The sequence below is a fragment of the Oncorhynchus mykiss genome, chromosome 27 (assembly GCF_057628025.1).
Source record: "Oncorhynchus mykiss isolate SJ-2025 chromosome 27, ASM5762802v1, whole genome shotgun sequence".
In the NCBI taxonomy this organism is placed as follows: domain Eukaryota; kingdom Metazoa; phylum Chordata; class Actinopteri; order Salmoniformes; family Salmonidae; genus Oncorhynchus; species Oncorhynchus mykiss.
The window spans coordinates 6,856,486-6,999,194 of record NC_143048.1 but is presented as its reverse complement, the minus strand read 5'-3'; the positions used below and the strand labels follow the sequence as shown (position 1 = coordinate 6,999,194).

At 44.1% G+C, this 142,709-nt stretch overlaps 7 protein-coding genes and 2 long non-coding RNA genes across 22 annotated transcripts in view; 1 reads left to right on the top strand and 8 right to left on the bottom strand.

Moving 5' to 3' along the window:
• LOC110507405 (tetratricopeptide repeat protein 9B) overlaps positions 1–5,175 on the bottom strand; it is a 32,506-nt gene extending 27,331 nt beyond the window's left edge. Inside the window, exon 1 of the mRNA XM_036965264.2 lies at positions 4,385–5,175. Within this exon, the coding sequence (XP_036821159.1) occupies positions 4,385–4,760 (376 nt within the window). The 5' untranslated portion in view covers positions 4,761–5,175. The remainder of the gene's footprint in view (positions 1–4,384) is intronic.
• A 6,887-nt stretch (positions 5,176–12,062) lies between these two features.
• On the bottom strand, positions 12,063–22,429 carry LOC110507404 (uncharacterized protein C19orf47). Of its 4 annotated transcripts, XR_016492611.1 has the most exons (9): positions 20,755–22,429; positions 19,440–19,527; positions 16,045–16,159; positions 15,144–15,225; positions 14,799–14,924; positions 14,461–14,607; positions 14,130–14,203; positions 13,324–14,027; positions 12,063–12,765 (listed from the first exon to the last, which is right to left on the bottom strand). XR_016492611.1 is itself a non-coding variant. In XM_021587386.3 (8 exons), the coding sequence occupies exons 1-8, from the start codon at positions 20,771–20,773 to the stop codon at positions 13,503–13,505; spliced, it is 1,176 nt and encodes a 391-aa protein (XP_021443061.2). In that variant the 5' UTR covers positions 20,774–22,429; the 3' UTR covers positions 12,063–13,502. The 4 variants fall into 4 exon arrangements, 3 of the variants coding, with proteins under 3 accessions (XP_021443061.2, XP_090080427.1, XP_021443060.2); XM_021587386.3 differs by having other exon boundaries at positions 12,063–14,027; XM_090224301.1 differs by having other exon boundaries at positions 12,063–14,027; positions 16,891–19,527; positions 20,755–20,787.
• A 1,214-nt stretch (positions 22,430–23,643) lies between these two features.
• On the bottom strand, positions 23,644–32,450 carry LOC110507403 (protein FosB). 2 transcript variants are annotated; one of them, XM_090224300.1, is made up of 5 exons: positions 29,780–32,450; positions 29,381–29,559; positions 27,597–27,935; positions 27,259–27,366; positions 23,644–26,878 (listed from the first exon to the last, which is right to left on the bottom strand). In XM_090224300.1, the coding sequence occupies exons 1-5, from the start codon at positions 29,841–29,843 to the stop codon at positions 26,252–26,254; spliced, it is 1,317 nt and encodes a 438-aa protein (XP_090080426.1). In that variant the 5' UTR covers positions 29,844–32,450; the 3' UTR covers positions 23,644–26,251. The 2 variants fall into 2 exon arrangements, with proteins under 2 accessions (XP_090080426.1, XP_021443053.1); XM_021587378.3 differs by having other exon boundaries at positions 27,567–27,935; positions 29,780–32,439.
• Positions 32,451–39,423: 6,973 nt separating this feature from the next.
• Positions 39,424–72,610, bottom strand: LOC110507400 (calpain-12-like). The gene is made up of 20 exons (XM_090224299.1): positions 72,223–72,610; positions 66,271–66,340; positions 63,944–64,062; positions 58,597–58,680; positions 52,323–52,408; positions 51,955–52,032; positions 51,653–51,837; positions 50,969–51,198; positions 50,866–50,877; positions 50,616–50,695; positions 50,174–50,296; positions 50,061–50,097; positions 49,896–49,970; positions 49,757–49,802; positions 48,947–49,008; positions 44,617–44,685; positions 43,250–43,328; positions 40,789–40,905; positions 40,648–40,700; positions 39,424–40,146 (listed from the first exon to the last, which is right to left on the bottom strand). The coding sequence occupies exons 1-20, from the start codon at positions 72,418–72,420 to the stop codon at positions 40,120–40,122; spliced, it is 1,830 nt and encodes a 609-aa protein (XP_090080425.1). The 5' UTR covers positions 72,421–72,610; the 3' UTR covers positions 39,424–40,119.
• LOC149971207 (uncharacterized) lies at positions 69,783–71,566 on the top strand. The gene is made up of 3 exons (XR_016492610.1): positions 69,783–71,113; positions 71,254–71,343; positions 71,481–71,566. It is a non-coding gene; the product is annotated as an uncharacterized LOC149971207 (long non-coding RNA).
• A 1,580-nt stretch (positions 72,611–74,190) lies between the features above and the next one.
• On the bottom strand, positions 74,191–78,303 carry LOC149971206 (uncharacterized). Its single transcript, XR_016492609.1, has 3 exons — positions 77,831–78,303; positions 77,204–77,393; positions 74,191–76,869 (listed from the first exon to the last, which is right to left on the bottom strand). It is a non-coding gene; the product is annotated as an uncharacterized LOC149971206 (long non-coding RNA).
• A 289-nt stretch (positions 78,304–78,592) lies between these two features.
• On the bottom strand, positions 78,593–101,154 carry LOC110507399 (calpain-9). 4 transcript variants are annotated; one of them, XR_016492608.1, is made up of 21 exons: positions 93,663–94,160; positions 91,662–91,731; positions 90,628–90,746; positions 88,236–88,369; positions 87,726–87,897; positions 87,170–87,253; positions 86,960–87,045; positions 86,812–86,889; positions 84,856–85,049; positions 84,404–84,714; positions 84,106–84,185; positions 83,882–84,004; positions 83,770–83,806; positions 83,605–83,679; positions 83,466–83,511; positions 82,822–82,883; positions 82,487–82,570; positions 81,809–81,887; positions 81,502–81,618; positions 79,349–79,401; positions 78,593–78,966 (listed from the first exon to the last, which is right to left on the bottom strand). XR_016492608.1 is itself a non-coding variant. In XM_090224297.1 (21 exons), exons 1-21 carry the CDS (start codon positions 101,007–101,009, stop codon positions 78,940–78,942), a joined length of 2,055 nt encoding a protein of 684 aa, XP_090080423.1. In that variant the 5' UTR covers positions 101,010–101,154; the 3' UTR covers positions 78,593–78,939. The 4 variants fall into 4 exon arrangements, 3 of the variants coding, with proteins under 3 accessions (XP_090080423.1, XP_090080422.1, XP_090080424.1); XM_090224297.1 differs by lacking the exon at positions 93,663–94,160 and adding an exon at positions 100,971–101,154 and having other exon boundaries at positions 82,502–82,570; XM_090224296.1 differs by having other exon boundaries at positions 82,502–82,570.
• Positions 101,155–121,739: 20,585 nt separating this feature from the next.
• LOC110507398 (uncharacterized) lies at positions 121,740–134,538 on the bottom strand. Of its 2 annotated transcripts, none has more exons than XM_090224295.1 (3): positions 134,054–134,538; positions 131,941–132,282; positions 121,740–125,175 (listed from the first exon to the last, which is right to left on the bottom strand). In XM_090224295.1, exons 1-3 carry the CDS (start codon positions 134,103–134,105, stop codon positions 123,419–123,421), a joined length of 2,151 nt encoding a protein of 716 aa, XP_090080421.1. In that variant the 5' UTR covers positions 134,106–134,538; the 3' UTR covers positions 121,740–123,418. The 2 variants fall into 2 exon arrangements, with proteins under 2 accessions (XP_090080421.1, XP_036820763.2); XM_036964868.2 differs by having other exon boundaries at positions 121,740–125,172; positions 134,054–134,313.
• A 1,099-nt stretch (positions 134,539–135,637) lies between these two features.
• Positions 135,638–142,709, bottom strand: part of LOC110507397 (CLK4-associating serine/arginine rich protein) — a 21,425-nt gene continuing 14,353 nt past the window's right edge. For 3 of the 6 annotated variants that reach the window (XR_005039971.2, XR_016492605.1, XR_016492607.1), the window contains exons 13-21: positions 142,610–142,709; positions 142,284–142,472; positions 139,798–139,841; positions 137,985–138,045; positions 137,824–137,882; positions 137,610–137,656; positions 137,440–137,525; positions 137,014–137,038; positions 135,638–136,345 (exon numbers count right to left, since the gene is read on the bottom strand). The exon at positions 142,610–142,709 is cut by the window's right edge. Coding sequence is in view for 2 of the 6 variants with exons in the window: in XM_036964870.2 (XP_036820765.1) it covers positions 136,303–136,345; positions 137,014–137,038; positions 137,440–137,525; positions 137,610–137,656; positions 137,824–137,882; positions 137,985–138,045; positions 139,802–139,841; positions 142,284–142,472; positions 142,610–142,709 (650 nt within the window). In the remaining 4 variants the exon portion in view is untranslated. The remainder of the gene's footprint in view (positions 136,346–137,013; positions 137,039–137,439; positions 137,526–137,609; positions 137,657–137,823; positions 137,883–137,984; positions 138,046–139,797; positions 139,842–142,283; positions 142,473–142,609) is intronic. The other 3 variants (XR_016492606.1, XM_036964870.2, XM_036964871.2) reach the window with 1 other exon arrangement.

The window sequence follows — 142,709 nt, the reverse complement described above, 5'->3', positions numbered from 1 at the left end:
GTTATTGTGAGAGGTGAGAGAAGAATGCGGTGATGGACACGAGAATAACAACAAGAAAAGGCCCAGTGATAGTTGCCATGGTAAATATGACCCTCATCACCCACTGAACTTGCTTTCCCTCTTCCTTCTCCTTCTTCCTCTATTTCTCTCTCTCCTGCTCTCGTTTACTCTCCCTGTCTCTTAACCTCTCTTTCCATCCTCCTACCTTCCTCTCTATTTCTCCTTTCCGCCAGGGTAGCTCCCCCACAGGGCCCAGGCTAGAGGGTCATAAGACAGGGCCGAGAGAGCCGACCTTCAGCCTGTCACGCCAGTTGAGCCAGGACCCATCGGAGACAGACCTCAGGGAGACACAGCCAGCACCAGAGCAACCCAGCCTGCCTTTAACCCATTTTATGTTTTCATGTTAACTGTTTGTTAGAATATCTTATAGATTCTTCTAAATAATAGGGTGCTGAATCCTCGTAGATAGTCAACAAATTGAACAATACAGCACCATAAATGATATCATATTATAAACTGGGTGGTTCGAGCCCTGAATGCTGATTGGCTGACAGCCATAGTATATCAGACCGTTTACCACGGGTATGACAAAACATGTATTTTTACAGCTCTAATTACGTTGGTAACCAGTTTAGAATAGCAATAAGGCACCTCGGGGGTTTTTGATATATGGCCACGGCTAAAGGCTGTGCCCAGGCACTCCCCGATGCATCGTGCCTAAGAACAGCCCTTAGCTGTGGTATATTGGCCATATACCACACCACCTCGGGCCTTATTGCTTAAGTATATCACTCACCAAATAGATTTCATAATAATAAAAAAAAGTATGTATATTTATATAGGTATGTGTATGTATATACATTTGAAGTCGGAAGTTTATATACACCTTAGCCAAATTGTTTACAGACAGATTATTTCACTTCAAATTCACCGTATCACAATTCCAGTGGGTCAGAATTCCAGTGGGTCAGAACATACACTAAGTTGACTGTACCTTTAAACAGCTTGGAAAATTCCAGAAAATTATGTCATGGCTTTAGAAGATTCTGATAAGCTAATTGACATCATGTGAGTCAATTGGAGGTCTACCTGTGGATGTATTTCAAGGCCTACCTTCAAACTCAGTGCCTCTTCGCTTGACATCATGGGAAAATCAAAAGAACTCAGCCAAGACCTCGGAAAAAGAATTGTAGACCTCCACAAGTCTGGTTCATCCCTTGGAGCAATTTCCAAACGCCTGAAGGTACCACGTTCATCTGTACAAACAATAGTGCGCAAGTATAAACACCATGGGACCACGCAGCCATCATAACGCTCAGAAAGGAGACGCATTCTGTCTCCTAGAGATTAACTAACTTTGGTCCGAAATGTGCAAATCAATCCCAAAACAGCAGCAAAGGATATTGTGAAGATGCTGGAGGAAGAGGTACAAAAGTATCTATATCCACAGTAAAACGAATCCTATGTCGACATAAACTGAAAGGCCACTCAGCAAGGAAGAAGCCACTGCTTCAAAACTGCCATAAAAAAGCCAGACTACAGTTTGAATTGCACATGGGGACAAAGATTGTACTTTTTGGAGAAATGTTCTCTGGTCTGATGAAACAAAAATAGAACTGTTTGACCATAATGACCATTGTTTTGTTTGGAGGAAAAAGGGGAGGCTTGCAAGCCGAAGAACACCATCCCAACCGTGAAGCACGGGGGTGGCAGCATCATATTGTGGGGGTGCTTTGCTGCTGGAGGGACTGGTGCACTTTATATGGATTTATTGAAGCAACATCTCAAGACATCAGTCAGGAAGTTACAGCTTGGTCACAAATGGGTCTTCCAAATGGACAATAACTCCAAGCATACTTCCAAAGTTGTGGCAAAAAGGCCTAAGGACAACAAAGTCAAGGTATTGGAGAGGCCATCACAAAGCCCTGACCTCAATCCTATAGAAAATGTGTGGGCAGAACTGAAAAAGCATGTGCGAGCAAGGAGGCCTACAAACCTGACTCAGTTACACCAGCTCTGTCAGGAAGGAATGGGCCAAAATTCACCCAACGTTTGACCCAAGTTAAACAATTTAAAGGCAATGCTACCAAATACTAATTGAGTATATGTAAACTTCTGACCCACTGGGAATGTGATGAAAGAAATAAAATATGAAATAAATCATTCTCTCTACTATTATTCTGACATTTCACATTCTTAAAATAAAGTGGTGATCCTAACTGACCTAAGACAGGGAATTTTTACTGGGATTAAATGTCAGGAATGGTGAAAAACTGAGTTTAAATGTATTTGGTTAAGGTGTATGTAAACTTCCAACTGTATATGTATGCATACGTGTATGTGTATGGATATATATATTTACCAAAAAAAGATATGGGGGATTGGAAATGTTGCAGAAAATTACATTGATGGAAGCAACAATCTTTCCACAATATTAAGCTGATCCACCCCTAAAATAAATTCTTTTTTTTTTTTATGTAAATAAATAAATAAATAGATTTCACAATGCATTACGTAACATTTTAGCCATACTCTCATGTAGACAGACTACTGTCACTGTGGTAAACAATATTTATACTGTCATCATTAGACCCACAGACACATCTAATCTTCTATAGGCCAACTCACATGTGCCAGACAGACTACTGTATCTGTTAAAATCAAATCTCATACATCTGTTTCATAGATTATCTGGCAGTAGGCAATCTCTTAATCTCACATCTATTGAATAGATGATCCTGTTTCTTACTCAAAGCACTACCAATAACAAATATCTGTAAACTCAGCTTTACTCAAATCTCATTGTTAGAGATTTTAAGATTCTGAGTAAAATATCAGTTTATCTTTTCAAATTACATTACACATACATAGCCTATTTAACTGACACTTGTGGTTGGTTTGATAGAGGGATTAACCTTGATGACCAGACATGACAATGCTGACATGAAAATACTAATATTGTCAATTATTCTAACCATAAAAAGTGTTGTGAGTTTCAATTCACTAGCCGTGTTTACACAGGCAGCTCAATTCTGATATTTTTTTTTTTACTAATTGGTCTTGTGACCAATCAGATCAGCTCTTTTGTCAATAATTGAGTATAATATCAGAATTGGGCTGCCTGTGGAAATGCAGCCATAGTGGCATATTACTTGTATTTGTGAGGTCATTTTAGGTTCCATTTAGACAGATTTCACCTGTAAACTGGGATGGTCCACGCCATGTTTTTCCACCTCAGAGCATGTGAACTGTTTTTGCAACAACACAGCTGCACTGTGGGAGGAATCATGTGTTGGATGATATGGCAGCATATAACCCCCAGGCTCCCACTGTGTATTTGTGTCCCTTTTCCACAGGATGTACACCTCTTCACTCCTGCTAAAATAGCCTTTCCACTGACTACAGCTGATTACCATCAAATCACTAGTTTTCCCCGTGGCTATCAAACAAATTAACTTGGGGGAGAAAAGGTTTGGAATCAAGAGAAGCAAAAAAATGTACTTGAATGGAGCACAACAAAGAGAGATAGACAGTGAAAAAAAAACTTGATGAAAATCACAATCACAATCTATAATGTATTATAATTAACCTTTGTGCCGGTTACTAATAAAATAATGATTAGGGCCCAGTGCAGTCAAAGATGTAATTTTCCTGTGTTTTATATACATTTCCACACTATGAGGTTGGAATAATACCTGTCACATTTTGAAAATGACTGACTGAAATGAAAAAGACTGACTGAAATTGCAGCCTGTTTTGGTGGGATGGAGTTTTGGCCTGCCTGGTGACATCGTCAGACGGTAAATTAGTTAATAGAACAATAAGAAACAGAGTTCCAAACCTCTGTCAATAACAGCTAGTTTTAGTTTTTTCCACTCCACTCAAACCACTACCAGACAGTCCTAGCAAAATTCTTGCTTGAAGAATTCCTCTATGCCAAGAAGCTATTTTAGTTTATTTTTGACCATTTTTCATTGAAAAAAATCACAGTAAGGTGCTTAATTGTTACCCATAAATTATTTTATATTGAGATAAAAATGGGTGCATTAATCGAGAATGGCAATACATTTCACGTTGAACGGACAGGAATATCACAATGAAAAATATGGACACATTCGCCATCTACCCGTTTATATTCAGCTCCATTGCGCTGTCCACCGTGCAAAGCGCCAGCTATTAATGTATTATTAAGCCTATTCTTATTACCCAACCTTACAGGCCTCACAGCAGCGGAAATTATGCTTTGACACTTGCTAATTGTCTAAACGAGTTCCTTCCTAACCCCGTGAACCGGAACGAACAATGGCAGAATCTCAGTATACGAGCTGTCCATGCTCAAGACCCGCGACGCTGAGCAACAACACTGACTAGGCTAGCTACTCACCTGTCAGGCTGTCGTAACACTCGATCTCCGTGATCTCCACGGTTCTCCGCTGCTCTTCGGTCAGCTTGACGGCGGCTTGGCTCAGGAGGTTGACCTCGGAGTCCGTGCTTTCATCCACTAAATGCACCCCTTTCAGCTGCAGCAGAGCCCGGTGGTACTTCCCTATCGCTTCCCGGAATTTCTTCTCCTTGTAGCAGCGGTGGCCCTCCACCTTGAAGTCAATGGCTTTCTGTATGTTTGCCTCCATCTCCATCTGTGCCGAGCCTGCAAGACACCCTCCTCCAACGCCGACGTCCCCCGCGGCCGCCGCCAGGCTCCGGCCCCCCGCCTCTGGGTAGCTCTTCAGGCTCTTTATGGAGTGCTGTTTTGCTTCCATCTCTCTCAGTGGGCGCGACTGGACCGGGCCATGCTGTTCCGACGAAGGTCTATTTACTCCGAGGACTGGAGCGGCGTGCTGTGCATAAAGAACGCGCGAGACAGGCAGGCAACAACAATACAGATGAGAGCGAGAGAATAAAAACCTAGCACGCACCGCGCAAATAGGCAATAAGCTATCAAAACAGCTTACACAAATTCAGATTACCGTAAATTGTATTTTATATAAAAATCACAAATAATTGGCCAGACATGACAATGCTGAAATGAACTGATTCCTGAATTACAAGCCCTCTTCTATCTATTTTTGACCATCGCGCGAGAGGATGTCTTCGATTGTGTGTCTGCGCTCGAGCCCCCGGCATGCGCCGCTTCAGCACCACAGCCAGCGGACTCAGGCTCGCGCGTGATGCATTGTGGGGAAATCGAGGAGTCGTGCGGAGTTCAATCGGATCTTTCACCTTAAAGTTGTAAGCAATCTTCACTTTGATTCATATGACCAATCAAGAGTCATGATGGATGTATGCAAAGAAACGGGAAATAAAACTAAAAAAACAACACCAACATTTATTACCAGGAGTTGAAATTACTGTATGAATATGCCGGGGGTAGAGACTAAATCTATTCTACAAATCTGTCGTTTTAAAACCTGTAATCAACAACATGATTGTAGTAAGCCTATGTGCTCTAGCTCTGATCCAAATGGCAATTGCGCAAATGAAATCAATGAACTCAAGACTATTCCATATACACTATACATACAAAAGTATGTGGACACCCCTTCAAATGAGTGGATTCGGCTATTTCAGCCACACAACACAGTTGTTCACCTGACTAGGCATCTCCTTTGCCTTTTAGTTTTTTGCTTTCTTGAGTAAGGCAGCTCCAAAATGCAGGTGTTTCAGCCTAGCTCAGTGCTTTCCGTGGTGGTGGGGCAGCTAGCGGAAAATACAGAGCATAGGGGTTGGTGATGTTCCCTTGTTGTGCCGTGATTGGCTCAGTGTTCTGTCACTCATGGGACACTACGTCAGCGCAAAATCTACAGGTAGAGCTAGACATTCAGGCCCCTTGGGTGCTGCCATATAATTACATTAGAAGTGCCCATCCAAGAAGACTCAAGGTAATTGGCCATAGATAAAATAACGTCAAATCACATTATATCTACCGTAGCTTTGATTGTACTGGACATGTCAACATCATACTTTCAAAATGTTAGCTAGCAAGCTAGACAAGCAGTCATCATCATGAATCAAGTTGACAATCTAATGGCAAATCCTTTTCAATCCTTGTCATTTGATGAAAAATTATCAATAAAACGTATCATTGCTTATCGGCCATTGGACATAAACAAGTTGCAGCGATGTGACAAGATCATAAGTTCTGGTCCATGGCGTTGCATTTGAATGTTTATCCTTTGAAATAAAATGTAAAAAAATGACCCCCTTTTTCTCCCCAATTTCGTGATATCCAATTGGTAAAGTTTGAGTACATTGTCCATGCTGTCAATCCAGCATGACTTCTGCCACGTTCAAGACAACTGGAAACTCGTAACTGGGAAATCTCAGACTTCAGTGAGTTCAAGACGACTGGAAACTCTCGGAACTGGAAAATCTCAGACTTCAGGGAGTTCAAGACAACTGGAAACTCGGAACTGGGAAATCTCAGACTTCAGTGAGTTCAAGACGACTAGGAAAATACAGAAAATGATTTTGAACGGTCATCCAACTCGGGAATTCCAAATCGAGAACTCTTGCCTCTTTCTAGAGCATACAAGAAGAACCGCTGCGCCACCTTCCTGTTCAAGTGAGCACAGCACAACAAGGTGAGTCCAAAAATGTATTCTATGCTGCTGCATAAATCAAGTAATATGCTAGGGAGATACTTATACTGTAGCCAAGAAAGTAATACTAAGTGTATGTTGTGTAGTAAGCTGTTAGTAGCCCATGTCCCTCACCCTAATAATTTTACTGTAAGAATGGCCCATGTCCTGAATTCTGTTGATAGTACATTTCAAAAGTACTGAACAAAGGCGTATTGACTACGTCCGTCCTAGCTTGGATTACCTCTTATCTACTAGTCGTTCCCTTATGTCATAGCTTGTACATCTCAATTGTTAGTAGAAACCTAATTTGTTTAAGCAAGTCAGCCATATCAGCTATGTTTTTTAAAAAGGCAGTAGATGAGGCTGAATTAACTGTTTCGCTGCCAGACAAGGCTCTGCTGATAGCCAGGTGTAGCAGTGGTAAGGATTCCCTCCATGGTGCTGAAGGAAAGCTCTGCTGTTGGGACAGCTTTATGTAAGGCATTAACAGTTTGTGGGCACCGTTTGTCACCGTTATAGTGCAATTAATGTATTGTTTAGTGTTGTGGCTTTGCCGGCATGCATAAAACTTTTTTTGCTTAAATTGCCACTGCAGCCATGCAATCTCCATAGACAAAAATTGGCAGTAGAATGGCCTTACTGAAGAGCTCAGTGACTTTCAACGTGGCACTGTCATAGGATGCCACCTTTCCAACAAGTTAGTTCATCAAATTTCTGCCCTGTTAGAGATGCCCCAGTCAACTGTAAGTGCTGTTATTGTGAAGTGGAAACATCTAGGAGCAAAGAACTGAACCACCAAGCGCTGAAGCGCATAAAAATGTGTCTGTCCTTGATTGCAACACTCACTACCGAGGTCCAGGCTGCCTCTGGAAGCAACATCAGCACAATAACTTTTCGTAGGGAGCATCATGAAATGGGTGTCCATGGCCGAGCAGCCGCACACAAGCCTAAGATTACCATGCGCAATGCCAAGCGTCGGCTGGAGTGGTGTAAAGCTCGCCTCCATTGGACTCTGGAGCAGTGGAAACGTATTCTCTGGAGGGATGAATCATGGTTCACCATCTGGCAGTCCGAAGGATGAATCTGGGTTTGGCAGATGCCAGGAGAACACTCCCTGCCCAAATGCATAGGGGCAACTGTAAAGTTTTATAGAGGAGGAATAATGGTCTGGGGCTGTTTTTCATTGTTCAGGCCCCTTAGTTCCAGTGAAAGGACATATTTTTTAATTACATGTTTTTCTCCCCAATTTCGTCATATCCAATTGGTAGTTACAGTCTTGTCCCATCTCTGCAACTCCCATACGGACTCGAGAGAGGCGAAGGTCGAGAGAGGCGAAGGTCGAGAGCGCGTACTCAGAAACACAACCCCGCCAAGCCTCACTGCTTCTTTACACAATGCACACTTAACCCGGAAGCCAGCCGCACCAATGTGTCGGAGGAAACACCTTACACCTGGCGACCGTGTCAGCATGCATGCGCCCAGCCCGCCACAGGAATCGCTAGAGTGCAATGGGACAAGGACATCCTGGCCAAACCCTCTCCTAACCCAGACGATGTTGGGCCAATTGTGTGTCGCCCAGTTGCGGCCGGCTGCGACACAACCTGGTATTGAACTAGGATCTGTAGTAACGCAGCTAGCACTGCGATTGGGCTTGTAGTAGATTGTTTAGCAGGTGGCAGACTATGTGAGAAGACTTGTGAACTATATTGCCATTGTATCTGAGAGGAGTGAGGTATGAATGAATGTACAGGAAATGATAAGGGGAACGTTCCCGTGAATAAACATTTGACTATTGTAGCTGGGCCTCCGCCTGATTCATTTCCTACAAATTCTGGGTTTCAGGCTGAGAGTAATATAATTAAATTGGGTTATGTACCTGGATAACATATTTCTCTTAACATGACCCTTGCAAGATCAATATCCTGAGCACTCTGGAGCTGGTTTTCATCAAGGATCTCTCTGTACTTTGCTCTGTTCATCTTTCCTGACTAGTCTCCCAGTCCCTGCTACTGCTGAAAAAACATACTCACAGCATGATGCATCCACCACCATTCTTCACTGTAGGGATGGTGCCAGGTTTTCTCCAGACGTGACACTTGGCATTTAGGCCAAAGAGTTCAGACTTGGTTTCATCAGACCAGAGAATCTTGTCTCTCACTGTCTGAGAGTCTTTAGGTGCCTTTTGTCAAACACCAAGCGGAATGTCATGTGCCTTTTACGGAGGAGTGGCTTCCGTCTGGCCACTCTACCATAAAGGCCTGATTGGTGGAGTGCTGCAGAGATGATTGTCCTTCTGGAGGGTTCTCCACAGTGGAACTCTAGAGCACTGTCAGAGTGACCATCGGGTTCTTGGTCACATCCCTGACCAAGGCCCTTCTCCCCCGATTGCTTAGTTTGACTCGGCGACCAGCTCTAGGAAGAGTCTTGATGGTTCCAAACTTCTTCCATTTAAGAATGTTGGAGGCCACTGTGTTCTTGGGGGCCTTCAATGCTGGCAAATGTTTGTTGGTACCCTTCCCCAGATCTGTGCCTCAACACAATCCTGTCTCGGAGCTCTACGGACAATTCCTTCAACCTCATGGCTTGGTTTTTGCTCTGACATGCACTGTCAACTGTGTGACCTTCTATAGACAGGTGTGTTTATTTCCAAATCATGTCCAATCAATTGAATTTACCACAGGTGGACTACAATCAAGTTGTAGAAACATGTCAAGGATGATCAATGGAAACAGGATGCACCTGAGCTCAATTTCAAGTCTCATAGCTAGGGTCTGAATACTTATGTAAAAAGGTATCAGTTTTTAAAATGTTTTTATGCATTTCTAAAAACCTGTTCTCACTTTGTCATTATGGGGAAGTGCGTGTAGATTGCTGAGGAAACTTGTTAATTTAATCAATTTTAGAATAAGGCTGTAACGTAACAAAATGTGGAAAAAGTCAAGGGGTCTGAATAATTTCCAGAGGCACTGTACAAATACACAAATACATTCTAGAGGATTCTGAAGGACCTTTCCTATTTCAGCATGACAATGCCCCAGTGCGAGGTCCATAAAGAAACGGTTTGTTGGGTTCGGTGTGGAAGAACTTGACTGGCCTGCACAGAGCCCTGACCTCAACCTCATCGAACACCTTTGGGATGAATTGGAACGCAGACTGCGAGCCAGGCCGAATCACCCAACATCAGTGCCTGACCTCACTATTGCTCTTGTGGCTGAATGGAAGCAAGTCCCCACAGCAATGTACCAACATCTAGTATAAATATTTCCAGAAGCGTGTAGGCTGTTATAGCAGCAAAGGTGGGACCAACTCCATATTAATGCCCATGATTTTGTAATGAGATGTTTGCATGTGCACGTGTCCACATACGTTTGTTTGTGTAGTGTACCTACGTCGGCTAATTCGGTGGAACTTATTTTTCTAGGGGCAAATGGTGTCCATTTTAATGATCTGTGGCCAGATTCCATTGGAACCACAAAAATACCAGTGCTGTGCCCTTTTGTATAGCCTAGTCTGCATTAATTCCACAGGACACAAACCTACACTGGTATAGAATCCATGGTTGTTGTTGTTCGGCCACACTCCTCTATTATGAGTGCCCACTGTGCCCATGTTCCACTGTTCACATTAATGAACAGCATCACCTGCTGTGGGACTGTGCTGGTTACTAAGCAGCAGTGACCCAGAGGACTTTCCATCTGACAAAGCTGCTCTGGTCCTGAAAGATCACGGACACGTAATTACACTCAATCACTTCTCCACTGTAAGATCTGATGAGGACTCTGTTGCAAAAATGGTTTCTGTGCATCATCTAGGTGGGTGCTAGCCTGGGTACCAGTCGGTTTGAGTTATCATTCCACTTCTTGTCATGATCACATGACACAGAGTACAGAGAGTTTCAAGTTCCTTGGTGTCCACATCACCAACAAACTATCATTGTCCAAACACACAAAGACGACAATGCCTTTTCCCCCTCAGGAGACCGAACAAATGTATAGTGAGACTGTTCTCTCTGTCCCCCCACTCGCTGTTTATTATCTATGCATAGTCACTTTACCCCTACCTACATGTACAAATGACCTCAGCCAACCTGTACCCCCACACATTGACTCAGTACTGGTATCCCCTGTATATAATCTCGTTATTTTTATTTTGTGTCACATTTTAGAATGTGTAGTTTAGTTTATTTAGTAAATATTTTCTTAACCAACGATGTAGTTCAAGAAATAGAGTTAAGGGCTTGTCAGTTAAGCACCTGTTGTATTCGGGGCATGTTAAAAATGTAATTTGATGTGATTGGATTTGAAGGAGTGGACATTTAGCTAAACAGGTTCTGGATTTCAGGCTAGGTGGGTGCTACACAGTGGTGTAAAGTACTTAAGTAAAAATACTTTAAAGTACTAAAGTCGTTTTTTGGAGGTATATGTAATTTACTTTACTATTTATATTTTTCAATACTTTTACTTCACTATATTCTTAAATAAAATAATGTACTTTTTACTCCATACATTTTCTCTGACACCCAAAAGTACTCCTTATATTTTGGATGCTTAAGCAGGACAGGAAAATGGTTCTATTCACACATACCAAATACTTTTAGACTTTTACTCAAGTACCATTTTACTGGGTGACTCACTTTTACTTGAGTCATTTTCTACTAAGGTATCTTGACTTTTACTCAAGCGTGACAACTGGGTACCTTTCCCACCACTGATACTACAAATCAGAGGTGAAAGCAGTGAAGTGAAGGTCGATGAGAGTTCTCTCTCTTCCATGTATTATGTCTGTCTGAAACAGTGAGTGGGAGAAGACTGGACAGGCTGTCACATTGCACCATCCCTCCCATCTGTCTGTCACTGTCAAAGCCTGGTTAGTGGTACCAGCTGTGCTCCTGCCTGTGTTTGACGATGCAGCGCATTTGTGTGTGAGGGGGAGGCTAAGACACCCATCTCCGGGGAGGTAACACTGACAAGATGGAGAGCTCCCTGACTCAACCCCCAACACACAACACTCCCAGACAAACACACACCACTCCTTCAGACAAACACACAACACTCCCAGACAAACACACACCACTCCTTCAGACAAACACACACCACTCCTTCAGACAAACACACAACACTCCCAGACAAACACACACCACTCCTTCAGACAAACACACACCACTCCTTCAGACAAACACACAACACTCATTCAGACAAACACACACCACTCCTTCAGACAAACACACACCACTCCTTCAGACAAACACACAACACTCCCAGACATATTATTGAACTCCTCGATAAATGATCAGCTCAATGTCTATTCCACCGAGAAGCCAAATATTGACTCTGGTCTCACACCTGCAATTTTAATGATAGGGTATCTCATTAAAAGAGAAAGGTCCAAAGTTCAAGAGCACCCTGTAGGACTGAAATCCTGGGGGGCGGGACGGCTGGAGTAGCTGGCTCAAAGACGGAAGGAAAATAAATCAGGCAAGACTTTTTCTGCCATTTTCTTGTTTATCTTCAAGATCACTTTCTGAAGGCAGGGTGCCTTGTTCCATTACATCTTAAAAACAATAAAACCTTGGATGTTTGTTTTTTTTGTCATGATTTTCAAAATATATATATATATATACAGTGTAGCAAAGTTCCGGTGTGAAGTTTAATAAAAAATAAATAAAAGACCGTCTCAAAATGACATTGAGTTGGGTGAACACCTGCTAAGTATTGCATCAATATCAAGGGGACATTACATATCAGTTCCTATACCATGCTGAAATATGACAAACCAGGGGCTTATAGAGGAAAGCACATTACACATTTAGATAGAAAGGGTATGGTGCAGAACTAACATGCTTCTCTTGTTAGTCAACTAAAGCATCATGTGAGCTCTATACGTTACATTTCTACGTACTGAATAAGCCCCGGACTCACAATAAAATCTACTTCCAGGTCAAGGGTGGGTAACTTCCTTTTCCGTGAACAGACAACTCAGAATCTCTTGGCTTTCAAGCAGATGGCTGTACACAACCAGAGGATCAATGTGGCGGTGGAGCCTTCAAAAAAGGTAGGCATCATCAAGCAATATGCATTTACACATTTCTACAGATACAGTTCATATAAAATGAGGTGATGAGATGCTCTTGCTTGTGGGTTGAGAGGTTCATTGATGTGCTGTTTGCCAGTTGCTGCTGTCCAGTCTAGGGCCAGAGTTACAGCATTAAAGTCTTCGCAGTGGACTGTACTTCTCCTGTACCAGGTCATCACGGCCCAAGTGAGGTGAGTGCTTACGTGATATGGGGAATAACGTTACATCGTGCATTCCAACAATCCATTGTGTCACTTAGCCAGCTTCACTAGAAGCCTACAATACAGACCTGTTTTGTGCTAACATTCCACCCCTCACATAACAAACATAGCATGACAAGGAGTGGAATGTTAGCACAAACAGGTCTCTGTTGGTACCCTGGTTAGCTCTTTATGTGATGTTATAAACATGTCACAATAACTAGCCTTCCGGGGGGGGGGGGGGTGTAACGGATGGCATCCCCAACTGGAGGCATATGAGGTCAAGAGGCCAGTGTTGGTTCCATGCCATAACAATAGTATAAAACAATACAACTAAAAGCTGGAGATGGGTACAGAAGGTTTAATCTCCTTGTTTGGCAGAGGAACAGCAGCGTGGAGAAAATGTGTCTAACCTAAAAATGTAGTTAGCTCGGATGGGTCAAATTTATGCCTATAGAAACTAAACTTACCTTTCAAAACCTGATGAAACATCCAAAATGTTCATTCACCCAGGCCGATTGCAGTGGTCGTCTCAAACCTCTAAGGTTGGATATAATAACACAATGATTTTCATGACTCCAACACGTAAGGGGAATAATACCAAATAATAAAAAGGTACGGTTTAAGTCTAGACATGACCTGATATGTGTTAGGTCCTCCTGCTGCCTAGTCTCTTAAAGACATTGACTGACCCTACGTCCATCTGAGCCCCAAAACTCTCTCCTCCTCCAGCCCTGGTGCTGCTGCTGACCTTGGGGCTAGCCAGGGCCAGGCCTGGCCGGGCCTTATTTCTGGTGCTGGTCACCCGGCTGTCCTGGGTGTCGGCAGGCGGTGGGGAGGCAGGGGGCTTGCCCAGTCTCTGAAGCACGCTGAGCTTGGCAGGGGGGAGGCCATCGGGGGAGGAAGAGGAGGAGGGAGAATCAGTGGGTGGGAGTTTGAATTTCCCTCCCAGGCGGCGGAGGGTGGTGGGGGCCAGCTTGGGGGCCACAGGCTCTTTCTTCTGGGAGGGTGGGAGTCGCTTGAGGACGCCAGCGTACTGTAGGACCGAACCCTCTCCGTCACTATCATCCTCCTCCTCCTCCTCTTCCACTCCGTCTACATCAACCCTTCCTGCAGTTCCCTGCTCCTCCTCCGCGCCATCTGCTCGGCCCAGACGACTGAACACACCCGTGGCCTGGAGAGAGACGGGCCATGAGAGCAGAGAGGCCATGCCCTGACAAACACTAAACATCAGTCACACAGACACACATGTAATGTGTCAAAAGTGAGGGCTCACCTTGCTGCTGCCCGTGGTGGTATCTGCCTTGGACTCGGCTCCCAGTCGCTCAAACACAGACATCCGCTTGCTCCCTTTTTATAGGTAAGAGAAACAGAGTTAAAAAGATAAATATACTGTCAAACACAGAAATTTAAAGAGTGGGATGGTGTGTGTGTGTGTGTGTGTGTGTGGTTCTAGTGAGGGATAGGGGTCATCTTTATCATGATAAAGACATTCCAAGACCCATTTCCTTTAGATGCGTCAGACCATAATGTTAGTGGGATGAGCATTAAAGGGCGTTGAATGATTAGTATCCTTGGTTCACCGTGGCCAGAAGGTGAGGCCCTACCTTTCTTGGCCTGCTGGGCCAGGATTCGGGCGGTGCGTGCCGTGGTGCCTTTGGGCATGTTGATGATGTACTTGCCTTCCATCTCTGCAGTCACGCGCCGACGCTTCACCGGCAGACCGTTCCCCTCGTCAGCAGGCCGGCTCAGCACTGGGAAAAACAGAGAGAGGATGGCGAGAGAGAGGAGGTGGAAATAGGTAGAGAAGAAAAAGAATTAGATAGTGGGAAGGAGACGGAGAGAGTCAAGTGTGACATCTATGCTAGGGAGATTTTGCCTCCAGCTACGGCAGATAGAGTGAGAAGGCCAGTCCACACAGAGGGTGGAAAAGGGGGGTAGCTACCTGCTTTGCCACCTTTGGCCTGTTTGTTGGACACTGTCACAGAGATTGCCCGGTTGTCAGGGTGATGGGCTGGTGTGTTTGGCGGTGAGTCGCGGCTCAAGGCGTTGGCAATCATACGTGTGGCGGCTGCAGAGAAACAGGAGGATTAGAAACATATGGTGAGGATTCTGGCACAGAATGGCTCCCGTGCATTACCCAAGAGGTGGTAGTGACGCTACTCATTGGCGGCGGAAGGGGCGACTTATCGTCCTACACTGTTAAGCACGTTGAGAAAGGCGATACATAAAAGGCAAATCACTGGTATGAAATTCATAACGGTTCATTGTGTTGAACCGAAATACTCACGGGTGTTGGCAGTTCTTCGGAGTTCGGTCTGAATGCTGGACTGTCCTGAGGTTATGGCCTGTGTGGCCATTTTGCACATGTCCTGGAGACGGGAAGGGGAGGTGGGAGAGAGGCAGTATTGGAGTAACTGCTGTCAGAACAGCATTAAAAACAGCAAGTCTTCTGGCAAAGCACCCTATCTCTATCGCATGACTTGTAGTGCTGCATTGGAGGAAGTGCTCCCAACATGTGCCCGAAAAGCTCTTTTAAATTTGATTTATTTATTTATTTCACCTTTATTTAACCAGGTAGGGAAGTTGAGAACAAGTTCTCATTTACAATTGCGACCTGGCCAAGATAATGCATGGAGTAAAACAAACATACAGTCAATAATAGTAGAAAAATAAGTCTATATACGATGTGAGCAAATGAGGTGAGATAAGGGAGGTAAAGGCAAAAAAAAGGCATTGGTGGCGAAGTAAATACGAAATATAGCAAGTAAAACACTAATGGTAGATTTGCAGGAGAAAAATGTGCGAAGTAGAAATATAAATAATGGGGTGCAAAGGAGCAAAATAAAAAAATAAAGAGTAGGGGAAGAGGTAGTTGTTTAGGCTTAATTATAGATGGGCTATGTACAGGTACAGTAATCTGTGAGCTGCTCTGACAGCTGGTGCTTAAAGCTAGTGAGGGAGATAAGTGTTTCCAGTTTCAGAGTTTTTTGTAGTTCTTTGTAGTCATTGGCAGTAGAGAACTGGAAGGAGAGGCAGCCAAAGGAAGAATTGGTTTTGAGGGTGAAATTAATGATGCAACAGGTCAGTGATTGTATCTTTCCGGCCATCATTTCTCTAGACCGGTGGTCTACCATCCTGTCGATCACGATAGACTGGTCGATCATGCTCTACACAAGCCGTCTCCTTACCTGTCGGTAGACCTGTTTGGCGTGTTTGAGGATGGCAATAATGTCACCGATGACAGTGATGCCCAGGTCCATCATGATCTCCTTACTGAGGTCCATCAGCATGTTCTTCTGGACCCTGCAGAGAGGGTGAGAGAGAAGGGGGTGGGATTGCGAGAGAAAATAGATATTTAATTCCTACTAATAGAAGAATGGCCAAGAATTTATTCGGAATTAATGGAAATTATTCACGACTTCGAAAACAAATTGTTTACATTTTAGTCATTTAGGAGACGCTCTTATCCAGTGCATACTTTTTCCAGGGATGCAAACTGGTGAGTGCACTGGAGGTGACAATTTATTTTTGCACTGAAACATGCAACAAAAAAAACTCTCCTGGGGGGGGAAGTACAGGTTTTAACAAAAGCAAACAACAAAGAATATGATCTACATCAGCGGTTCTCAACCACCGGCCCCACGGCACATTCGCTACCGTACCGCACGGAAAGGATAATTCATTATAATATATATATTTTTAAATCTGTAAAATAAAATAATTATATACAATTAGAGGCTATTTGAGCAGTAATTACATTGAACTTGGCGCAGTCTGTTGGTCCTTTTCTCACCACTCTAATATCTGTCACGCCCACAACAGTTTACTGATTCTGAACTTGAGTAACGCGAGCGCCCATCGCCGTCTGCGTGAGCTGTGTTGCTCACCAACTCCGTTAGTTGACAGTGAATAAAAAACAAGCAAACGTCGAGATCTTCGGAAGGGCTAAGGAAGATAAAAGGCCCAACGACGATGTCGATAAAGCAGAGACAGAAAAAAAAAAGCCTCATTCAATAGAAAATATGATGTCCTACCTCATCAAGGACATCAACCACCCGAGCCACTGCCTGTTCACCCCGCTATCATCCAGAAGGCGAGGTCAGTACAGGTGCATCAAAGCTGGGACCGAGAGACTGAAAAACAGCTTCTATCTCAAGGCCATCAGACTGTTAAACAGCCACCACTAACATTGAGTGGCTGCTGCCAACACACTGACACTGACTCAACTCCAGCCACTTTAATAATGGGAATTGATGGGAAATGATGTAAATATATCACTAGCCACTTTAAACAATGCTACCTTATATAATGTTACTTACCCTACATTATTCATCTCATATGCATACGTATATACTGTACTCTATATCATCGACTGTATCCTTATGTAATACATGTATCACTAGCCACTTTAACTATGCCACTTTGTTTACATACTCATCTCATATGTATATACTGTACTCGATACCATCTACTGTATCTTGCCTATGCTGCTCTGTACCATTACTCATTCATATATCCTTATGTACATATTCTTTATCCCCTTACACTGTGTACAAGACAGTAGTTTTGGAATTGTTAGTTAGATTACTTGTTGGTTATTACTGCATTGTCGGAACTAGAAGCACAAGCATTTCGCTTCACTCGCATTAACATCTGCTAACCATGTGTATGTGACAAATAAAATTTGATTTGATTTAAAATATGGCTTTATTGCGACAGGTGACTCGCAGTCCCCTGTGCGTAGTATGTGGAGATAGGCTATCCAGGGGGAGATCGCCTGCCAGTGTTTGAGTTACGAGAGCCGCTGCAAAGATTTCTTTCAGAAAAAAAAGTCACAACTGGCAGCACATTTCAATGACGAGGAATGGGCCGCAAAACTCACTTACCCGTGCGACATATTTAACCTGCTCAACGAACTCAATCTGTCACTTCCGGGGGAGAATGACAACTGTCTTTAAGTTGGCAGATAACGTGGCTGCATTCAAAGCCAAACTGGAACTGTGGGGAAGGCGAGTGGACAGGGGCATATTTGACATGTTCCAAAAATGAGCGGGGATTTTGGGAGAGACAGACTGGGCCGTCTTTCTCCCAACTGGTGCGCGATCCCCCAGCGTCGCTGTCAATGGAGTTCGAGCGTTACTTCCCAACCACCAAAAGACCAACGAAGTGCGAAGGAATGGATCCGCGACCCATTTGTGAATGTACCAGGTGAATCGTCCATGTCTGTGCAGGAAGAAGATCAACTCCTTGAGGTTGCAAATGACGGTGGCCTTAAAAGTATGTTTGAGAGAACTTCATCTCTGCCGACCTTCTGGATTACAATCAAAGCTGAATGTCCTGACATCGACAAAAGCATTGAAAACGTTAATTCCATTTCCAACATCCTATCTCTGTGAAGCGGGGTTTTCCGCAATGACGGCAACAAAAAACAAATACGGAGTAGACTGGACATAAGGAACAAGGGTGTCCGTCTCCCATCACCCCTAGATGGGACCGTATTGTTGCCGGGAAACAAGCTCAGGGCTCCCACTGATTCAGCGACATGGTGAGTTGGCATAATTTCAGCCAGAGTACACCTGGCATACACCTTTTTATCCACTGTATTGAAAGAGGGAAAGTGTGTGGTGTTTTTCACAGCTATTGGCATAAGCCAGGCCCAGCTCCAGCTACACTTGATCCCTGAATCTACTTGTTTAAAACATTGCCTCATTTTCACCTAATTCTCTCATTCTGAAAATTAACCACATATTGTAGAGGGAAAACATTAGTTCAGATAGTTATTTAGCTAGTTAACATTTCACACAGATTGCCAGGGTCCATTAAGCAACTAACGAGTTATAACTTGAGGAACGGCAAGGAGTCATATACCAGTTAATACTATCGCGAATTGGTTAGGGTACTAACGTTAGCTCATCTGATATTGTAACGTTAGCTAGCTAGCTGTCTAACTTTCAATCAATAAACACAATTATTTGATCAGCTAAATTGGCTATTGTTGCTAAACATTTCTCTGGCTAGCTAACGGAGCATTCGATCCATCTACGATAGCAAGATACTTCAACAATACTTGTTCCACCACACTTTCTCCCTCACCTGAAACTTTCCAAATGCCAGTAGTTTTTCGGTTACAGCTCATGAAGTACGCTTCATCACCCCCGTCTCCGTGGTCAGGCTTCTCACCTACCTCTTCGTTATCGTTCAGGGACGCGCTGCTGTAACTGGCTAACTGCCTTTGCACCCTACTGCTGTCTTTCCAGAGACAGTCGGGTGCTGCATTCTGTTATGTGAACGATTGGCTGAGCCTTGGATACAGCCAGTATTGCTCCAAACGCACATCACTCGTTTGCTTACAGCCAGTAGTGATCCAAAGCCCCCCCTCCCTCATTGGATCTACACGATTCATGTAGGTCACATTTTGCATCCCAGATTTTCATATTTCTTCGTGCTGGTCCCCCATAACCCTGGCGTTGCAAGTCCCATGCTCTACCAAATGAGCCACACGGGACCAATAATCAAATGTCTGACAATCTTTCATTTTGTGGTGAACTGTTCCAGGCCAAGGAGTGAAGACAGCCTTAATTACCTGTTGTCCACAAAAGACACGGCATAGTTGACAGCCAGACCAGCAGGTATCCCAGCATCTTTGAAGAACTGGATCCACTCCGAGGTGGCTGAAAAGACAAGAGGGAGGAGCGTTAAAAACCGCTCAAGTAGCTGATAAAAACAAACACCTTGACTTGAATTGCTTTAGTGTTTAATATAGCTCTTAAAAGATACTTGTACAAAAGTGATGATCTTAAAACGTATTTTGACAAACCTATTTTTCACTGGCAATACTAAAAGCCATAACTTACTGACCTTCAAAGTTAAAATTCAAAGCCATCTGATTAGGCTATATCCATATAGCAGTGAGCTCCAATGGAACATGCCAAGTGGAAACCCTGGTGACAGGACAGCATGCTGAAGTCAGACAGCACATGCTCGACCAGCCAGCTAGGTGTTATTTATAAAACCATGATGGATCGCCTTGTGGTGACAGCGAAATTCCACTGGGGTTCATAGACACATTTGATATTGCCAGTGTTTCCACCAGAACGATAATGCTGCCGTCAAAGCGGATCCGTGAGGTGTAAAGGACTTAATTTTACAGTATCAGGCAAAACAACAGTTTAATTAAACTGAGTGGTCTCTGGTTAGCTAACTAGAGGGAGATAACAGGCAGCTAAAGTCAGTCCCAACATGAGCTAAATGGCCTTGGTTGCAGTGAGTGGGCTACTCGTCGCGAACATATAACATAACTTGCTGACTAAACTAATTAACCAACCGTTCTGTCTAGGATTCATTTCACAATGGCCTGCACGAAACGTATGATAATGAAACCAGGCGACCTTTCGGTAACGTTAGTTGTTAGACTAGTGATCTACCTCCCCTCCACCACGCTAATGTTAGAACGCTACATGTGTAGTTGTGGACTAGCTAACTAGCTGCTAGCTAGCCAATTTAACAGTAGCTAACGTTCATGTGAATGAAAATGTTAGGTACGAAGTTGAAGTCAATCTAGCTATCAGTCAACTCGGTGGTGCCAATGATAAACTAGTCATCAGTCCCACTTTTGTTTGTGGTAAAAACAAAATGTAACCACAAACAAGAATGATGCACGAGCAATTTTGAATAGCTAACGTTATCTAGCTAGCTAAACGGCTAACGTTAGCTACTACATTCTAGTCGGCACTTGAGACCTACACACTATGCTAGCTAGACACAGACACCAGTTTCTCTACATTCCGAAAAATAAATATCCTTCATCACTATTCTAAGAATAATTGATAACAATTCAATATTTGTGGAGTCTTTTTAAGCGATCTTCTACATTATCTGGGCCCTTTAATATCACTCACCTGTTGTTACGGACGCCATGTTTACAGAAGAACAGCTGCATCCAGGAGACAGCTCCGTTCGTGACGTAATTTCCGTTGCGTTTCTGAAGTGGCATATTTTCACCACCAGAGTGCAGTGTAAGCCTTCAATCTACTGCCATAAATTGTCGTTAATTTTTTGGAGACATTTCAGTGACGTTACATTTTCTGATAGAGGTAAGGAATGGGGCCACACCGGTGGAGTCTGGTGGGAGGAACTTTAGGACGGGCTCATTTTAAGGGCTGGAATGGAATAAATAGAACCGTATCAAACAGATCAAACCTGTGGAAACCATGTTTGACTCCGTTCCATCTATACCATTCCAGCCTCTACAATTAGCCCATCCTCCTATAGCTCCTCCCACCAGCCTCCACTGGGACACACACACACACATACACACACACACACACACACAACAAATAACCTTAACAATATGTTGCTGTTTATTGAATGCCATTTTCGACAATAAAGATTTGGACCGTAATATAAACAGTTACGGAGGGGATCGCTCACTCAGCTTTCACAGTCTATCAACAACAACAATGAGTAAAGCCCCCCCCCCCCCAAGTAAAATAAGAGAGAATGGAGGAAAGGAGTTAGAATGGGGTGGACAAAGAGAGAGAGAGAAAGGGAGAGAGAGAGAAAGAAATATGACCGGTGGACTGTCATAACATCTGGTCCATTTGAAAAAGAGCGACAGTACTGTATAATATAATCAGAGGTTAAATTGATTCATTCAGAAACAGATGCAAGAGAAGGCTATTGAGTATTACATTTCATCAATTATTATACTTATTTTATGCATTGGACAAGGAGGACAAGTGTGTAGTTATCAAAGCACCATCATTAGATCGATCAGTTGAGTAAAAGTATTTGTACCACTGATGCAGCACCCTCTCAATATCCTCCAATAAAACCCATTTAGTTTAGGGCCTCAGCTGTTACAAATAGTCTCAATGTCTCGAGTATACATTTCTGAGTCCATTTTCATTGGTCACTGCTGATCACAACAATGCAACCGTTGCTTCACAGAAAAAGACAAACATATGTTTACATATACAGTCTGATTTTTTTTCTTCTTTTTCTAGAGAAGGCATTCGAGGAAAAGACGAAGGTTCTATTGAAGGAAATAACAGAAATAAGGCATCAAAGGAAAATGCTAAGAAATGGAGTGTTTTGAAATATTTCTTTAAGATTCATATATTTATAATCAAGGTCCACCCCTCAACCTCCACTCAATTAGGTCAAGACCTCTTGGCCCAAACATAGATACCGGGCTATGTGAATGAAAGCTCGCGGTACAGTTTATAACAGGGGTTGAAAATCACAGCAATACATGGTCACACTGGACACATAGCGTAGCAGAAAGAGAGTGCCAGAAGTCTTCTGGCACTGCGTAAATGAAGTTCTTCAGATGATTTGCTACACGTCTACCTCCGACGATATGACTGCATCTCAGAGTCTCCATTTCAGTTCATGACATCGTAAGTTTGCAACTCGTGGGGAAAACATATCGTTTGTCATTCACAAAAATGGTCAAAGACCTCTTGTCTGTTCCAGTCAGTCTTATATCAGGTATTCGTATGAAGGCAGGTTCACTGATGCGACAAAGTTACTGAGTTTATGTCATCATTTCTACATGTGTCCATGGCCCATCTCTACTTGGATTGTTAGGAAAGGAACGTCCAAAATGACTTGATCCTCTCAGTTCTCTCCCTGTCCCTCAATCCTCCTCTCTCTATGTCTCTTGTCTTTACCTTTTGGTCTCTCTCTGCCTCTGTCTGTAGGCCTCCAGTGACGGTGTGAATAAACAAATCACACGAGGGAGGTGGTGTGAAGGCAGTATTGGCCACCAGCCTGGACACTGCAGAAAATGCCATTTCCGGAGAAGGGTAGAAGAGAAGGGGGGGTTTGACAGTGAACAAGCATCTGCAGTGCGGACAGACACTCTGTGTGTGTGTGTGTGTGTGAGTGTGGGGGGGGGGGGTCTATATAACGGACACTTTAGATGGTACAGATTAGAAAACAAGTCTTATGTGAACTGGACCTCATTTCCTGATCTGTCCAGTGCTGACATAAGTGCGTATTCTTCTTCCTAACCGGGTTTCCAGGCTCAGACAAAAAATGACATAACGTTCTCTGAGAGAATGCACGGTTGGGAGTCAAGAAATCAATGCGACACCTGTTTAGGGTGTGAAATAAGAAGAATATCGTCGGCATGAATATTCAAAACATGCTCTCCTTCAGTGAAAGAACCACGGCATTGTTGTTTTTGTCCAACTCTGGAGACTCTGTGAGCGCTGTTGATGGAATAGGACCCATGGACCTCATCACTGATAAGACTTGTTGTAAGTGAACCTGCCAGAACAGGATGTACAGGGCTATGTGAATGAAAGCTGGCGGTACAGTTTATAAGTTCATCTGATGTACTACAGGTAGCGGCACAAAACCGTTCCGTACACGTGCCATCTATCAGCATAAACCCCTTTCACACATCATCAACAATGCCATGGTAGGTTCACGGAAGGAAATGAAAAGGCAATGACGTTCGTCATTCAAAAAAGGCATACGAGGCCTGTCCCTTGTCTTACCAGTTGAAGCCTGGCACGTTTAGTTATTTTGGAGGGGCCCTCTTTTGAATTCAACAACTAAGACTTTAGCCCGTCTAATGATAAGCCCAAAAAATGTTTTTCTTCTCTATCACAACTCCATTGATATTTCAACAATAACTACTATGGAGGTGAATATTTTAAAGAGAGCAACTCTCAAAAAGCTCTCCCAAAAATGTCTGTTGATTTGAATCGCATGATAACTACTTTATTGAACAAGAATACACACTAGACTCGAACAGACTTCTCAACAAAAAAACATTCAATTAAAAAAATGATTTGCATCATTAATACTTTAATATGTATTTTGACATTCAATTCATACTAGTTTCCTCATTTTGGGTCCGAAGGGGACTAAGTGGTGACAATAAGCTTTGGCGGTGTAGGCATCGGGACTGACCTCGCAGAGAAAAACAAACAGGCAAAGGCAATAGTACCACCTCAATAATCTCATCATACTGACAAGCCGCAGTACATGCAGTATCACGTGTTAGCTATAGTTATCCTGAATAATGTGCTTTCTATATAAAACATATGAGCACAGGCAGTGATAATGTGCGTCATATTGAGGGAATGGTTAAGTACGGTCATTTATTCTAATTGTTTGTTCTTTTAGAAAAATATCCATTTTAAAACCAGCCTCAACAACCACCTCTGTTTCTTCATTGACAAAAATATCCCATTTTTATATTTTCAAACATTCATACTTTACAATCATTGTACATACACTTCAATATACATATCTTCTGTATGTATATGCGTATGCTTTTAAGTATACTTTTGACACATATACAATTTTATGATAGTGCACATGCCTCTGAAGTTGCCAAACATAATATAAAAAAAATCTAATAACACAACGCAATAATAATAGTAACATTAAGGGGCAAACCTCCCCTGAAAGAACGAAAACGTCCGGCATCGGCAACACAGGTAAGAGCGGAGGACAAAGCCAAACATTCTTTTTTTTTTATACATAAAACATAACAAATGTCACTTGAAGATTAAAAGGAACAAATTCACAGGCAAATGAAGAACACGTACTCATAAACACCCCCTCCTCTCGTCTCCTCTGTGTGTCGGGCCTCTGTATTGTGCTCTAACATCGTGTCAACCTCAATCAAAAGAAAGCAATAAGCGGGCCAAGTGGCTCAGAGTGGGATACACTCACAATAAATGCACCTCCCACTAGGAGAGGAAGAGAGGCCGCTCATCCCAATGTTCAGAGGTTGGTTGAATATTCCTTTTAAAAGTATCTTTAAATTAAAAAAAAAACAAAACATAATGGTTCACATCTGATACCAATAAACTCATGTCTGACAAAAAGCTCTTTACCAAAAGGACATGCCTTTCTCAATGTTTTTCTTCTTCTTTTCATCATGACATTTTCTCTGTCAAAGGGTAAGACTTAAAAACGACAACAGAAAATACTTGGTGACAAAGGAGGGGGGAAGAACATTGTACACAATAGTATCAGTAACGAATGGAGGACAATTCAGATGCTTGAAAGCGACGGTATGAGTATTTGTGTGGGCCCAGGGTGAAGAGACTTTGCAGTATGGCGGTGGTACTATGCCAGTAAGAGGTAACCCATCCACACAGTTGGCAAGAGCTGGATTATTTTTTTGGGGCGTTTTAAAATTCAATTTAGGCTTAAGAGTACAGGGGGCTCATCCTTTGTCTCTGCCAAAGTTTCAGCTCTCCCTCTAGACCTCTACCTCGGCTAAAGCCTCTTCTCTCACTCTCCTGCCGTCCTCATCTCACCAGCGCAACACAAGTCTCATTTCATCTCCATCGTTTCAACATCCAACAATGGCTCAGGAGAAGAATGAAAAGAGTGACAACCCTTTTTGCATTTGTGTCCATCCTATTTTGTGTCTTTTCAATGTTTTTTTTTGTTGCTTTGTTTTTTTTTTAAAGCTCTACTTTGAGCGAAACACTCCAGGGCTCCTCAGTGGGTGGGGGGGGGGGGGGGGGGGGTGCGCGTCCGTGTCCATGTGGGGGGACGAGGGGGACGTGTGAGGTGGGCCGGCGCTCAGTCAAGGTCCCAGGGTCTGGAAGGGCTCGGCGTGCTCTCAGGGTTCGAAGACTTCAGAGAGAGAGAGAGAGACAGAGAGGAGAGAAACAAAGATGGAGAGATGGACGAAGAGTAGACGGCAGGATAAAAAGAGAGAGAGAGCCAAATAGCTGGAGGCTGTGACGCCCTCCCCTTTCCAAGTCACAACTAACAACGAAGAAGCAAGAGGAACCGAGAGGATGAGGAAGGCAGGAGGGGAGAGCAAAGAGCTCAGCAGTCTGGCCTCCCAAAAGAAGACCCAAACCTAAGTCCTTCTTCCCTATTTCCGCTTGCACAAATACATTCAGCATGAAGAGGAGGGGTGAAGAAGATGAGAGCAGGAGCAGTGAGAGAGGAATGACTGACAGAGGGAACGACGGGGAGGACAAGTGTGCCTGTTGGATCACAGGTGAGCATGTTTTCTATTTACTGTGTGCACTGGACGTGCACGTCACAAGACGTTGAAAGATTCATTGTGAATTAACCTGGGTATGATGTCGGAGAATGTTTTCACAGATCGACTGACAACTCAGAGCCCAGAGTTTTGGACTCAATTTGAATTCACTTTAAATACTTGATGAGTTATATTTAGTTTCCTCATAAGGACAACGGTGTGCACTAAATGCTATGCGGTCAAACTTTGCTTGATGTCATGTTTACTCGGTCTGAATGTGTGCGATTTTTGTATGGCTCATTATATAATGTATGTTCATCCATGTTGTTGACCTCGTCTACCATGAGCAACTGTTTTTTGCCGTATATAAGTGATTGGCGTAGGGGCGCGCGCGTGTGGTGTGTGTCTCTGTCGGTCAGTCAGAGCGCGAGCAGCGAGGGCGAGTTCAGGGAACCAGAGGACTGCTCGCTGCTGCTGTTTCTCTGGTTAGCGCTGACCCCGCAGGCTCCCTCTGGGTAGCTGAACACAAATGAAGATGTGTATGAAGGGTTGTAGCTGCCAGCGGCCGCGCCATCATGGTGACCACCACCCCCACCGTCGGCCACCAGGCACGGCCCACCCGGCGCAGGCTCGCTTGAGCCATAGAAAGAACTAGAAAACGCTACCTCCTGCATCATCCCCGGGTGCGGATTAACCTGTTGCTGCGGATGAACCTGCTGCTGCGGTTGAACCTGCTGCTGCGGTTGAACCTGCTGCTGTTGTCGCTGCTGCTGCTGATGCTGCGAAGTAGAAGGCTGCGAGGTGTAGGCGGGAGGCAGGTAGAAAGTGTCCTCCACAGTCAAGCCCACGATGGAGACGGGGGCCTGTTGGGGCAGTAGGGGCTGATGCTGGAGCTGTGTGGAGCCTGAGGCCTGCTGCTCCTGGTAGGGGATCTTGCAGCTGGGCTCGTGAGCCACCAGGACAAACTCCAGGCGCTCCTTCTCCTTCTGCAGCTCAGAGATCTCAGCCTCCAGCTCAGACTTCTCCTCCTCCAGGATGTCGGTCTCCTGTGGAGGGAGGGAGGACAGGCGAGAGATAGGATTCAAAGAGCTGTATAGTCTAACCCTCTATGTCTATGGAGATGGATGCATGGCTATCTTTCTAGATATAGATAGGCCTACATGTTTCCTCCTTGAAATAGGTAGCATAGCCTATGCTAGGACTGGTAAATTAGACTATAACAACTGTAGGCACAATAGACTTTCACAAGCACTATAATCATCTTTGCTCACTTCAACTTCTGTTAATAACCAGCCACTTAAATAACATTGTGTTCCTATTACTCACATACACAGTCATTACCATAAGCCTAGTAATGTAGCGTAACACACTGTATATAATTATTACCATAAGTCATTTTGACAGTAAGAACCCCAGCCAAGCTCACCCCTTGCAGTCGGTCAGTGAGTTCGCGCCGGCGGTTTCGGCATTTGGCGGCTGCCAGCTTGTTCCTCTCGCGCCGAACACGCCTCTTCTCCTGCTCCTCTGGAGTCAACTGGAGGGAAAGAATAAGGAGAGATTAAAACAAACCCAAACTTGGTCTTTGCCTCTATCTCGCTGGCTTAGAATAACAGATATATAGATGTCTCATCAGATACAGTATCGTTTTTAAAAAATGTGGTGAATGTGTTAACTCTTGCTGTCTACCCATTCTACATATAAAGATTGACACACAGGGCATACACACACACTTACAAACACACCAACATCTCCATCGTCACTCACAGACTCGTCTCGTACACGGCGACTACGGGTCCTAGACTGGCGGATGGGGCCCGGGGCTGGGCCTTGCCCCGGGGTCTCAGAGCCTGCGGGAGTAAAACCTGAGCCAGAGGAATAACTGGGCCCTGGCAGATCATAAGGGTCTACCAGGGACACAGACTGGGTCCCACTTTGGCCAGAGGCCTGGGACGAGATGAGAGTTGGCTGCACCATCCACTGCAGGTCCTGGCTGCTAGTGATGGCTGTGACTGTGGGCACAAAGGAGCCTGGCATATCCACTCCTCCACTGCTTCCCCCGGAACCACTGCCTACCCCGTCCCCGCCACCAGCAGACACACAATCCTGGAACACACAGAGATGGAGGGGGTTAGGCATGAACACAGACAGAGAAATGGGATGCTGCTATACAATGCAATGACAACAAAGTGTCTTGCTCTTTTAAACATTGCTTTGTGAACAACTTAGATGTTGATTTCCTTGAACATAAGAGGGTAGATATCACAGCAGAAGATTGCATAGCCTTGATGTCCATAAGACGCACACTTTAGGGCACAGTTTGACGCACCCATTCTAATTGCAAGTCATCTATAAACAAACGTTGAATAAAATGCCACCATTGCAAACATTTACCATGTGGATAAGAAGCTGACTGGTATAATGCATTATGATACTGTTATAAATGCATTGTATGTCCCATTTATAATGTCTTATTATGATCTCATTACGATCCTAACTTAATAACAACAATTAATTTAAATGTGTGAAAATTTAACATATCAGGAAATGTCACTCTTATGGAATGATTGAATGCCAGTGAGAGTTGGAGTCTCCCAAAATCCCTGCAGAACAACGTTATAAATAGATCACTGCAAGAATAGATTTAGGTGCCCAAATCTATCCTTGGCTCTCTCTGCTTTAATTAGAACTGAGACGAGCAGTGATGCCATAGTATACTCGGAATACATTAATATTCATATCAAAGCGTGTAAAACAAGGGGGCATGCAGCTTTGAGGAGACCGCCTAAACCAATCAACTCGCTCAAAAAAAGTATGCCCTCCTCCTTCCTCCTCCCCCGGCGTTCCCTTAGCAACGCAACGTAACACTCCAAAATAGAACGCATTTACGTCACAGCAAGCCCTGAACTGGGAGCGTGGAGAGAAGCGAGCAAAGGCGGAGTATTTTTGTGCATACGTAGGAGAGTGCCAAAACGATGTCATCCGTTGCGCGGGGCGCTGTAAACCAACCACCAAAGACAGTACACGTTGCTAGTAGCATTGGCAAAGCCTGAGTCAGAGATCATGCCGGCCGGCAGCCTTTATTTCAATCAAGTTCAAGTCCCTGTAATTTTCCAGGACATTAGCAGCATATCTGTAGCATTGTTGATGCGACGTGAAAGGGAAATGTTCTTGCCTTTCCCTATCATAGAACCTATGTAATAACAAGCTTATAATAATGATGATACCCAGGTTGATAAATCCAAACTCTGCATGGTAGAACTCTAATGCGACAAGGTATAACTGCACCAGCATTTGCAAATGCTACTGAACTGTAAAGCATCATATGAAATCATTCGAAACTCAACCCATATTCCTGGAATACAGCCCACGGCACCATCATCATAAACAACATAAATCAGACTTCATGCATTATTATATAAACATCTGTCAAATGAAATGTTGCCTCAATATTATAATGATAAACTTTCGGAAAGTGGGCGGAAAGGATACATAAGCTCCCTTTCTCGAATCATTGCGCAAAGTAAAGACATTTGACTTCTTGGACCTACCTGTGAGGCACTGGCCGGCGGGCTCCCGAAGGAGTCCACGGAGGAAAGGTACTGAGACTCAATAGACGGGGACGAACTTCCACGGGAGATGGTATCAAAGTCACCGGGGAACCCTTGGAACATTACCCCGGAGGAGCCGAGTGAAAAACCTATAGTTCCCGGAATGAGTGTGACGTCACCTGCAGTTCGAGCGCACACATGGGCAAGGGGAGAGAGGGGAGACAGCTGTCAGTTTGCTGTCATTGAAATGCAATCTCATGTGTCTGGGATAGGGTCGACAGTAAACATGCATAACTGGAAACCTTGCTTTACGTGTAGCCTACATGTATATCGGAAATAACGTAATAAGAACCGTGTTGCTGCATTATCTAACATTCATGTTAAGAAAGTATGTTTTACCGTTAATGTGTTCCTTATTGTGCTCCGGTAAGATGCTCTTGGTCTCTTTCCAAAAAAGTTGCATGAAGAAGAAAATCCAGTTCGCTGCAATGGAAACAGTCCTTACGTTCCGGGATTTTAAAAACTCATTGATCCAATTCAGAGTCCGTTAAAATATGTCCTTTGTCCGTTTTTCCAATGTGCAATTATAGATCCATGTAAAAGTCCACTATGGATAAACTGATCAGCGATATAGTCTCGGCCCACAGAAGCGAGTCTTGTCTTATGAATGAATCCATGGAGTACGAGCGAAGCATTGTAAAGGACACGAAGTCCCGCCTCGGAGTTCCGCTGACGTACGTGCCCATTTATGGGGTTATGTTTTTGTTTGGTATCCTTGGTAATGACGTTTAGCTAGGGATTCCCTCTCCCACAGAAACGGTACAGCAGACGAGAATAGAAAATGTTACTAACACAGCCACGAAATATTTCTAACCAGTAAACATTTTCGGATAGTAAATTTAATGAAACAACATGTTTTAGTGTGCACGTAGCCAAATGATGTATTGTAAAAGCAGATGAAATGATCATCCAAATGCACTTGTTCTTAGTATTTTGGAGGTGTATGCTCATGTAGACTAATAATTATTTTCTAGACTCAGTAAAAAAAAGCCTAAATATTGTAGAGTTAAGCTCCAGATCAGGTAAAACTTTGAGGGCTAGTTTGGCCCATTGCCTAATGAATATGTTCATGAATAAGACAGGCAAGATTATTAATGTACAGACTGTCTGCCTCGTATATATATATATATTATTCATCTTTGCATAGGCCTAAAGAGATAAATAAATATATAAATGAATATAGATCTTGCATGTAGGTTAGCAGATATATAGCCTAGTATATACTGTAGGCTATTGCCTAGTGACAATGAAATGGGATATTACTGAAATTACTTCTAAAGGTACATCAATGCTGGCACTATTCAAGTAGGCGTATTTAGACCGGTTGGCCATTATAAACATATACACATTCCATTGTCGATTTCTTACGCAATTGTGTTGGTTTGACATCGCTCACAAGAGGAAGGAAACACACCAGGCAAAGAGAGAAAATCCTCTCGGATAAACTTTCTCACGGACACGCCCTCGGGAGTTCCCTTTCTTGAAGAGGCCGTGGAATCCCTCGTTCTAGAACGGGATCATCTGCTGCTGGGATTTCGACAGGTTTTTCGCGATGGCAAGTTTGAACGCATACATTTATTGTTCTTTATCGTTGCATCAAATATCATCAATATTAGTTTATGAGCTGGTCTTTTAGACTTAAATGGGGAAGGTCGAGCCAAAGCATGTGAAGCAATAAGCAAGTGTTTTTGGACTTCCATCCGACATGTGTTTGTATGAGTGGAGCATCTTCAGGCAACTCATCTATGGACGGTGAGTCTATGGACTCATCTAGAAGATGGCAAGATAGACTATGTGTTATTCATGAGCGTGGTGTGTGAAATGTGCAGAGGGCGTCGCTGATCAATGATTCTGTTGTCAATTTTTTTCCCCCACACAAGTTCCCAGAATAACAACGAGGGTTAATTCTTTATTCAAGAGTCTCCAAACGTTTTACCAGAAAATAGGTAAACAGATTGAAGCAGAGCGTTCCGACACGGATCGTGGGCAGTAGTGACGGAAATACACTGCTGTCACTGCAAACATCATCCTCTGTCGAACTGTACATAAACATGATTGATTTTCTTTTCTGTAGCCTGCTCCTCTCTACGTAAAGACGCCAATGGGAATATGGCAGGTGGGATGAGGTGTGTGAGCGAGTGTGTGTGTGGGGGGTAAAATGTCGTAAAATGTCACCGAGGCAGGCATGTTGTAGAATACATCGGTGTGTAAAATGACTGGGAATAGTGGGGATAACAACAATTAGTCAACACTACAACGTCACCGATGAGGAACGTTCTGTACTCTGTCGGTGCTCAATCGCAATGATTAATCCGTACAGATGGTCCATGGTAAACTCTGAGGTCATAACAATACCGCATACATGTACCTACCTACACAGGAGAGCAGCAGGTTTTGTATTATATTAGAGGAAGAAGGTTCATAATCAGGGAAGTTATCAAGAAGATAGGACTGGCGGGCTATTATTGAGATCAATAGCATACCTTACATTTCACATTCTTATTGCACTGACTAACAACAACAACCACAACTACCATTAAGCTGTTTAAGAAAGGAAAAGGTCGTTGAATTGAGGGATACAGTTAGCATGGACCGTGGCGGCAGGTAGCCTAGTGGTTAGATCGAATCCCCGAGCTGACAAGGTCAACATCTATCGTTCTGCCCCTGAACAAGGCAGTGTCATAGGCCGCACTGTTCCTAGTCCGTAATTGTAAATACGACTTTGTTCTTTACTGACTTGCCTAGTTAAATAAATAAAAAGCATCTGCAAACAGCAATTCCCTTGTCATAAACACATCTGCACTGCAAGCTGAGGCTAGCTAGACATAAACAAGAAAAGCCAAGCTGTGTATAGCATGCATACATATATAATCAACGAGACTTGTCTATGTTATATAACGGCTAAAACAAGACTACATCGGTTTTACAGACCAACCATGTGCTTACAATCCCTTTCTCACCACAATCCCTTTCTCACCACGTCTGCTGCATGTTTGTACAGCGTTGCGTTGCCTTGGAGATACAGTTCCAACACGCCTGACGTAGAGACGTAGAACTTTTGTCTTTTTTTTGTTGTTGTTGCCTGGCAACCGGTTTCCGCAGTAACCAGTTCTTGAGTGACAGGGCAGTGGCAGAGCGGTAGTTGAGGCAGGAATAACATGGCGGACTGAAATGTAGCTTTTCCTCGAATCCACTCGTTTAACAGCTCATTTTGCGTGTTTTAAAGTTTGTGTTATAGCCCTGCCATCTCCGTTTACAAATACGTGAATGGTTTTGCATGCATACATCTAACTTGTAGTCGTGTGAAGCGTCGGGGGATACTAGCTACAACAGCGCAGCATAGCAAGCATTCTAGCTAGCCTAGCTACAGCAAGCTAAATTGTCCCCCAACTTGCTTTTCACGAGATTCCTCTTGGTTGCTACTCGTGGCTAATTGGTTTGGTCGGGAATGAATTCTTGCAAAATAGTGTACATTGAAATAGTATACATTGTTCTGCCTAGGAAGTTAGACATTCAGTTGTCATCTGCATCCAAGACTTGTTAATACTCATTTTCATGCAATAAAATATGTTAGGGACATTTCTCCTGAGAGATGTGGTGGTTTTGAAGTTCATGCAGAAGTGTTGAATAAAATCTGCTAGAAGTCTTACGTGGTGCAAAATTACTGAGGTCTTACGACATTGACTGCCACTTATTGCACAATATTGTTATCCAACATATGAATACTGCTATACCACAAGGTCATAGTTGGCTATATTATTTGACTATCATTCACCATTTTCTTAAGCAAATGACTGAGGCTAAATTGGTATTGTAAGCTACTCAGGGAAACCGGTTCTTAATAAAATACAAATCTCAAAATATATTTGATAAGAAAATTACCCACATTTTTGTTAGTTGTTTCTCATATGTGCCCTGTATGTGCCCTGTTTAGCCTGGTCCCACGATCTAGTATGGTTCTTTTATGGACCCATAACAACAGTCTAAAAGAGTTTTCTAAAACACACACACACACACCTTGGATCAGCCTATGACCTGTTTGTGTGCACTAGAGACTTGCAACGTGGAAAACAAATCAGTATGAACCACCATGCAGTTTAATTTGTATTATTCTCCTAATGTTATAGTTTTACAGTATACTCCTTTTGGTATCTAGTGTACCAAAAGCATTTGAGACCGTCTCATTGATATCAGGTAGCCTAAATGCCAAATGTATAGCAATATACACCACAGTGGTGTTACGAGTGCTATATAAACCTGCATAACTGTTGAGATTTTACATTTTCTATCAGTGTCTGAGTTCATGCATTTTGCATTCCAGAGGTACTTATTTGTAATGAACCAGTAGATCTGTCTTGTGCCTCAGTGGGGTTTGTTTCGCTTGTCCCTGCGTATTTTCGGGAAGTTGCTAATTTGCTAACATGAGGCCTGTGCCTGTTTCCTTGAGGGGCGGGGCATTTTTCCCCAATCTTCCTGACCCAAATATTTGTTACCAGGCAACAGCCAGGCCCGTCCCACTCCAGAATGGTGTTGTTTACACCCCTTCTGTCTGCTCACCCCGACAACATTGCATAACCCTTCTCACAGACTTTCCCCACTGAAATAAGTTTGACCTGGATTTTTTTTCTCTCCAACACACCACAACCTCCACCCCTCCTGTTAACCACAGACATATAGCTAACTTTATCTCCAAAGCTCTCTCAACCTTTTCCTTCTCTGTCTGTTGCAGCTACTCACTTAGTTTGCGGGACAAAAGTTCTGCAGAATAGTTCAGGACTTTGAGGCAGGCAGGTTAGCTCTTGGCTACACAGTTGTATGGCAGTACGTATTTTTCTGATATAAGGGAGAAACTCTGCCCCTACAACCTCTCCTTCTCTCCGTTCCTAGTCCGTCAAATCCAGTAATTATTTATTGGCAGCATAGATGGGCCATTGCCTCAGCCTAAGCAAACATGACTTGTATTTGTTATATTAACTGGGATATAGCAGAAATGAATACCATTGGCCGCTTGAGCGAAACTTCTATGAGCTCACAATGACCCTCAAACTTTTGAACCTGTGGACTTCTCCTTTTTCTGTTTGTTAAAACCTGTTAACTTCCCCCTTTTTCTGGCTACAGTTGCTTTAATACATATGTCAAACTATGATATATTACCACTATGTTGAACACTCCCCCTGTTTAGTGTTGACCTATTATGAAAACGTTGCAACTATCGGAGGTATGTACTGGAAAGAGGATGCTCAGGAAAGAGTCACGTCTCTACCTCACACTTCCATAACTACAGTTAAGTAGGTATCATGTCTCCACACTCTGTTTATCTGGGGAGGGAGACGGGGAACCCCTGTCCACCTCTGTGTGGCGGTATCTCGTGAAACACTCAGTCGTGCCTGGAAACATCTGGAACGTCTGGGAGCAGAATGAGGTCATACCGCTACCTCCTTCCTGCACTCTCTCTCTCACTGTACAGCTGTCTGGGTTGTGTTATACTTGGACCACAGACCAGGGAGTGTAAAACAAAGGATTTGCAAGGGCTAGGACTGAAATAACTTGATTAACTAGCCCTATCCTTCCTCTGCTCCTCCTGCGTCGCTCTGTGGTCAGTGTGTTCAGACAGACAAATAAACAGACAGCCAGGGTCCTTAACTTTTACTTTCTCTTGTGGTAGATAATGAACTCAGAATGCTGGAGTGAGACAAGTGTTAAAGCAAATTTTCACCTATTTTGAATGTTATATCGTTTTTGTACATCTCTTAGTGATGCTCTATCGGTTACCGGGGTAATTTCCTGTTTTCATGTGTATCCGAGCTATTCACCCTTCAAGCAGGCACAAATACAGCCAGGATGACGAGTTTTGTATAGTGCGACCCCGGGAATCCATAGAACATGGCTCAGAGATGCACAAAAACAATATGACTTTCAAAATGGGGAAATGGATCAGCTTTAATATTGCGGATCGCTTGTAGGTTCTTGAAAAAGAAAAGGAGAGCCTTACACTCTAGGAGCTCAGATGCAACAATTTTATATCCAACGTTTTCGACAGACAAGCTGTCTTCATCAGGATATAATGACAAACACTGCGGGTCACTAATTTATGTACTTTGAAAGGACACACACAGGTGTCTGTAATCATGGCAGGGTGTGGCTTGATTTCATTGGTTGATTTACAGATATAACTATAACATATAAAGACCATGAATGGATAACATACGATCATAGATACAATGTGGCTACATGGGCCTACAAACATTTACAATGGATAGCAAAAACATAATAAACACAAGAATGGCTACAGATCAAAGTCTACGTTGGGACCGAAGGGAGCAAGATCCAGGCAGCCTCTCGTTTTAACAATAAATTGTCAAGGTCACCCTCTTTCCTAGGGAGGGTGACGTGTTTAATGCTGATAGACCAAAGTGACAAAATATGTGTGGTTCGCTTCCAGAAAGTGGGCCGCAACTGGGTACGTCAAGTATTTGCAACTAATTGTAGGTTCTATCTATTTAATTGCTAACATACGTTTTTGTAAGAGCATATACAATAAATATAGACGGGATGCCTGTCAATACATTCCTGTGTCTATAATGGTCGACTGCGTAATTGATCTTTTTTCAATTGACTTCCTTTTTTTTTGTCTGAGTGAATCCTTAGCCGTCAGCAGAAATGAGCATGGCTTGATCTATTGTATCATGCACTGCAAATGAGTTGGGTACCCAAAGTTAAATGCAATCAGTGGGTTTTAGTATTCCGCAGTTCTTCGTGACTCAGACAGCACGTCAAACCTAGCCTATTTTCAACAGGCCAACTGCCAGACAGGGAGGAAAAGATGGAGGAGAGGGTCGAATGCCAAAATGATTATTCCCCCCACTCACTTTTCTCTCGCTCACCGTGTCTCTTTGTCCATTTCATTTTCTCCTGATGTCTTTGTTTCAACCTATTTCTTGATCTCCATATTCCCCTACCTCCTCCCCTTCTTACTTATATAAGGGATGCCCTATTTCTCAAGGCACTTTACAAGGAGGGAAATAGGGAGTGAGTGGGAGAGAGAGAGAGAGAAAATAATAATTTAGAGACATTGGAGGAAAGATAGTTCAAATGAGATTGGATGGGAGAGAAAGAGATGTCAAGACAAAGATTTCTGCATGTTCTTCCTTCTTCCCCTCACCCCATCTCCACCGTCATTACCCATCTCACCCACACACTCCCCACTTCCCCTCACCCCTCACACACACTCCCATCTGCTCCTTACCCCTCTCACCCACACACCCCCTTCTGCTTCTCATCCCTCACACATACACTCCCTTCTGCTCCTCACCCCTCTTATCCACACATTCCTCTCTGCTCCTTACCCCTCTCACCCATACACTCCCCTCTCCTGCTCAACCCTCACACATACTCTCCCCTCTGCTCCTCACCCCTCACACATACTCTCCCCTCTGCTCCTCACCCCTCACATATACACTCCCTTCTGCTCCTCACCCCTCACATATACACTCCCTTCTGCTCCTCACCCCTCACATATACACTCCCTTCTGCTCCTCACCCCTCACATATACACTCCCTTCTGCTCCTTACCCCTCACACATACACTCCCCTCTGGGCCTCACCCCTCACACATGCACTCCTCTGCTCCTCACCCCTCACCCACACACTCCCTTCTGCTCCTTACCCCTCACACTCCTCTCTGGGCTTCACCCCTCACCCACAATCCCCTCTGCTCCTCACCCCTCTTACCCCCACATTCCTCTGCTCCTAAACCCTCACCCACACACTCCCTTCTGCTCCTTACCCCTCACCCACACACTCCCCTCTGGGCTTCATCCTTCACAATCCCCTCTGCTCCTCACCCCTCATCCACACACTCCCCTCTGCTCCTCACCCACACACTGCTTTTGCATTATACTCCTCACCCAACCTCTTTTACGAATCACCCCTCTTACAACTCTGCACCTACAAACTTAAAAATAAGAACCTAAAAGGGTTCTTCAGCTGTCCTCAGGAGAACCCATCGAATAACCCCTTTTGGTTCCACGTAGAACCCTTTACACTTTTGGAACCCTTTTTGTTAATAGTGTACCCCCCCCCCCCCCCCCCCCATCTCTGATCCTCACCCCCTTTCCTCCTCTGCTACAGTCTCACTGCATCAACCTACTCACTGGGCCAACATAGCCATGCAAACCAGGGCTTGGAAATCATACCGCAGCACAAGGATTACCTTAAACCGTTAACCTAACGTGACAGTGCATTTATTTCTGAGCAGGGAAACACGACTCCAACCCTGGAGGGCTGCAGTGTCTGCATCCTTCCATCTTTACCTTTTAGACACCGACTGATTTAGACACGGGAAAAACAGATGTTCATATTTAGGACATTGGATTGCATTGGTTTTGGCCCACAAAGGCTTAAGGGAGCAATTCTGTGGCCTAAATGCTCCCTGGTCAGCTAAACAAAAACCAAAGCATGGATTACAGTTTTACCTTGTCCATAAACTGCTTACAGGGCAAGGAAAACAATATGTAATTTGGCTGAATTATCCCTTTGTAACAGGGTTGTATATACCAGTGAAGTGAATGATATGACTTTAGTACGGTTTAAATACTGATTTGGCTTGTGATGCTAAATAAAAATAAAAAAAGGGGGCTAATCCTGACTATGAAGAAGAATAAATTCATCTGTAGCTACTCAGTCAAATGTAGTTGTCATAATATTTACATGATCTTGACAACGTTTTACTCAAGTGAAAGCATCTACGACCACATGCTTTTCTTACAGACTGTTAAATCACGTTATATCTGCTTGACATTTCACAATTAGTTGTTGTTTCAATTAGCAGTCAGTGACTGTTGCACACCGGTCACTTTTACAGCACAATTTCTAATAAATTGCCAAGGATATAGGTGACCGTCTGACGAATAAATAGCAACAGAGTGATGAGAAACAGAAGACAGAAAGGAGGCGTACATGTAGATTACGTCTCTCTGCGTCTCAAATCACCTCTTCTGGTAAATCATGCACTCTCTGTCCCATGCCAACACACATCCTTAAATACCTCACTATGACGACTGAGATAGCCGTAACCTCATCACATTATGCCTGACCGAGTGAACCTGGGCTAAATTAGCAGCTTGGCAGCCTCCGTATGCACCCCCCCCTCCCCAGCCACCATGGCTGTACAGCCGAAAACACCCCCACACTGCACCACAACTCCAGCACTATTCCTGTAGCCTCTCCTGCCACTACGGCACAGAAATAACAGCACCTCCAAGAACAGATGCCAAGCCTGTCATAGCATCACAGTCAGCACCTCACGGGAGGTGGGGGGGGGGGGGAGGGTGCTGGATACCTGTATTATTTTGCTGGCTTGAACTGATTCAGCCTCTACGTTGCGTGTGTTTTTTTTGTATTTGCTTTTTTACTGGAAAGAAAAACAGAGAGGAGTACCCCATCCTGATACATGTGTATTAAGTCTGCTGGGCCCAGCCTGGGCTAGACCACTGCTGTCAGACTAACTAATCTATCTATCTATGTATGTATGTATGTATGTATGATCTGTCGACTATACCCCCTTTCTGTCCTAAGGTTGCCATGGGCAACCTGTGTGTAGTCACCTAAAGATGAACAGGAAGCTGTGTCTGAGCAAAGCTTCTATTTTTGGAGCATCAGGAGAAAAGACAAGAGCATACATGCTTGTGTGTGTTTTTGTGACTTTGAGAGCACACAGGGTAACAGAGGGAGGAGGCAGATTGTGAGACGGAGTTACTAGAGAGAGCGCGAGGGAGGGCGCAAAGGAGGAAGGGAGCAAAGGAGGGAGGGAACATAGCGGAGGAGGCGGCGAGTGCGTGTTGATGCTGTACGTGGCGTCAGTATGATAAGTATAGAGACGGTGCGTGCAGCGCGGCTGAGACATCACCTTCACTCCCTCACCAGGGCAGGCCGTACTCACCGTGTATGTGAGGCTGGGCTGTATTTATAAAACACAGAAATCATTTTACATTATCGAAGCAGATTTTTATTTTGGGATACATTTTATTATAATTTTCAACAGTTTAAGTACATTTTCACTATTTAAAAGTCCAATTTTGAGAGAGGGAACATGAATACTTGGCTGTAATACTGAAAATATATAACAGGAATATTGGAAATATTTAGCTGAAATAGCTGATATACACTGAGTGTAGATGAGTTGGAGGAGACAGGTTAAAGAAGGATCTTTAAGCCTTGAGACTGATACATGGATTGTGTAATATGTGCCATTCAGAGGTTGAATGGGCAAGACAAAATATTGAAGTGCCTTTGAACGGGGTATGTTAGTAGGTGCCAGGTTGGAGGGGGGGTGGGTGTAACTCCATGTAAATACATGTAAAGCACTATAACACAATATGGCAGAGTGACAGCGCTGTACATTATAGTAGAATATAATGTGCTGTGTGACATCGTCATCGCATACTGCTTTGAGGCTGTTATTCCGACACTGCTAATGTGACAGTTCCTATAGCAGCGGGGTATCGTATGCTGACAAAGGCCAGGGGATGTTTGTGTGTGTGTGTGTGTGTGTGTGTGTGCGTGCGCGCCTGTGTGTGTGTGGACGAGGGCGCCGGCGGAGGCATGATGTTATCATATGGTCCTGGTCAGACAGAATGACCCTGCAGTGCCCACGCAGAAACCTCCTTTACAGAGCACGCTCACACGGTCAGGAGTCGGAGCAGCCACTGTAAAAGAACAGCAACTATTCAGGGTTAGAGGGCATTAGTAAGGGTATAGTCTGTATTAAAGGTGGGGTCAGGGTCAAGGTACTGTATAAGTTAGGCTTGAGGGTATGGTCTGGCACAGGACAGGTTAGGGTCAGGTTATGGTTCATGGTTACCGTCGAGATATAGGGTTATGGCTAGGGTTAGGGTTGAACCAGGATGTGGACATGAAGCTAGGTTTAGGGTTAGGGTTGTGGTTTAGGCTAGGGTTATGGTTGAACCAGGATGTGGACATGAAGCTAGGTTTAGGGTTGTGGTTTGGGTTAGGGTTGAACCAGGATGTGGACATGAAGCTAGGTTTAGGGTTAGGGTTGTGGTTTAGGTTAGGGTTGAACCAGGATGTGGACACGAAGCTAGGTTTAGGGTTAGGGTTGTGGTTTAGGCTAGGGTTAGGGTTGAACCAGGATGTGGACAGGGCTCGGGCCAGGGTTTTGGTTGATTTTACGGTCAAGGAGGACTCACGGCATTGATTTCTACGCCTTTGATCTCTGGGTTGCTCTCTGATTTAAACAAGGCTGGGGAGAAGGGACACAAACAACACAATATCATAACCTGCAACAAAATATAACACACCTAAGTGTTTGTGTGTGTGTGTTCAAATACCGAATAGCTTGCGCAGCCTGGAGACACAGGTCACAAAGCCGTGGAAAGGCAGGTGCAGCTCCCCAGAGCCAAACCTCTCCCACAGCAGCTGTATGACCTGGCCATTACACTGCACACCTAGCAGGAAGGAGGAAGAGGAGAGGGGAGGAGAGAATGATGAGGCAGGGATGAGAGGGAAGGAGAGAGAAATGTGTTATTATCCATTCAAGAGTGGAGTCCCTGCTGAAAAATAAACAGCATAAACCAGCATGCATTTCAAGCTGGTCCGTGCTGTTCTGATGCTGGTCATTCTGGTCTGACCAGCATGGTCTGACTTAGGGATGGGCAACTCCAGTCCTCTGGGCCTGATTGGTGTCACACTTTTGCTCCAGCGAACACACCTGACTCCTATAATCAACTAATCACTAATCAGTTTAGAATGCAATTTCTTTATTCAGCTGTTTTTGCTAGGAATGGGGGAACAAGTGTTACACCACTCCAGCCTCCTCAGACTGGAGTTGCCCATCTCTGGTTCTAGCTGGTCATGCTGATCCCACCATGCTGGTCTATGCCTGTCCAGCATGGTCTAGCTCCCTCAAACTCAATCCTGGACCTTGAAGCCAGTTCCACTGTGTCTTTTCATTGTTCCCCTCTAATCAGAGACGGATTTAGACCCGGGACACCAGATAGGTGCAATTATCAGGAAGAACAAAAAACAGCAGGCTCCAGACCTCATAGGGTAAGAGTTGAACACCCCTGATCTAGCTGGTCTGACCAGCATCCCACTAAGCACGGACCGACATTGACTGGTTTTAGACGTAGATTTTTGGTCCGGTCCAGACCAAATCTGAACCAATCATAGATGCCTATGTTTGGTTCAGATTTGGTCCGGTACGGACCAGCCTTTATTTGGCTCAAACATGAAGCTGTGTTTTTTTTTTTTTTTTACTTAACTTTTGACCAATCAGATCAGCTCTGAAAAAAATCTGATGTGAAAAGATCTGATGTGATTGGTCAAACCAATCCAATCTGTTCGTTGTTCCAGTTTAGATGGTTTGGTCGTCTCATTTATTCATCTTTCTAACCCTGGCAGTCATTCTGAATGCAGATTGTGGGTGAAGCCACTGTTATTTTTTATTTTTTATTTTATTTATTTTTTCACCTTTATTTAACCAGGTAGGCTAGTTGAGAACAAGTTCTCATTTACAACTGCGACCTGGCCAAGATAAAGCATAGCAGTGTGAACAGACAACACAAAGTTACATGGAGTAAGTAAACAATTAACAAGTCAATAACACAGTAGAAAAAAAAGGGGAGTCTATATACATTGTGTGCAAAAGGCATGAGGAGGTAGGCGAATAATACAAATTTTGCAGGTTAATAACACTGGAGTGATAAATGATCAGATGGTCATGTACAGGTAGAGATATTGGTGTGCAAAAGAGCAGAAAAGTAAATAAATAAAAACAGTATGGGGATGAGGTAGGTAAAAATGGGTGGGCTATTTACCGATAGACTATGTACAGCTGCAGCGATCGGTTAACTGCTCAGATAGCAGATGTTTGAAGTTGGTGAGGGAGATAAGTCTCCAACTTCAGCGATTTTTGCAATTCGTTATGGGAAAAACTACGCCCTCAATGCATGATATCTGTAATGTATTGTCTTAAATGATTAAGCACTGTGATGCTGGTACGCCTGCTCCCTCCAACGCTCAACGTCACCGGTCCCTTCAGATAGCCCTCAGTAATAAGGCAGCATTCTGTAATGTACACGCAGGGAGTCAGGAAGCAGGTGCAGAAGGTGAGTTTAATAATGAAAGAATACAAAACAGCGAGAAGCGTGCCGAACGTGTGAGAACTGCTGCTTGGTGACCGAGGCTTACTGAGGGCTGTATGAAGGGAGAGTAATATGGGTGGTAATGAAGGTCAGGTGTTCTTAATGACAGGGAGCAGGTGTGCGCAGTGATGGTTGCCAGGACCGGTGGTTAGTAGACCGACGTCGCCGGAGGGAGGGAGCCGGTGTGACAATACCAGTATCATCAGCATAAACTGGTCACTAGCATACCAGCATCAAAATGTCCAAAACACAACGAAGGCTGGTCACTAGCAAACCCAGCAGCATATGCTGGTCTATGCTGTTTTTTGTTCAGCAGGGGTGGAGTGTGAAATGTAAACGAGGATATGAAAGTGAGGTAGTGAGGGAATGGCAGGGTTCTCTCCCCAGAGAATATGAGTGGCGCTGCGGACTTGCTACGCCACTATATACAACTTTATTTGTTATCGTTTAAGGACAGGCATCGCACCCATAGGGTATTGTTCCGCTTTAGATTGCAGGAAATGGCCGTTACAGATGTTCAAAAACACAAACATCTCTCACCACCCCCCCCACCAAAATCCCGGAGTAAACTCTGAGTTAGAGATTGAGTGATAAGTGTGAGGATAAGAGGCAGAGACAGAGAAAGAGATTGTGTGTGTGTACGCACCAGCAGCCTGGAGGGCCAGACTAAGCTCAAAGGGGCTCATAGTCCCTGAAGAGTTCTGATCAAACTTGAAGAAGATGGACTGAAAGAGAGAGGTCAATGAAGGATGGTTGAGTAGCTGTTGAGTAGCTAACCTGCAAATACAGAAAATGCGCTGTACAGTTCCCTTTTCTTATGAATTCCTTTCCTCTTTATTAAACTCGCCCACCCTTCCTTCATCCACGCAATATTTCATGACAATAAACCCGCCAGTGGGATATGAGTTGATCTGCGCATCACTAGTGTGCATATCAGACAGAAAAATTGTTTCCTGGTCTATTTAAGTTGGTAACCCGTTTATAATAGCAATAAGGCGCCTCAGGGGTTTGTGGTATATTGCCAATATACGACAGCTGTATCCAGGCATTCTGCTTCACGTTGTGCCTAAGAACGCCAATATACCACAACCCCTCTGGCCTTATAGGGCTCCAACAGGCCACGCCCCTCTGTTGTTATTGTTCTGGATCCGACACACCCATGACACACCCGATCTCGCCACCTCCCACCCGCCTTCCATCTTTGAGGACATGTATTTCCAGCGTTAAGAGTTGTCACTAATATCTTGTCTGAGAAGGTTTGACCGACGCAATCAATATGGTATTGGCACCACCTTGCCCTTCGATAGGCTATGAGGAAGACTCACCTTATTGCTCATATCAATCAAATCCTCTCAGATCTCCACAAGTGCGTCGGGTCGATTTGGGATTGGCCGAGGTGTTGCGTTTCTAATTTCTGTTAGCTAGTTAAGTGGTCCAGTGTTTTGTCCCAGACTGTACTCCTCACGCCGGAGTCTAACTGATGCATTTTACTAGGCGAAGACGTTTTCCCACGTCTCGTGTAGCCAATATCAGGGTGACAGTCACAGTAAGCACACACATACAAGCAACAATACACGCAACATCAGTTATATTAATTTAAAAAATAAACATTGTCCGTTTTACTAACAAAAAATGTACAAAATGTGTAAAACAGTGAAATATACAACTCAAGACTCATCCTCTGGCTTCAAAACATAACTCCAAACTCTCGCGGTAGTTCCGTGGTTGTTAGATCGCGTTAGAACTGACCCAGGGTCTGTTTTTGTGGTGGCAGAAATGCTAAGGCTCATGTTTAGTGTAGTTTTTGGTGCTCTTTGAAACTCGGAATTGCTAATATTTAATACCACCATGGTAACGAGGATTGACTTGTTGCTTCACACCTTGGGGCTTGTCCCTTAAGCAGTCAATCAATCACATTTATTCATAAAGCCCTTTTAACATCAGCAGATATCACAAAGTGCTTAACAGAAAACCCAGCACTAAAACCCTAAACGGCAAGCAATGCAGTCGTACCTGCAGACTGCGAAGAGAGGTCAGCACAGGCTCTGTCTGCTCTCGGGTCAGACTGCTACGCCCCCCAGTCTGACAGGTGGGTTAGGGATCGCTCTCAGACACAGACAGAGGCGCTCAAAAGTACCAGGGCCCGTATCCACAAAGCATATCAGAGTATGAGTGCCGGTTGTTCCGTGCCCCAGAAAAAAAGAAAACTGTCGCTCAAACAGAAGAGGGAACTAACAAAAGTCACTGACGATCCAAACGAGACAGGTGGGGTTTTAGGAGGGGTTCTGAAAGACACTCATGGAGGTGTCCACTGAAAGTTGACGAGCAACAACTGGGACGTAAAAGACACTCATGGAGGTGTCCACTGAAAGTTGACGAGCAACAACTGGGACGTAAAAGACACTCACCATGAGCGGGCCCGCTAAATTTGCCCATGAAGAGGCAAACAAAATAAAACCCCACACCAAACTTAGGCCGGAAGCAAACCAAAAAGTGGAGCAAAACGAAAACAGGGAAGATCCGAATAAGGATATGTTTATTTGGAGAGAAAAAAAATAGGGAGTGCCAACTAAAAGGTGTTAACCCTCCACATCTCTCAAGCCAAGTGCAGTACTGGGCCAGCAGCTCTTAAATATCACTTGTGCCAGTACAGGTGAAACACCTGGTTAACAAGATGACAAGCCAGCACAGGTGTAAAACATACTGATTAATGAGGTGACACCATTAGGTGCGGCCATTGTGCTAACGTCCAACCTCGAAACATACATGGGAAAACCAAAGCCTGTAACAACTTCCCCCTTAAGACAACAAATATATCCTATATTTTTGTTGGACAAGTTTGCTCACAATGCGTCTCTACTTAAACAAGTCACCTTCTCCAATATAAACATGTTTCCTACTGGCTATCAATACAAGACCAATAAATATATATATATATATATATATATATATATATATATTATTTTGAGAAACAGAGGTAAAATCACATGCATTTCTATTACTCTCATCCCCTTGGAATGAGCTCTACCAAAATAAATCTCCAAAACAGCAAAATGTGGAGTCAAATAAAATGTTGGCAAGGGCTACACACTGGCTAAATATAAAACGTATGGACTGCCTACCCTTGAAAGGCAATCAGCAACCAAGTTGTCTGATTTCAACAGGAAACTCCTGCAATATGAGACTCCGGCGAAGGAGTCGATGATTCACGGAGCTCGTCTTTTGCAACAAAACGACAGGGTTACAATCGGTATAGACCACCAGAGGTGTAGAGACCGATACATAAACCTTGAAGTGCTGAAGACCAGCTTCCCCAAGCGAGCGTCTTTTTTCAATTAGTCAAGTACTGTTTTTGATGTGAGGCCAATTGCTTTGAAAAAGGGTGCTCATTCTCCAGACCACGTAGCACAATGTGCATGAGCCTTTGAAACGTGGCTCCAGCATTTTGTAACCCAAACGGGAATACAAACCATCAGCTGTGATAAAAGCAGACAGCTCTTTTGGTGTGCTCAGTTTAGGGGGACCTGCCAATATCCCTCCAGCAGATTGAACTTGCTAACGTACTTAGCAGCGCCAACACGGTCCACACAATCGTCGACTCGGGGCAAAGGGGAGGAGTCCGACTTAGTTGTCGGAAACAAAACCGCAGAGACCCATCTGCAATGCCGTGTTCAAACATAAAATCCGACTCACTGTGGAGTTTCTTCCTCTTTTCAGGATTTACTCGATAGGCATGTTGTTTGATTGGGGCAGAGTCCCCAATGTCAGTGTCATGCTCTGGCACACCTGAGAATAAACCCTGATATTCTAAAAGCAGTGCAACAATGTTGACTCTTTCCTCCAGAGACAAGTGTGCCAAAAAGACATCAAGGTTATCTAGAATCTGAGTTACTCAGCCATCCCACGGGCACAGGGTATATTGGGCTTTCCTCATGCTCTTGAGGAGGACTATAGTCAACAGTGACAGCCAGCAGTGGCAACAGGTAGAAGAACATCACTACCGGTTTCCACCGACTTCTCACGCCGGATGGTAACGGGTGTAGTATGTTTTTAATATGTTGACATGACCCAGCCAGGGTTTCTTCCTGCGCTCCAGTGTGGCAATGTAGTAATCCAGATTGCCATTTTCTTTTTTACTATGGAGTTATGGCCTGAAAAGCAAGCTTGCACGTTGACCCCAGAATAGGAAACAAAACCAGAACTTAGTCACCCACACTGAAAGTGCAGTTTAGGGCCTTTCTATCACACCAAACTTTCATTTTCATTTGCGCCTTCTCCCAATTCTCACTGGCAAACTCACAGGCGAGGTGCAATCTGTATCAATAACTGCTAACGTGCTCCAGCAAATTTGTTTTTGTGTTTAAGGTGTTGACTTGCAACAACCTCACTCGGAGTAAGCTCAAAGATTCCCAAACAACCTTCCGTGCTGCAAACAGCAAGAGGAACCCCTTCATCACAGTCTTTCTCAAACTCAAAGCACATGTCATTAAACGTCAGAGTGATGTACAATGTGAAACTGTACAGATGTGCGTTCTTCTACAGCTACAGTGGCTTGCGAAAGTATTCACCCCCCTTGGCATTTTTCCTATTTTGTTGCCTTACAACCTGGAATTAAAATGGATTTTTGGAGAGTTTGTATCATTTGATTTACACAATATGCCTACCACTTTGAAGATGCAAAATAGTTTTTATTGTGGAACAAACAAGAAACAAGAAAAAAAAACTGAACTTGAGCGTGCAGAACTATTCACCCCCCCAAAAGTCAATACTTTGTAGAGCCACCTTTTGCAGCTGCAAGTCTCTTGGGGTACGCTTGGCACAGCTGGCCACTGGGATTTTTGCCCATTCTGCAAGGCAAAACTGCTCCATCTCCTTCAAGTTGGATGGGTTCTGCTGGTGTACAGCAATCTTTAAGTCATACCACAGATTCTCAATTGAATTGAGGCCTGGGCTTTGACTAGACCATTCTAAGATATTTAAATGTTTCCCCTTAAACTACTCAAGTGTTGCTTTAGCAGTATGCTTAGGGTCATTGTCCTGCTGGAAGGTGAACCTCCATCCCAGTCTCAAATCTCTGGAAGACAAACAGGTTTCCCTCAAGAATTTCCCTGTACTTAGCACCATCCATCATTCCTTTAATTCTGACCAGTTTCCTCATCCCTGCCGATGAAAAACATCCCCACAGCATGATGCTGCCACCACCATGGTGGGATCGGGGTGATGAGAGGTGTTGAGTTTGCGCCAGACATAGCGTTTTCCTTGATGGCCAAAAAGCTACATTTCTGTCTCATCTGACCAGAGTGAGTACCTTCTTCCATATGTTTGGGGAGTCTCCCACATGCCTTTTGGCAAACACAATTTTTTCTTTAAGCAATGGCTTTTTTTCTGGACGCTCTTCTGTAAAACCCAGCTCTGTGGAGTGTACGGCTTAAAGTGGTCCTATGGACAGATACTCCGATCTCCGCTGTGGAGCTTTGCAGCTCCTTCAGGGTTATCTTTGGTCTCTTTTGTTGCCTCTCTGATTAATGCCCTCCTTGCCTGCTCCCTGAGTTTTGGTGGACGGCCCTATCTTGGCAGGTTTATTGTGGTGCCATATTCTTTCCATTTTTTAATAATGGATTTAATGGTGTTCTGTGGGATGTTCAACGTTTATAACCCAACCCTGATCTGTACTTCTCCACAACTTTGTCCTTAACCTGTTTGGAGAGGTGCCGCTTCATGGTGCCGCTTGCTTGGTGGTGTTGCAGACTCTGGGGCCTTTCAGATCAGGCGTATATATACTGAGATCATCTGACAGACCATGTGACACTTAGATTGCACACAGGTGGACTTTATTTAACTAATTATGTGACTTCTGAAGGTAATTGGTTACACCAGATCTTATTTAGGGGCTTCATAGCAAAGGGGGTGAATACATACGCACGGACCACTTTTCCGTATTTCATTTTAAGTTATTTTTTAAATTTTACTTCACCAATTTGGACTATTTTGTGTATGTCCATTACATGAAATCCAAATAAAAATATATTTAAATTACAGGTTGTAATGCAACAAAATAGGAAAAACTCCAAGGGGATGAATACTTTTGCAAGGCACTGTAAGCTATACATAACAGAGGTGACACCCATTCGATGTGGCCAATATTCTAATGAGCTAACATCCAACCTCGCTGATCTAGGATCAGATTAGCCTTTTAGATCATAATCAATAAGATTATATGGACGGATCCTAGATCAGCAGATCTACTCTGAATATGCTTTGTGGATACGGGTCCTAGCAAGAAAAACAAAGCCAGTGAGATGTAAGGGGAAACGCTGTGACAACTGGCCAAATAAAAGGATACTTCCTCTCCAAAGATGAGCTGTCTGCATGTCTCCAGTGGCAGCTGGTAGTCTTTCTCCAGAACTGAGAGAGAGGGAGAGAGGGGAGGGGTGAACAAGGCAGAGGATTGTAATGGTATACTAGCTATGAGGTTTTGCCTAGAAAAGTAATCTGTTTCCCCAAAAAAATGTGTCTCTTACTACTCTGCTCCCACCTACTGGCTTTTACTGGTACTGCTGTGTACGAATATTCCCCAGCAACATGCAATAGTGGTAGCCTTCATTGCAGCAGTTTAAAGAGTTCTGCAACATGGTTTGACTAAATTAACATATCACCTTGTAATGACAACCCGAGTTCATTAAACCCCCTAAGGTTGATGTCAACGGAAATCTAATTAGCATAATAATAACAAATCCCCATAGAAATCTGTCAGTTTAAGCTAGAGATAAATGTTTTTGCATTGGATGCGTCTTAATCCACCACATTCGCCTACGTCGCCCTTCCTCATCATCTGAGCCAATCTGACAACGTCTGTCTATAGCGTCCAAACAGTTTGGGCTGCCCAATAATATGACTCTCACGAACACATACATACATGGCGGTTGTTGTGCTCTAGGACGCCCACAGGCCACACAAGATTCATCGTTTAGCTGTTGTTTCATGTCGTGAATCTGTTATTCAACGTGTTTGTATTGAACAATAGCAGTAGGCCAAAAAAATATCTATATTTTTTCATTTTGAATATATTTTTGGGATACTTCAAGGGGTCTTAAACCCCCCCCCCCCGGATTAGACAGGGCTTAGACTCTTATGGGTTCATTAATGATCTAACCTGAGTTAACCAGCTTCATGAACTCCTTAGCATTCAGCTTGTCATCCTGCCAGGGAGAGAGAACAGGAGGTAAAGACTGTCTAAGGGAGACATTTATCTTCTATGATTGAGTTATATTTAGAGATGAGAGAATTCCTACCGGCCCCGCCACCTCATCAAAGGTCTTCTGTACTCTCTTGCGATCCTCTGGCAAGACTGGTGGCATTGACATGACCTGTGAAGGACACACACGCACAGACAGTTGGCTTGGTGAACTGGAGAGCAGGACTGCAGTAGAAGTAGACTTCAGTAAGGTTTAACTCACCATGAGGAAGCCAGTGGAGCAGGTGAAGTCTTGGGTCCTGGAATACAAGGAGGAGCACCATCAGTCTGTTACTAATTATCTTCATCATCATCACCCCCCCCCCCTCTCCGTACCCCAGATTGTTGCCAGTCTTGGAGTAGACGCGGAGGAAGAATTCCGCAGGCACGTTGGGCCTGTAGGTGGAGGCCAGGATCACGTAGTTTCCCGGGTCCAGCCTCACCTTCCTCCACACAGCTCTAGGGTGACAAAAGAAGAAGACAACCTCTATGGGAGTAAAAAAATGAATGAAAGTATATATGGAGGTCCTTTAATGTTTGTGTTTTTTTTATTTTTCTTTGTGTGTTTCCTATACTCCTGCCTTGATTGTAGTATCTGTGTAATTGCTTGGTCTTGTTATGCAGGGCTCTCTTGAAAGGGAGACATTGGTCTCAATGGGACTCCTCTGCCAAAATAAAGGCTCCAAAGAAAATCTAATAATTGTGTATTGTGTAAAGTGTATTGACTGTTTTCATAAAAATGTGACATATTTGCAGTAAAGACTGGCTACTGAAGTACCTGAGGGGCTGGTACTTCCCAGAGCGCCCCACAGGGTGCTGGTTAGGGAAGAAACTCTGGTCCAAACACAGGCCCTGGAGCTACGAGAGTGGGAGGGTAGAGGAGAGAGAAAAAGGCAGAGATAGAAAATATGGAGTAAAGGAGATGGTGGAGAGAGAGGGAGCAGCGACCATAGTTGGTCGATTTAAAAGTGGAGTCTAACTAAAGTAAATAGTTGTGTTTTTCAAATACTTTACTACAAAATACTCACCTCTGGAGGAACCTGCAGATACAGGAAAGACATCAGATTAACTGAAAATGTAGAACGTTCACATTCACAGCACATACAATTGACAACACATTCTCTCTCTCACCCTGTAGATGTGGAAGGCGATGTGGAGAAAGTTAATTTTATTCCTCTTTCTCCGGTCTTTCTGCAGTAGTTCCACCAGCACGGTGCACTGCTTTGCTTTCTTCTTCTGCTTCTCTGCCACCATCTTCTCCTCCGGGGTCATCTCTTCATCCTCATCTTCATCATCATCTTCTTCTTCCTTGTCCTGCTCGGCAAGGACAAGCTGGAACTGGGGATTCTTCCAGAAGGATCCTACGAGAGAGAGAGAGAGAGACAGAGGGATAGTTAGATAACGGGGGTAGAGAAAGGTTTGATGAAAAGGAAAGGAGTAAATGCCATTGGAACGAGCTGTTCTCCCTGTTCTCCCAGGGATCTGTTCTCCCTGGCAGACGGTATCGGAGCACGAGGTCTGATACCAACAGGCTCAGAGACCGTTTCTATCTACAAGCCATCAACACTTGAACTGGACTGACTACCTGCTCTGATTCTCCCGAACCTTAGCACACATGCACTCACCCACACACACAAAACACACATTCATGCTACACACAAATCACAACTGCTGCTACCAGACTCTTATTATACTGTTCAGTTTATCCACTCCCCCCCCCCCCATTCCTCCTTACCTGCAAGTAAGCATTTCATTGGACAATGTATACCATGTGTATCCCGTACATATCACTCGTGAAACTTGAAACACACTCACGACGGTAACTACGACTGCCCCCTGCGGTGGAGCCCGATACCCAGGAGCCTTTGTGGGAGCTGAGTGTCCATGCAGAGGTGGGGGCGGCAGGGGAGTCGGGTGTGTCCTCGTCCACTATGGGTTCAGGGTTCACGCTACACAGCTCCACTGTGTCAAACAGCCTGTTGAAGTCCTCCACATTCATCCTGACACACAGAGAGGATACAGACTGTCAGAGTGTGTGTGTGTGTATGTGTGTGTGTGTGTGTGTTATTTTTGTAGGTATGTTTGTGTCTACGTGTGTTTGTAATGCCAGAACCTACCAGAATTCTCCATCCTCACTCTTTTTCAGCTCAATCCTTTTCTTTTCAGCAGCATCCACATCGTCCCAGTCTTTACTCCTAATAAAAAAAAGAACTCGCTATTAACCATCAATTATTCTCACAGCTTGCTAGAGCACTGTGAACTGCGGTGGCGCAATGGTCTGAGCATCACGAGTTCAATCGTTTAAAAAAACATTGTTTGCGAGTGCCAAGGAAGGCATACAGTGACGTTTTATGGACCCTTTGAAACGTTCCAACATCAAAGTCTATTTCTATTGACCAGGCTGGGTGTAGCCCCAGCCTGTGTAACGACAAAATGAAACATGTGCACGCACGTACCTCGCACGCGCACACATACTCTTCCTTACTTGTCACTCCAGGGTCCAGAGTACTCCACAAAGCCCCAGGGATTCCTCAGCCTCAGCAACAAGGCCTCACCATCCGGCTTCTTCACCTGAACCACACACACACACAATGGTAACACTTCATTTGAAGGGGACCTTATTGCAGTGTAATAACACTATAAGAAGTATTGTAATTCATTGTGATTATTCATAGTTACATGTTGCTAGTACAGGATGTAACTGGTGGTAATTGCAGTCTGTAATTACAGAGAAAGTTTGTTCCTACACTACATGACTGCTCATCTTACATCTCATTCCAAAATCATGGGCATTAATATGGAGTTGGTCCTCCATTTCCCCCATTTGCTGCCCCTCCCGCAGTTCGGCGTTCCAATTCATCCCAAAGGTGTTTGATGGCGTTGAGGTCAGGACTCTGTGCAAGCCAGTCATGTTCTTCCACACCAATCTCGACAAACCATTTATGTATGGACCTCGGTTTGTGCACGGGGGCATTGTCATGCTGAAACTGGAAAGGGCCTTCCCCAAACTGTTGCCACAAAGTTGGAAGCGCAGAATAGTCTAGAATGTCATTGTATGCTGTAGCATTAAGATTTCCCTTCACTCCAATTTGCATTCCACCTCAACAGATCCACAGATGATGCAATCTCTATTGCACTCAACACTGCCCTTTCCCACCTGGACAAAAGGACACCTATGTGAGAATGCTTTTCATTGACTACAGCTCAGCGTTCAACACCATTGTGCCCTCAAAGCTCATCACTAAGCTAAGGACCCTGGGACTAAACGCCTCCCTCTGCAACTGGATCCTGGACTTCCTGACGGGCCGCCCCCAGGTGGTAAGGATAGGGAACAACATATCAGGTGTCCACGCTGATCCTCAACACGGGGGTCCCTCAGGGGAGCGTGCTCAGTCCCCGCCTGTACTCCCTGTTTACTCATGACTGCATGGCCAAACACGACTCCAACAGCATCATCAAGTTTGCCGATGACACAAGTGGTAAGCCTGCAATGTTTGACTGTCTCGCTCTCCTTGAGCAAAGATCTACTCGTCTCGCACACATGATGACGCGCAAACACAGACGCACTAAAATGCCAATCCAATCTTGGCTGAAATTAATTTCCCATAGGGCCAACCGAGATGCGCAGTGGTCTAAGGCACTGCATCGCAGTGCTAGCTGCGCCACTAGAGATTCTGGGTTCGAGTCCAGGCTCTGTCGCAGCCGGCCTAGACTGGGAGACCCATGGAGCGGCGTACAATTGGCCCAGCGTTGTCTTGGTTATGGGAGGGTTTGGCAGGCAGGAATGTCCTTGTCCCATCGCGCACTAGCGACTCCTGTGGCGGGCCGGGCGCAGTGCACGCTGACACAGTCGCCAGGTGTACGGTGTTTCCTCCGACACATTAGTGCGACTGGCTTCCGGGTTAAGTGGGCATTGTGTCAAGAAGCAGTGCAGCTTGGTTGGATTGTGTTTCTGAGGACGAACGGTTCTCGACCTTCGCCTCTCACAAGTTTGTACAGGAGTTGCAGCGATGAGACAAGACTGTAACTACTCCTACTCCAACATGAAAAAGGGGTCAAAAATATTTTATACATTAAAAAAAAATAATAATAATAATTTCCAAGACTTTCCCAAAATACACCCTTTTAAAATTCCATGACTTTCCTGGATTTTCATGACTACGAACTCTGTAGTATGAGGGCACTTTTAGGCAGGTCTGAAGCTGAAAAAGAAAGACAATTATTGCCTATTTTACACCAATTTTCTTGATTTAGGGATGACAGGTAGCCTTGAGGTTAGAGCATTGGGCCAGTAACCGAAAGGTTGCTGTTTCCAATCCCGGAGCCACCTAATGTCACGACTTCCACCCAAGGTGGCTCCTCTGCCTGTTCGGGCGGCGCTCGGCGTCTCCGGTCTACTAGCTGCCACCGATCCTTTTTCCTTTTCTTTTGGTTATGTCTGTTTTGTGTTTCACCTGGTTTCATTTAGGTTAATTTGGAGGGGGGGGGGGTATTTATCTCGACATTTAATTTGGGTTATTTGTGCGGGATTGTTTTCATTTGACTGTCAGTTTGGGTTGCGTTTTCTCTAGTTCATGTTTAACATGTGTTTTATCCCTGGACTGTGTTTGAGTGGGGTGTCATGGCTACTGCTGTAGTCCGGTGTCCTGTGATTTTTGAGCTGGTTTATTAAACGCCCTTTTCATTCGGAACTTGTTTCTCCTGCGCCTGACTCCACACCCACATCTCCTTGGGGAGTGTTGACACCTAACCCTAATTGCTTCATGGACGCTATATAATAGCAACTCTGGCTGTGACGATTCTCCCTGAGGGTGTCTCAAGGAGAGTTGGAATATGCAAAAACACACTTGTGTGTAACTGGACAAATATTGGCAACCCCAAAATAACTTATTTTTATGAACTACTGAAAACACTACCTAGATTTGAATTTAGTTAAACTACCACCAAGCTACTGTAGTTACACTACTAGTTGAACTTCTCCCCGACACTGCTAGCTAGCTAGCAAACGTTAGCTGCGTTGTTTGGTAGGCCTACCAACTACGCTATACAGAATATACTTTCCATCCTTGACAGCTAATGTTAGCTACCTAAAGCTGGTGAATAGTACGGTACCCAAGGCAAGGGTATAACGTGAGACACACCTCTCATAATAACGTTAGCTAGCAAAAAATAAATTTTAAAAAAGCTAGCTACTTGTGTCAACACACAACCCTAGCTAGCTAGATTGTTAGTTTTAGCAAGCACCATTATTAGTATAATGCTAGCTAACGGGATAACACAACAACTAGGTACCCAGCCTAGCTATAGGCATTAACACTAAATGATAGAAATCATGATAATGATGGCTATTTGTAGAGTGTCTTTGGTACATTTTCATATATTCTTCTTCTCTACCACAGATTCCCACAAGGTCTCATACTCTAGGATGGGAAATGCTTACAAAAAACAAACAGAAGAAGACAGACTGTTACGGATACAGGTATCCTGTGTGTGTGTATCCTGTGTTGTTTGCTCTCCTTCTCCCCTCACAGGTGAAAATCATTACTCCCCAATCGGTCAACAATCAATCATCAATCAGAAGACACACCTCCTCCTGTTTCCTACCCTATCACAGTTCCTTTCCCTTGGTTTAAAAACCCCATCAGTTGTTTGCTCTAGAGCTCAATCTCTCTGTAAATGCCATGTCTGTAGGTCTCTGTGTTTCACTCTCTCTTTGTGTATTAACCTCTCTTTTGTTTGAGCACCTCCATATCACTTTGTCATCACCTGTGAGTATTGTTTTTGGCTATGGCGTTTGTGTTTGATTACTGGTGGGAAAAGGGGGAAACCAAGACAAGTCGCCCATGGGCATACACTACCCGTAGGTAGACTTTGTTAAAAACACTAGTTAGAACTGGGCGGACCACCCACTGTATTTTTGGTTAGTTAGTTAGCTGTTGTTAAATTAGGCTAGCCTAGCTTAGGTTTTTTTGAATACTTATTGTTTCTTTCCTTGGGTCCAGCTCAGCCCCTTTTCCTGCTCCCCCCATTACCGTGTGTTTATTAATAAACCTTGAGTTTGACGGTAGATTTCAGTTGTCCTGGTTATTTCGTTCACACTTTTGCTTTGTCACAATTATAATTTGCATGAGTTATGTTACGGGTCTCATTACCATCCCCCTAGACTGTCGGGCCAAAAGGGATTCGTAACACAGACGTTGTCGATTTCCATTGTTACTTGTAATGTTAAAAAGATGAAAAATATCATCCTTTTTTCTCTGAAATAGCTAGCGAGCTAACTCGGCTACTCACCATACACATTTGACTCATCACTATTAAAATTGTTAATTTATGTTATTGAGTAGGTCTATACCTTTATTTTTAATTAATCAAATTATTAAAACAACAATAGAAATCCTTATTATTTTGTAAGAAATGTAAGGTATTTTTTACACGTTGCAATAAAGTTAACTAAAGTAGAAGCTCATATTTTGTTTGTTTTCACTTGGTAATGAGTGCTATGTAATTATAGGCAATTGCTCATAGGTAGCTTTTTATGTAGGTAACGTACTATGTAGGTACACAATAATTACAAGTAAGTAACCCTCAAGATACATTTAATTTGAACTATCTAAATCCTGTGTAACAGCTAGTAATTACATTGTACTTAGGCAGATATTACATGCACTCTGTGTTTATCCTCTCACTTGGATGTCGCTTCCAGAAGTTTTCAAATGACAGACGGGCTGTTAGGATAGGGAATGTACTTCACAAGTACACATTCATTACAAGTAAGTTAAGTTATCCTCAAGATACACAGGATTTAGCTAGTTAAAATGAAGTGTAACACCTAGTAATTACATTACACTCTGTGGTGTACTCCAACTTGGATGGCAAGGAGGTTAATCTTGTACACATTATAAGTAATATCTTTATTATGACCTTGGATGACACCCGTATGGTAGTCAATGAGGTTCACCTATATGTGCGGCTTTGGAAAACCTATCCACAACCGTAAGGGCCGAAGCAGGGACGACCATCCGGCTAGAACCGAGTAAATAACAGAGCACAACGAGCCTGCCTTGAGTTGAGGCATTTGGCGGTACGAAGATATTCTAGATTCTTATGGTCGGTCCATACTAACAATGGGTGATCCGCCCCTTTAAGCCAGTGCCCCCACTCCTCAAGGGCCACCTTGACTGCAAGAAGTTCCCAACTACCAATGTCATAGTTCCTCTCAGCGGAATTAAGGCGATGGGACAGGAAAGCGCAGGGATACAACTTTTTGTCCAGGGTAGAACGGCCTCTACTCCAACGTCCAAAGCGTCGACCTCCACCACGAACTGACGGGACAGGTCCTGATCGATTAGGATGGGGGCAGTGGTGAAACTATAATTAAGACTCAGAAACGGCCAGTCAGCATCTGGGAACCACGTGAACGGAACCTTGGGAGAGGTGAGTGTAGAGAGGGGGGAAGCCAGGGTGCTGTAGCCCCAAATGAAGCGGCGGTAGAAATGTGCAGATCCCAGGAAACGCTGCAGCTGCACTCTGGATGTGGGTTGGGGCCAATCCACATCCTCTCTCACCTTGCCAGGATCCATCTGAAGGTTCCCTGCAGCGATGACGTATCCCAAAAAGGATATAGTGGAGAAATGGAGTTCACATTTCTCTGCTTTGGCAAACAAATGGTTCTCCAGGAGGCGCTGGAAGACTTGTCGGATGTGGAGGACATGCTCTTGAGTCGAAAGGGAAAAGACAAGAATGTCGTTGAGGTAGACAAACACAAACCGGTTTATCATGTCACGTTGACCAGGGCTTGAAACACTGCGGGAGCGTTGGTCAGTCTGAACAGCATAACCAGGTACTTTTAGAGGCTCGAATGCCGAGGAGAGGAGTGTTAGAGGGTAATGATTTTTTTACTATGATGTCATTGAGGCCCCGGTAGTCGATACACGGACGCAGGGTTTTGTCTGTTTATTCCACAAAGAAGAACCGTGCGTCGGCAGGGGATTCAGAAGGATGAATGCTCCCTGCAGCTAGAGAGTCCTCAATGTAGTCCTCCATGGCCTTGGTCTCTGGGCCAGACAGAGAATAAAGCCACCCCTGAGGCGGTGTGGTGCCCCGGAGCAGATCAATGGCGCAATTGTCGGGACGATGCGGCGGAAGGGATGTGGCGCGAGCCTTGTTGAATACCTCTCAGAGGTTCTGGTACTCTGCGGGATTGGCGGAGAGATCCGAAGGCTTTTCCCAAGCCCACAGGAGGATGTCTCGGGGCAGGCTGTGCCGCCTTAACACAATGTGCGTGGCAGAACGGGCTCCAACACAGGATAGAACCAGTAGCCCAGTCAAAACCACAGGAACACGAGGAGATTTAAATGAGTAGAAACTGCAAACAGGCACAAGGACATCCAGTGCATCTAGCCACAAGAGATTACAACCTTGTGACAGTTGTCACTGAATTGGATGCAGCTGAGAAGAATCATTAGTGAATTTAGTGGAAACCCATTTGTAACACGCATGGTAAGAAGCATTTGTTGTTACACCTCTGTAATTACAGACTGCAATTACCACCAGTACAACTATGAGATTACAATTAACTACAATACTTGTTACAATGTAATTACACATGTAATTAAACTGTAATAATGACCCCTTAAAATGTAGTGTTACTGGAAACGCAAACAATTATGTGAGCAAAGTGCAAAGATTTTCTATCCAAAATATAAAAGTGGATTATTTTCTGATGACTTTAGCTTGGTGAAGCACAGTATGCTACATACCGTGTCAGTGTCTGTGATGGCGTAGGCATGGCCCTTCACCAGTCCCTCTGCAGTCACTGTGCCTATCTCACGATAGTTACTAGCCTGTGGAGATACACAGCACATAGAGAGCAACTCACCACAGGTGCTGCATACACAGTAAGAATCACACTTGCCATCACAGTAGCTATTGACGAAGGAGAGGTGTGAGGAAGGTACAGTGGGGCAAAAAAGTATTTAGTCAGCCACCAATTGTGCAAGTTCTCCCACTTAAAAAGATGAGGCCTGTAATTTTCATCATAGGTACACTTCAACTATGACAGACAAAATGAGAAGAAAAATCCTGAAAATCACATTGTAGTATTTTTAATGAATTTATTTGCAAATGATGGTGGAAAATAAGTATTTGGTCAATAACAAAAGTTTCTCAATACTTTGTTATATACCCTTTGTTGGCAATGACAGAGGTCAAACGTTTTCTGTAAGTCTTCACAAGGTTTTCACACACTGTTGCTGGTATTTTGGCCCATTCCTCCATGCAGAGCTCCTCTAGAGCAGTGATGTTTTGGGGCTGTTGCTGGGCAACACAAACTTTCAACTCCCTCCAAAGATTTTCTATGGGGTTGAGATCTGGAGACTGGCTAGGCCACTCCAGGACCTTGAAATGCTTCAAGGCCCCAAAGCATGATGTTTCCACCCCATGCTTCACAGTAGGTATGGTGTTCTTTGGATGCAACTCAGCATTCTTTGTCCTCCAAACACGACAAGTTGAGTTTTTACCCAAAAAATCTCCCAATCTTCTTCTGGATCATCCAAATGCTCTCTAGCAAACTTCAGACGGGCCTGGACATGTACTGGCTTAAGCAGGGGGACACGTCTGGCACTGCAGGATTTGAGTCCCTGGCGGCGTAGTGTGTTACTGATGGTAGGCTTTGTTACTTTGGTCCCAGCTCTCTGCAGGTCATTCACTAGGTACCCCCGTGTGGTTCTGCGATTTTTGCTCACCGTTCTTGTGATCATTTTGACCCCACGGGGTGAGATCTTGCCTGGAGCCCCAGATCGAGGGAGATTATCAGTGGTCTTGTATGTCTTCCATTTCCTAATAATTGCTCCCACAGTTGATTTCTTCAAACCAAGCTGCTTACCTATTGCAGATTCAGTCTTCCCAGCCTGGTGCAGGTCTACAATTTTGTTTCTGGTGTCCTTTGACAGCTCTTTGGTCTTGGCCATAGTGGAGTTTGAAGTGTGACTGTTTGAGGTTGTGGACAGGTGTCTTTTATACTGATAACAAGTTCAAACAGGTGCCATTAATACAGGTAACAAGTGGAGGACAGAGGAGCCTCTTAAAGAAGAAGTTACAGGTATGTGAGAGACAGAAATCTTGCTTGTTTGTAGGTGACCAAATACTTATTGTCCACCATAATTTGTCCCCATAAAGGGGAGAGAGGAGGGGAAAGAGAAAGAGGGGAAGGAGAGATGGGACATTAAGAAGTGTAATATACTGTGGGTCTCAGAGTCATGGCTGAACAAGGACACATCTAGCTACGTTTTTCTACGTATCGGCAGGACAGAACAGCAGAGTCCAGTAAGATCGGTGGGGTGTCTCTTTCTTTTACAGGATTTAAAAAAAGAATTGCCCCCTTTTTCTCCCCAATTTTCGTGATTACTGTCTTGTCTCATCGCTGCAACTCTCCAATGGGCTCGGGAAACATGACCCGCCACACCACACTTCTTAACACAAGCCCGCTTAACCCGAAAGCCAGCCACACCAAATGTGTCGGAGGAAACACGATGAGCCAAGTAAAGCCCAATTGTGCATCACCGGTGGCTGAGGTGGTATACTCCTCAGGAGGCTGAAAAGATTTGACATGGGCCCTCAGATTCTCAAAAAGTTCTACACCTGCACCATTGAGAGCATCTTGACTAGCTGCATCACTGCTTGGTACGGCAACTGCTCGGTATCTGACCGCAAGGCACTGTAGCCAAACTCCCTGCCATCCAGGACCTCTATACCAGGCGGTGTCAGAGGAAATCCCTAAAAAGACTACAGCCACCCAGTCATAGACTGTCCTCTCTGCTACCGCATGGAGAGCGGTGAACAGATAATAAAATGTCTACCCGGACAATTTACATGGATTTATTATTAATTGTTTTGCAATAACTCCCTTGCACTGGCTCTATGCACACTCACTATACTCTACCCACACACTCATACATACTACACTGACACACACAGAAAACACACACACACACACACACACACGCAGCTGCTACTCTGTTTATTATATATCCTAGTCACTTTTACCCTTACCCACATGAACATACTGTATTACCTCAACTACCCCCTGCATATTGGCTCGGTACTGGTACTCGTCTATAGCCTCGTTAATATTTTTATTGTATTACTATTTTCTGTGTTACTATTTCCTGATTGCCTAGTCAATTAACCCTACCCACATGTACATACTGTATTACCTCAACTAAACTACAGTACCTCATACCCCCCTGCACATTGACTTGGTACTGGTACCCCTTGTATATAGCCTTGTTTTTGGTGTTACTATTTCAATTTTTTGTTGTTTAAATATTTATCTTATATTTGGGCTAGTAAGTAAGCATTTCACTGGAAAGTCTACACCTGTTGTATTCGGTGCATGTGACCAATAAAATGTTATTTGGGGGAGGGGGAGAGAGAAAGAGAGAGAGAGAGAGAGAAAGAGAGAGAGACTGAGGTCTAGATTAAAGGCTCATGGCTATAAGGGGATCAGCTGGAGAAAAACACTGGGCTGTGTGTGTATACGTGTGTGCATACGTGTGTCCCAGGGTAGTAGCTACCTACAAGTCTGTACTACACTCCCAACATAACCCCTCCGGGTCTACTCATATGTATCCCCCCCTTCCTTCTGTCCAAGTCCTGCCACACATACTTCACCAGAGAAAACCACTAAGCCATAACTCACGATCTCGATGAGGTTTTAATGTCTTTGGTCGACCAACATTATTACTACATGATTATGAGTTTGGAATCCAGATAACATGTCTTTTTAATTAAACAAACCAAGTAACAGATTTAGTCATCAATATTTTTAACCTGGACATTTTTAATGATCATACAGCCCCAAAAGCAATCACTCTGGATTTTTAATTGCCTATAGGATGGCGTTTTATTCCTCAGAATCCATGTAACATATACTGAGTGTACAAAACATTAGGAACACCTTCCTAATATTGAGTTGCACCCCCTCTTGCCCTCGGAACAGCGACAATTCGCCGGGGCATGGACTCCACAAGGTGTAAAAAGCGTTCCACAGGGATTATGGCACGTGTTGACTCCAATGATTCCCACAGTTGTGTCAAGTTGGCTGGATTCCCGTTGGGTGGTGGACCAAAAAAAATCATGTAAAAAAAATCTGGCTACACGTTAAACCGCTGAGCGTGAAAAACACAGCAGCGTTGCAGTTCTTGACACACTCAAACCGGTGTACCTGGCACCTACTTCCATTTCCCATTCAAAGGCACTTCAATCTTTTGTCTGGCCCATTCACCCTCATAATGGCACACATGCACTATCCATGTCTCAATTGACTCAAGGCTTAAAGATCCTTGTTTAACCCGTCTCCTCCCCTTCATCTTCATTGACTGGATGTAAGCGAATTCAACAAGTGACATCAATAAGGGATCATGGCATTCACCTGGTCAGTCTACGCCATGGAAAGAGCATGTTTTCTTAATGTTTTGTACACTCAGTGTATTGTATTAGGAGTCATTCTTCATCAATCATTCACTTCAAAGTGCTGCTATGAAATAAGACATATCTGTGGGAGCTGTCGGAGTCTTGTTGACACTGATAACACACCGCCTTTGCCTGACAAACACAGTCAGTTTGGCCAGTGACCAATGTTATGGGATTATCATACCAAATTGATATTGCAAGCATTCATCAGATACACGTTTGGACGTACCATCTACTCCAACAGAGGAAAATACAATAACATATAGTCCCCTAACCAGGACCCAGTGTACATGGGTGGCCAACGTTGCAGGGCATTGGAAAAAGACACACCAAACCCTAGCTCAATTTTAGCCTCATCTGACCAGAGTACCTTCTTCCATATGTTTGGGGAGTCTCCCACATGCCTTTTGACAAGCATCATTATTTTCTTTATTCAATGGCTTTTTTTCTGGCCGCTCTTCTGTAAAGCCCAGCTCTGTGGAGTGTACGGCTTAAAGTGGTCCTATGGGCAGATACTCCAATCTCCGCTGTAGAGCTTTGCAGCTCCTTCAGGGTTATCTTTGGTCTCTTTGTTGCCTCTCTGATTAGTGCCTTCCTTGCCTGGTCCCTGAGTTTTGGTGGGCGGCCCTCTCTTGGCAGGTTTGTTGTGGTGCCATATCCTTTCCATTTTTTTAATAATGGATTTAATGGTGTTCTGTGTGATGTTCAAAGTTTCTGATATTTTATTATAATCCTACCCTGATCTGTACTTCTCTACAACTTTGTCCCTAACCTGTTTGGAGAGCTCCTTGGTCTTCATGATGCCCCTTGCTTAGTGGTGGTGCAGACTCTAGAGCTTTTCAGAACAGGTGTATGTATAAACACTGAGATCATGTGACCGATCATGTGACACTTAGATTGCACACAGGTGGACTTTATTTAACTAATTATGTGACTTCTGAAGGTAATTGGTTGCACCAGATCTTATTTAGGGGCTTCATAGCTAAGGGGGTGAATACATATGCACCACTACTTCTCCATTTAGAATTTTTTTAAACAAGTCAGTTTTTTTCCATTTCACTTCACCAATTTGGACTATTTTGTGTATGTCCATTTCATGAAATCCAAATAAAGTACATTCAAATTACAGGTTGTAATGCAACAAAATAGGAAAAACGCCAAAGGGGATGAATACTTTTGTAAGACACTGTATATCTCTATGATGCTTGGGAATACTTAGGAACAGATTTCAAAAACTTTTAAAAAGTTGGAGCTGATTTGCAGGAGTTTTTATAGTCTTATGTCCAACTATTAAAAAAACACAAATCACCCACTTGCCAAATTCGGTCCACGGGACGGACGCCAGTTGGAGCCAGTTGGGGAACCCTGATCCACCTCCTCCCATAACACACACTCTCTGTCATACACACGCTGACACAGTCCTCTGTTCTCTCATTCCCTTTGTTCCCTTGAGAACTCCTTAATTCCACCTCTCCATCTCTACTACTATTTTCAGTCCTACCTTTGCTTCTCTCGCTCTTTTACAAGACATGCTACTCTGATAAGATAGTAAGGAACATTCTCAATGCATTCACAAAAAGTGAGTATGCAGAACACATGTACACTGCAAGCTCATGAACCCTCCCCACGTCTTACCATGAAGTGGAAGATGCCAGCATAGGATTCTGTCAGGCTCTGATTAGGTGGTACCACTTTGACAAAGAGATTGGGGTGCATGGTAAGGCAGGACAGGGCAGCCAGAAGCCAACAGTCACCTATTAGAAAAAGAAAGAGGCAATATGCATGTTAACTATTGTTATGATATGGGGTTTAGGTTAGTTTTAGCAAACAGTTAGGCAACACACTACCAGGTTGTCACTTCCACACTCCATCCCCAGACAGCAGGACCAACCAGGTCAAGGGCATTGCTCTGCCAGGAAGCCTTTATAAGCACATCAACTGCAGGCAATTATGGTGATCGGCAGCTGGCAGGGCCCGAGTTACTGATAAATCAGGGAATCCGATTTTGCGTGTCCATTTAAATCCTTGGTAAATAGACTTCGTAATGGCCTGTCAGCTTGAAAGGTTTTAGGGTCATCAACAACAACACCATGATGAACCATGTTAAGTTTGGCATTGACATCTTAAAATACACTGAGTGTACCAACATTAGGAACACCTTCCTAATATTGAGATGCACCCCCTTTTGCCTTCAGAACAGCCTGAATTTGTCGGGCATGGATTCCACGTGTCAAAAGTGTTCTACAGAGATGCTGGCCCATGTTGACTCCAACACTGGGCTAAAAGGGTCAGTATCAGGGGATATCTTTATCTATATATTCCTGGATATTTTGTAGTTTGTTTTATTATTAGTTGTGTACTTGTTTGACCATTTTAATGCAATGCTAGGAGCTAGTAACACATTTCGTTGCACCCACTATAACACCTGCTGAACTGTGTACTCGACCAACAAAATGTTATTTTATTTGATGAATTAAACTTTGACCTACCAGCACCATCACCCACCGTCACAGGACACCAACATCCACTTACCCCAAGGCGGCTCAACTGACCCTGTCCCTATGCTCAACTTACCCCATACCCGGATTGAGTTGTGCCAAGAAACCACTTTTTTTGGACAAGCTATGTTTTTAAAACTGGTATGTTTACATGAATTCTGATTATTTTCAGGGTTACACAACATCCTGAAATATATGTAGATATCTTTGTTAGAAAGAATACTATATTTCCCTTGACATCGAGGCTGTATCACAACCGGCCGTCACTGGGAGTCCCATAGGGCGGCGCACAATTGGCCCAGAGTCATGTTGTGGAAGAATCAGAATTTGTTGGTAACATATGTGAGATGTTTTATATTCATCATATGTTTATAAGTTACTTCTCATCAGAATGGTATTTTTGTATAATACTGTGGCGAGGTTGCAGTTATCTGTTCTATGTCAAGACTAAGTTGCATGGGCCGCAGAGAGGGGAGAGGTCAAGGGGTCATCATGTGTAAACATATATTTTGCTCCACTGTGTGTGTGTGCCAGTTCACTCCCTACTTCCCCCCCTACTCGGCTCCATTTACCCATCTCTCCCCCACTTTTAATTTCTAATAATTTCCTGAGGATTGAGGAAACTGTAGATCCCCCCCCCCCCTCACTCCCTACTTTTCCCATCGGGGATGGCAGTGTCTGGAATCATTCTATCCTCTCCGTGAGCTTGTCCAGGATTGGTTGTATTTAGAGTTGGTTGTATCTAAATTACAATTTGATATATGCCTGTTGATATGGAGGATGGGTTTATGGTTTCGGGGTTTGAGTAAGGAGACAAAGCTGAACGATTTATTATGTCTATGCTGTCTTATCCTGTGTGTGTCTTTACTATAAAGGACCTCATTTGAAATGTGGAAGGGGCTCTCAGAGAATTCATTGATAGACACTGAATCGATCTGAGAGTCACAGGTTTGTGATAGAGCTCATATAATTAAAGATGGACTTTGATAACTAACTCTGACTTGTGTTGTGGTTTGCTCCCATGATTTGGTAAATAGAGGAAATTTCCACGACAGTCATCCGGGTTTGGCCGGTGTAGGCCGTCATTGTAAATAAGAATTTGTTCTTAACTGACTTGCCTAATTAAATAAAGGTTAAATAAAATAAATAAAAAATGGTGATGCTGAAAATGGCTCCATTTACCCATCTCTCCCCCACTTTTAATTTCTAATAATTTCCTGAGGATTGAGGAAACTGTAGATCCCTCCCCCCCCCCCCACACACACACCTCTCTAACAGTAACAGCTGCCCTGTGTGTCCATGTAGAGGAAAGAAAGAGGATCTCTCAACCCCATTCCCAGGAGAATAGGTTTGGAGAAGTGAGGGCAATCTGGTTATACAGGAAAACTGTGAGTTGGAGTTAATTGTCTACGCGTTACTGAAATGATACTCCATCCTATGATGTTTAAAACAGCACACACTTACCCAGCTGGCCCTGGCAGATATCGGTGGTACAAGTCGTGTCCTCCACAAACACAGCATTGGCCCTGATCTCCTGCAGAGAGAGAGAGAGAGACAAGGGACAGAGTTCAAGACTACAGTTTACCCCACAGCACATATTGCCGTTGAGTCTGAGGGAATCTGAAACCAATACAACACTAATTTCTGTAATAACAGTTGACTGGATGATGACAAGGCAATGTTAATGATGTAAACTGCCTCACACAAGTCTCATGGCTTCTCCAGTTGTTATCTCGTCATTCCATCTCTGTTCTGCTGTTAGAGATATCCTGTCCAGCTGTTTGGCTCAGACTCAGAGTGTGGTCTGTAAGTTCTCTTTCTTTTCTCTCAACATGCTCTGTCCGTTCTGTCAGTTCCATCTTCTCTCTGAACATGCTCCATCAGATCGATCTATCTTTCTCAAAACTAGACCTCACCTGACAGTGAGCCGTGTTGCCATGTTCGCGGTTTTCTAGCAAATTGGGCTACTTTGAAAACTATGTCGTGGGTGAAAATGTCACGGGTTGCAGGTTTTTGGGCTATTCTAAATACCTTACGAAAAAAGATTGCGGTCAGCGTGCAGTATAACTTCAGTATGCTACAAACACTGTGCTGTATAACTGCAGTATGCTGCAAATACTACGTCCAAAATAACGTTTGACTGCAGTAACTTTGCAGTTTAGAGCGCGGTATAAAGGCAGGACACTGCAGTTATTCTACAATTACTGCGTCCAAAATACCACAGTCGACTGCAGTTCCAAAAAACATTTTTTTGTAAGGGCTGCGATCGCACTTTTATTTTATTTTAAATTAGCTATTAATTTCGCTGTCAGGCAGTGAGGCTGTTGCTGAGTGAGTGAGTGGTGGCGTGGAGGGAGCTTCATATACAGTCATTGGAAGGGAGGGGCAGGCCGGAGGGGTGTATATGTAGTACTGTTGAGCAGCTGAGTCACGTCAGTGAGAGAACGCACATCGTGGCAGGTGTTGTGAAACTTAACAAAGAACAGCACTAGATAACTACATACTTCTCCCTCAAAAGTATTATTGGTCTCATTCTTTGCAACCTAACCACCCCCAGCCATACCAATCATTACAGCCAACACAGCAAGGGAGAGAAACTGATCATTAATAATCCAACTGTTTCAGAGAGAGGGAGAGAGAGTCGAACAATGTGCTTTCCCTCTGGTTATGTAGCTAGCTAGCTAACATTGGCCAGAAAGCTGAAGTCAGATGAGAGGGCGATGCACAGAGGCACAGAGGTGAGGCCAGAGGAACAGATTTCACACGCTAGTTTACTGGCTAGACACGATTCAACTGTCTGAATGCCAGGTAAATTGGGCAAAATATGGGAGAAAATATTGCAAAGACTGGGAAAGAGAGCAGGTATAACAGAATGGATTAAGTGCATCCCAGGAGATGACAGAAAAGCTTACTGTAGGCATTGCAAATCAGAAATGTGAGTCCACGACGCCGATCTTATTTCTCATGCACAAACGGAGAAACGAGAAATGCTGCTCCATTTTAAAAAAATGACACAGGAACTATAATGAACAAACATAGAAACTCAACAATTTCAAACATTTTACTGAGTTACAGTTCATATAATTAAATCATGCAAGTAAATAAATCCATTAGGCTTTAATAATCTATGGATTTCACTATTGACAGGGGCGCGCCATGGGTGGGCCTGAAGGGGATAGGCCCTCACACTTGGGAGCAAGGCCCACCTACTTATTACAGACAGAATGTCCTCCTCAGTTTAATCAGCGGTCCAAGTGGCTGGTCTCAGATGATGAAGAAGCCAGATGTGGAGGTCCTGGACTGTTGTGGTAACACGTGGTCTGCAGTTGCCAGGTCGGTTGGACGTACTGCCAAATTCTCTAAAACAACATTGGAGACAGCTAATGATAGAGAAATTAACATTCAAATCCCTGGCAACAGCTCTGGTGGATGTTCCTGCAGTCAGCATGCCAATTGCACGCTCCCTCAAAACTTGAGACATCTGTGGTATTGTGTTGTGTGACAAAACGGCACATTTTAGAGTGTCCTTTTATTGTCCCCAACACAAGGTGCACCTATGTAATGATCACACTGTTTAATCAGCTTCTTGATATGCCACACCTGTCATGTGGATGGATTATCTTGGCAAAGAAGAAATGCTCACCAACAGGGATATAAACAAATTTGTCCAGAAAATTAGAGAAATAAGCTTTTTGTGCGTATGAACAATTTCTGGGATCTATTATTTCACCTCGTGAAACATGGGACCAACACTTTACATTTATATATTTTTGTTCAGTATATATTTGTAAAAGAAAATAACACAGTTAAACGATCAGAGTTACAGATGGCTGCAGATATTGCATGCCACTCCAGCATTGCAACTGTAGATCACCTGAGATGTGTTGTTGAAGACATTGCAAAGATAGGAATCAATATCCACAGAACAAAATGCACAGTGCTCATAAATGCAGCTATAGGGCCTGCAGTGCATGGATAACTAATAAAGGACATTGGGAATGAATCTTACTTGTTAATTATTGATGAATGTACTGATGTCACAGCCAAGAGGCAACGGTGTGGGGTGATAAGATACCACAGCAAGAAACTTTCTTAAATCATAAGCACATTTGGAGGAATTATCAACATTCCAGCTGGTGATTCACTGACCACTGCCCTGTTCAAGTTTCTTGATGGCAATAAATTGCCCATTGACAACTGCGTCGGTCTAGCCACAGATGGCTGCATTACAATGTGTGGCGAAAACAATTCCACCCTGACAAAAATTCAAGCAACTATTCCGAATATTGTCTACATTAAATGTGTCAATCCCTGCAATTCTGTGCCTCCAAAGCAGTGAATGTACTCCCACGAAATGTTGAATATACAGTGCATTCGGAGAGTATTCAGACCCCTTGACCTTTTCCACATTTTTTTTTTAAAATCTTCGTGGGCTATACTCGGCCTTGTCTCAGGGTAGTAGGTTGGTGGTTGAAGATATCCCTCTAGTGGTGTGGGGGCTGTGCTTTGGCAAAGTGGGTGGTGTCGTGTCTTTGGCATCATTAAAGTGAAGACTTATTTTATCAAATCAATTCTCTGTAATTATTATTACGTGATTAAACTAATCATGTAAATGTAATTAACTAGGAAGTCAGGGCACCAAGGAAAATCTTCAGATTATAAAGTTATAATTTTACTAATATAACTCTTCAGATATTTTAATATCTGATCAATTAGACTTCTAATGAATGAATTATTCTTTACCTCACGTTAGTCTCATTCCAAACGTCGTAAATTGTTGGTTATCTGCACGAACTCAGCCTATGAATCATCCATGCATCAATTGTCTTAATCATTTATTTACTAACTAAATAATCACAGAAATGCATAAACAAACAAACAATAGATATGGTTACAAGGAAATGATAGCAGAGGTTCCCTAGTGGGCTAAGCCGATATGACGGCTTGGTAGACAAAGGGAAGTGGGTGTGGACTGAGAAGGGCGGGAAAGACAAAAAGCAGTCACTACACAGTTGATAATTATATCAACTGAAATTCTAATCCTTTGCGCGTGAACGCTCACTCATTCGGGAATAATTGCAATCAATACTTACGCTCAGTGTGTCGTCGTGATCTCTGTTGGAATCGTCCAACAGAGTCTTTTGTGGTTAGAATGGGCACTTCAGAGTACCATTCAGAAATGTTCTTATAGAATAGATGTTTCGGTGGTTGTCAGTCTTCGCATCCCAGGTTAACAATTTGTAGCTGTAGACTAGTAATTAGTATCTAAGATTTGCTCTTATTCTGTCGGGATCAATAGGCACCTGTATAAACATAGTTATGGTAATGTGGCTGTATTGTCTTTCATGAGGTCACAAACATGAAATAAAATATACCGGGTCATAGCTGGCTTCTCCACCGACCGTTTACACATTCTCCAAAACATGGATATTGTTCAGTTCTCAAGTTCTGTGATGTAGAAGAAATCCCTTTGTTCTACTGTGAAACTCTCTCTCTATACCGCATGGCCAGGAGGAGAGAGTCTCCTCCAGGAATTTACGACCTGAGATAACAGAATCTGGGTGTAGGAGGGAGAAAGAGGGGAATGCCACGCTTTATACCCAGAAAGGGCCATGTCATGACAGTGGGGTTATATCCTGCCTGTTTGGCCCTGTCTGGGGGTATCGTCGGACAGGGCCACAGTGTCTCCCGACTGCTCCTGTCTCAGCCTCCAGTATTTATGCTGCAATAGTTTGTGTGTCGGGGGGCTAGGGTCAGTCTGTTATCTTGAGTATTTCTCCTGTCTCATCCGGTGTCCTGTGTGAATTTAAGTATGCCCCCTCTAATTCTCTCTCTTATCTCTCTTCTCTCGAAGGACCTGAGCCCTAGAACCATGCCTCAGGAATACCTGGCCTGATGACTCCTTGCTGTCCCCAGTGCCTTCTCCCAGATGGCATTGATAAAAAATAAAAATACAAAAAAACAAGCTGAGAAACAGAATGCAGGAAAGGTGTCGAGCTGAGAAACAGAATGCAGGAAAGATGTCTTGAGAACATCATGAGAGTTCTGAGCCCACATGCAAAGGAACGTCAGCAAGGATGCTCTCATTGTTCACCGCTGACATCTACTCAGCACAACAGGCTGAGGTAAAATGGGGACAACCCTCTTCTCTAAAAGAAGAGAGGAAACAGACTGTAAATAGTTACATTTGATGTGAATAGTTTGGATCGGTGGAACAAAAAAGAACAGACAGAGTGGCAGTTCACAGCAGGAGGAGAGCGCTCTGGATACGGGCAGGGAGTTTGCTGAACACAAGAAAAAAAGCAGGGTGAGCAACTTTTCTAAGAGTTATTTGTGAGTCTACACAGAGCGACGCTTCCTTCAGTCATCTGTCTGTAAAGTCTCATTGCCCCTGTTTCTCAAACTCATCCCTCATTATCGCTCTGTCTGTTGTTCTACTCTCTGTAGAGCAACATATGGGGAATTCCAGCAGCAACTTGTATGGGGATCACCCCATCCTCCATGGAGGGCTACTATCAAACCAGCACTGCTGTTTTGGTGAGTACTTATCTCTAAATCCATGACAGACTATCAAATTATAGTAGTGATAGATTGATTAATAGTAGAATACACTATCTTGATGTACTTGGACTCCTGATGGATCTCCTCTCTCTTTTCTTTCCATCGTGCTCCAGAGAGAGGATGGATGACTGGGACATCAGGCTGCAACCACACATTAATTGACATTTATTATGAAATAAAATAACTGTTGGGGCTTTTAGATTTGTATACTCCCGTTTAAAGGAATGATTATTTTAGAGCAATGTGACTTATATTAACCCTATTACACAATGATTAACATTGTGTTAATACCATTTCAGAAGAATTTTTTTCTCCAGAAAACACATACCTCTTTATCATTCACTATGAATCACTTCTATAGTTCAGATTAAATCATTAAATCATTTGGTGTGATGAACCAATAACAAAGGGAGAAAGGCAAAGAACAAGGTAAACCAAATTGACCATAAGTATTTAGATTGTCATTATGAAGACACCTATTGGATAGATGTGAGAACTCCTCTCTTGCTGCTGGAAAACACATTTGGGCTATTTTTCAGCCCTTGTGGGTGGGTTTTGAGTGGTAATTGGACTAGAAATGTTTGCTTAACCTGGCAACACAGACAGTGAGTCAGTTCAGGTGTAACCTACATCTGTCCAAGAGCAACACCCAACTTTGAACTACCTAGACTTACTCATATCCTCAAACGCAATTCATAATGTCAACATAAAAAAGTATAACATAGGCTACAGATATCCATAAAATGAGCATGACTATCACGAGTAAAAAGCTGGACTATTGCAATGTAGAAGTACGTTTTTGAGCGTGACTATATGACTGGCTATCATGTAAACGCCGATAGGACGGTAGCCTACCTTGGGTCGCAGCCACTTGATCTCCTTTTTGGGGTCTGGGTCGGTAGGCATACCGATGGAGCTCTGGTCCGGGGTGAAGGTTGGGTCAGAGAACAGCGAACCGGATTTAACGCACGCATCTAGGAGAGCTACATAGTCCTGGCCCCCAAATTTTACCGGGTTGGCAATGGATCCAGGTGTGACCTGCTGAGACTCCATTTTCAATGCTAAAATTGAGATGAATTTGAAAATAATAGGCCTAGCAAATAAAGTCAGATTGAACCAACATTCCTATCTCGATTTGTTCGTCGTAGCTCCGTTTTGGGGAATTGTGCAACAAACAAATCCAGTTCTTAAATACACACATAGGCTTACCCACCCACTTACTCGAACCATCTGGGAGAGGTATGCAGAGCCTCCGGGAAGTTAGTCAGCTGGAGTTGGGGTAATGACATGGTACCAGGATCTTACTTAGAACTCTATTGTTTATCGTCCATTTGCATCATTTTCCGTGGTTAGTTAATCCCATGTCGATTAAATGTGTGATGGCCTACAACCGCTGTTTATTAAAACGTCAAGGTCTTGCTTTCTCACGCACACATTTTCCTCTTCTTCCTTTAAAAACACATTATTTCACAATTCTTCTTCCACACATTGCCTGTATTTAGTTACAACGGTCCTCTCCATCAAGCCAGTCATGTGGGGTCTCTGATGTGAGCGCCTCTTCGCAGTGCCCGACTGCAATCGATAGTAGGCTACTAAATGTTGTCACTATAGAGGGCAGTCTGTCTCTACTAGATGGGCGAAAGGGAAGTGGAGTTGAGGCCTATACAATTTTGAAGCACTACAAATGCCAAGAGACAACAAAGCAGGAAAAGTGATATAATCCGCAAATGTTACTAGCCTAAAATGGAAAAGGAGAGATATATGGGGGGGGGGGGGGGGGGGGGGGTGAATGAATGGAGCAGGTGATAGGGGGCTTAGTGGGACATTTTAGGAGGAAGGAACTGTAGGAAAATGGGGAGGATGAAATGAGAAGAGGAATACATTTGGTACAGGTAAAATAACAGTTCAAATTTGGTTCAAATTCAGATGTTCAATTTCAGATGACTCAACACAGTGCAATACCTGTAAATCTATCTCGCTGGGTTGAACATATACAGACCCTGTGTTGCATTTGCTTTTTTAGTGGAAAGAGAAACAGAGAGGAGTACCTGTGTATTATGTCTGCTGGGCCCAGCCTGGGCTAGACCACTGCTGTCACACTAACTCACCCCATACATAAAACTCAAGTCAGCTGAACCAGAATAGGCTCTATGCATTATACTGCCTCCCACACTCTATTTTACTTCCTACCGGGTTGCTGACTTGTTTTTATCATTAGCTTACTCGTTATAACTGTCGCCGATGCATTTCTGACTGAAATAGTACGCAATGACTACGTTTAAATTACAGCCCAACGAAGGAGGTGCTAATGAACAGTGTCTCAAAATATAATGGTATTATGAGCCTCCATAGTTTCCCTGTCGATGTAGAACTCAGAAAAAGGTGGTTGGTGGCAGTATGCTGTGACAAATTTATGGTCACCAAACACAGGTGTGTAGTACAATTCGTCAAGAGTGACTTTGTTGAGGGAAAAATTAGGGGGGGGCACAATACCTAAAAAGAGGTGTTGTTCCTACACTCTTCTCGTGGAACTGGCACATTCAAAAGAGACCTGGTGTTTGGGAAAGAAGACTGAAACCTCCTGCCCCGCCGACTGAGGAGGATGAAGTACAAGGTGCGCTGCCTATGGACTGTGCCGTCTCTTGATCCGGTCCAGACACATGATTATTGTGCAGCCCCTAAATCCACAGCCCTGGACATGGCCCTAATGGAAAAGCATGAGCATGTAAGAGAAATTGAGGAGCTTCGAGCTGAGCTGAAGAAACTGTTCGCCTAACACGGCTTTGGTCTACAGCGATTTGCTGGTTCTGACGAGGATATACGTTTTTACACAAGGTACAGTAATGATTTATTATTATCCAACATTACTATTGTTTATTATTTACTATTATTATACCGAAGTCCATCTTACCTTTAAGAACATGTTCTTTATTATTTAGGGGTGGCAAGTAGTCTAGTGGTTAGAGTGTTGGGCCAGTACCCGGAAGGTTGCTGGATCATATCCCTGAACTGACAAGGTAAAAAATCTGTAATTCTGCCCCTGAACAAGGCAGTTAACCCACTGTTCCCTGGTAGGCTGTCATTGTAAACAATAATTTGTTCTTAACTGACTTGCCTATTTAAATAAAAGTAAAATAATAACAAATGTAAAACTAGACAAGCACATTGAATGTATATTGTGTTGACATTAGTTTTCAGTTAACCCCAAAAAATGCTCCCAGGTCATTGCTGCAAATAAGATTTGGGTCTTGTCCACTTCCCAGGATTTTTTAAAACAAATTCAATGCTGTGAATTACAGTACGAATTGCAGTAACAAGAAAAACAGGCTACAATAGCAGCTAGGTCATGTCTAGTGCTACTTGATGCTTAGAGAAGATGGGCAATAACAGTAATGAGCTTTTTTGGTATTCAAATACTCTGGGTCCGTCTTCAGATTTGCAAACTACACCCACCTGATGGCCTTCTGGCACTTGATTGAGCAGCAGAGACCAAGTTAATAAGAGTCACAAGCACCAATCCATCTGAAACAAGTGTTACTGGAAGAAAACCAGTAAGGGACTTCATTAAATACAGTACTTAGAGAATATTATTGGATCTTACTGTAATTGTTAAACATGGTTTACTGTTTGTTATGGACCGAAGGACTATATTGTACTAAAACGGTTTTCTTTATGTTCAGACACTGCCATCAAATCGACGAGTTCTTCTTGTTTATGACTCATCTGTCGCTGGGTCTGAAGCAGAAGGATTTGGCCCATCAGTTCAGCCTCCACCAATCGAAAGTGAGACGGATTATGATCTCTTGGGCCAACTTCCTCTACTGTCTGCTTGGATCAACACAGATATGGATCCCCAAAGAAACCATCAAAGCCCACCTGAGTTCAAGGACTATCCAGACCCCCAGGTAGTGATCGACTGCACTGAACACCGCTGCCAAACACCATCTTCCCTACTACTGCAGAGTGAGGTGTTTTCTTCCTACAAGACACTCTGTACCTTTAAGGGCATGTTGGGAACGTCACCACATGGAGCTGTCACTCGTGTCATCGTTGTATTCTGGATCTGTGAGTGACAAGGATATCTTCCAGAAGTCTGGAATTATTTCCTTACTCCCCCCTGACATGGCCATTAAAAATAAAATAAAATGTTATTGGTCGCATACAGTACACATGGTTAGCAGACATTAATGCGAGTGTAGTGAAATGCTTGTGCTTCTAGTTCTGACAGTGCAGAAATATCTAACAAGTAATCTAACCTAACAATTTCACAACAACTACCTTATACACACAAGTGTAAAGGGATGAATAAGAATATGTACACATAAATATATGGATGAGCGATGGCCGTGTGGTGGATAAGGGCTTTTTCGTAGATGACATTGTTCCGTGCAAGGTCAACAGGACAGCCTTTCAAGACGCACACAGATGCCAGCGCATGAGGTTAGGGAGACCCAATCCATTGCCAGGCTGAGAGTGCATGTTGAAAGAATGAGCCGCAGAGTAAAGGAGCACAAGCTGTTTGACAGTCACCCCCCTGACCATCTCAGGCAGCATCAACACTTCTGCAGGTAGTGGTAAAAATCAGTGGTCAACCTTCCCTCTTATAGGTTTTGAAACCTGTAGATCTTTATATATCCTTTCAACTAGGATGTCCTCCTGTGCACATATTACAAAAGTCACACCAGCTACAACCTGTGAGAAGGATTTAACCTTGCACCTGCCAGTAGTAAGCATGAGATCTCTTCAACTTCAGCTCCCTATTCTGTATCTTCAGGTAAGGGCAGTCAACATAACTTGGTACATTTGGGCACTTGACCTCTAAGAGTCCAAAGTGTGGTCTCACACTGGGATCAAATATGATTCCATCTGGAGAGGATCCTAACCACGGAGCATCTTGGTGCACTACGAAGCCACACGGAAAGAAGTTAACATTCTTCAGTGTGCAGTACTCCTGTACAGTCACTGGCTCCATGGACCAGAGCCCCCTCTTCATCTCCATGGTCTGCATACCAGATCCCTTGAACATCCGCTCAGCTAGGTGGTCAGCTGAGGTCTCTCCCCGGACATGGCAAACCTCTCAAACGAGAGGATGTTATTCTCATTGTCCTGAGCTGATGCCATTCTGGGTTGCTGCTCTGATCCCTTGTAGCAACCTCGACTTTATGTGACATCTCGTAGGTTGTCTCTAATGCCTTGAGGTGGAACTGCTCCTCATGTTTAAGGACGTAAGCACACTGGGAAGACTGAAGCCTGTAGCCATCTAATGGAAGTATTGGTGGAGAAGGGGCATTGGCAATCTTCACAATTTCACAGGTCTGGCTGTGGAAGTTGATAGGACAGCACACTGCCAGCTTGCACTGGCCCAAAGGCAGACTCAACCAGGGGCACGTCAGCTGACATTTCCATTGTTGTCACAAGAGGGGCAGGAAGCGGAGAAAAGTTGGCACGCGGAGAAGGTCCATGTCAGGCCTGTATCCGTTGAGTGCTTTGTAGAGAGAACTTCTGCAAAACATTTTAAAACCTTAACATCAGGATGGAGAGATAACTATGACAAAGACTCATGTAACTTTTCCAGAAACAACACAAGCCTGAAAGTTCAAATAAAATGGATTCAAATATAGAGATTATTATATATTTCCCCTTAGTCTTTGTCCCAAACATTTGTTGTTACATCGTAAAGACGGCACTGTTTAGGCTTATCATCTGGATACAAAGAATAAGAATCACAACAAAATGTTTTATAAAATGGCTTCACACCCTAATTAACAAGGATTTACTGTTACATAGGCTGAATACTTTTCATGTGCATTTTTTTTATGGATATTGATAGACTCACAAGTGTTCTTGGCTTGTGCCAACGCTGTTCTGTGTCTGTGCAGCCGTGAACTGGTGGTGCAGCTGGAATGTTTAGTTGAGAGTAGTGCGCTGTCTGGTAAAGAAGGGCCACCAGCTGATTGCACATAGCACTTCCTGCAACACAGCAGCGGCTTTGGACCTTTCACTGGTACAGAGTGCTTTAACTCCATCTGTGAAGTGAAGATACGTGTTATGAATGACTTGAAGTGAGAAATAAGAATGATGCGGCCATGAATAACAATAAACATAGTAGTGTCTAGTCTTCTTAACTAGGGGCTCATTTAACAGATCTTTACCAAATAACCTGTTAAGTGGCCAATACTAAATTGGGATTGGGACCCATCATTAATATCTATCTATTGATAATGCTGTGCGGTGTCAATGTATCTTTGCTAGATACCGTGTAGAAGAAATGAACAACAATTATTTTTAGCTTGCAAATATAGCTAGCAAGCTAACGAAAATACACACATTCTCAAGTAGATTCTGTCAACGTTACATACTTTTACGAAGTAACTAGCCAGCTACATTTACTAGTTAAATTAGCTAGTTAGCTAATATGATTGTAGCTAGCTAATGTTACATCTGTCACTGACTTGGTACTCACCTTCATAGTTGTCTATGGAGCTTCCTATATACATCTTGAACCCCTTTTCGTTCTTGCTAGCTGGAGTCTCCGAGGCTGATTTAACAATTTGATGTACACCATTAATATTAATTTGAGGCAAGTCCAGAAGACACATAGTAACAAACTGAGATATAGTGGTAGTAATGTTATATCGTCGATAACTAGACTGACTTCCGTTCTATAGTATGCGCCACCGGAAATTGCCACAACGGTAGGAAGTGTGCTTAAAACGTTCAGTCATGGAATGTGCATAAGGGCTATTCAGAGAGAGAGAGTCACATACACGTCTGTCTACTATGCCCCTTTTCTGTTCCGAGGTGGATGGACTGTTGCCGCGGGCAACCTGTATGTAGTCCCCTAAAGATGAACAGGAAGCTGTGTCTGAGCAAAGCTTCTATTTTTGGAGTATCAGGAGAAAAGACAAGAGCATACATGCTTGTGTGTGTTTGTGTGACTTTGAGAGCACACAGGGAGAGAAGGAGGCAGATTGTGAGACGGAGTTACTAGAGAGAGCGCGAGGGAGGGCGCAAATGAGGAAGGGAGCAAAGGAGGGAGGGAGCGAGGGAAGCGAGTGCGTGTTGATGCTGTACGAGGCGTCAGTATGATAAGTATAGAGACGGTGTGTGCTGCGCGGCTGAGACATCACCTTCACTCCCTCACCAGGGCAGGCCGTACTCACCATGTATGTGAGGCTGGGCTGTATTTATAAACACAGAAATAATTTTACATTATCAAAGCGGATTCATTTTTACAACATTTTTTATTTTTGGATACATTTCAACTACAGAGCTTCAACTACATTTTCACTATTTAAAACTCAAATAATGAAAGGTTAAAGAAATACTTGGCTGTAGAACTGAAAATACTTGACTCAATTGCTGAAAATACTTAACTGATATGCGTGACTGATATGCGTGGTATCTTATGGTGACAAAGGCCAGGGGCTGTTTGTTTGTGTGTGGTGTACGTGTGCGCCTGTGTGTGTGTGTGGACGAGGGCGCCGGCAGAGGCATGATGTTATCATATGTTCCTGGTCAGATAGAATGCCCCTGCAGTGCCCACGCATGAACCCCCTTTACAGAGCATGCTCACACGGTCAGGAGTCGGAGCAGCCACTGTAAAAGAACATCAACTATTCAGGGTTAGAGGGCATTAGTAAGGGTATAGTCTGTATTAGAGGTGGGGTCAGGGTCAAGATACTGTACAAGTTAGGCTTGAGAATATGGTCTGGCACAGGACGGGTTTGGGTCAGGTTATGGTTCATGTTAACATATAGGGTTATAGTTAGGGTTAGGGTTGAACCGAGATTTGGACATGGCGCTAGGGTTAGGGTTGTGGTTTAGGCTAGGGTTAGGATTGTGGTTTAGGCTAGGGTTAGGGTTGTGGTTTGGGTTAGGGTTGTGGTTGAGGGTAGGGATAGGGTTGAACCAGGATGTGGACATGAAGTTAGGCTTAGGGCCAGGGTTTTGGTTGATTTTAAGATCAAGGAGGACTCACAGTATTGATTCCTCTGTCTTTGACCTCAGGGTTGCTCTCTGATTTATACAGGGCTGGGGAGAGGGGACACAAACAAATCAAATCAAATGTTATTAGTCACATGCGCCGAATACAACAGGTGTAGACCTTACAGTGAAATTCTTACTTTACGAGCCCCTAACCAACAATGCAGTTTTTTTTAAACGAGTAAGAATAAGAAATAAAAATAACAAGTAATTAAAGAGCGGCAGTAAAATAACAATAGCGAGACTATATACAGTGGGGCAAAAAAAGTATTTAGTCAGCCACCAATTGTGCAAGTTCTCCCACTTAAAAAGATGAGAGAGGCCTGTAATTATCATCATAGGTACACATCAACTATGACAGACAAAATGAAGAAAAAAAATCCAGAAAATCACATTGTATGATTTTTAATGAATTTATTTGCAAATTATGGTGGACAATAAGTATTTGGTCACCTACAAACAAGCAAGATTTCTGGCTCTCACCTGTAACTTCTTCTTTAAGAGGCTCCTCTGTCCTCCACTTGTTACCTGTATTAATGGCACCTGTTTGAACTTGTTATCAGTATAAAATACACCTGTCCACAACCTCAAACAGTCACACTTCAAACTCCACTATGGCCAAGACCAAAGAGCTGTCAAAGGACACCAGAAACAAAATTGTAGACCTGCACCAGGCTGGGAAGACTGAATCTGCAATAGGTAAGCAGCTTGGTTTGAAGAAATCAACTGTGGGAGCAATTATTGGGAAATGGAAGACATACAAGACCACTGATAATCTCCCTCGGTCTGGGGCTCCACGCAAGATCTCACCCCGTGGGGTCAAAATGATCACAAGAACGGTGAGCAAAAATCCCAGAACCACACGGGGGGACCTAGGGAATGACCTGCAGAGAGCTGGGACCAAAGTAACAAAGCCTACCATCAGTAACCCACTACGCCGCCAGGGACTCAAATCCTGCAGTTACAGACGTGTCCCCCTGCTTAAGCCAGTACATGTCCAGGCCCGTCTGAAGTTTGCTAGAGAGCATTTGGATGATCCAGAAGAAGATTGGGAGAATGTCATATGGTCAGATGAAACCAAAATATAACTTTTTGGTAACAACTCAACTTGTCATGTTTGGAGGACAAAGAATGCTGAGTTGCATCCAAAGAACACCATACCTACTGTGAAGCATGGGGGTGGAAACATCATGCTTTGGGGCTGTTTTTCTGCAAAGGGACCAGGACGACTGATCCGTGTAAAGGAAAGAATGAATGGGGCCAAGTATCGTGATATTTTGAGTGAAAACCTCCTTCCATCAGCAAGGGAATTGAAGATGAAACGTGGCTGGGTCTTTCAGCATGACAATGATCCCAAACACACCGCCCGGGCAAGGAAGGAGTGGCTTCATAAGAAGCATTTCAAGGTCCTGGAGTGGCCTAGCCAGTCTCCAGATCTCAACCCCATAGAAAATCTTTGGAGGGAGTTGAAAGTCTGTGTTGCCCAGCAACAGCCCCAAAACATCACTGCTCTAGAGGAGATCTGCATGGAGGAATGGGCCAAAATACCAGCAACAGTGTGTGAAAACCTTGTGAAGACTTACAGAAAACGTTTGACCTCTGTTATATACCCTTTGTTGGCAATGACAAAGTATTGAGATAAACTTTTGTTATTGACCAAATACTTATTTTCCACCATAATTTGCAAATAAATTCATTAAAAATCCTACAATGTGATTTTTTGGATTATTATTATTTTTCCCTCATTTTGTCTGTCATAGTTGAAGTGTACCTATGATAAATTACAGGCCTCACTCGTATTTTTAAGTGGGAGAACTTGCACAATTGGTGGCTGACTAAATACTTTTTTGCCCCGTACAGAGTCAATGTGCCGGTTAGTTGAGGTAATATGTACATGTAGGTCGAGTTATTAAAGTGACTATGCATAGATGATAACACAGAAAGTAGCAGCGGGAAGGGGGGGGGGGGCAATGCAAATAGTCTGAGTAGCAATTTGATGAGATGTTCAGGAGTCTTATGGCTTGGGGGTAGAAGCACACAATATTAAGGCTGAATATCATAACCTGCAACAAAACATAGCTCACCTAAGTGTGTGTGTGTGTGTGTGTGTGTGTGTGTGTGTGTGTGTGTGTGTGTGTGTTGAAATACCGAATAGCTTGCGCAGCCTGGAGACACAGGTCACAAAGCCATGGAAAGGCAGGTGCAGTTCCCCAGAGCCAAACCTCTCCCACAGCAGCTGTATGACCTGGCCATCACACTGCACACCTAGCAGGAAGAAGGAAGAAGAGAGGGGAGGAGAGAATGATGAGGCAGGGATGAGAGGGAAGGAGAGAGAAATGTGTTATTATCCATTCAAGAGTGGAGTGGAAGGTAAAATGTGAGTGAGTGAATGAGTGAGTGTCAGAGGCAGAGAGTGAGAGTGTGTGTGTGTGTGTGTGTGCGTGTGTGTACACACCAGCAGCCTGGAGGGCCAGACTAAGCTCAAAGGGGCTCATAGTCCCTAAAGAGTCCTGATCAAACTTGAAGAAGATGGACTGAAAGAGAGAGAGAGGTCAATGAAGGATGGTTGAGTAGCTGTAGCTAAGTAATATCACTAATTATAAACCGGGTATTTTGGGTCCTGGATGCTGATGGGCTAAAACAGCATTTCAGCCATGTGTATATCAGACAACATACCTTGGGTATGATGCAATAACACTTTTATGTTGCTAACCAGTTTATAATAGCAACAAGGCACCTCTGTGGTTTGAGGTATTTGGCCAATATAGTTTATTTAGTTTAGTTTAGTTTGTTAATTTGACCATTTAAAAAAACAAGTACACATAAAACTTGAAAAAGCCATAGACGCACATAAATACAATCATGGAGGATAACACACAATGAATTCTGGGACTTATTTCCACTGTGGTCCTCTTGAGACAAGATGGCTGGGTAAGATCCAACACAGTACGGCAGTGAAATAACAAAAACAGAGCAGAAGAACATCTATCTCATCATTCCAGTTACCATGGCTAAGGCCAGTATCCAGGCATTCCCCTTTGCATCGTGCATAACAACAGCCCTTATCCACTGTATATTGGCCAATACACTGCACCCCCTTGGGCTTTATTACTTAACATATTGGGTTTTGTACCTATAGCAGTCGTACCTGCAGACTGCGAAGAGAGGTCAGCACAGGCTCTGTCTGCTCTCGGGTCAGACTGCTACGCCCCCCAGTCTGACACGTGGGTTAGGGACAGCTCTCAGACACAGACAGAGGCGCTCAAAAGTACCAGGGCCCGTATCCACAAAGCAAATCAATGCTGATCTAGGATCAGTTTAGCCTTTTAGATCACAATGAATAAGATTAAATGGACAAATCCTAGATCAGCATTCCTGCTCTTAGATGCTTTGTGGTCCTGGCAAGAAAAACAAAGCCAGTGAGATGTAAGGGGAAAGGTTGTGACAACTGGCCAAATAAAAGGATACTTCCTCTCCAAAGATGAGCTGTCTGCATGTCTCCAGTGGCAGCTGGTAGTCTTTCTCCAGAACTGAGAGAGAGGGAGAGAGGGGAGGGGTGAACGAGGCAGAGGATTGTAATGGTATATTTAAGCAATAAGGCACAAGGGGATGTGGTATACGGCCAATATTAAACGGCTACGGGCTGTTCTTATGTACGACACAACGCTGAGTGCCTGGATGCAGCCCTTAGCCGTGGTATATTGGCCGTATACCGCAAACCCTCAAGGTGCCTTATTGCTATTATAAACTGGTTAGCAACGTCATTAGAACACTAAAAATACATGTTTTGTCATACCGGTGGCATACAGTCTGATATACCACGGCTGTCAGCCAATCAGCATTCAGGGCTCGAAGCACCCAGTTTATAATAGCCATTAGGTTTCGCCTAGAGAAGTAATCTGTTTCCACAAAAAGTGTCTACCTGCTAGAGGAAACCTTGTTACTCTGCTCCCCCTACAGCCGTTTACTGGTACTGCACTGTAAGAATATTCCCCTCAAAAGGACCAACATACAATAGTTGCACCCTTCATTACAGCAGTTTATGGAGTTCTGCAACATGGTTTGACTAAATTAACCTTATAATGACAACTTGAGTTCATGAATGATCTAACCTGAGTTAACCAGCTTCATGAACTCCTTAGCATTCAGCTTGTCATCCTGCCAGGGAGAGAGAACAGGAGGTTAAGACTGTCTAAGGGAGACATTTATCTTCTGTGGTTCAGTTAGATTTAGAGATGAGAGAATTCCTACCGGCCCCGCCACCTCATCAAAGGTCTTCTGTACTCTCTTGCGATCCTCTGGCAAGACTGGTGGCATTGACATGACCTGTGAAGGACACACACGCACAGACAGTTGGCTTGGTGAACTGGAGAGCAGGACTGCAGTAGAAGTAGACTTCAGTAAGGTTTAACTCACCATGAGGAAGCCAGTGGAGCAAGTGAAGTCTTGGGTCCTGGAATACAAGGAGGAGCACCATCAGTCTGTTACTAATTATCTTCATCATCATCATCACCCCCCCTCTCCATACCCCAGATTGTTGCCAGTCTTGGAGTAGACGCGGAGGAAGAATTCTGCGGGCTGGTTGGGACTGCAGGTGGAGGCCAGGATCACGTAGTGTCCCGGGTCCAGCCTCACCTCCCTCCACACAGCCCTACGGTGACAAAAGGCAAGAAGAAGAGAAGAACTTCTATTGACTGTTTTCGTGAAAATGTGACATATTTGCTGTGAAGACTGGCTGCTAAGGTACAGTACCTGAAAGGCTGGTACACCCCAGAACTCCCCACAGGCTGCTTGAAAGAGAAGAAGCTCTGGTCCAGACACAGGCCCCGGAGCTACGAGAGGGGGAGCGGGGAGAAGAGAGAAGAGAAGGAAAGGGGAAGAGAGGAGAGGAGAAGAGAGGGGAAGGCAGAGATAGAAAAGAGGGAGAGAAGGAGGTAGTGGTGGAGAGAGGGGGGCAGCAGACATGGTTGGTAGATTAAAAGCCATGTCATTGTCTAACTAATGAAAATGTGTAGTTAAAAAAAAAAAAACTTTACAATAAAATACTCACCTTTGGAGGAACCTGCAGAAACAGGAAAGATGTCAGATTAACTGAAAATGTAGAACATTCACATTCACAGCACACACAGGGACAACACATTTTCCCTTTCTCTCTCACCCTGTAGATATGGAAGGCGATGTGGAGGAAGTTGATTTTCTCCTTCTTTCTCCGGTCTTTCTGCAGTAGTTCCACCAGCACGGTGCACTGCTTTGCCTTCTCCTTCTGCTTCTCTGCCACCTTCTTCTCCCCTGGGGTCATCTCTATATCATCATCATGCTCGGCAAGGACAAGCTGGAACTGGGGATTCTTCCAGAAGGATCCTACAATAGAGAGAGAGAGAGATAGAGAGAGAGACACAGAGAGGGAGGGGTAGAGGAGGGAATGTTGATAAGGAAGGTGGTAAATGACAAGTAGATGAAATGACAAACATTCTGCTTTTGGAAACACACACACACACTCACGAGGGTAACTACAGCTCCCCCCTGCAGTGGAGCCCGATACCCAGGAGCCTTTGTGGGAGCTGAGGGTCCAGGCAGAGGGGGGGTCAGCAGGGGAGTCGGGGTCAGTGGATGTGTCCTCTTCCACTATGGGGTCAGGGTCCACACTACACAGCTCCACTGTGTCAAACAGCTTGTTGAAGTCCTCCGCACTGATCCTGACACAGAGCGGACACACACTGTCAGAATGTGTTTGTGTGCTGTTGTTGTAAAGTGTGAAACTAGATGAGATGTAGAGTTAGAGTGAGAAGCATTTATTAAAGTGTCACTTCACAATGATACAGTGGAGATTTTAACAACCACAATTGTGGGCCACTCAAACCGTTTTGAGACACGAAAAGCAGTCATAGCCAAACGTGGTACAGTATTTCATTTGGAGTCATCTATAATACGTTCAGTTATTATACACTACGTTATATATACACATGTGTGCATAAACAAAAACAAAGTACAATAGATAAAAGGCGAGATTGGTCGATGTACACTGCCTTCAGAGAGTATTCACACCCTTTGACTTTTTCCACATTTTGTTGTGTTACAGCCTGAATTTAAAATGGATTAAATGTATGTATTTTTTGTCACTGGCCTAACCACAATACCACATAATGTCAACGTGGAGTTATGTTTTTCTACATTTTAACAAATGAATAAAAAATGAAAAGCTGAAATGTCTTGAGTCGATAAGTATCTTTGTTATGGTCAGCCTAAATAAGTTCAGGAGTAAAAATCTGCTCATCAAGTCACATAATAAGTTGCATGGACTCACTTTGTGTGCAACAATAGTGTTTAACATGACTTTTTAATGGCTACCTCATCTCTGTAACCCACACATACAATTATCTGTAAGGTCCCTCAGTCGAGCAGTGAATTTCAAACAAAGATTCAACCACAAAGACCAGGGAGGTTTTCCAACGCCTCGCAAAAACTAAGGGCAGATGTGTAAAAATGTAATATCCCTTTGGGCATGGTGAAGTTATTTATTACACTTTGGATGGTGTATCAATATACCCAGTCACTACAAAGACACAGGCGTCCTATCTCAGTTGCAAGAGAGGAAGGAAACCGCTCAAGGACTTCACTATGAGGCCAATGGTGACTTTAAAACAGTTACAGAGTTTAATGACTGTGATAGGAGAACACTGAGGATGGATCTACAACATTGTAGTTACTCCACATACTAACCAAATTGACAGAGTGAAAAGAAGGACGCCTATAGAGGATACAAATATTTCAAATCATGCATCTTGTTTGCAACAATGCACTAAAGTAATACTGCAAAAAATGTGGCAAAGCAATTCAATACAAAGTGTTATGTTTGGGGTAAGTCCAATACAACACATTACTTAGTACCACTCTCCATATTTTCAAGCATAGTGGTGGCTGCATCATGTTATGGGTATGCTTGTAATCGCTAAGGTCTGGGAAGTTTTTGAGGATAAAAAAATTAATGGAATGGAGCTAAACACAGGCAAAATCCTAGAGGAAAACCTGGTTCAGTCTGCTTTCCATCAGACAATAACCTAAAACACAAGGCCAAATCTACACTGGAGTTGCTTACCAAGAAGACAGTGAATGTTCCTGAGTGGCTGAATTACAGTTTTGACTTAATTCTGCAAGAAAATCTAAGGCAAGACCTGAAAATGGTTGTCTGGCGATGACCAACAACCAACAATTCTGTATTTCATTTTCAATAAATTTGCACAAAAACAATCAAACATGTTTTCACTTTGTCATTATGGGGTACTGCATGTTGATGGTTGAAAAAAAAATAGCTATTTAATACATTTTGAATTCAGGGTGTAACACAACAAAATGTGGAGTAAGTCAAGGGGTATGAATACTTTCTGAATGCACTGTATGTGTATGTATGTGTTTACGTATGTTTGTGTCTACGTGTGTTTGTAACCAGAACGAACCTACCAGAATTCTCCGTCCTCACTGTTTTTCAGATCAATCCTTTTCTTCTCAGCAGCATCCACATCATCCCAGTCTTTACTCCTGCAATTACACACACAGGATTACATGCCTGTGTAATGACAAAATGAAACACACACACACAATTCCTCACTTGTCACTCCAGGGTCCAGAGTACTCCACAAAGCCCCAGGGATTCCTCAGCCTCAGCAACAAGGCCTCACCAGCCGGCTTCTTCACCTGAACCACATATACACACGCACACACATGCACACGCACACAGACAAACAATTATTTGAGCAAAATTAGAAAGTGGATTGTTTTCTGATGACTTTAGCTTGGTGAAGCACAGTATGATACATACCGTGTCAGTGTCTGTGATGGCGTAGGCATGGCCCTTCACCAGTCCCTCTGCAGTCACTGTGCCTATCTCACAATAGTTACTAGCCTGTGGAGATACACAGCACATAGAGAGCAACTCACCACAGGTGCTGCATACACAGTAAGAATCACACTTGCCATCACAGTAGCTATTGACGAAGGAGAGGTGTGAGGAAGGTAGGCAGCTATGTTGGTACAGCATTCATCATAAAGTCTATGAGTCATATTTGTTCCATGGAAAGTGACAAGGGTATACCTAACTGAATGCATTTAACTGAAATGTGTTTTTCGCATTTAACCCAACCCCTCTGAATCAGAGATGTGCGGGGGGCTGCCTTAATCGTCATCGGCGCCTGGGGAACAGTGGGTTAACTGCCTTGCCCAGGAGCAGAACGACAGATTTTTACCTTGTCAGCTCTGGGATTCGATCCAGCAACCTTTCGGTTTCTGTCCCAAAGCTCCTACCTGCCAGGCTACCTGCCGCCCCATCGGGTGTGAGTGTGTGTGTGTGCGTTCCTGTGTGCATGTATGTGCTGTACCTGTATGAAGCAGCTGAGCAGGCTGCCACGGGACAGGGCAGCAGAGAGGGCTTTCCACATGACCCTGGGGGCGCGGGAGGAGACAGGGAGGGAGTAGGCTATGCCCCCTGTAAAATCCTCCATTGCCTCTGAGATATTACCCCCCTTCAAACTCCCATATGACCCGATCAGCCTGCTCCGAGATAGGAGTAGAGGGAGCATGAGAAAGGGGTGTGTGGAGAGAAAGGGGGAGGAGAGAGAGTGGCGTGGGAGAGGAAGGATTTAGAAATGAGGGAGATACATTTTATAGATGTACATGTTCTGTCATTTAGCAGATGCTCCTACTCAAAGAGCTGTACAATAAACACATTCAAATGAGGCTGAGACCTCATAAGAGCAGTGTCAGGCACACAGCCAGACACACACAAACGCTCAAATTATGTACGACATTACACACACACACACGGGTGCATGGACGCACGCATACACACACACACACACACACACACACACACACCCCGGTTGACTGACTTGGCATAGGCTTTCTCCACCAGGGCGCTCCAGTACTCGTTGCGGGTACAGGAGTAGCTGAAGAGCAGGCGGCCCTCGCGTACAGGTAGCCTGTCATCCACTACCACCTCCACCCACTCACCATACTGCCAGAACTACATGGGGGGGGGGGGTATGGATAGAGAGGCAGGCATAAAGAGGGTGGACGGGGAGGGAGGAAGGATGAGGCGTAAGGAGGAGGATGTAGGGAGAGACGGGAGAGGGAGGGAGAAGGGAAAGAGGGGAGGGAGAGAGATATACATTTGATATTTTGCATAACAGTGGGCAAGTACAAGCCTGCATCACTTGCCCATAAGCAAGACTGTGTGTGTGTGTGTGTGTGTGTGTGTGTGTGTGTGTGTGTGTCAGGGTAGTAGTTACCTACAAGTCTGTACTACACTCCCAACATAACCCCTCCAGGTCTACTCATATGTACCCTTTTTCTCCAACCAATGTGTTAAGTCATGCCACACATACTTCACTGAGAGGGCCAAGTCACCTGATAAAATATTAACACGGTCCGTCAATCTAAGTAACATCATTTTAAAAATCCCCATCAAAATCCGTCAATTTAAGCTAGTGATATCTGTTTTTTTGCTGATTGGCTGAGTCTCAATCCAACGCATCTGCCGATGTTGCACTTCCACATCTGAGGTGAAAGGTGGCAGAGCTAGAGGGATGTTTTGTCAGACCATGAGACATCCCAGAAATCGGTTTTCTCACGAAAACGTCTATAGCGTCCGAACCGCGCCCTACAAACTAATGTGACCCCCACCGTGGAAAGGGGAGATTCTCACGAACACCATGGTGTTCTCTTTTTTTTTCAAAAGTCTGAACGCTCGGATCAACTCTACGCCTCGGCCAGAGCATCCGGTGTGCACTCGGAACACTCCGAGAGTTTACGAATGGACAATCTGACAACGCTCTGGGTGTACTCTGAGTGTACTCTGGCACTCCAGATTGAATTCACGAATACACCCCTAGTATAAACCAACCTTTAGTCTTGAAATCTTTGGTTGTTTAGTACATGGCCTCACATGTGAATCCTTAATGAGATGGGTGGGGCTAAGGTTTAAGAGGGTGTGAACTATGCTGAATGGGTGTAGAAAAAGAAGAGCTCTCCAGTAGGTGTATCAAAACATTCAAGGGACATTTTCTCAAAAGTGATGTTACAAGTTTATCAACTTTCAAAGCAGAATTACTTTCCCATTGTACCTCAACTGTAGTGTATGATATACCATTTTCTAGCTCTGAACCTCTACTTTTATCCAATGTAAAAAAAAAACACAATTTCAAATTTTGCTACATATGACAGAATCGAGCCGGTCGGTCACAAAGGGGTCCTATAATTCTAAATCAAATAGCTAAATGATCCATAGTACGACCATCTTAAAACAATTCCGTATGTAAACTTAGAATCCCCCCCCCCCCCCCAGGGGTAGAGCAATTAGAGAAAATCACCAAGGCATAACTCATGACCTCTATGATGTTTTAATGCTTTTCGTGAGACAATGTTTTAATTATCAATCTCTTTAACCTGACACAATTGGTCCAGAGAAGAAGCCTTTGAGGCAAATGTAAATTATTAAATGATAATGACGATAGGGGCAAGTGTGCAGAGACGAGAGCGAATGGGTTAGAGGTGTGTGCACAACGTGAGTGTGTGTGAGTGTGTTTGTGTGTGTGTGTGGGGGGGGGGGGTAATTAAAGATCACCCTCATTAGTGAAGAGGTAGGGTGAGGGGGGAGGGGATCATCAACTAGATTTTGCCTCAGGATGATTTTTTGAGCGCATTGTTCAGGGGGCCTGAACATAATTACAAATAATTTGTAGACTGCAAATTGACCACAATAAGCCCAAACAGATATAGTATTTGACTAAAACATAAGCATTTCAAACCTTGTTTTCAAACCTTGTGATACGATCACATTATTCATCTATTATGCGTGGGAATACTTTGGAAAAGATTTCCAAAATTAAAATCACTTGGACCTGATTTGCTGTTGTTTTTATAGTCATTTATGTCCAACTATGAAAAGAAATATCTATAAAAAAATGTGTTTACCAAATTTGGCCCACGGGCTGCCAGTTGGGAAATCCTGATCTAGTTACACCACCCTTCTCCCATAACACACACTCTCTGTCATAACACACACTCTCTGTCATAACACACACTCTCTGTCATAACACACTCCTCTGTTCTCTTTTTATTTCCACCATATTGCAATCTTCAGCCCTGCTTTTACTATTCTCGCTCTTTTGCAAGACATGCTACTCTGATAAGATAGTAAGGAACATTCTCAATGCATTCACAAAAAGTGAGTATGCAGAACACATGTTCACTGCAAGCTCATGAACCCTCCCCACGTCTTACCATGAAGTGGAAGATGCCAGCATAGGATTCTGTCAGGCTCTGATTAGGTGGTACCACTTTGACAAAGAGATTGGGGTGCATGGTAAGGCAGGACAGGGCAGCCAGAAGCCAACAGTCACCTATTAGAAAAAGAAAGAGACAGGTCAAAGGCAATATGCATGTTAACTAGCAGTATAGGTTTGATTTGATTTCAATTGATTCTACATGTATATTTAATTTCAAATCATTTCCTGGGGCTTGTGGAAGATATGCCACTGCAGCGTTCCCACACTCACACTTTCTCCCTCACAAACACACCCACATGCACACACACACACACACAAACATGCCTGTACACACACAGACCCATTCCTCTCTAACCGTAAACAGCTGCTCTGTGTATTCATGTAGAGGAAAGAAAGAGGTGTTGATGATTGACGCACGTATGCTCACACACACACACACACACACACACACACATACACACACACACACACACAAGGAATGCCACATTGCCATCAGATTCATCACACAAACCTTGAGGACAAAATGAACCAAGCAACAAGAAAGCAAGATGAGCATTCTCGCCATTTCACACAAATCAAAAACAGACTGGGCATCACATGAAAAGCGGTCACAAACAAATCACAGAGTTATTTTTATGGGAGGAAGGGAGTGTGATCACAGGGTCCCGACTCCCTTTAGACCAACAGATACTCCGAGGAGGTTGGGACTGGGAGACTGGGAGGTGGGAACACGAATGTCACCCCCGATCCCCCTGCCATTGGGCAACGTGTTTGGAGCGGAGGCCCTGGGGCGATGTGGAGGGGTGACATATTCAGTGTGATTGATAGTGATCCTCCAGAATCACTGAGAAACTGAACCATACAGAGAAGAGAACCAGGATCTCTCAAGCCCATTCCCAGGAGAATAGGTTTGGAGAAGTGAGGGCAATCTGGTTATAGAGGAAAACTGTGAGTTGGAGTTAATTGTCTACGCGTTACTGAAATGATACCCCATCCTATGATGTTTCAAATACACACACACACACTTACCCAGCTGGCCCTGGCAGATATCGGTGGTACACGTTGTGTCCTCCACAAACACAGCATTGGAACTGATCTCCTGCAGAGAGAGAGACAAGGGGCAGATTTCAAGACTACAGTTTACCCCACAACAGATATTGCCCTTTAGTCTGAGGGAATGTGAAAGCAACACAACACTCTCATTTCGTTCACATAACAGTTGACTGGACGATGACAAGGCAATGTTAATGATGTAAACTGCATCACACAGGTTGTTATCTCGTTATTCCATCTCTGTTCTGCTGTTAGAGATATCCTGTCCAGCTGTTTGGCTCAGACTCAGAGTGTGGTCTGTAAGTTCTCTTTCTTTTCTCTCAACATGATCCGTTCTGTCAGTTCCCTCTCTTCTCTCTGAACATGCTCCATCAGATCAATCTATCTTCCTCTGAACTAGACCACACCTGACAGTGAGTCAGCTCGGGTGTAGCCTACAGCACAGGTGTAGCCTACATCTGTCCAGGAGCAACATCCCAATTGTACACAACTAGACCTACTCATATTCTCATCAAACTCAATGCATAAGGTCAATATAAAAGTTAGAACATAGGCTGCAGATGTCCGTAAGATAAGCATGACTATCATGAGTAAGAAACTGGACTCTTGCAATATACAGGTAGGCTATGTTTATGAGCGTGACCACATGGCTGGCTATCATGTAGATCAGTGGTCACCAACATGTCGATCGCGACTGGTCCATCTTCAAGGTATTCTTACTCGATAACCAAACATTCCTATAGAAAAGCCAACGATAAAGGCTTCCGCGCCTTTTTTTTTTGTTGTTATTCCTGTTGCGCTGTTGATGGTAGATGCACTTGATTCAAAAGCCCTGCGCACTGGGTAGGCAAAGTGTTCCATTTTGAAACATTTCATTTGTCTGAAAAGACATGGCCCGAAAACGTCACCCTGGCGGACTGGGAGATCTGTGGCTAAATCGAGTGCGCCTCTACTGCGCTGGCCAATCGGATAGCACAAATCACCGTGCCCACAGCTCCCACACCCTGGCCACCGCAACGTTTGATATTAGCCTATGTGAGATGTAATAACTTTTAAAACGATGACCAGAGAGAGACTGTCAAAGAATACAGCAAATAGCTGCTGTTCCGAGTGAGTTCACGTGTACGTGTTTATTCAGTAGTGTCAAAACGTTTTTCATGTAACACTATTTTAAAACAAAACGTGCTTCTCCCTACTTTCACTGGCGCTGCAGCTGCAATGTAGCCAAATGTTTTATTATCATTTCGTCCTGTCTATTTTAATATCAAGGAATATTTCATTTCCTCTGTTCTGGGGAACAACATCAATTTGTGCATGAGGCCGAGGCAGTGTGACTTGAGTTTCGCCATCAGGTGGAAGAAGGTGTCCCCTCTCTCTGGTCAGTCTCACCAGAGGAAAGGAAGGAGAGCAATGGGCGGTGAGATATCAGGGACTGCTGCTCTCACCCTCCGCTAAAGACTAATGCAGGGTTCAAAACAACTCGGAAAACGGAAATCTCCCGACTGCAGTGTATTCAAGACAATTGGGAATTCGGGAGAAAAAAAATCTGACTAGGAAAAGTCGTGTTTAACCGTTTTCTAACTCGGAATTCCAAGTCGGAAAATCTAGAACTCCGACTTTCCGACCTGAAAATCACTGATGTCATGATTTGAAAGCACCATGACCATCAGATGCAGCTAGCGTCACTCCAGTAAAATGAAAATGTTAATAATTTCAGTTGCTACACCAACTGAACTATTTTGTTATCAAAACTCCTCGAGTTTTAAAATATCATATGGTCTGAGGAGAACAATATTGGAAGGCCAGGCATATAGCCAATATGCTGTGATCATGTATTAGGCCTACTGCATAAACCTCATTCCTACAGAACAGTTTTTATTAGGTGAAACATTCTGTGCGGTAGATCTCGACTTGCTTTTTGACTGCGAAAGTGATCTCGACTCACTTGATGTAAACGCCGATAGGACGGTAGCCTACCTTGGGTCGCAGCCACTTGACCTCCTTTTTGGGGTCTGGGTCGGTAGGCATACCGATGGAGCTCTGGTCCGGGGTGAAGGTTGGGTCAGAGAACAGCGAACCGGATTTAACGCACGCATCTAGGAGAGCTACATAGTGCTGGTTCCGAAATTGAACAGGGTTGGCAATGGAACCAGTTGCGAACCTCCGAGTCTCCATTTTCAATGGTAAAGTTGAGATCAAAATAGCAAATGTTTATGCTTATTTTAGGGGGACTTGTACAACAATCCCAGTTCTTAAATACACACACACTCATTCACCCGTATGGAGACGTACGGGCGTCTCCCTTAGTCGAACCATTCCAGCAAGGTATGCAGAGCCTCCGGGAAGTTTGGAACGCTCCCATTTATTTAACTCTATCAACGTCAATTGTGATCGAATCAACATACTATTAGCCACATTCAATGCAACATACTGAAACAAAACGAACTATGCCAGACTTAGTGTGTGTGTGGGGGGGGGGCAGATATTTTATGGAATTTTCCACAAATTATACCCGCCTACACAAGAGATTGTGCAGAGCGCATCGGAGTGGGATTCAATTGCATTGACTGGCACAAGCGAGTAGATTACTTTTGTGTTGAGATCAAAACCCCACCGGTTTTGTTGCCTGTTTTGAATTTTATTTTAGCGTTAATTCGTGTCACATATCAGTTTGCAAAATAAAGCCGCGTACAAACACTGTATTTTTCTTGCTTTCTTGAGTAAGGCAGCTCCAAAATGCAGATGTGTCCGACCTGAAAATCACTGACGTCATGATTCGACCTTGTTTTTTCCAAGTTCCCAGTTGTCTTGAAAGCACCATAAATCCAGAGAACGACCGACTCTCATGACAAAGTTAATGTCTTAATCGAAATTAAGGATTGCCTCTTATCTTCTCATCGTTCCCTTATGCCATAGTTTGCACATCTCAATTGATATAAGCCTACTGCTTCTATAGGTCTATCTCATCAATATCTTATTCATAATTTTAGGCAATGTTGGAATGATGTCATTGTTTTGCTGACTTTGTGTATTATAATTTGCACATGTGCTTTTCTTGACAAGGAGGAGATACTTTCTAATGTTGTTGGGTCTGTAACCATGTTTACCAGTGACCGTCTTTTCCCATTCAAATATTTGTTTTCAACAAAAAGTTCAGTAATAAACCCATGTAATTCCAGTTGATATTGTGAGGGTTGTTTTGTTTGCGCAATACACTCTGTGCGTCGGCATATTGTATATAAAAGTGAATCTTCATGACTGTATTTTCCTTCCTTTTTAGATCACATAGGCCTAATAAAATACTTCAAATGCTAGGCTAACCGTTTCTCTCTCTCTCTCTCTCTCTCTCTCTCTCTCTCTCTCTCTCTCTCTCTGTGTATGTGGTGACTTAATCAAAGAAGAGTAAAGTTAAGGCCTCAACATCTTGCTGCATTTATCTGAATTAACATCTATCTGAATTTCTGTCGGTGTCCATTTTGAAAGTGCTGAACGAATAGGCCTACCTCGTTGCAGCTAGTTTGCTTGAACTTGCTTGTATTTAGAGCAACGTTTTAATGATATAAGAATAAACATTATGAATTTACTGAACAGAAATGTAATCATGTTTGTGTATCCTTTTGGCCTTTGTTGTTATTGAAGGAGAATGCAGTTCTTATCGACTTACACAAATCCACAAGGAGTCAGTAGTAACCACATTTGTTTAAGCAAGTCAGCCATATCAGCTATGTTTTTTAAAAAGGCAGTAGATGAGGCTGAATGAACTGTTATCACTGCCAGACAAGGCTCTGCTGATAGCCAGGTGTAGCAGTGGTAAGGATTCCCTCCATGGTGCTGAAGGAAAGCTCTGCTGTTGGGACAGCTTTATGTAAGGCATTAACAGTTTGTGGGCACCGTTTGTCACCGTTATAGTGCAATTAATGTATTGTTTAGTGTTGTGTTGTGTAGGTATGCATCTAAAAAAAAAAAAATGCAGAGTTTGCCCCACCAAGATTTACATGCTAAAATTGCCACTGGTAATAATAATAATTTTAAGGGAATAATAATGCATTTTATTTGATTAAATGGTTTCTTGCATCGAACACAATACAATAACATGTTCAGTTACCTCTTAGTCTGGAGGACAAGTGAATGAACAGGTTACCGTCAAACCCTGCACGTTTTTTCAAAGGTGTAATGGATTGTCGACATTGAACACCCCGGATTGGCTACTACTGTTGGCTGAATTAAATTACTATTTCCTTGTTAAAATTTTCTCCATTGTTTTTTATAGTAGGCAACTGATAGGCCTACACGATTATCAAATAGCCACAGTAGCCTTCCTAGCCACAGTTAAAACTGTTACTAAAAGCAGGTAGGCTTCAGCCTCAGTGTTCATAGTAAACGCGCACCGGAAGTTGCACAGAATTTTCACAACGTTCAAGTTTTGCCGAACTGAAATTTGCTCAGTGCCCCAAATTTGTTTGAGGGAACATTGGATCTGACACTTGTTTTGTCCACACGAGGACTCGGACTCTCAAAAGAGCCCTACAGTCTGTCACTGGGCCGTTCTCCATCACGCCTGATTAAATCGACGATGAGAACAGGAATGATTATGACCAGAGCTAAACAGACACAAAGAATAGCAACTCAAACCCATAGAATGGTCCCTTTTAACTCCATTATCCGCCTGCCCATTATCTCCGTATGGTCTTTGAGGCCGGGATTATACACACCCCTAATAACAAAGATCGCCGACCCGCCCTACCCATGTCGACACTCCCACGCCTTCTGCGACCCTTTTGATCCCACGAACCGCAGCCGTCTGACGAAAACGGTCCCCGCAACTATTAAAATATATATACATTTTCTTTTTGTTTTTCTTAATAAATAGGTAAAGGAAATGTACAATATGAACCAACATAAATTAAATAAATAGAAATAGAAGATGACAGATCATATTTCAACATACCGCTAGGCTACATCAAATGTAATTATACAATTCTACAGCGCAAATACTATTTTTGTTACTATGTAACTTGAGGGAATTTAGGCGACACATTCATGAATTAAGACTTGAAATCTGGGCTTCTTTGAAAATGTACATTTATGAATATAGATTTTACTCTTTTTTTTCTCTCTCTCTTTTACTTTTTTTTCATACAATCTTTTAGTCAGCTGGAGGTAATTACTAGGTGCCAGGAGCTGACTTTGAAATGTAGCTTATTATTTATCGATCATTTACATAATTTTCTGTGGTCAGGCAATCCAATGTCGATTAAATGTGAATGTTGATTAAAAAAGTATGAAGAACAGGCTGTGTGTGTTCTCTCTCACTCTCTCTTTCTCTCACTCTCTCTTTCTCTCACTCTCTCTTTCTCTCTCTCTCTCTCTCTCTCACTCACTCACTCACTCACACAGCCTATATTTAGGCACCATAATTGGGGAGGAAGGGCCCGTGGTAATGGCTGGAGCGGAATGAGTCGAATGGTATCAAACACAAGGTTTGTGTTCGATGCCAAACACAAGGTTTGTGTTCGATGCCATTCCATTGTCTCCGTTTTAGCCCCTTATTATGAGTCCGTCCTCACCTCAACATCCTCCACTGATAAACCCTGAATTGCTGATGTTATATTTTGGCCAATAAGAGGCTTTGAAGACACCGGCAGCCATTTTGGTAGCAGTCCTCCATAGGAATAAATGGAATTCAAAAGTACATGTTCCTCTTTGTTGTTGTTGTGGGGACAGTAACGTTATTACTCTCTAAAAAAATACTCTAAGGAATAGGTTTTTATAAGCAAATATATATTTTTATGTTCAGTTCACATAAGCATTAAGGTGTCCGTAATAAAAACGAATAGATAGTAGACCTTAATGCATTTCTATAGAGTCCAAAGTCTTTTTTTACTTTGGGAGGAGTACCAAAAGGGCTGTGTGGTGGCTTTAATACCTCGCCCCCTGTCAGTCATCCAACGTTTATAGGCCTACACATCATTGGCTAAAACCAGAGAGTAAGAGGCAAGCGAGAGGCGAAGCGAGAGGGTTTACTCGGCCCAAAATCTGTCCACGAAAATAAGACCACGAAGTTTGGGCATTTTTTTATGTAGGTCAATGAGAGTGTCAAACTCAACCAAAAAGGTAATAGCTAATTTTCTACATGAGGGTTATTCGATCTAATTTAAGTTTTGTAATGGTTCGGTTGTTAGGAATGCACTGATATAATTGGAGGCATGTTGTATTTTGTCAACTTTGAAAAAATACTACTTTATATCGGAGATGTGCCTGTGGTCACTCGACTATGTTTTCTATATAATAGACAATCTTTGCTAAAACTGTCCTCGCAATCAGACCAGTCAAATCAAATCAAATTGCATTAGTCACATGCGCCGAATACAACTTTAAAGTGAAATGTTTACTTACGAGTCCCTAAAAATATGAATAAGAATAAGAAATAAAAGTAACAAGAAATTAAAGAGTAGCGAAACTATATACAGGTTAAGGGGGGGGGGGGGGGGCGGGGGGTGGCGCTCCAGTACAGCTTGCTGTACGGTAGCAGAGAGAACAGTCTATGACTAGGGCGGCTGGAGTCTTTGACAATTTTTAGGGCCTTCCTCTGACACCGCCTGATATAGAGGTCCTGGATGGCAGGAAGCTTGGCCCAGTGATGTGCTGGGCCGTATGCACTACCCTCTGTAGTGCCTTGCGGTCGGAGGCCGAGCAGTTACCATACCAGGCAGTGATGCAACCAGTCAGGATGATCTCAATGGTGAGGATCTGAGGACCCATGCCAAATCTTTTCAGTCTCCTGAGGGGGAATAGGTTTTGTCGTGCCCTCTTCACGACTGTCTTGGTGTGCTTGGACCATGTTAGTTTGTTGGTGATTTGAACACCAAGGACCTTGAAGCTCTCAACCTGCTCCACTACAGCCCCGTCGATGAGAATGGGGGCGCGCTTGGGCCTCTTTTTCCTGTAGTCCACAATCATCTCCTTTGTCTTGATCACCTTGAGGGAGAGGTTGTTGTACTGGCACCACACGGCGAGGTCTCTGACCTCCTCCCTATAGACTGTCTCGTCGTTGTCGGTGATCAGGCCTACCACATGTGGGGTCTCCTGATGTGAGCACCTTTCTCGCACTACCAGACTGCAATCGATAGTTGTCTACTACATTTCGTCACTAGAGGGCAGTCTGTCTCCACTAGATGGGCGAGAGGGAACTGGAGTTGGGGCCTATACAATTTTGCAGCACTAAGAGACAATAAAGCAAGAAAAGTTATGTAATCTGCAAATGTTACTAGCTAGCCATAAATGGGAAAAGAGAGATGCAGAATATGCCTACGAATAGGCCAAAGCTATTTCTTCTTTCCTTCTATGACTATAGCCTATGTTCATCTAGGCTTACATGCATGAACTGATCATGTAGCCTAGGCCCATCGACCCTAAGTAGCCTAGCCTATTCAGTTCCATAACACTGTCATAGGTAATCCGAAGGTTAATTGTTCATATATAAGTGACGGACTAGGCTCAATTGCCCTTACAAGGTTGATGCCCGTTGTGCAAGGTTCCATGAGGAATCGGTCTTGGGGAACCACCAAAACATTTGTTTTTTTGCCCTAGTACTACACAGCTGATTCAAATAGTCAAAGTTTGATGATTAGTTCATTATTTATATCAGCTAGGTAGTGCACCCCTTGGGGTCCCCAGGACTGAGGTTGGGAAGCCCGGTGTTAGGATTAGACCAATGTTCCCTCTAAACTGCGTTCAAGGGAGAATACAGGCGAGAGAAAATGGCCGAAGCAGATTTTCTATTTGATTCAGATGGCGTGTTGAGTGGAGATGAGAGGGATAATAATTGGATTTCAGTGGCAAATGCAAAAGGAAATAAGAGAAGTAAAGTGGTAGTGGAATCTAGTAAATTCCAACCTAGTTCTGATTTTTGGAGTAAGGGTTTTGGATCGATGTTGTTACTTTGTATTGGATAACAACACCACAATCATTTGGGCTTGCTTGGGCTCATAAAATGTCTTCAATGTAGGGCTCATAACATGTATTTAATGTATGGCTCATCAGGCTCCGGCCACATCAGACTTTAATTTTCATGCCGAACAAAGCTCTACTCAAATCCATACATGTTAATATTCTTTATACGCTTTAGAATTACACTTCCGGTTTGGGCAGGCTATACCAGATTACCCGGGAGAAAAGTGGTTATTCTCAGGATGGGAACATTTGTAATACCGGGAAAATATTCTACCCTAGGCTGTAGTATATTCTTTAGATGTTTGGGGCTGCTGGTAAACCATGATGTGCATAATTAAAGTGACGCTGAAATAGCGCACTTGCCAGAGACTTTTGGGTGTCTATAGGTTTCCATCCAATTGGCAACATATTTTCATGCAAATATTCTAACATCTGCCTAAAAACAATATGCACATTTCAAGGTTTCCTTTCCGAAAATTTGGCGCGGGGCAACGTGACCAGGAAGATTTAAATGTACCATACATTTGAGAAATTTACCAGACATCCATATGCATTCAAATCCGACTTGGCGCAGTCAGCACGATAAAAAAAAACTAGGGATATTGGCCAAATTATCCACATTTACGTGTCCTTAAAAAACAGCCTATAACAAATTAGAAAAACACGATTGCTTGTGTTTTGATATGTAGCATATGCAAAACTTTATAGATTTTTATTTTTTCCTTTTTAGGCTACTTTCCTTTGAACACTAAATGCATCAGGGCATTGCATACATAGGCCTATAGGCTTAGGTGTCTACTGTATGATATTGATATATATACAAGATATACAAAATATATGGCCTTTATAAACAATAAAAAGCTTAGGCTTAGCCCCAGAGAGAGAAAGATAAGATATATGCCCGCGGCATGCTAAGACACCGACATGCTTGTATTTATGTTAGATGGTTACTGTGTCTGCTATACAGATATAGATGTACAGAAATAAGCTAATGCGTACATTTTTTTATCAGAATATATTGTATTAAAATAAGCATAATATTGTTAGATTATAGGAGTAACTCTGGTAGGCCTGAAACATTCTTCCTCACCTTACATTGAGAATCAGTCTGTCGGGATCAGTCTTAAACTAAATACGGAGTACACAATTACAAATACAGATCTAATTTAATTTAGCCAATGAAAACGTCTCAACAGAATTAAACAAAACAGGTTTCACATGTTTAAAGAACTGGTTTCGATTAATAAATAGGCTTATAACAATGATATACAATCATAATAATAATAAAACAAATGATTATAAATACATTTTACTTCCAAAATTGCATCCTACCTGAATGGGGAGTTGTGTAGCAGCCTGCATTCTTTTCATCTTAGTCCACTACAATATTACAATTTATATTAAATTGCCCTTGTAAGCTTTTCACTATAAGCATACTGTTTTTCCTCTTTCCATGGCTGCGCTGTTGTTCTCTCTCTCCTCAGCAGCAGGCGCATGTGTGCGCAAGACGTGAGATAATGGTGCTGGAGCGAGAATTCAAGGTGTAGGCTGTGATAGACAGCCACTACAATTCGGCCTGCTACAATTTTATTTATCTGCTTTAAAAACAAATCTGCCAAATGCTGACAATTACCAGCTAAGGGAAAGCCTGGAGCATTTTCCCACTAGAGTTGTGTTTCCATCAAATTTACTTGTTGCAGATACTTTACTCACATAAAAAGGTTGGAAGGAAACCTGGTTAATGTCAAGCCATTTTGAGGATGCTGGAATTGTATCTTGGATGAATGAATGTGCGCATGGCTACAGGATCATTGTGAAGTAGCCTAATCAGATTAAAACATTGTGACTGGTAGTGTTTATGCCACATATGCATTTAGAAAGATACATTATAAATATTTTAGGCTATATTTAAGCTTTAGGTTCTAGGTGCGTGAGGAACAGCCGAGGAGAGGAGGCTGGGCGTGTTAAACTTTTCTGAGGAACTGGGCCTGCCGGGAGCATATGTGGCCACATGCATTATTATAGGACGAGTTGGGAGAATGATGATCTGCAACAGACAGTAGTAAAAATACAGCCGGACTGGTCTGCTACTTTGCCTTTCCTAGGCCTTATATGTAAACTGTCGAGAGTAGACCCACCACTGATCCAAATCTAATGAAGCATTCAAATCACAGGGCTTTTGTTGCAGATTTTTATGGCAGCCTAGAGTAGGCTAGAATGCTGTACTCACATGAAAACAATAATGCAATTATTAATTGCATTGTGGTGTTGTAGGCTAGTCTAGGTAGGATAATTGTATTGTCCCTTAACAAGATCAATAGGGGAGATTGTTGAGCTGTGTGTGTCTCATGTCTTCACTGTTCTTTCATGTGCAAGGATGCACCTGGCCTTTCCTCTGCCTATCAGCTATTCCTATTTGTTCTTGTCAATTCATTTTTTTTTAATGATTGGTAGATCTGGACAAACAATCCATCTACCACTACTGTCACTTTGAATGGTGGATAGAGGGCAGGATAAACCATTAGACTGATAGACTATACTGACCTGTGGTATAGTAAAAGTTAGCACGTGGAAAAGGGTAGTGTAGTGTATAAGGGTACCAAAACACCTTGATATAGGGGAGGTGTGTGCAAGCAAATGAGGAAATGTGGCTAGGATGTAAGAAATGATATATAGTAAAACCTGCAAGAGCCAATGTAAACCAGGAAAACAACGTAGTACCCTCCCCTGTGCCCAATAAATAACTACACATCCTTCCCCAAAGCAAAAATACAATTTTGACAACCCTCCCCTATTTTGGACCATCCCTCCCCCCAGTAAATTGTGATATGTCCCTTATTTCTCCTTGGCTGTCCCATCTATGCCCCCTCCACTCAACCTACACTGCCTTTCCAGCTCAAACTGCCTCAACTTCATCCCAAGATGACGACTTTCAATCTCCATCATTAAAATGTTTTGTTTGCTCTTTTACGTTTTATGTGTCTTGAAAAGCGTTGTATGTCAAATGTATGTGTTTTTTTTGCTCAAGGTGTTTGAAAAATATACAAGATCATCCCAGAATTTGGATATTAAAAAAGGTGACATCGATTCAGATTCATTACCACAAAAAAATTGGATTCTTGTCCACATCTGTGAACTGCAAAGGCATTTATTGGATATATTATGTAGCGCCTTCAAATGTACTTCTCTAGCTTTATCTCAGGAATCAAGGTAATACCCAGACGCAGACATGTCGAATTGACAATGGTTTAATATTCCAACAGGGGCAGGCAATAGACAGGTCAAGGCAGGCAGGGGTCAGTAAACCAGAGGTGGGGCAAAGGTACAAATCGGCAGGCAGAGTCAGGGGCAGGCAGACTGGTCAGGCAGGCGGGCTCAGAGTCAGGACAGACAAGGGTCAAAACCAGGAGGGTGAGAAAAAGAGAGACTGGGAAAAGTAGGAGCTGAGAACAAAAACGCTGGTTGACTTGACGAACAAGACAAACTGGCAACGAAAAAACAGAGAACACAGGTATAAATACACAGGGGATAATGGGGAAGATGGGCGACACCTGGAGGGGGGTGGAGACAATCACAAGGACAGGTGAAACAGATCAGGGTGTGACACCTTATTTGGTATACAAAACCTGTAAGGCTTTCACCATGCTTTTTTTCAAATGTATGTTGTCAATTACTGAATACGAATAAAACTTTCCTCTTGGTGTCACCGCCAATAGTATTGTGTCAACTGCACAAATTAAGACATCACTTTTGTATGGTAAAACTTCAACATAAACATCTGCATTTCAAAACATTGCGAGGAGGATTTTTATGCAGTGTCCATTTTTTTGTGTGCTTATAAGCAAATGCAACAAGGACGTTATGAAAACAATTAGAAATATGTTTTACAAAAAACTTTAAGACCACTATGAAAAAAACAATTTTCAGACTGATATGTCCACAATATTGGGCTGTAGAGGGAAACTGTGCACCAAGGTAAAAATGGGGATGGAAATACTCAGTAGGGTCTGCAGAATCAGTAGAGTCTGTTATTTCTTGGGGGACTGAGATCTAAATACCCAGCAGCACTTTCTACTCCATCCATTCCATTGGCCACAACGGAATACACTGTATACATGTATGAGTTACATATTGGCTTATACATAAAAAAAAAATATATATTCTATGTGCCGAGGTAAAAGTGGGATTGGGAATATTCAGTGGGGTCTGTAGTTAATAGTAAGCTAACTCTATATCTTACATTTAGCTATCTAAATTGTGTGCTGCCTTAAATTATGCAATGCAAAGTAGTATGAATTGGCTATAGATTGCAGTGCAAAGTATTTGCTGTGGATTGTAGTGATTAAAAGCAACAAAACATTTGCCTGAGCATCCATGAATGTGACCACCCAGGGAACATAGTCCATCTCAACTATTCATGTGACCCACCTATACTGCAAGGTAGCTAGTAAGCTAAGTAAAGATGACTTAAACTACCACTTTTTGGGGGGTTGTTGTGTGATATTGTCTTACTTAGCATTTGAATAATATATACCAGTCCTACACAAGGCTGCACAAGCTGTCAAGACAACAGTTTAAGGCTATAGCCTTTGTCCTCCATAACTCTGGTGTGTGCTATTTGTGCCATTACTACAATTTGATTTGTGACATTGTGATTGCATAGCCCTTCGCTTGTTATCACTCTTGTCTAACACACCATTCCTGCTCTCTGTTACAGAAACCAATTTACACTATTCACCATCATTCTCTGCGTGTCTCGCTATAAAGTTAACGAGTGTGTTGATCTCTCTGTGAGGTTGCCTAATTCCTTCTGACTGAGGAAGGGTCAGTGTGCTGTATATACCCACTTGATGTACAGATATACCCACTTTTTGTACAGTTACTTGCCCCATTCTCTTCTCCTCTCCCGGGTTTACTTTGTTCCATCTCTACAGAACCTACAGAGTGGGTCTGCAGCGCCAGACAGCAGATACCTCCAGGGCTCCTTTCTCAAGGTCCAGATTTGTCTGCCTAGATCTACCCAACATCAGACATCCATCAAGATGCATCCTACTCCTAAATCTCATCTACCATAACATTCTAGTTAAGTATTTTCTCAGTAGATCTTCCCTAAACACATTTCTCCTCCCTCCTTAATCTTTCCCCTCTCTCTCCAGATGACATCCTGCGACTAGTGAGGTCTGGCCGCCTGACAACCTGCCCGCTCGACCCCATCCCCTTCTCCAGACCATCTCTGGAGACCTTCTCCCATTCCTCACCAACTCATCCCTGACCACTGGCTGCGTCCCCTCTGACTTCAAAATGGCAGAGTTGCTCCCCTCCTCAAGAAACCAACACTCGACTCATCTGATGTCAAAAACTATAGACCTGTATCCCATTCTTTTGAAAACACTTGAGCATGCGTCTCTGATCAACTCTCTCATTATCTCTCTCAGAACAATCTTCTTACCCTAACCAGTCAGGGCAGGTCACTCAACCGGGACTGCTCTTCTCTGTGTCACGGAGGCTCTCCGCACTGCCAAAGCGGACTCTCTTTCCTCTGTTTTCCTCCTCCCAGGTCTATTCACTGCCTTCGACAATGTGAAACATCAGATCCTCCTCTCCACCCTCTCAGGGCTGGGTGTCTCAGGCCCCTACCTGGCAGGCCGCTCCTACCAGGTGACGTGGAGAGGATCTGTGTCTGCACCACGTACTCTCACTACTGGTGTCCTCCAGGGCTCGGTTCTAGGCCCTCTCTTATTCTCTCTACACCAAGTCACTCGGCTCCGTCATATCCTCACATTGCTATGCGGATGACACTCAACTACTTTTCCCCTTCCCCACTTCTGACACCCAGGTGGCGACATGCATCTCTGCGTGCCTGGCAGATATCTCAGCTTGAATGTCGGCCCACCACCTCAAACTCAACCTCAACAAGACGGAGCTGCTCTTCCTCCCGAGGAAGGCCTGATTGTTCAACCTCTCCATCACGGTTGAAAACTCCCTACAGGGAGGGCAGCTCCCGCCCAGCCCAGTCTAAGCTCTTCTCTGTCCTGGCACCCCAATGGTGGAACCAGCGTCCATGCCCATCTTAAGAAAACATCTGAAACCCTACATCTTCAAACAGTATCTTAAATAATTCTCCTCCTCACCTCGATGCCCCCGCCCACAAATAAACCAAAAAACATAACCAGCACTTGCACTTAACCACCCCCAATAATAAAGAGATGCTCTGCTTTTTTGACACCACACTCCAAAAAACAGGTTTTGCAGGTTCTAGTTTGGTCTAATCTTGATTCTTGTCCAGTTGTGTGGTCCAGTGCGGCAAGGAAAGACCTAGTTAAGCTGCAACTGGCCCAGAACAGAGCGGCACGTCTTGCTCTTAATTGTAATCAGAGGGCTGATGTAAATACTATGCATGCCAGTCTCTCTTGGCTGAGAGTTGAGGAGAGACTGACTGCATCACATTCTTTTTATGAGGAACATTAATGTGTTGAAAATCCCAAATTGTTTGCATAGTCAACTTACACACAGCTCTGGCACACACACTTATCCCACCGGACATGCCACCAGGGGTCTTGTCATAGTCCCCAAATCCAGAAAGAAAGAAAACGTACAGTATTATATAGAGCCCTTATTGCATGGAACTACCTTCCATCTCCTATGGCTCAAATGAACAGCAAACCTGGTTTTAAAAAACAGATAAAGCAACACCTCGCGGCAAAATGCCTCTCCCCTATTGGACCTAGATAGTTTGTGTGTATACATTGTAGGCTACGTGTGCCTTTTTTTTTAATAGAATGTATGTAGTTCTTTCCTCGAGCTGTTCTTGTCTAACGACGTTCTGTATTATGTCATTCTGTATTATGTTTCATGTTTTGTGTGGAACCCAGGAAGAGTAGCTGCTGCTTTTGCAACAGCTAATGGGGATCCCAATAAATAGATAATAATACCCCCCCCAATTCTTCTAAGTAATTAAGAAAGAATGTACTCTGATATGTGGTTGTCCCACCTTGCTACCTTAAGATGGATGCACTAACTGTAAATCGCTCCGGATGGTTGAGCGCGTCGGCTAAATGACTCAAATGTCCTCACCCCTCGCTTTCGTATGACTTTAGGCCCAAGGTTGTGATGAGAGAATAGTTGAGATCACGTATGACTATTGGAGACATTGGCTTGTAAATTGGATGGTCAGTATCGATAACTCATAAATCTGTCTTCTATCAACGAGCAATGTAAAACTGAGATTAAGAGAACGTTTCCCCGGATCCAGATTCCGGGCTAAATAGCCATGATTTACAGTATAATTGAGATTGAGAATGCTTTATTCCAGGATTTACACTTAATCTGTGTTTGGGAAAATGGTCCTTAGAGGACATGAATCTATTACAATGTGTTTGATAGACTGAAATGCATAGCGTAATTCATGATCATTATGTTTAGGAAAAGCCCATGTTAGCCTCTCAATATTTAACCCAAGTCAAATCATCTGTGTTCTTGTGTCCTCTTCCGAATAGAGTCTTTGACCCTCAGGAAGCGTCTCCTCTTTGTGTCTGGCCTAGAGAACATCCCTACACTGGGCTTCCCCACACAGCCTAACTTGGGAGTTCCTACATGCCCGCTGGGAGAGGCGGGTAGTTCCCCATGCTGGACCAGAGGTCAACACCTGCACTATGGTCCTCTGTCTGCCGACCAACGCCTCTTATACGCATTTAAGGAGTTTATGACATCTTGCATACTCGAAACACTAAGGTTGGCTTGGAGAAAAACTCACTGGAGCATCACGAACAAGTAAATACAAGGCGGCAATATACCTGGATCTGGTCTATGACTGTTGTTTTCTTGTTGTTGACAAGCATGTTGTTATCCTATGGTCAGTACTGTAGCTATATGAGACATGTTTTAATTACCCCTGAGTGGGCTAACCCTATTGGCGCAATGCGTAGGATGTATTTGTTTCACGCCAGCAACCCGGGTTCAATTTCCTGTCTGTAGCCTACATAAATTGTGCAGGGAGAACACATTCACTTGAAATGCCCGAGACGTGCGCAGATGTTTCCGCTTGGACTGGCTTGACATGTCATACCTGATCTACATATATATATATATTTACTCCTCTGATACAGATACTTCCCTCTCTTTTGAGCTTTGTCTCGGTCCATAATAGTCTCACAAAAGACTAACGGCCTGTCTCATCCCTGGTTTGCAGCTCTGTCTCCGTGAACCTCTTTCGCCAACCGAAAATCAACTAAACAAGCTGGATGTTAAAATACAACACAAACAAAGATGAAGCGTTGGAGAGGGCATACAACCTCCCAGCAGAGGAATGTGATTATGGGGTCCTAAAAGGGGTCCTAAAATTCTAAATTAAATAGCTAAATGATCCATGGTGTGACCATTTTAAAACAAAAGTTTAGTAAGGGGGAGGGGGAAACTGAAAGGCTTGGAACTCTCTTTCTTATTGGTCTATTAACTAATTTACCGCATGGTGATGTCCAACCTCATAGTGTGGAAATGTATAAATGTCAAACACAGGAACTTCATGTTTTTGACTGCACTGGGCCTTACTGTTTCATAAGCCTGCCATCTTGTGGTAGGTTGCTGCAGCTGCAGCTATTGTCTTGTCCATTTTGGGTACTTAATCTGGGAATACAGAGAGAGCACCTGATGCAATATTTATGCCAGCCTCGGCAAACAAATACTTAATAATGATGATGATACATTTGTGTGTGTGTACCTTCTATGGCAGCTCCTTTATTATGCTTGGTGTGTCCCGGTCCCTCGTATCCACACACACACACAGTGGTAGCAACTACACTTAGGTCCAACGCCTTGAGCGCCTGGCCTACACTAACACACATACACACTTGACACACACGCACACAGTGGTAGCAACTACACTTAGGTCCAACGCCTTGAGCGCCTGGCCTACACTAACACACATACACACTTGACACACACGCACACAGTGGTAGCAACTACACTTAGGTCCAACGCCTTGAGCGCCTGGCCTACACTAACACACATACACACTTGACACACACGCACACAGTGGTAGCAACTACACTTAGGTCCAACGCCTTGAGCGCCTGGCCTACACTAACACACATACACACTTGACACACACGCACACAGTGGTAGCAACTACACTTAGGTCCAACGCCTTGAGCGCCTGGCCTACACTAACACACATACACACTTGACACACACGCACACAGTGGTAGCAACTACACTTAGGTCCAACGCCTTGAGCGCCTGGCCTACACTAACACACATACACACTTGACACACACGCACACAGTGGTAGCAACTACACTTAGGTCCAACGCCTTGAGCGCCTGGCCTACACTAACACACATACACACTTGACACACACGCACACCCTTGCCCAGCTCGAAAGATAACTTATTTCCTTGTTCGAGACTAGAGTTAAACAGGGTTCCTTCCAGCAGCATGCCAACACAGTAAACAAACACCTTGTCCTCAGCCAACAAACACCCTGTCCCTGTGCTTCACTAACTACAGAGGGGAGGGAGGGAGAGAGAGAGAGAGAGACACTGAAGGTCAGTTGTGCTGTAGCAGTGTGTTGCACAGTCAGCCTGTGGTATTTTTTTGCCCTTTTGCCCTTTTGCCCTTTTGCCCTTCTCGGACAAAAAGTAACTTTGCCCTTACATTTTTGCTTTTACAGGTTTTTTTGTTTACACACATTTTACATATTTTACAAATATATACAAATATATGTTTTTTTAAATATGAGACTCAAAATTGAGCTCAGGTGCATCCTGTTTCCATTGATCTGTTTATACCTGTGGTAAATGCAATTATTTATTTACCTTTATTTAACTAGGCAAGTCAGTTAAGAACAAATTCTTATTTTCAATGACGGAGCAGGTGGGTTAACTGCCTGTTCAGGGGCAGAACGACAGATTTGTACCTTGTCAGCTCGGGGGTTTGAACTTGCAACCTTCCGGTTACTAGTCCAACGCTCTAACCACTAGGCTACCCTGCCGCCCCAATTGATTGGACATGATTTGGAAAGGCACACCCCTGTCTATATAATGTTCCACAGTTGACAGTGCATGTCAGAGCAACAGGACTGTGTCAAGGCACAAATCTGGGGAAGGGTACCAAAACATTTCAGCAGCATTACTGGTCCCCAAGGACACAGTGGCCTCCATCTTTCTTAAATGGACAAAGTTTGGAACCACCCAGACTCTTCCTAGAGCTGGCCGCCAAACTGAGCAATTGGGGGAGAAGGGCTTTGGTCAGGGAGGTGACCAAGAACCCGATGGTCACTCTGACAGAGCTCCAGGGTTCCTCTGTGGCGATGGGAGAACCTTCCAGAAGGACAACCGTCTCTGCAGCACTCCACCAATCAGGCCTTTATAGTAAAGTTGCCAGACGGAAGCCACTTCACAATAAAATGCACATGACAGCCCGCTTGGAGTTTGCCAAAAGGCACCTAAAGGAATCTCAGACCATGAGAAACAAGATTCTCTGGTCTGATGAAACCAAGATTGAACTTTTGGCCTGAATGCCAAGCGTCACATCTGGAGGAAACCAGGCACCATCCCTAAGGGTGAAGCATGGTGGTGGCAGCATCATACTGAGGGAATGTGTTTCAGCGGCAGGGACTGGGAGACTAGTCAGGATCGAGGGAAAGATGAACAGAGCAAAGTACAGAGAGAGATCCTTGATGAAAACCTGCTCCAGAGTGCTCAGGACCTCAAACTGGGACAAAGGTTCACCTTCCAACAGGACAACGACCGTAAGCACACAGCCAAGACAACGCAGAAGTGGCTTCGGGACAAGTCTCTGAATGTCCTTGAGTGGCCCAGCCAGAGCCTGAAGTTGAACTCGATCGAACATCTCTGGAGAGACCTGAAAATAGCTATGCAGCGACGCTCCCCATCTAACCAGACAGAGCTTGAGAGGGTCTGCTGAGAAGAATGGGAGAAACTCCCAAAATACAGGTGTGCCAAACTTGTAGTGTCATACCCAATAAGACTCAAGTCTGTAATCACTGCCAAAGGTGCTTCCACAAAGTACTGAGTAAAGGGTCTGAATACTTCTGTAAATGTGATCTTTCCGGGTTTTATTTTTAATACATTTGCAAAAATGTCTACAAATCCATTTTTGCTTTGTCATTATGGGGTATTGTGTGTGGGTTGATGAGGGGGAAAACGATTTAATCCGTTTTAGAATAAGGCTGTAATGTAACAAAATGTGGAATAGTTGAAAGGGTCTGAACACTTTCCAAACGTGCTGTATATTTTGCACGAAAAATTCAGTAATAAATAATTGTCTTAGTTGAGAACAAATTGTCATCCAATAGGCTTTGCTTAAATTTCCAATATCCCCTTTCATGTGGAAATTCTGTAAGAGTTATGTGAAAGCCAATTAGATGGTGGTCCTATCAATACTTTTTTTTAAACTTTTGGTGTCAGCGAGAATGACAAAAAAAATGATTTTTTTTGTAAGTAATACATTTTAGAATAAGGCTGTAACGTAACAAAATGTGGAAAAACTCAAGTGGTCTGAGTTCTTTCCGAATGCACTGTATGTCAATGATATTTGGGATCTCCTTAAGGGCGTGTGGTAGTGTTACTGTATGCTGTGTAGTAATTTGGGCTGCTGTTGTGTTTAGGTCTCGGGCTTTGGGCTCTAAACCTGTTCAAGAAGTGATAGGATTTGTGTGATGATGTGGAAATGTAGGAACTGTCTGAGACAAGGAGAGGTCTCAAGCATAAGGGACAATAAAGGTCATTCATAAATACCTCATGAAAATGTCAGTTGTCTGGTTGAGTGGGAGATCAGTGCTTAAACCGGTCAAGTCATCCTGTGTGTTAGCTATCTCAGAGGACAGCCTACTTGATATCCGAAGGCAATGCGAGTCTCAATCATTGTAAAATAAAAGGAAATCCCTGTGACATCTCACATTCATAATTGAAACACTTTAAAGACGAAAATAATTTAAAACGGTTGTTTCACACGTTAACACACCACACACACACCCACAACTGAAATGCATTGAGGGAGATGAGATTTAGGAGTATGATGCATCTTGATGGAGGTTGGATGTCTGATGTTTGATAGATCACGGGGGAGGACTCTGGATGTTAGGAAAGGAGCCCTGGAGGTATCTGCTGTCTGGCGCTGCAGAACCCCTCTTTAGATTCTGTAGAACTAGAACAGAGTAAACAGGAAGTGGGGAGGAGAACGGGGACGCGGACAGATGCAATAGAGAAAATTCACAGGTAACCGTAGATCAAGTGGCTATATAAAAGGGGTAGTTCTAGTCATCTAACTAGTTATCTTGCAGTACAGATGGGTCAACGGAATGGTTGAGATGGACTATGGGCCCCGGGTTGTCATATCCATGGTTGGTCAGGCAAATGTTTTGTTGCTTCTAATCAATGCAGTCCACACCGACTGCTTGCATAATTCAAGGGAGCACACAATTAGATAGTAAGATATAGAGTTAGATTACTATTAACTAACCTGAGCTACTTCAGTAGATGTACACTTCACTTTCATAACGCACATTAACAGTGCTGTAAAAACTAGCTAGCTGGATAACATTTCCATTATTCATACAGTACTAGTCAAACATTTGGACACACCTACTCATTCAACGGTTATTCTTAATGTTTTAAAACTATTTTCTACATTTTAGAATAATAGCGAAGACATCCAAACTATGAAATGACACATATAGAATCATGTACAGTTGAAGTCTGAAGTTTACATACACTTAGGTTGGAGTCATTAAACCTCATTTTTCTACGACTCCACATATTTCTTGTTAACAAACTATAGTTTTGGCAAGTCGGTTAGGACATCTACTTTGTGCATGACAGAAGTCATTTTTCCAACAATTGTTTACAGACTTCCCTTATAATTAATTCATTGTATCACAGTTCCAGTGGGTCAGAAGTTTACATACACTAAGTTGACTGTGCCTTGAACCAGCTTGGAAAATTCCAGAAAATAATGTCATGGCTTTAGAAGCTTCTGATAGGCTAATTGGCATCATTTGAGTCAATTGGAGGTGTACCTGTGGATGTATTTCAAGGCCTACCTTCAAACTCAGTGCCTCTTTGCTTGTCATCATGGGAAAATCAAAAGATATCAGCCAAGACCTCCATCCTTGGGAGCAATTTCCAAACGCCTGATGGTACCACGTTCATCTGTACAAACAATAGTGCGCAAGTATAAATGGGACCACGCGGCCATCATACAGCTCAGGAAGGAGACGCGTTCTGTCTCTTAGAGATTAATGTACTTTGGTAAAAAAAGTACAAATCAATCCCAGAACAACAGCAAAGGGCCTTGTGAAGATGCTGGAGGAAACAGGTACAAAAGTATCTATATCCACAGTAAAACGAGTCCTATATCAACATAACCTGAAAGGCCGCTCAGGAAGGAAGAAGCCACTCCAAAACCACCATAAAAAGAGCCAGACTGCGGTTTGCAACTGCACATGGGGACAAAGATCGTACTATCTGGAGAAATGTCCTCTGGTCTGATGAAACAAAAATAGAACTGTTTGGCCATAAAGACCATCGTTATGTTTGGAGGCAAAAGGGGGAGGCTTGCAAGCCGGAGAACACCATCCCAACTGTGAAGCACGGTGGTGGCAGCGTCATGTTGTGGGGGTGCTTTGCTGCAGGAGGGACTGGTGCAAAATAGATGGCATCATGAGGAAAGAAAATTACCCCAATGACCCCAAGCATAATTCCAAAGTTGTGGCAAAATGGCTTAAGGACAACAAAGTCGAAGTATTTGAGTGGCCATCACAAAGCCCTGACTTCAATCCTATAGAAGATTTGTGGGCAGAACTGAAAAAGCGTGTGCGAGCAAGGAGGCCTACAAACCTGACTCAGTTACACCAGCTCTGTCGGGAGGAATGGGTCAAAATTCAACCAACATATTGTGGGAAGCTTGTGGAAGGCTACCTGAAACATTTGACCCAAGTTAAACAATTTAAAGGAAATGCTACCAAATACTAATTGAGTATTTGAGTATATGTTGGGTTGTGTTTCGGAGGAAGCATTACTCTTGACCTTCGTCTCTCCCGAGCCCATTCACTGTCTTCTTAGCAAGCAACTCCGGTGTAGATTTGGCCTTGTGTTTTAGGTTATTGTCCTGCTGAAGGGTGAATTAATCTCCCAGTGTCTGGTGGAAAGCAGACTGAACCAGGTTTTCCTCTGTTATTTTGCCTGTGTTTAGCACCATTCCATTTATTTTTTATCCTGAAATATTTAACGATTACAAGCATACCCATAACATGATGCAGCCACCACTATGCTTGAACTTCTGACCCACTGGGAATGTGATGAAAGAAATAAAAGCTGAAATAAATCATTCAGTTATTCTGACATTTCAGATTTAAAAAATAAAGTGTTGATCCTAACTGACCTAAACCAGGGATTTTTTATTTGGATTAAATGTCAGGAATTGTGAAAAACTGAGTTTAAATGTATTTGGCTAACGTGTATGTTCAACTCTAGTAACCAAAAAAGTGTTAAACAAATCAAAATATATTTATATTTTAGATTCTTCAAAGTAGCCACCCTTGCCTTGATGACAGCTTTGCACACTCTTGGCATTCTCTCAACCAGCTTCATGAGGAATGCTTTTCCATCAGCCTTGAAGGAGTTCCCACATATGCTGAGCACTTGTTGGCTGCTTTTCCTTCACTCTGCGGTCCAACTCATCCCAAACCATCTCAATTGTGTTGAGGTCGGGGGATTGTGGAGGCCAGGTCATCTGATGCAGCACTCCATCACTCTCCTTGGTCAAATAGCCCTTTCACACAGACTATTGGTGACAATATGAAAAGTACACCCAAATCAAATGACATGTTATTTGTCACATGCTTCATTAACAACAGGTGTAGACTAACAGTGAAATGATTACCGGGCACTTCCCAACAATGCAGAGAGAAAACAGACAAATACTTTGAAAAAAAATAACACAAGGAATAAATACACAATGACTTGGTGCCTTCAGAAAGTATTCATACCCCTTGACTTATTCCACATTTTGTTGGGTTACAGCCTGAATTCAAAATTGATTAAATATAAACAAATTCTCACCCATCTTCACATTATATCCCGTAATGACAAAGTAAAAACAAGTTTTTAGACATTTTTTAAAATTATTATTTTTTACCCCCAATTTCGTGGTATCCAATTGTTAGTAGTTACTGTCTTGTATCATCGCTACAACACCCGTACGGGCTCGGGAGAGACGAAGGTCAAGAGTAATGCTTCCTCCGAAACACAACCCAACCAAGCCGCAGTGCTGGAATCGCGCATCCAACCTGGAAGCCAGCCGCACCAATGTGTCAGAGGAAACACCGTACACCTAGCGAATTGGTTAGCACACACTGCGCCCGGCCCGCCACAGGAGTCGCTAGTGCGCAATGAGACAAGGATATCCCTACCGGCCAACCCCTCCCTAACCCGAACGACGCTAGGGCAATTGTGCGTCGCCCCATGGACCTCCCGGTCGCGGCCAACTGCGACAGAGCCTGGGCTCGAACCCAGAGTCTCTGGTGGCACAGTTGGCACTGCGATGCAACGGGGAGGCTTAGTTTTTAGACATTTTTGCAGATCTATTGAAAATTAAATACAGAAGCATCCCATGAGTCAATACTTTGTAGGATTACCTTTGTCAGTGATTACAGCTGTGAGTCTTTCTGGGTAAATCTCTGGATTGTGCAACATTTGGCCATTATGCTTTTCAAAATTCTTCCAACTCTGTCAAATTGTTTGTTGATCATTGCTAGACAACCATTTTCAGGTCTTGCCATAGACTTTAAGTAGATTTAAATCAAAACTGTAACTCGGACACTCAGGAACATTCACTGTCTTCTTAGCAAGCAACTCCGGTGTAGATTTGGCCTTGTGTTTTAGGTTATTGTCCTGCTGAAAGGTGAATTAATCTCCCAGTGTCTGGTGGAAAGCAGACTGAACCAGGTTTTCCTCTGTTATTTTGCCTGTGTTTAGCACCATTCCATTTATTTTTTATCCTGAAATATTTAACGATCACAAGCATACCCATAACATGATGCAGCCACCACTATGCTTGAAAATAGTGGTGGTACTCAGTAATGTTTTGTATTGGATTTGCCACAAGCATAACACTGTATTCAGGACAAAAAGTTAGTTGCTTTGCCACATTTTGTACACTATTACTTTAGTGCCTTGTTGCAAACAGGATGCATGTTTTGGAATATTGTTTTTCTTTACAGGCTTTCTTCTTTTCATTTGATCAATTAGATTAGTATTGTGGAGTAACTACAATGTTGGTGATCCATCCTCAGTTCTCTTCTATCACAATCCCGGTTTCCTTCCTCTCCGGCAACTGAGTTAGGAAGGACGCCTTTTTCTTTGTAGTGACTGGGTGTGTTGATACACTATCCAAAGTGTAATTAGTAACTTCACCATGCTCAAATGGATATTCAATCTCTGTTTTGAGTTTTGTTACTCTTCTACCAACAGGTGCCCTTCTTTGCGAGGCATTTGAAAACCTCCCTGGTCTTTGTGGTTTAATCTGTGGTTGAAAGTCACTGCTCAACTGAGGGACCTTACAGATAATTGTATGTGTGGGGTACAGAGATAAGGTAGTCATGCAAAAAATCATGTTAAACACTATTAATGCCCATTGAGTGAGTCCATGCAACTTATTATGTGACTTGTTAAGCAAATGTTTACGCCTCAACTTATTTAGGCTGACCATAACAAAGATACTTATTGACTCAAGACATTTCAAATTTTCATTAATTTGTAAAAAAATAAAATCTAAAAACATAATGGACATTATTCAAAGTGTGTAGGCCAGTGACAGAAAATCTAAATGGAATCCATTTTAAATTCAAGCTTTAACACAACAAAATGTGGAAAAAGTCTATGTGCAGGGGTACGGGGTAATTGAGGTCAATCTCTACATATAGGTAGTGGTAAAGGGACTAGGCAACATTATATTTAGTAAGCAGCAGCAGTGTATGTGATGAGTCAGAAGAGTTAGTGCAAAAAGAGTCAATATAGAAAGTCTGGGTAGCTATTTGCTTAACTGTTTAGCAGTCTTATGACTTGGGGTAGAAGCTGTTCAGGGTCCTGTTCGTTCCAGACTTGGTGCATCGGTACCGCTTGGCGTGCGGTAGCAGAGAGAACAGTCTATGACTTGGGTCTTTGACAATTTCTAGGGCCTTCCTCTGACACCACCTGGTACAGAGGTCCTGGATGGCAGGGAGCTCGGCCCCAGTGATGTGCACTGTCCTCTGTAGCGCCTTACTATCCGATGCCAAGAAGATGCCATACCAAGCGGTGAATCAGCCAGTTAAGATGTTCTGCAGCTGCACCATTGAGAGCTTTTTGAGGATCTGAGGGCCCATGCCAAATCTTTTCAGCCTCCTAAGGGGGAAGAGGCGTTGTCGTGCCTTCTTCACAACTGTGTTGGTGTGTGGACCATGTTAATTCATTAGTGATGTGGACACAGGGGAATTTGATGCTCTCGACCCACTGCACTACACCCCCGTCAATGTGGATGGGGGCATGCTCGGCCCTCTATTTCCTGCATTCCACGATCAGCTCCTTTGTCTTGCTGATGTTGAGGGAGAGGTTGCTGCCCTGGCACCACACTACCAGGTCTCTGACGTCATCCCTATGGGCTCATAGTTGTCGGTGATCAGGCCTACCACCATCATGTCCTCAGCAAAGTCGTGCGCGGCCACGCAGTCGCGGTTGAACAGGGGACTAAGTACGCAACCTTGAAGGGCCCCAGTGTTGAGGATCAGCGTGGCGGATGTGTTGTTGCCTACCCTCAACACCTGGGGGCAGCCCGTCAGGAAATACCAGATCCAGTTGTAGAGGGAGGTATTCAGTCCCAGAGTCCTGAGTTTATTGATGAGCTTGGAGGGCACTATGGTGTTGAACGCTGAGCTGTAGTCAATGAACAGCATTCTCACATAGGTGTTCCTCGTGTTCAGGTAGGAGAGTGCAGTCTGGAGTGCAATAGAGATTGCGTCATCTGTGGATCTGTTGAGGCAGTATGTGAATTGGAGTGGGTCCAGGGTGTCTGGGATAATGGTGTTGATGTGAAAGCCAGCTTAGTAGGATTTGATTCAATCTTAGTCCTGAATTGACACTTTGCCTGTTTCATGGCTCGTCGGAGGTCGTAGTCGGATTTCTTATAAGCATCCGGGTTAGTGTCCGGCTCCTTTGAAAGTGGCAGCTCTAACCTTTAGCTCAGTGCGGATGTTGCCTGTAATCCATGGCTTCTGGTTGGGATATGTACGTACAGTTACTGTCGATGCACTTATTATGAACTTATTAATGAAGCCGGTGACTGATGTGGTTAACGCCTCAATGTTGTCGTATGAATTACCGGAACATTTTCCAGTCTGTGCTAGCGAAACAGTCCTGTAACTTAGTATTCGGTTCTTCGGATCACTTTCGTATTGAGCGCGTCACTGGTACTTCCTGTTTGAGTTCTTGCCTGTAAACAGAAACCAGGAGGATGGAGTCATGGTCAGATTTGCCAAAGGGAGAGTGAGGGAGAGCCTTGTATGCGTTTTCAGGTGCTTAATCATACGCAAAGTACAGACAGGAAATGATCAAGAATACTAACCTTCCGATGACGCCGCCACCACCACTGGAACAGGACGTCTTTGTGTCTGAAAATCCATATTAAAGTCATTCAAAAAGCAGACATGTTTTGACACGCTCAGACGAACGGTTGACAGCGGAGTTATCCACAATCATCGCTAACTCCTCCTTCTTCTAAGCACAAATCAGGGCCCACTCTCAGATCTGGCTTAGCTAGACATCCAGATCATGGCAGTTAGACTGTGTGTGTGTCCTGGAAGAATGGATCTGGGGTCAGAGGAGATAGCTTGTGTGTTGCTGCGGGGCTAGAATGACCCTGTGACTGGCCCTCAGGTGTGTTTAGAGCAAGAGAGAGACAGAGAGAGAGAGAGAGAGTGTCAGGTTTATAACCAGGGTCACCAGGTGCAGAGGGCACATGTTCATGTGTTGGACGTGTTAATAGATTGCTGGTTATTGGGTGGGTGGAGGTGGCAGTGAAGGTTGTATTTTTTATTTATTTAACTAGGCAGGTCAGTTAAAAACAAATTGTTATTTACAATGACAGCCTAGGAACAGTGGGTTAACTGCCTTGTTCAGGAGCAGAATGACAGATTTTTATCTTGTCAGTGCCGGGATTTGATCTAGCAAACTGGCCCAGCGCTCTAACCACTCGGCTACCTGCACTCCTTCTGAATAAGTAGCTAATGGACGAATGAGATTGAAGGTGCGGGTTAGAATGTCATGTTGCGTCTATCTTTCTCTATGCTGGTCATAAGGGTGTATTGAGGTGGGCGGAAGAGGTCGAGATTCAACCAGTGGATACGAGTTTCCACTGAAATGACAGCACTCCAAAAGAGAATTCCAGCGAATATGTTCACTGTGTCAATAGCGCTAAAAATGACGACAGGCGTGATGAACAGAGTGAAAACAAAGAAGTTGAAATGTTCCAAGTTTTAAGCACGGCTTCGACCACTGTGGGCCCTGACAAAGAGTACGAGACGTCGACCATGAATGGAGACGGTGGCATCTATGACGTACGCTCAGTGCATTAGGCTACAATTCACTCAAGAGAATCAGGCAGATACAGATGTTCAGTTAGGCTATTCATTGAAACTGTACTCTTGAGGACATGACTCAACTTTAGGAAAACACTCCTAAACACACATCTCAATGCTGGTAATATTAGCCATTGTGGTGAACTTCAGGCTTCAGTGTAAAAGGCAGTTGTGTCCATTGAAATCCTGTGGATCCTAGACCAGGGGTTTGCCGTTTGCTTTGTGTGATGTCCTTCAGCTGAATGGCAGATATCAACAGACTTCCTGCACAGTTCTTCTCATAATCTTGTATCACAGCGTCCCCACCTTGTCATAACTATCCCCCAAACAAGTCCGGCATGGCCACTCTCATACGGTCCTCCCCGCCATTCAATATCATTACCCCTGAAGAATGGACACCATCTGAATGCATTGTTCCCCCTGCTCATTACGTGGTGTTGAATGGCACAGACTGGATTGACGGCTGGGACCGTGTTGCCTCTCACAAACTGGGAGAGTTAGGTGATGGAGGGGAGGGGTGGAAGGTGGGAGAGTGTAATTCCAGGGTTTAGGTTTCACGTTGTGGTCTTTGTTGGGGGGGAGGGAGGTGGAGATCGTGGGAACGAAGGGTCAGCCTAGTCATTCCCAAACACATCTCTCCCCTTTCTCCTCACCCCTTTGGTGTGAACCCTCACCCCTGCCCTGCCTTCTAAACTGTACCCCCCTTTTCCATTCTGTTCCCCATGAACAGGGGAGGCATGGGGAGGAGGATTGGATGGCATACGTTAAGACATATAATTAAAGAGAAGTGAGTTGGCTTTTTACATGACAAAGCGTAACCTCACTTCTAATTTCATTTTCTAATTTGTAGCTCCAGGTCTGCCCCATACAATACCAGTGTATCACAGAACTGCATGTCTGTCTGTTAAGATAAGACATCCAATGATGAAAGTTATCAATACGACAGTGTGTTTACCCCTTGAGATTATACTAATACTAAAGAGGCAAAGACAATATCATAAATGTATCCCATGACTGCATGGCCATAAGGCAGAGGAGGTTACCATGACTGTGCTGTTAGCTCTGTAAACACTTCAATTGGTTCAGCTGGAATTATTTTGTACACACACACACACAAAACGCTCTTAGTCTTGCACAACCGTGATGGCTTTCTGGCCTTTTCACTGCAGGTGCAACGGCAGACATATATGAAGTGTTCCACAAGTGTCAAACCAGAGGAGGCTGGTGGCAGGAGTTATAGGCGGACAGGCTCATTGTAATGGCTGGAGTAAATGGAATGGAGTCAAACACATGGCTTCCATGTGTTTGACTCCATTCCAGCCATTGCAATGAGCCTGTCCTCCTATAACCCCTCTCCCTGTCCCTGTCCTGGCCCAACAAAAGCCTTCTCTGTAGAGCGGAGACACGGCTATTAGATCTCAAAGTCCATGCCCTGGGCTTGGCCCTGGTCAGACACACACACACACACACACGTGCACGCACACCCGCGGTCAGCTGATGGATTTCCCCGCACCCTACCCTGCTGGCGGACAGCCCATCTCTGTTAAAGTTCAGAGAGGTGTGAATGGGGCAGGGTTGGTCATTGTTACTCCGGTACAGAGGCGTGGACTGGAGGTGGCTGGCAGGAATACAAAGGGCCGGTTGAGGGTGGGAAGGTATGCACTTACCATGGCTGCTACCGCACTGCTTTGTATCACCTTACCTTTACGTAAACTGGGTCCTTTCAGGCAACGAGTGGCGCAGGCGTACCCACGTAGCGTATCGGCCCTGGCTCCAAGGGGAGCAGTGGAGGTGGTTACCTGCCCTCTCACCCTCTTTGGGGAGAAGAGCGGACCAACTCGTCTGGGTCTGGTCCAGGAAATGGCTTTGGTTCTCTACACAATAGTAATTGATAGTGGGGCGTGTGTGTGCGCGCATCTGGTGCCCCCTCCCCATCCGCCCTGCTGAAACCTCATTAAAAAGCCTTGCTGTTAATGAGCTATAGGATCATAGAGCTGCCTTCTCATTAGAAGGGGCAGGGCCAAGGCTATAGGATGCTGGCGCAGTCAGCAATTACAATGCTTACCCCTTGCAAGCTCAACCCCCTGGCACCCAGCACCCCCTAGAAGCCTTCCAGCTTGCCCATCCCATCCCAGTTCCCTGGATATGTAGCCTTCCTACCCGTACTACATAAAGTTCAACTGGCCTAAAGATTGTGTCCCGTCACCGCCTTTTTTAGGAACTCTTTCGGTTGGTGTTAGTTTGATCTGTGTGGGTCGTTTCTCTGTGGACTGACTTCAGTCATCCTGAGTTATGCATGTTTAATGTCACAGCACTGGATGGGGGGCCCCTCTATGCTCGTTTACATCAGTCTGATGTTTCAGGAGCGGGTTCGCCATTCCTACACTGTGTGAGACCGAAATGCGAACAAGCACACAGAGAGAGAGAGAGAGAGAGAGAGAGAGAGAGAGAGAGGGAGAGAGAGAGAGAGATCACTTTGCCTCAATTCTTTAATGAGACTCCTCATAACCAGGTCAATGACAAAATGGTGTCAAGTTTACAAAGACAGTGGTGTCGTTAGCCTCATTGTAGTCAGCACAGACAGAGAAAACCAAGAATTCTGGGAAACTGAGTTGAGTTTGAGGCATACAGCACAGTCAATTGACGATATCAGTGGCAGCGACATCTGCGAGTGCCATTCTATGCACATAACATGGGTCCCTGAACAACTACACTCCGCTCATGTCCATCAAATCGTACACATTTGACCCCGTCACTAGTTTCATACACAACGCAAAGAATTGTTTTTTTCAAAGTGTCCAAAAAATAAGGGTTCCCTGCCGCCAGTGTATATTGACATCAATAATGATAACGTAAGTAGTAGTCAGTAGTCACAAAATAGTTGGTGACACTTCACTCAAACCATGTTCTCAGCCACTATAGCTAAAAGGTTAGCCACAGTTATCTTGCCTTCCGCTGCGTGCATCGTTGTCATGGGCATAGGCTCCGTTTCCAAGCAAACAGCTGGTCATGTTTCGGTTGTAGTTAGCGAGGCATTTGACTGACAGTTCAAGTCAAGTGTTACCAAACAACTTCTCTGCACACAAACACACACACGGTGTTACCCACAAAAAAACTCTCCCACCCATCAAATTCAAACCATTTCAAATGGCAGCAAAACATGCATATGCGCAAACTTCAAGGGGTTTCCCGCGTTTTATAAACGTAAACAAAAAGGAAAGAAAAAAGATCATCCAATTATGAAGTACAAAAGGAAATAAATCCACACCCGTTTCATTTGTAGTCAAAATGGCAGTTTCTTTATGCTTAGCAGCTAAGCTCGGAAAACATCAGCAGATGAGACGTATACACATTGGATGAGACACACAGAGGAACAACAGAACTTAAATGGGCCTCGCGAGCCCTGTAAACTTTACATTAAGTGGCAAGTGTTGTGTCAAAAGCTAAATCTAAAAAGGATACAGAGAAACCGGTTTGGGTTCGTTTCCCCTTTGACCCCATCTCTGTCCAAACAACTAGTCTGTGGACGAATTAGAGTGTGACAACCACCCTGCCAGTTGTCACCACAGCAACAGAACAGGATATGAAAGCCTCACTAATCATAGTAATCTCATGCCACTAGATATATAAAATAAAAATCATAATTACAAGCCCTTTTTTTGCTTTCTACATTTGACAGTTCCTATTGGTAATCATCACTAGTACGTCGACTGAGTGAACCAATCATTTGACCACTGGTGTCCACTTCCTATATTGTGCTGGAGCATGGTGATCAACTTCCTGTGATCTGGTGGACTGTGGTGGTTGACTTCCTGTTCTCAAGTCCTATTTGCCGCCCTCCTTTCCATTGCATGTCAGGGTTTTGTGCTGTGGTCTAAGTAGGCGGGTTTGCATATGCTAATTATCAGCTCAGGCAAGACGTGACGTACCTCAGCATGGCACAGATAGGGAATTAAGAGGAGAGCAGGGTTGGTACCTAGATTCCAGTTTGAATTGATTACCAGTTGAGTGCTAGGAAAGGTTCATTACAATTCTATGGATATTTATGTTGGTCAAAGTGGTTGGAATGAGTGACAGTCCAAGCCAGTGCTTTTGAATGTCTTGGTCAGTGTACAACAGTGTGATATGGCAGCTAAGGTGGACCAGAAGTTTACGCTGAGCCCACGTCCGCACGGCCTTCAGCAGGAAGCTCACCCACACTATCCTCCACTACGGCTGGGCTGACAGTACCATCCACCTCCCCTTTCTGGTTCTCCTCAGCCTCCAATCCCATCTCCACCATGGCAGCCATGTTGTTTTCTGTCTGGTCCGTAGTGGCTTCATCGTCCTCCATCTTGATGACCACCCTGTCATCCATTTGGACAAGGGCCCAGTTGACATCAGCTGCGCTGGCCTGGGTGTAGGTCCCGACGCTGGCATGGCTCAGCCCGTGCACCTTCTTCAGGTGTTTCTCCAGGGTGGCGTACACAGTGAAGGGCACCCCGCACAGCTGGCACAGGAATGGGGCGCGGGCCCCGTGGGCACCGTGGGTCTTCATGTGGCGTGTGAGCTTGGAGCTCTGGGCGCATGCGTAGCTGCACAGGCCACACTGGTAGGGTCGTTCTCCCGTGTGGCTGCGCCGGTGCACCGTCAGGTTGCTGCTGTTCCGGAACTGTTTCCCACAGTACTCACAGGCCTCCTCCTTCTTCTTCTTCCCTGACCCCCCGTCGTTACTACCACAGTTACTGCTGATGACGCCGTTTCCTCCTCCTCTCTGTTCGCTCTCCCTCTGCCACTCCTGGACCACCTCGCTGCTCCCGCCTGCAAACCACTCCTTCTCTCCATCCGCCATCTCTCCGTCCCGCTCGCTCTCCCACTCCCCCCCTACCGGAGCCCTGTCCTCCCTCTCCGGCCGTTTGGGGGTGCAGTTTCCGCTGGCAATGCCACTCTCCCCACTGCCCCCAGTCTCTCCGCTTTCCAGTGACCCCTCTGAGGGGCTGGCGCAGGGGGACGCGTGCTGGGGCTCCTCTTGTCCCTCCACCTCATCGTCCGCCAACTCTCCCTGGGGTTGGAACAGCCTGAGCAGGCTCATGTCTGGACCTCCAGGCTGGGAGGAGAGAAGGATCAGTCCAGAGTCTGGGGAGTGATGCTTGGACATGGACAGGTCCACCTCAGAGGTCTCCCTCTCTCCTGGTGCTCCACTCAACACCGCTTCTCCTGCCCCCTGCATGATAAACCTCTCTCTCATCCCCTGCCGACCCCCCTCATCCTCCCCTACCAGCCCCACCTCCATCCCCTCGTAGCCCCCTCTACCCACGCCCGTCTCACTGCGGTGACTCCTCATGTGGCGAGCCAGCTGACCACTCTGGGCAAAGGCCTGGTCACACAAGCCACAGTGGTAGGGCCGCTCGCATGCGTGGGTCCTCCGGTGGGCTGACAGGCTGCGGAGGGACTGGAAGCCCTGGCCACACAGCTCACAGGGAAACCCCACCTGGGCGGGTCCACACTGGGGGAAGGAAGATGCGGCCGGGGGGGACGGCGACGGAGAGGGGACCAGAACACCAGCGGTGGTGTTACCGCCCTCAGCCAGCTCCCTCAGACAGAAGTTGAGGGCCTGTCGTTCTCTGGAGGAAGGGGTGGAGCTGGCCTGAGAAGCTGGCCTGCGGTTCTGCCGTGGACGGAAGATGTGGGGCAGACGCAGAGCGGAAGGGTGGAAGGCGGTGGCCAGGGTGTGGCTCAGTTGACAGGGATCCAGGGTGGCTGCAGGTTTGGAGTGCTGGTGACCCCCTCTTCCCATCTTCTCCTCCTTCTCCCCGTCCTCCTGGTAGATGCTGAAGGAGTGTGTGTGCTGGGCGTGTTGGAGCAGGGCCCAGGCAGAGGGCAACACACACTCACACAGCTGGCAGGTAAAGCAGGACGGCTCTTCTGCTACAGAAACAACAAACAGTAAGTAAGCCAAAACATTTTCTTGATCTGAAAAAATGTAAGGGTTCTCAATAGGTTTTATTAAAAAAGCACACATCAGACAGTGGGAACGATTGTGGATAGCTAGAATATAAAAAGGAACACAGCCCAAACAAAGGCAGTCTGTTTATGGCAATGGTTAGGTGCAGAGAAACTAAACTTGTTCAGTCAGTGAAGAGTGAACGACTACAGCAAGAGGGAAGATGCTCAACATTCCCTGGGTCAGGTCTACAGGAGAAGGTAGTCTGAAGTTCAAATATATATATATATTTTTAAATGGATTCTTCCTTCTCTCCTTGGCTTCTCGAGAGGGACACAGAGATAGCGAAGGCTGTTGATTGGACCAGAAGCAAGGGAGAGATGAAAGATGAAAAATATGAAAGATTAAACATTAAAAAAAAAAGGAAGGACAGAGACCAGCAGAAAGGGGAGATGGATAGTTAAGTACATCTGGAGACATTTTTTAAACGTGGTTAGCTTTGTCTCTTAACCGAGAACCACTCTCCAATTAAGCTGCAAATTGCTAATTAGCGGAACCGAGAAAAACGAAGGCTTTATGTAAATCAGGGACTGACTCAGCCAGCTTGACAAATGAGGCCTTTTTGCATAAATCTAAATTGGAAAGAAGATCCTCAAATTGAGGGGGGGGAAATGTTACATTTTTTCTTCCAAAGCCGATTCTGGTATAAGCCTCTTTTTTGTTTCCTGAAGTCAAAATCCTTCTGTATTTTACTGGAGGGGGAGGAGAGAAAAGATGAAAAAGAAAGCAACCCTTTCTCCGTCTCTCTGCCGGGAGAGGATAGGAGACATGGTGGACACATCCTTTAACTTAGCTCGAAGAGATGAGTAAAGTAGGAGAGAAGTTGATAAGAGAAAGGATGCAGCAGTGCCGCTCGAGAAACACCACAAAAATGTCACCCCTTGGATTGTACTTCAGACCCATCCTCCCACCCCTCAGCCTCCCTAGCCCTCCAAATCTCTCCCCGAGGAGGAGGGGGGGGGGGGTTATCTCGGGGTCCTGGAGTGAAACACAATACCCAGACGGTTTCTCATTCGCTCTCTTTTTTTGTAAGGATTCCCATTTGGCCCGGGGGTCGCACTTGAATATTAAGCAGAAGCAATAAGTGCTAATTAAAAATGCAGATTGGCTAGGAGCACTAACGAGCAGCAGGCAGAATCGCTTCTCCCGAGGGAGAGAGGGGGAGGGAGGAGAAAAGAGTGTGTGTGTGTGGGGGGATTGGAATAGGGCAAGCGAGAGAGTCTGTTGAAGATGAGGGGGGGGGGGGAATAATGTTAGAGATGAGAAGAAAAAAAAAACAAGTAGAATAAATGCCAAATAAAACGAGACATCATAATAACCCATCACGTTCTTCCATCTCTCTCGATGTGAAGGGACACCTATCTGTTGTGGGATAACTACTCTTTCACTTTGAGTAATCTTCCTCAAGCAGACAATCACTGTGGCGTGTATTCATGGATGCCAAGGGAAGCCAGGCTTCCCCAAAACATTTAAAAAAAATAGTATGACAGTTGCCGACCATAGCGCTGAATGCAAGGGAAGTCAGTGAGCATTTGGCCTCCCTTGATATATAAAAGTATAAAACAATAGTCAATCCGCATTGAGCTAAACTGTGTACTCAGTTGTGAATGGTCCTGGCACACCCACCGCCCCCCCCCCAAAAAGTCAAGTGTAGTCAGTTTGGATTTGGCTTCACTCTAATCACGTCGAGAGCAAAATGGTATTGACAGAAAAAAAAACTTGAATTGTTGCATCTTGTTGTCCTCCATTGGCTAGCTATGGATGGAGATAGGTATTTGGATTATCACAGCGATTCTGATCTAACCATAAATTCATACGTTGTTACCCTGGCCTGAGAGGATGGAAGTTCAACATGTAGCTAGATGTAGCAGGCTAATGTCAACTACCTGGCCTGGCGCATGGTTGCCCATGAAAGGACGTTAGGCTACCGAGCAAGCATTTTAGCCAAGAACAATAAAAAAAAATTAAGCATTTCCTATATGATAGAGTCATAGACCGTTTTGACATCTTTTCACGTAGGTTGTAATGTTTTTTGGGATGGGGCTTCCCCAGTGATTTTCACCCACTCACCGCTACTGCATAGTCACTCTCCTTCCCACGATCAGAAAGACCCACAACACGTAGCACAGTACAGTACTGTATTAAATCCTAGCATACCACATACAAAACGTTTCACTTTGAGTTACTTCAAAAATGTCCAATGCAGATGCTTCTTTTTCAATATCCAATCATTTTGGGGTAAAACTGTAGTGCCTTAACTGTCATTGTTTCAATTAAAATTGGAAAAAAAATAAAAATAATAATAGCTTCTTAGCAAAGAGCAATTTGTCAAGCAAGAATTTAACTAGGACTGTCTAGGAGTGGTCTAAGTGGAGAGGGAAAACTGAAAACTAGCTGTTATTGGCAGAGAGGTTGGAAACAACTCCATCCCACCAAAACAGGCTGAAATTAGGAGAGTGATGGAGTGCTGCATCAGATGACCTGGCCTCCACAATCACCTGACCTCAACCCAATTTAAATGGTTTGTGATTAATTGGACAGCAGAGCGAAGGAAAAGCAGCCAACAAGTGCTCAGCATGTGGAAACTCCTTCATTCCCCATGAAGCTGGTTGAGAGAACGCCAAGAGGGCGCAAAGCTGTCAAGGCAAAGGGTGGCTACTTTGAACAATCTAATTTTGATTTGTCGCCCTAACCAACACTTGTTTTGTTACCACATGATTCCATGTGTTATTTCATAGTGTTGATGTCTCACTATTATTATACAATGTAGAAAATAGTCAAAATAAAGAAAAACCCTAGAATGAGTAGGTGTCCAGACTTTTGCCTGGTACTGTATATAAAACACAGGAAAATCACGTTTTTGACTGCACTGGGTTTTTTTAAATGTCTTTTTTTCATTTCAGCTTTATTTAACCAGGTAGGCCAGTTGACAACAAGTTCTCATTTACAACTGCAACCTGGCCAAGATAAAGCAAAGCAGTGCGACAAACACAGAGTTACATGTGGGATAAACAAAAGTACAGTCAATAACACAATAGAAAAATCTATATACACAATGTGTGCAAATGGAGTAAGAAGACAATAAATAGGCCTTAGTAGCCAAGTAATTACAATTTAGCAAATTAACACTTGTGATAGATGTGCAGATGATGTGCAAGTAAAAATACTGGTGTGCAAAAGAGCAACAAAAAAAGTAAATAAAAACAATACAGGGTTGAGGTAGGTAGTTGGATGGGCTATTTACAGATGGGCCAAGTACAGCTGCAGCAATAGGTAAGCTGCTCAGATAGCTGATGCTTAAAGTTAGTGAGGGAGATATAAGTCTCCAACTTCAGCGATTTTCGCAATTCATTCCAGTCATTTCTCTGCTGCCACTGGAAGGAAAGGCGGCCAAAGGAGGTGTTGGCTTTGGGGATGACCAGTGAGATCTACCTACTGGAGCGCGTGCTACGCGTGGGTGTTGTTATGGTGACCAGTGAGCTGAGATAAGGCTGAGCTTTCCTAGCAAAGACTTCTAGATGACCTGGAGCCAGTGGGTCTGGCGACGAATATGTAGCGAGGACCAGCCGACGAGAGCATACAGGTCACAGTGGTGGGTGGTATATGGGGCTTTGGTGACAAAACAGATGGCATTGTGATAGCAAACTGGATGCAGTCTGAGTAGAGTGTTGAAGGCTATTTTGTAAATGACATCGCCGAAGTTGAGGATCGGTAGGATAGTCAGGTTTACGAGGGTATGTTTGGCAGCGTGAGTGAAGGAGGCTTTGTTTGCGAAATAGGAAGCCGATTCTAGATTTCATTTTTGATTGGAGATGCTTAATACGAGTCTGGAAGGAGAGTTTATAGTCTAGCCTGACACCTACAGTTGAGGTCAGAAGATTACATATGTTAGAGTCATTAAAACACGGTTTTCAACCACTCCACATACTTCTTGTTAACAAACAATAGTTTTGGCAAGTCGGTTAGGACATTTACTTTGTGCATGAGACAAGTCATTTTTCCAACAATTTTTCACAGACAGATTATTTCACTGTATCACAATTCCAGTGGGTCAGAAGTTTACATACACTAAGTTGACTGTGCCTTTAAACAGCTTGGAAAATTACAGAAAATTATGTCATGGCTTTAGAAGCTTCTGATAGGCTAATTGACATCATTCGAGTCAATTGGAGGTGTACCTGTGGATGTATTTCAAGGCCTACCTTCAAACTCAGTGCCTCTTTGCTTGACATCATGGGAAAATCAAAAGAAATCAGCCAAGACCTCCACAAGTCTGGTTCATCCTTGGGAGCAATTTCCAAACGCCTGAAGGTACCACGTTCATCTGTATAAACAATAGTACGCAAGTATAAACACCATGGGACCACGCAGCCGTTATACCGCTCAGGAAGTAGACGCGTTCTGTCTCCTAGAGATGAACGTACTTTAGTGCGAAAAGTGCAAATCAATCCCAGAACAACAGCAAAGGACCCTGTGAAGATGCTGGAGGAAACAGGTACAAAAGTATCTATATCCACAGTAAAACGAGTCCTATATCGACATAACCTGAAAGGCTGCTCAGCAAGGAAGAAGCCCCTCCAAAACCGCCATAAAAAAGTCAGACTGCATTTTGCAACTGCACATGGGGACAAAGATGGTACTTTTTGGATAAATGCCCTCTGGTCTGATGAAACAAAAATAGAACTGTTTGACCATAATGACCATCGTTATGTTTGGAGGGAAAAGGGGGAGGCTTGCAAGCCGAAGAATACCATCCCAACCGTGAAGCACGGCGGTGGCAGCATCATGTTGTGGGGATGCTTTGCTGCACTTCACAAAGTAGATGGCATCATGAGGAAAGAATTTTTTTTTGGATATATTGAAGCCACATCTCAAGACATCAGTCAGGAAGTTAAAGCTTGGTTGCAAATGGGTCTTCCAAATGGACAATGACCCCAAGCATACTTCCAAAGTTGTGGGAAAAAGGCTTAAGGACAACAAAGTCAAGGTATTGGAGTGGCCATCACAAAGCCTTGACCTCAATCCTATAGAAGATTTATGGGCAGAACTGAAAAGGCGCGTGCGAGCAAGGAGGCCTACAAACCTGACTCAGTTACACCAGCTCTGTCAGGAGGAAATGGGCCAAAATTTACCCAACTTATTGTGGGAAGCTTGTGGAAGGCTACCTGACATGTTTGACCCAAGTTAAACAACTTAAAGGCAATGCAACCAAATACTAAACTTCTGACCCACTGGGAATGTGATGAAAGAAATAAAAGCTGAAATAAATCACTCTACTATTATTCTGACATTTCACATTCTTAAAATAAAGTGGTGATCCTAATGGACTTAAAACAGGGAATTTTTACTCAGATTAAATGTCAGGAATTGTGAAAAACTGAGTTTAAATGTATTTGGCTAAGGTGTATGTAAACTTCCGACTTCAACTGTACATGTTGTCATGCACCATTGACTCATTTCGTTATTAAAAGTGATCTTGTTTTGCTTGGTGGAGATACGGTACAGCTTTTGGGTAGTGCACGTGGGTAGCTCTTTTGTATAAGCCTGTGGGCACGAAGAAGAAAAACACACAGAGAGAGAGAGAGAGAGAGAGAGAGAGAGAGAGAGAGAGAGAGAGAGAGATACCGACATGGAGAGAGATAACATGAAAACAAAGCAGCTAGAGAGAGAGAGCGAGTTAGAAAGAGAGAACATGTAAAACAGGCAGCGAGAGACCGAGAGATAGACAGAGAGCTGTTGAGAGAGAACATGAAAAACAGAGAGCGAAAGAGAAAAACAAGAGAAAGACACGGACAGACGGAAACAGAGCATGCAGCAGTCCCCTGAGCGTTACACAAAGGAAGGAAGTGCAAGTGGCTGTGTGTGTGTGTGTGTCTGAGAAAGAGTGTGTAAGGGTCCCAGTTCCAAAAATATGCATATGAACAAAACATTTAAAAAATATATATTTTATTGTCACATACACAGGATAGGTGCAATGAAATGTTTTACAGGGTCAGCCATAAAAGTATGGAGCTCCTGGTGCAAATGAAGGTTAAGTGCCTTGCTCGTGGGCACATTGATAGATTTTTCACCTGATCGGCTTGAGTATTCAAACAAGCGACCTTTTGGTTGCTGGTTCAACCGCTAGGCTACCTGTAGCTCTAACAGTGGCTACCTGCCGCCCTAAGTCTCATCTAAATGCAGATGATTGGGATGCCCATCTGATGGACAACGTACACCTGCACTGAGAAGCCATGCCAACACACCAGAACTATGGTGACATTATCCTTTTAAACATGTTGTGAAGTATGACCACACCACAGCCCGTTGTGACACTATCTCATCGTCCCTCTCAGCTTAGCACAGCCAGTCCTCCAGTGAGTGCAGGCCGTGTTATTGCGTGGCCAGAGAGCACAGTGCCTTGCCCTACGTGTTTACCTGGCCACTTCACCTGAGAGAGAGTGTCAAGGAGATAGAGGGGAGCTCAGGTGCATCGGAGCCCTCAGGGGCCCCCTGGGGCCTCAAAACACTGCTGCCTAACCTTTCCACACAATTACCCAGTGCGTCGCTAACTCAGAGGCCTCTGCAGCACAGCAACGCCCAGTTAATGAGCTGGACTGGAAGGGGGGGGGGGGGGGGGGAGAAGAAAACAAAAGCAAGAAATATATATATTTTTTAAAGTAACTAATTAGGGACCTGCCGGCACTCACCTGTTATGTTAGGCTCCACCTTCACACTATGCTCCTCCGCTTTGGACCTGTCCGTCACTCTCCTCAGCTCCACGAACCCAGCCTCTACCTGAGTGACAGCACCGCGTTGCTGTGTCCGGTTGGCTGGGGAGGGAGGGGTGTGAGTGTTGGGGCCGTGATTCCGGGAGCGGCAGCCCCCCTGTTTGTGCTGGATGAAGGCCAGGATGCGGGCGAGAGGGAAGGCCTGATCGCACTGCCCACAGGTCAGTAGGTCACGACTCTCCTCACAACCCCTGACCTGGGGAAGGGAGCCCCACTCCTCTAATGGCGAAGGAGCGGCAGTGTCCGAGGGCTCAGGGGCATCTGAGAAAGATGAGAGAGGAAGATGAACATAAGAAAATAGCAATGACTTAGAGCATGTATATTCTTAGTAAACATTTTTTTTTTTTATAAATGGATACCAATCCCCCAACGTTCACGCCTGTCAACACACTCGCTCAACAACTAGGCAAGGAACTGACCCATTTTTTCAGTGAGAACGTGAGTGGCCATGACTTGAAGATGTTCAGATTCACTCGGGGGCTCGAGGCCAAATTAATCATTATCACGAAAGAGAGTTACGAGTCGAACGTGAGATTACTGAAATTAAAATGTATGCTTTTGATTTTAGCACCTCGCAGGGATGTAGTCTAGGTTTCAGATTCAACTCCAATTCCAGTCTCTCTCATCAGAGCCATAAACGTAGGCTACAAAATAAAAAAATGTCCATGACTCATTTATGACCCATGTAGACTCAGCCAACAGCAGAGATGGTTAATGACTGTTGGTCAGGTTTGGAGTTGTTCCAGACAGAGTTGTTTGACTGGTCCTCAAAACTCGATAAAAGAGCGGAGGGAGGGAGTCAATGCGGTCATGGGGCAGCATGGTAGCTTAGTGGTTAGAGTGTTGGACTAGTATCCGAAGGGTTTCATGTTCAAATCCCGAGCTGACAAGGTACAAATCTGTTGTTCTGCCCCTGAACAGGCAGTTAAACCCACTGTTCCTATGCCGTCATTGAAAATAAGATTTTGTTCTTAACTGACTTGCCTATTTAAATAAAGGTAAATGTACACACACCTTAACGCTTGGAAGGGCTTCACTTGCCAGGACATGGCCGAGTACAGGACAGGTACAGACAGTAGATTCGGGCTGAGGAGCTCACCAGTGGTTACTCAAAAATGTCACCTTTCCTGTTTCAGTGCAGACAAGCTAGGCGCGGTTGCACGCACATATGAATAGTCAAGGCTTGTGGTCAAACTAGACACGCTCTACAGGCCTTCGTTAGGGAACAGAGAAAGATGCATGTTCTTTCAGAGCACTTCAGTGTTTTAGTCAAACGCATGCCCACAGTCCCCTGGAGAAGAAAAACGTTCTCATAGAACCCCGTATCATTTTGACATATAGATCATTATGATGGCCTACATAAGGCCTAGTCAAGTGTATGGGGAATCCAGGATATAGTTTTTGAAGAAACGGAGATAAGTGAAAAAGGAGGTCAGTGGGGTTGTTGTGAGGGCAGACAATATCCATCTCCTCTCTCGCCTTGTCATACACGTACGGTGTCTTGAACACGCGGTCTGCCCCACAAGGAAGCGTTCGCGTGTGCAAAATAGGAGATACTTCAAAAACAAAATAGGAGATAATTCAAACAGTCTCCACAGACAAGACATAAAGAAAACCCAGGGGAAAAGACAGTGGACCAGCAAGGAAATAAAGTATAACGCCGTGTCCCCTTTCTAGAACACAGAGCAAAAATGTTTATTTATTACCTATGCTTAAAGAGACCTGTGTGTAGCCTATGAACATATTTCATTTATTTTAACTGTATTTGTTACAAAACTGAGTGTGGCCTATATATCAGCTCTTTAAAAAAAATATATATATATATATATATATATTATTTTTTTTGGATCAACTTTTATCAATGATTCAACTTCAATGTCAAGGTGCGCATACCAACATAGCCTGACTGATACAACCCCCCACCCACCAAAAAAAAAAAAAAGGTTAACATGAATACGTCGTATATGAAATACATACAATGCATATAGGCTACCTCTTATTAGGGAACTATGGACATTGCCTCTCAGCTTACCTTGAATTGCACTCAGGTGTTGCGGTCGGCTGCCTTGTTTGCGTCTGGACATTCTGCTTAATCGCACCAGTCAATGTTCTGCCGGTGCATCCACACTCCGAATCGGAATCGAATTTTAAAAAGTATCAAGTTGATAAGAATAGCTTTGACCAAATGACTGTGTAGCTCTATGCCACCGACGGGACGTCGTAGTGACTAACTGTGCACCAGCCAGTGTTCAAGTTCAGGCTACCAGCCCCACAGCGGAGGAAAGGAGGGGCAGGGGCATAGGCGCCGCCCGCCACTATACTACACCGACCCGAACCCGCCCTCTATACAATGTCACAGACAGTTTGTTTTACAATCCTTTTACAGACCAAACAATTGATTGCCATTCAAAAATCACATTTCCCTAATTCCTAAACATAACCTCCTTTCCCTAAAATAAACTTCCTTGTGGGGACCAGAAAAATGCATCCACTTGTCCTAATGTTCATTGTTTTACTATCCTTGTGAGGACTTCTGTTCCCCACAAGGATAGTAAACACCAAAAACATGATACACACACTCTCTCTCACACACACACAGTCCTCCTGCAGTGGTGTCATCATAGTCTAGGCTGGTTTGGCTTCTATAAGCAATCAATATTAGTGGCCTGTTTTATTTCAGGAACTACTTTATGCGAGGATATAGAAATGCGCTTTGCAGAATACATGGGATGGTGGGGAGGCAACAATAGGATTTTACAGCTGCACAGCCACTTCCTCCTTGCACCCCTAGCCTCTATGCAGCCAACTGGTTATAGCTACTTGCTGAGGATGTGGGTGAGGCGGAAGTGGCTTTATCAAGGCAGCTGAAGACAGGTGTTTTGCTGTCCGGCTAGTTTCGAAACCAAAGTAAACGGTCTGTTAGTTTCTCCTTTCGTTACTCACCAGACGGGACATAAAATACAGTGGCGGGGAAAACCCATAGGCCTGACCGTAAACTTTTACAAAGACAAACTAAGTAGCCTAGGCTCTAGCCTATCTTGTTTGGAAAATGATTCAGACAGGTTAGGAGACAATATAGCTAAGAAGTATTGTGTTAAACATTGTAAATGAATAGCTACAACGTAACCAGCACGCTTGACAATGTAACACATGCGGACAAAATGTGTGTTAAACGTAGGTTATTTGACGAAACTAGCTATTTAGCGCCACCTGGTGGCTAAAAGTAGCCATTCAAATGGAATGTTTAAAGAACTTCACCTTAGAAGTAGGGTAATACTTAAATGCCGACATAAGATGTCAAGCATTCACACTCATCACTTAGTGAATTGATCTTACCAGTAGGCTAAAGCACAACAGTTTTAAAAAATGCATTATACACTGTATAATTAATTGTACATGCTAAACAGTACTGAATCTTACATACAATAACCAAACTTACTGACTTTAATATAACCAAGCCCAAACAACTTTAATCAAGTGTTGGACAAGACACTTTGCTTCTTGTCTCAACAAAGCCTCAATAGTGAAGTTATGCCTTGGGCACCTTTATAATGCATGTATGAGAGATAACGTTCCAAGTAAAGACACACCAAACCAATAGACCTACTACATCAGATACTTTTGTGCGTTTTATTTGGACTTCCCAGTTTGACATCTTATCATAGTTGGACTAAAAACAAACAAAAAAAAGACTTCATCTGTTACCTCAGAAGAGTACAATCATGTCTCAATTCACAGGGTGAGCAGTTGGGGGGGCATGGCATACAAATTATTTTTCATACTCACACACGGGGCTATTACAACCCCTCAGGATTTCATTAAATGTTCACTCATTTGAAATCAAAGAAAATTATGTACACAGATGAAGGTCAAATTTCAATCCGATTCTTTTACATCCTATTCCTGTGATAAGACAGTGATGCCAACACCCCCTTCTCAGAGAGAGATGGAAGGGACGGGGGAAAGAGCGCTCAGAGATAGAAGAGAAAAAGCAACTTAAGGCCATCATAAAGGAGAGAATATGTATGCAGAATTACTGAGATACTGAAATGTGTCAAGCTGTCAGCAATAACGTACAAAATCCGTCACTCATAGCAAACTCCGGCCTCCAATTCAGTTCCTCCATTTTCCTCTCTCCATCTCCACCTCTCTAATTCAGTCTCTCTCTACCACTCTTCCATTCAGGACATGGTCCCCCACTTCTCTCATCTCTTCACTGGAAGAGTAGGCAGAGGAGAGGGTGAGGAGGGGTGTGGGGGTTGGTGAGTCCCAACGGTATGTTTAGTATCGGTAATATGGACTCCTCGACCGGGAACGGGACCTCCTGGAAACCCGAGAAAAGAGTGAGTCTCAGGTGACACAGTGCTTTTTAAAAATTTAACTAAAACTTCCATATTTCTGTCGAGCACACATGGTCTAAGTGCAGCACTGCTGTAGAGTATTGAGACTGACAGTGTTAAGCCTCATCTGTTTCTGATGTACTGAGACTCCGGGTTCAGTTTGTCCCCACTCCCCAATACCACAGCCGGCCTGGCAGGCCACACACTCCCCAGGGAGGACTAGGGACGAGGGGGCCTAACATTAGCACTGACAGCCTTCTGTGAGAGTATGCATGTTTTTGATTGGGACAAAAGAGTTTGAATGTGGGTGCGTGTGAGGGAGAGAGAACACATTTGAATAGGAGTGTGTGAAAGGGAGAGAGAGGAGGAGAGAGAGAAAGGAACAAAGAGAGTATGTCTGTCCTGTGAGTCACAGATAGAACACTGGAGATCATGAGCGTTACAGAAAGGGAAAATATATTCATGTGCTCAACATCGTGTTAAATCACTCTAAACTGTATAGGGACTTCAGTGATCTTACACTTCCCCATCGCAGGGCGAGAAAGAGTTGTGACAGAACGCAGAGGGACAGTACGATGTGCTACTGAGATAAAAGTGCGTGAGAGGCAACATCCTTCCTCAAGAGGAGAGACTCTTGTGGTTTTTCACATACCTTCTGGATGAGCTGTGGTCGCGACCTGAGGGACAGACAAGAGGACAGACACTGGTGAAGGAATGACCACCAACACAACAGCCTGCCAGAAAGTTCAATAATAACACTGTCACAATTAGTACTGAGCGACTGTGCCATAGTGCCCAAAACATTTTGGGGGCGTATTTTCTTACCTTTTAACTCTGCGCTGTTGGGAAATGGCTCGTAAGTGAGCATTTCACAGTAAGGTCTACTGTTGCCCTGTTGTATTCGGCGCATGTGACAAATCAAATTTGATTTGTCTTGACAACTAGTACTGAGCCACTATCACAGGGTTATGGGCTGCGTCCCGATTCGACACCCTTTTCCCCCAAAGTGTGCAATTGAACACTTCCCGTCATGGATTTAACAATGATATAACAGTAAGGGGTGACTCACTGAACTCACCATATTTAGATGGGGAGGGCGAGTGGCTTTGTCGTCCGTACTGTCTCTCCCACTCGTCCCTCTCTTTCTCCCGACGCTCACGCTCCCTGGAACACACACACCACCGTTTAACCAGAGTCATACGGCACCACAATGCAGCATCACACACACACACACACACACAGTCTTACTTCATGCGGATCTTGCGTGCCATGGCTCTGAGCTCTCCCTCGCGCTCCTGTAAAGTCAACAGCCATGAGGGCCAATGGCAGACAACAACATATATATCAAAGGACTGTCTTAGGGGTAAACGGTCTGTTTCAAGAAACTTCATACATTATGCTATAATTGGGGGGGGGGGGGGGGGGGCTGGCTAGCAGTTCACAAACACAATACCACACGCACCGCTCGCTTATTTTCCTGCTGAGTGACTTTCGCCTGGGCTGCTTTCTTATCCGCCTTGGCTGAGGGAGAAACAGAAGAGCAGAGGAAGGATGAATATGTACATACAAACACAGCATCAAGGAGTTGTAACTGACCAAACAGAGTCCAGTCTGTCTACTCACACTGCCTGTTGAGGGCCTTCTGCATGCGTATCTTCAGCTTCTCCTGCGGGGTCATCTTGGGCTGTAAGAGACAGGCGCGCATCAGCACACACACTCACAGGGCAGGAGCGCAGGGTGTGTGTGTGTGTGTGTGTGTGTGGAATTAAGGGGACACGGTTGGTCAGGTGGGGGTATAGAGTCGTAAATAACGTGAGCCGTTTGTCATCTCCTGTCCTGTTTTCTGCTGGACTGGTAGATCCGGCTACGTGCGGCGAGGAGGCCCGAACTCCGTGGCCCGCAGCTGTTGTACCCAGTAGCAGGACAGGATCACATTACATGGAACTGGACTCTTAAGTATTACATGCCTTATGCATTTCCATGTATATAACATGTGAATGTTGCGAGGACAGCTAAGGGTAAGAGAGTTGGGGGGGGGGAAAAGAACAGAACAGTCTGGCAAATGTTGGCCACAAGTAGCGCCAGCAGCCCTCCGCTCCCCTGCACATTCCCTGCTTACACTCCCTGGCCAGGTAGGAATTCAGCTCGTGGATAGACAAGCACACATTACAGGCCAAAATGCCTACCGAATTCATTTACCCTTCCCTCTAACGCTCGCTTTCGATTCAGCAACCCGGATGTATTCCTTTCCCCGTGAATCCCCTGTACTGGAGCGGTTCATATCAAAGACTACTGTCGTGTCTCTAAAGGGAACGCAGCAGGTAACAATGTGTGCTGTTAAGCCCTGGGTGGAGAGGCGTGGTGGTGTATTTCTCCTGCCTGCTCAGACAAGCCCAGCCCCCCCCCCCCCCCCCCACTGCTCTGCTGTCCACGTCAGCTGCGTGCACCTGAGAGCTCCGACCTCACTACATAGCAGGGGTGTGCTTAACAGCCTTAAATGGCCTCCTCCCCTGAGTCGCCTTCACTTAGGCTGATCTGAAACATAGGCGATTTTAAATAAATATAGAGTATGCCTACCAGTACGTTGCCTTCACTTATCTAGTTATTTTACCGTCAGCGCAGATGAAAGAATGGAGACGAGGAGAGGAAGCCACTTAAGACTATTGGAACGCACCCAGACTCTAGACTACTCTCTCCCCCCTTTACTCTTATATGGCTTCCTTTACTACTACTTTGCTTTCACTTACCCAGTCCTTTCAGATCAGTGGTGATGGAAGAGAGGAGACAAGGAAAGGAGACAAGGAAAAGAAGCCATTTAAGAGCCTCTGACAATGACATGTCAGTGCTTTCCCCTCAGTCTTAGGGCACTAGCTTTACAACGGGTTGTCGACCTGTAGAGTGAAACGTCTCATTGAGATTTAGGGGGGCACACCTCTGCTCTCTCACATACACACTCTCTCTCTCTCTCTCTCTCTGGTCTGACCGCAACACCCTCCATAGCGCAGTAAGAGCCGCAGAATACAGCAACATCCATAAAACAGACAGATACATAAGTGACAGAAAGGATGCTGGGAACACAAGTCCATTTAGGGATAAGGAGGGGAAAGAAGTGTCAGATAAAGTCTCTGTCATACTCCACTCTGCGATGTAGGTTCTGCCCTTTCGAGGTAGGATAACCCTGCAACCACACTCTAAACTGAATAGAGAAGGGTTTAACTCTATACTGCATTCAGGGGGAGGTAAGGTCACCAGTTACAATGGAAGCTCCACAGAGAGAGGCAGTCAAAAGACATTTCATATGATTTCCATTCTCTGTGTGCACAGTGGCATTCTGGGGGGGGGGGGGATCCCCAGCCTGATGGACAACCAGCTCAGCCTGTCAGGGGTGAGGGAGGCGTAGACTTTAGCAACAAACCCAGCTAGATCAAATTCTTACTGACTTTGGCAGCTCCTGTCTCTTTACCACCCGGAGTATCAGGCCTGGAGGGAGAGAAAGAAAGAGAGAGGAGAGGGAGAGAGAGAGAGAGAAAGGGGGAAAAAGAGAGAGGGAAGGAGAAAATTAGGGCTGATAATGTCACCATTTCTCATCAGAGAGCTCCTTCTGTAGGACAGACTAGGGAAAATATTAGCTACCTATTTGCTGTTAGTTTTAAACTGCACATGAGGGTGGAGGCTGTGTGTGTATGTACATATTTGTGAATCTGGGTGTGTGTTTTAGAGGTCTTCACGGATCTACCTGTACCCGATTACCAGAGACCCAATCCGGGACCTGAGCGGGTCCGGATCCAGAATACTAAATATCACGGGTCTGGGTTGGATCTGATTGTCACTGGTATCAGGTACGTGTAATCTTAACGGACTTGTCTGGAAGGACCCGTACAGATCTGAACGCAACTGCTGCAGTAGAGAGAGAAGTTGTAGAATTTATGTTGCTGCGCTTGCTTTTCACGAGAGTGGCACGTACAGCTTGTCGTAGGCCAATCATAAGACATCAAAGCGGCAATAGGCTACAGTCATATAGCCTCCGTGTGGGGCAAAAGTGAGGCGATATCTAATCAATGAAAGATGGAATTAAAACGATGGAATTAAAAGTTAAAGGAGAAGGGTCGGCTACAACGACCAAGAGTCAACAGGTAGGCTGCTACTTAATAATCTGAATGGAGTTGCTGCTATTTGTAACTGTGCAGGACGAGAAAGCGCACGCGGCCTCAATTAGTCTAGGAAGCTAGCTAACTTAACTAGCGTATCCCTGTTTGATGCAGTCAAGACAGGTACGACGTAAAGGAAGCATTGCACTGTTAGTCTATACCTGTTGTTTACAAAGCATGTGACAAATAACATTTGATTTGTAATCATATTGAATGATGAATAATCTAGCTATGGCAGAGTACCTTATGATAAACTGTAGACCACACTATCTACCAAGAGAGTTCTCATCTATATTATTCGTAGCTGTCTATTTACCACCACAGACAGATGCTGACACTAAGACCACACTCAATGAACTGTATAAGGCCATAAGCAAACAAGAAAATGCTCATCCAGAAGCGGCGCTCCTAGTGGTCGGAGACGTTAATGCAGGCAAACAAATCAGTTTTACCAGCATGTCACATGTGCAACCAGAGAATATTTTTTTAAATAAAATAAAACTCTGTACCACCTTTACTCCACACACAAACACACTCCCCCACTCTCCATTAGGCAAATCTGACCATAATTCTACCCTCCTAATTCCTGCTTACAAGCAAAAACTAAAGCAGGAAGTACCAGTGACTCGCTCAATACGGAAGTGGTCAGACGACGCGGATGCCACAGGACTGTTGTGCTAGCACAGACTGGAGTATGTTCTGGGATTCATCCAATGGCATTGAGGAATAAACCACCTCAGTCATCGGCTTCATCAATAAGTGCATCGACGATGTCGTCCCCAAAGTGACCGTACGTACATATCCCAACCAGAAGCAATGGATTACAGGCAACATCCGCATCGAGCTAAAGGCTAGAGCTGCCACTTTCAAGGAGTGGGGCACTAATCCGGACTCCTGTAATAAATCCCGCTATGCCTTCAGACGAACCATCAAACAAGCAAAGAGTCAATACAGGATTAAGATTGAATCCTACTACACCGGCTCCGACGCTCGTTGGATGTGGCAGGGCTTGATAACTTATGGACTACAAAGGGAAACCCATACGTGAGCTGCCCAGTGACGCAAGGCTACCAGACAAGCTAAATGCCTTTTACGCTCCCTACGAGGCAAGCAACACTGAAGCATGCATGAGAGTACCTGCTGTTCTGGATGACTGTGACAACACTCTCGGTAGCCGATGTGAACAAAACCTTTAAACAGGTCAACATTCACAAAGCCGCGGGGCCAGATGGATTACCAGGACGTGTACTCAAAGCATGCGCGGACCAACTGGCAAGTGTCTTCACTGACATTTTCAACCTCTCCCTGACTGAGTCTGTAATACCTACATGTTTCAAGCAGACCATCATAGTCCCTGTGCCCAAGGAAGTGAAGGTAACCTGCCTAAATGATTACCACCCCGTAGCACTCAAGGCGGTGGCCATGAAGTGCATTGAAAGGCTGGTCATGGCTCACATCAACCTCCCGGGTACCCTAGACACAGTCCAATTCACATACCGCCCCAACAGATCCACAGATGAAGCAATCTCAATCGCACTCCACACTGCCCTTTCCCACCTGGACAAAAGGAACACCTATATGAGAATGCTGTTCATTGACCCCTTCTAGAGCGGCACCCCTCTCTTGCATTATCAAATTGTATTTCTGCATATCGGGTCCGGGTGGGAAAGCCGCAGGTCTATTTCGGAATGGGTTCAACTTTTTGAACCCGTGAAAGACCTCTAGTGTGTTGATGCGTGCGTGTCTGTGAGCGTACAGGTGTCAGTGGACTCACTTTCTCAACTTGTCACAGAGAGCAGTGGCAGAGGGCGGGCCTCCTCTGTGTGAGGGGGAGGGGGAGCAGCTGGGCTGGGGGGACTGGGAGGGGCTAGGGCTGCTGCTGACCCCCCTCCGATGCCCTCCTGAAGTCCGTCTACCCCCCCCGGGCCTGGCACGGTCCCCCTGCCGAGAGTTAGAGCTGGACCTGGAAGGAGAACAGAAGGATGTGATCAGCACAACATCGAACAGCCCACCAGTTTATTTTAGTGTACAAAAAAAGAGACATTGAGTTTATGATTTACTGAGTTTAGAAAAGTCTTATGGTTGTCTGGGCTGCCTTACCGTGTGCGTCTGCGTGCTGCGAAGCGACGACCCACGTCCCTGTCTCTGTCTCTGTCCCGTTCTCGCTCCCTGTCCCGGTCATTGGAGCGTGACTGTGTCC

What these genes read in the sequence shown, in the direction of transcription:
- LOC110507404 (XM_021587385.3), bottom strand. Translation starts at nt 19,739, where the DNA reads ATGGCTTTGAATTTTAACTTTGAAG. An exon ending in CCGAAGAACTGCCAACACCC is followed by an intron (nt 14,925 to 15,143) that starts GTGAGTATTTCG and finishes GTTTCTCTGCAG; the next exon opens with CCGCCACACGTATGATTGCC. An exon ending in GGCCAAAGGTGGCAAAGCAG is followed by an intron (nt 14,608 to 14,798) that starts GTAGCTACCCCC and finishes TGTTTTTCCCAG; the next exon opens with TGCTGAGCCGGCCTGCTGAC.
- LOC110507400 (XM_090224299.1), bottom strand. Translation starts at nt 72,420, where the DNA reads ATGGAGTCTCAGCAGGTCACACCTGGATCCATTGCCAACCCGGTAAAA. An exon ending in TCTGGACCCTGGAGTGACAA is followed by an intron (nt 52,033 to 52,322) that starts GTAAGGAAGAGT and finishes TTTTTTTATTAG; the next exon opens with GAGTAAAGACTGGGACGATG. An exon ending in CCTCTCTTCGCAGTCTGCAG is followed by an intron (nt 43,329 to 44,616) that starts GTACGACTGCAT and finishes TCTCTCTTTCAG; the next exon opens with TCCATCTTCTTCAAGTTTGA.
- LOC110507399 (XM_090224296.1), bottom strand. Translation starts at nt 93,860, where the DNA reads ATGGAGACTCGGAGGTTCGCAACTGGTTCCATTGCCAACCCTGTTCAA. An exon ending in AGTGAGGACGGAGAATTCTG is followed by an intron (nt 85,050 to 86,811) that starts GTAGGTTCGTTC and finishes GCTCTGTGTCAG; the next exon opens with GATCAGTGCGGAGGACTTCA. An exon ending in AAGACAGAGGAATCAATACT is followed by an intron (nt 78,967 to 79,348) that starts GTGAGTCCTCCT and finishes GTTCTTTTACAG; the next exon opens with TGGCTGCTCCGACTCCTGAC.
- LOC110507398 (XM_090224295.1), bottom strand. Translation starts at nt 134,105, where the DNA reads ATGTCCAGACGCAAACAAGGCAGCCGACCGCAACACCTGAGTGCAATT. An exon ending in ACACCTGAGTGCAATTCAAG is followed by an intron (nt 132,283 to 134,053) that starts GTAAGCTGAGAG and finishes CATCTTTCTCAG; the next exon opens with ATGCCCCTGAGCCCTCGGAC. An exon ending in GGTGGAGCCTAACATAACAG is followed by an intron (nt 125,176 to 131,940) that starts GTGAGTGCCGGC and finishes TTGTTTCTGTAG; the next exon opens with CAGAAGAGCCGTCCTGCTTT.
- LOC110507403 (XM_021587378.3), bottom strand. Translation starts at nt 29,843, where the DNA reads ATGCAACTTTTTTGGAAAGAGACCAAGAGCATCTTACCGGAGCACAAT. An exon ending in CAATAAGGAACACATTAACG is followed by an intron (nt 29,560 to 29,779) that starts GTAAAACATACT and finishes CTCGAACTGCAG; the next exon opens with GTGACGTCACACTCATTCCG. An exon ending in TCACTGACCGACTGCAAGGG is followed by an intron (nt 26,879 to 27,258) that starts GTGAGCTTGGCT and finishes CTCCCTCCACAG; the next exon opens with GAGACCGACATCCTGGAGGA.